We start from the raw sequence: 144,179 nt of genomic DNA on the forward strand, positions 1-144,179 counted from the left end.
TAGATTCAACCACAGCTGCCCCTTGGCTGAGGAGCTTTGGGAAGGGTGGATGGTTTGCCTGGGGTAGAACGGAGGGAGAAAAGTAACATATCTTTAGTTGGAAGGGGAGTCTTTTTAGTATGAGGAAGTATTATTTTTTCTTTTTGATTTTAAAGGTTATTTAAATTTTGTAGTCAGTCTACCCTGTTCATGGTTCTTCAGAGTAAGAGTCTTTTTCCTAGCTTAGCTGCAAGCCTCCAAACTGCGCATGCACAATTTTCACCCCAAATGGGAAAAAGTAGACCGTATTCACAACCGACAATAAAAATGTATCACAAAACCTCCCCAAGAGCTGTATTATTCAAGTTACCATCATTCAGTTGGATATTATGAAGGCAAAAAAATTAGAGATTGTGAACATCGCTGCTCTCGTTTTCTCTTGTGCTCATAAATGAATGTTTTTCAGCCTTCCCCATCCATCTTCATTAACATTGTAAGCAATTTGTATTGGTCCTGCAATGCAGCATCTTTACATTGTGCAAATGTATGTGATGTTCTGGAAATGGGCAATTTAATATGAAAAGCACACAGTGTCTCAGATTTTTTTTTTATTTTCTAAACAGTAATTTCTGCTAGGAATTATTCCATGATTTGTGCATAATTTCATGCAGATGGTTATTTAAATATAAATAGAGAAATCTGTCATTTAATATTGTGCCTGCCTCTCCTTGGGTTGGCATGCCCACATTTTAAACTCGTGCCATAAATAAAAGATAAAAACATCTCTAAGCCCCACAGTAGTCAGAAGATAATTGGGCCTGCTCATTAATTGTCATTTGAGTGACCTCCAATTAACTCTCTTAATATTTTCCAGTTTCTTTAAAAAGAAACTTAAATGGGGTCTTTTTTTTTTGTGAAATGTGTTTACAATGTAATGAAAACCCTCTTTGTTTACCTAATGAAGACTACATTCTCCCAGTAGTAAAAACAAAACTCCTTTTCTTTGGGGACCAACTCACTTTCCTCCTTGGTAAATGCTAACTTTTGACACTAAACTAACATGGGAGTGGTTGGGATATGAAGCCACAGATACAGGCCTGAGCCGACCATTTTATAATTCAGGTACATCTTTTGCCAAAAATGCCATATCATTGTTTACCTTGACAGGTCTTGTAATAATTGAAATAGACAACATGAGGAAAAAATGTATATTGAATTAACCTTCTATATTTGAACAAGATTTAAGTTAGTGGCAGCAGGTTAAGAGTTCAAAGTTTTGTGAATTCAAGTCCAAAACATTGCTTAAATAAATATCTTACAACACTTATTATCCAAAAAAATATGGCTTTGAAAAATGGGGATGAGAATTTATAAAATGGAAAAAGAAAACGTGTGACTCCTCTTCAAAGCTCTGCTCTCTGCTTTGTCACATTGTAGACCATTTCCTCATCTATTCAAGTCAAAAGGCAATACAGGTTTTTCCAGAGCAAATTCATTTCTATGAGTGTGAGTGTGAGCCTAACTTAGAACAAAAGTGCTATTTTCCTATGGCTAAAAGATGTCTTGGCAGCAAGAAGTACAAAAGAAAAAAAGGTGAAGATGTGTGTGTGCGTCTGTGTGTGTTTAAGAGAACTGGGAGTTCTAGTCTCAGTGTGCCATTGACAGTGTAAGTCATTTTACCTCTCTGCATCTCAGTTCCTTCATTTGTAAAATAACAGGGTTAAAGTTATGAATTATTAACTCCTTTCCACCTCTCACATCCTATGCATCTAGAGGCCTGGATTAAATCTCCAAACCGGGAGTGCAGGATCTTATGACAATTGCTATCTGGCTAGTCCTATTGACTCTACATATATCCTCTCTGCCTGCCTAGAGGTATACGTCCCACTATAATAATCCTGCAAGCCTAGATGTAACTTTGTATTCTCAATTCTATTGCACATGGAAAAGGCTAGTGTAGTGTTGTGGTTAAAACAAACTCAAGTCAGATTACCTGGTTTTGAACCCAGCTTCACCACCCACCAGATGCATGACCTTGGGCCAGTTACTTAACCTCCATGAATCTCAGTTTCCTCCTCAATAGGAAGGGTATAATAATAATAACAATCCATATTTCATAGGGTTACTAGGACCAAGTGAGATGATCATTGTAAAACCCTTAGAGTGGAACCTCGACCTTGGTTAGAGCTCAATCAAAACTAGCCACTAAAATAAAATAGCCTCTTGTTTTCACATTATAGATTAATCAGTAAAATAGATTAATCAGAATATGTCACACACGACTCATAATGTTATTCTCTTCTAAACATTATTTGTAACATCTGTCTTTGTAGTTATGTCTGAGAGGGACCCATGCTTTTATCACATTGTTAAAAATGGACACATTCTTATTGTCATCATGACAATTTTTACTCCTAAGACTGGAACGTCTCCTCTTTCTTAATAGCTGTGTACATAGTCAGAGTCAAAAAAGCCAGTGGATTTTGTAATATAGAGTAAATGACATTTGGAAAAACAAATAATAATTTATACAGAGCCTATCTGCAAAAAATGGTTTTAAAATCCTACTTGTATACATTAAAAGAAGCTAATATCTTTAAAATGTGAACTATGGCATTATTATATGTTTAAAAAGGCAAGTCTCTTTGTTCATTCCTAACAGGAGTCATGAGGTTTATTAGGCTAGAGTCATATTTACCATGCCCATGTTTTTGGAGAATCTTATTTGTATCTTCAAAGCATATCTAATCATAGAATTCAAAATAATTTAGCTAAGGGTGTTAACGACTGTGTGGCACTGAACTTGATGACACATTATATTTTTTATTTTTATTTTATTTTATTTTTTTTTTGAGACTGAGTTTCGCTCTTGTTGCCCAGGTTGGAGTGCAATGGCGTGATCTCAGCTCACTGCAACCTCCACCTCCCAGGTTCAAGCGATTCTCCTGTCTCAGCCTCCCCAGTAGCTGGGATTACAGACATGTGCCACCACAGCCGGCTAATTTTGTATTTTTAGTAGAAATGGGGTTTTACCATGTTGGTCAGGCTGGTCTCGATCTCCTGACCTCAGGTGATCTGCCCATCTTGGCCTCTCAAAGTGCTGGGATTACTGGCATGAGCCACCGCACCTAGCCTGACGCATTATATTAAATAGCTACTGCCATCATGGAGGTTTAACTTTACAAGGGACATTATGAATATATCAAAGAGAGGCCAAGTAGGTTAATCTGAATAGCATAATACTATGTATGCAATGTAAAAAGTGTGTATATGCAATATTCTGTATAAAAAATCGCACTGCTAGTGATACATTGATGAGCTAAAAAAAACATGGATTCTGTTGATTAGCAAACTATATTTTGGTTAATCACAAATGACTTTTATTTTAAAGCTCAAACCTGATATTCAGAAAGATATTTTGACTGTCTCTCTGTTTTTGGTCTTCATAAAACTCTAAAATAGGAAGTTTGTCATCACCTCTTCTCTGTGCCTTTCCCTCCACTTCATTACCTTTCTGAATTCTCTGTCCCATGCTGAGTTCTTATTCCTGGCCACACTCCTTTTTTCCCTGTCTACTCCTGACATTGTGCTATTCCAGGTCCAGAATAACCTAAAAATTGCTTTTTAGGAAGCCCTCTATACTGCAATGCCATTGCTTTCAAGTCCTGGGGAAAAAAAAAAAAAACTCTTCAGACCTCACTTTTAGTTTACCCAACAGAGGATATTCTATGTCTGGCTGACATTACATTTCTCTGAATTCAACAATTTGGACTCTAGATTTAAGAATCATTCTCTTATTTTCTAGACTATTAAGAGCCGTGTTTCTGAGGGCCGGTCCCCCTGAAAGGAAGCCCACATCTCTGATCTGTGAAGGTGTAAGTGTGCTTATGCATGAGAAGAATCTCAGTAGTGTGAACTGAGCAGGTGCAAAACCAAAAAACTTATGTGAATAATAAAGAGCCAATGATTTGGGAACAGCAAATCGCAAGTTTGATTAAAGTGTGTCCTTAGAAAATTAGCAAAAGTGTTAGCGACTGAAGACCATGTTATATCATGAGCAACTATGTATGTAGCTAGCTCCTTGTAGCCACCGATATTTCTGTCCACAAGTAAATGTCAGAGGAAAAATAAAGATGTTACAAACTATAAATATTAAAATAACAAAGAGTGACTCTTTTATCTGCTATGATAATTAAAGTAATTAAAGAATGATATCCAAATTCACATTTTTACAGTAATTTTATTTTTATTCTTTCTTTTTTGTCATGTTTCTAATTCTGCACATCAACTTCCGTGGAGACATAACCATTGCAAACTAAAGTGATTTTCTCTAAATGAAGACAACACAATTGAGTCTTCTGTGCTACCTAGGTTCACAGTCTGTTTCTAGCCAACAGAAAGACATTTGACCAAAAATTCCAAAAGAGAATCAATAAGTAAATAAAGAGCCAGGCTTGGGTTCTCTAATTCCAAGGAAAAGCTCAATGAATCTTTTCCCTAGTATCTTAAGGGTTGTAAAACTTGAAATAGCTGCTTCCTATGGAACCGAGTTTGCATTACTCTTGTTAATAGTTAAAACGTGTTTTTTTAAAAAAAATTAGTGTCTCAAAGACAAGCTAAGAGTGTCCTTAAGAAATATGATATGAAACTGAACCAGAATTAAGGCTAGAATTCTGTGATTTATTTGGGGGCTGGGGGGACAGTGGCACAGGGTGATGCCATCCACAGAAGAGTGAAAAAAAAATGAAGATAAGTAATAACTACTGTAATAAAGAATCTCTAAGCACACAAACCAACATAGCAATGCCTCCTCTGTTAAACAACAACATCATCTACCTTGAGAAATTTAAACTGAGATGTATGCAGATAAGCACTTTTACTTTTAGTGAATATTCTGTTAATTCTTAAAAATACACTTTTGCATAAAAGGTTCTTTTTCTCCCTTCACTCTCAATGTGCTTCTCTAAAAGCCTGCATATCTGGAAATGTAAATAGATATCCATCCAGTTAAATATGAATTAATTAGACAAATCTGCTTTTACCTACATGCTGTGTGTAAAACAGCTTAGACGTACAACGAAGAGAAGAGAGGAGACCAGAAGTGAAGAAGAAAAGAGGATTTAAAAGGGAAGCAATCCAAGACTTCCATTTTCTTACTTCAGATAAACATATTTAACACCCACAAATTATACAGGAAGTTTCAGACAGCTTTAAGTGAGCCCCACAGAATTATTTACTAACAGACCCAAAAGGTACATTTTACTGCCTTTAACTTCCCGATTATATTTTTAATTACTGTCAAAGTACCTTCTGCAGACTACAATATCATCGTGTGAAAACCACACATTTCCTTTTAGTTCCCCCTGCTCAGAAAAGTTCTACATTCATTTAATCCTGAATCTGATTTCATCGGTCTAAAATTTTGAGTGTGTTCAACTACAGAGTGTTTTCCTTTTAGAAAACCTGAGACAATAACCAGAATTCATAGCAAGTTTTCCCATTCAACCAGACATTTCTTGAGGGAATTGCAAAAGCTCTGCGAAGAAACAGTTAATATGTATATATCTCTCTGAAATTGGCAAATGTCTTTTATTTCCTCTAATATTCTAGCCAGAGATCTGAGCTCATTTTTTCCTGTCCATAGGCTCAAAAAAAAAAAAGAAAAAAAAAAGGACTGTATTCGCTAATTATACATCCTGAAAAGAATTTGGTTCAGTGTAAGATGATCCTAGTGATATGCTAATCCCTTTTTCTGCTTGGTGCTGCCTGAAGCTTGTGTCTAACATTTTTTTCAACTGTATGACAATAAAAGTTCTGGCAACAAAAGAAATAAATGGGCAGCTAAAGAAGGTATAGCTAAACACATGGCAGGCCGTCTCTCCCTCTCCTTCTGGCTGCTCTTTTGTAGCCTCCAGTTTGGTATCCTCAAGTCAATAGCCGAAATCCAGCCACCTTAGCAACTTAGTATGACACCCAAGCCCTCTCTCTTTACATTCATGAATAGTCAGCACCCAGCAGACAAAATAGAACTAATCTTTTTTGACAGAATTGTTCAATTTTAGAGGAAAAGCTTTTGAGTCTTCCACACATTTGCAGAATATGAGACAACAATGGCTGCAATCAAATTTTAAAAACAACAGTGGCCAACAGGGCTGGAAAAAAGTCTCTTTGAATTAAATAGCACATTCAGTCAGTCCCAGTGGTCATAAACTTGGGGCAAACATTCATTTCAATACGTGAAAGAAAGAGATAAACAAATGAAGAGTATATCCAACGGTCCCATTCTGAGCTTCATGCAGTAATTCCTTCTGCTGTGATACATGCGTATATATTTTTTCTATTTTCTTTCCTTTTCTTTTTTCATAGACTAATACAAATATCTTTCCTCTCGAAAATAATTTTGTTTGGGGGGGTGCCCAACAAGTCTCAGTTTAAAATGCTTTTTATTCAGCAACCTTTTGTAGTCATTTGAAAGCAATTTTACCATATAGAAATCCTCTAATGTATCAGTCACTCGCAAGTCTAACATGTGTTAAAAATGAATCTTCTCTCCATTCCAACCCCCTCTATTTAATACAAGGCATCTCTATACCTTTGGAGACAATATGAACGAGAAGAAAATTCTACCCAGTTCATGGCAAAAACAGAAGTTAGCAACATGGTCCATGCAGCTGCAACATTGCATTTAAAATTCAGTTTCCTCATAGGAAGAGGGCTAATCCTGCCCCCGTAATTCCCTACAGCCAAAATGTGCCCCCTCCCCGCGTGACAGTGCAATGCAAAGACACTAGCACGCTTATCTTGCCTAACCAGATGGCCGACTTGGATCAATGCACACACACCACGATCAATGGGAGAGATAAAGAATTAGGAAAACAGTGGTACATGCTCCCAGAAAGCTTGTACACTGCATAATTATTTTATGATTCTACACATGGCTACATGTGATACTGAAGTAGAGAAGGAAAGGATAATTAGAGTGCCAGGAAGAATTTTGTAGTAGACTACACTTTGTCTGTCAGCACTTCCCACTCTAGCAAACTCACTGCCCTTATCTGAAAGTGAATTTAGAAAAACATGAGCGAAAATGTCAGGGAAGGTATTTCCATTTTTGCCAGGTCCTGTCACGTCCCAAAGTTTAGTTCAAAGCCTGAGGAGGCTTCCTGGGATTTGGATATGCCTCTCATCATTAGCCATCCCTAGCTGCCCAGCCAAGGAAACCCACAGATAATAGTTGAATGTGATGCAGACTGTAACCAGGAAGAATTTGGTCTCCAAGTGATTCAGGCAAGTTCATTCAGTAAAATAGAGCAGGACGAGGCAGTCCCTTAATTTCTGTTTCCTGATTGGCTAACCAAAGCAATGTTTTTGAGCAGGTTGGTTACGCACTTGAGACTAAGAAAAAAATAGGAACCCACATCCCTGTCACTCAGCCAGGTAATAAGGAAAGTATATGAGGCTCTGAAGCTGGCACATTGCTGCTTTATCCTGAATTCAGACCAAGATCATAAACCAGAACAATAAACCACTGTAATTCCCCACTATGGTCACGTATTAATCAGAAAAAAACAAAATGTTCCTTCAGCTCTTAGCACATGGTGGGTACTTATTAAATGATTATATTATTATTGTAAATATGAATAATCCTTTACCCTGCACTATTCCAACGTGTTACTCTCTTTTCACCTTGCATTAGATGCAACTAAAAATAGTGTTAGATTTTCCTTTGGATTTGAGACTCAGCTTGCATGCTAATTAAAACATTCAATGAACTTTTTACACCATTTTTTTTTTTATGTAAAGAGAGACAGGAACTGAAATCTGGAATTAGACACAGCTCTCCACCACTGTCAACCTCAAAAATCCTGTGGGTAAGCTAGTCATTCTAAGTAGCCTATTACATTTGAAATAGAGCAAATATTCAATATCCAAATAATTAAAATCACTATAAATTATTTCCTAAGGATAAATAAAATATAATTTGGGTAAAAATTCAAAGGGAAAAATATTGACAATTGTGAAAAGCCATAGCCACCCTCTTTGTAAGTTATTTTAGTTGGGATAAATATGATGCTCTAAATTTTCATATGACTCCCTTGTTCTCTGTGGAGTTGTTTTGTTACATTATCCCTGGTCTATAACATTTCTCTCCTCAATGTTGGTACAAAACGGATAGCTATATATAAGTAGCACTTAGCTTTGCTGCCCATTATCAGATTTGGAGAAAGAGCCTGGGTTAGGAATATGATGCATATTACCATATCTATTTTCAGTTCAAAACCCTTTAAAGGCAGGGCCATCATTTTACCTTTTAGGGCTTATTTTTCTTTTCTCTGAGACTAAAAAAGGTAAGTGTAAACATGCAGTATGACAGACTCATTGAGGCTCTTGCTGTAAAAATTGATTCTGCATGTACTATATTTTATACCATGTAGTTGAGCTTGCAAGATGGAGGGAAACTTTTGGATGTTGGGGTAAAGTGGAAGTTCATGAGTTGGAAATGGAACTTGTGAGTAGAAGAGCATGCCGGGTTTCTCTGAGGGCAGGACCGAGGTGGACTCAACTTTGGGCTGGGTCCTGCCATTAAACCAGAAAACCTGGTAGGAAATGGTGTGCCCTCAGCTCAGTAGTTCCCCTGGATCTCTGTCAAAGCAAATCCAAATTCTGTCAGAAGTAAACCGTCATCAGGTTAGACTCCCAGGTTTTCAGGGGATTAAGATTAATGAAATCTAATCTTACAACCAAAGATCACCAATCCCACAGGAAAATAATCCTCTGTAAGCGAGAGTCAGCAAAAAACAATAAATAACAGACTTGGATCTTCTAGGATGAAATTATCAGAATTTGTCAGATACAGAATGCAAAATAAACAGGTATAAAATGTTTTTAAAAATTAAAATAGGAATCACTAAAATGCATTAATAATAAGAAACTATCAAAATGACAGTAGGTTTGAAAATGAACCAAATAGTACCTTTATTTTTTCAAACTGATTGAGAAATAATTTAATACAATACAGTGCACCCATTTTAAGGGTACAGTTCAAAGAGTTTTGACAAATGTATATATCTGTGAAACCATCACCACCAGCAGAATGCAGACTATCCCCATCAACTGAAAATGGTACCTCATGCTTCTTTGCAGTGATTCCTCCCTCCACTCCTGGTCCCAGGCAACCCCTGATTTGGCTTATGTCACTATAACACACCTTGCATTTTCTAGAATATTATATAAATGGAATCATACAATTTGTACATCTTTGGATCTGGTGTCTTTGACTCAGCATATTGATTTTTGAGTTTCACTCATTTTGTTGTGTATATCAGTAGTTCATTCCTTTTTGTTACTAAGTAATATTCCATTATTTGGATATACCATGTTTTGTTTATCCATTGCCCAATTAGTGGATGTTTGAGTTGTTTCCAGTTTTTGCCTATTATAAATAAAAGTGTAAAGAACATCCTTGTAAAAGTCTTTGTATGAACATATGTTTTCATTACTCTTGGGTAAACACCTAGTAGTAGAATGGCTGGGTCTTATAGTAGGTATATGCTTAACTTTTGAAAAATTGCCAAAATGTTTTCCAAGGTGATTGTACTGTTTTACATTCTTACCAGTAGTGTATGAGAGTTCCAGTTGCCCCATGTCCTCTTCAACACTTGATGTTGTCAGTCTTAATTTTAGCCATTCTAATAAGTGTGTTATAGAATCTCATTATGGTTTTAATTTGCATTTCTCTATGATGAATGATATGCTTATTCACCATCCATATCTTATTTTGGGAATTGTTTGTTCAAATCTCTTTCCCACTTAAAATTTTTTTGTTTTATTGATATGCAAGAGTTATTTTTGCATATATAAAATGGGAGAAAGAACATTTTCTTCCATTCTGTGATTCACTTTTTGTTTATTTAATGGTGTATTTTGAAGAACAAACATTTTAAATTTTGATAAAGTCCAATTTATCAATTCTATGTTTTATACCTTGTGCCTTTTTATAGCTTATGTAAGAAATATTTGCCTATCCCAAGTTTGCAAAGATTTTTTCCCCCTACATTTTGTTTTAAAAATTTTATAATTTCACCTTTTACATTTAGGTAGGTGATCTATTTTAGGTTAACTTTAGTGTATGAGGTAAGATAAAAGTCTGTGTTTAATTTTTTTCCCATTCAGATAATCAATTATTCCAGCACCATTTGTTGAAGAGATTTTTCCATTCCCTATTGGATTTCCTGGCACCTTTATTGAAACATCAATTAATCATATATATGGGTCTATTTCTGACTCCCTATTCTGTTTTATTGATCTATATATTTAACCTCTCATCAATTAATTTTTGTGATTTTATAGTAAGTGGAAATCAAGTAATGTTATTTTCCTATTTTTAATTTTTTTTATTTTCAGTTTTTGTGAGTACATAGTAGGTGTATATATTTATGGGGTATGTTTTGATACAGGCATACAATGCAAAATAATCACATCAGGGATAATGGGGTATTCAACCTCTCAAGCATTTATCCTTTGTGTTACCAACAATTCAATTCTACTCTTTTAGTTATTTTTAAATGTACAATTAAGTTATTATTGACTATAGTCACCTTGTTGTGCTATCAAATAGTAGGTCTTACTTATTCTTTCTAACTTATTCATTCTTTCTAACTTTTTGTGTACCATTAACCATCACCCGCCACCCCCATACTAGCCCCCAACTACCATTCCTGACCTCTGGTAACCATCCTTCTACTCTCTGTGTCCATGAGTTCAATTGTTTTGATTTTTAGATCCTGCAGATAAGTGAGAACATGTGATGTTTGCCTTTCTGTGCCTGGCTTATTTCACTTAACATAATGATCTCCAGTTCCATCCATGTTGTTGCAAATGACTACATCTCATTCTTTTTTATGGCTGAATAGTATTCCATTATGTATATGTACCACATTTTCTTTATCCATCCATCTGTTGATGAACACTTAGTTTGCTTCCAAATCTTAGCTATTCTGAACAGTGCTGCAACAAACATGGAGTGCAGATATCTCTTCAATATACTGATCTCCTTTAATTTCCAGTTGCTTGAGACTAGTATATAAATATATAATTGATTTTGTTATATTAACGCTGCATCTTATGATCTTACTAAATTTACTTATTAATTCTAATTGTTGTGTTCTAGATTCCTTAGAATTTTCTATATAAATAATCATGTCTTTAGCAAATAAGGAATTTTAATTCTTTCCTATCTAATATTTATGACTTTTATTTATTTATCTTGTCTTATTGCAATGGCGAGAGCCCCCAGTAAAATGTTAAGTAGAAGTAGTGAGAACAAACATCTGTACAATGTTCCCAATCCCAGAGGGAAAGCATTCAATTTCTTATCATTAAGCATATTAGCTGTAGGTTTCCTATGAATGCCCTTTGTTGAATTAAAGAATTTCCCTTTTCCTAATTTGCTGACAGTTATTTAAAATCATAAATTGATGTTGAATTCTGTCAAAAGCTTTTTATGACTATGGAAATTATTATATGTCTTTTCTCCTTTAATTGTGATTAAATACATCCCTTGTATTCCTGGGATAAACCTTCCTTGGTCATAATGTGTTCATTTAAAAAATACATTGTTGAATATGATTTATTAATATTTTTGTAAGAATTTTTGCTGCATGTTTAGAAAGGATATTGATGTTGTATTTTCCTGTTGTTTTATTTTTTACAATGTCCTTGTCCATGTCAGTAGGGACATGATAGCTGCATAGCAGTGTGCTTATTTATTAGCTCTATATATTTATAATAAAACCCACAAAGGCTCAAGTCTGAAATATAAAAGGTATAGTCTTTTAAAGGAACTGTTTATTAGGAATAAACTGTGAAGAGGATGTGTTATTAAGGCCTCTGCTGAAATGTTAATGCAGAGGCCTTCCTGACCACCCTATCTAATATAATACTATCTGTTCATCAATCTTAGTTTCTTGCCATATTTTATTTTTCTTCATAACCCTCATCATGACCCAATGTGCTATATATTCACTTGTTTATTTGCTATGGCCTGTCTTCCCCATTAACATGTAAACTCCATGAGAAAAACATCCTGCCTGCAGCCCCCCAACCCCCCACTTTTTTTTTTCACTTATCTCAACTCTTGGCTATTGTCTAGGATGGATTCTGGTGGATTTCCTCAAATATCTAGGATGTTGAGAAAGACTGCAAGAAAAATAAAGAACTGACCTTCCAATTGAAATGAGATGCCAAAAGACTGTGTGCTCTGGAGCCAGACTGCCTAGATTTGAATCCTGGCTGCACCATGTACTAACTACATGACCTTAGGCAAATTACTAAATTAGTTTTTGCTTCAGTTTTTCAATCTGTAAAATAGGCTATAGCACCCACCTCAAAAGGTTGTTATGAGAATTAAGTAAATTGATACATGTGAAACATTAAGAGCCTGACATCTCCGTTAGAGATCATAATAAATGCTCTCTAAATGTTTACAAAGTAAGTGATATGCATACCTTTCAGGTGGCCATGCATCTCTCCTGGACCCTTGGAATCAGAAGTTGGGCTGCCTTCACATCACGTATTCTTCTGGTGCATGCACTGCCAATCTTAGCTGCTTGATGCGTCTCCCGATCCATGCCTCAGCTCTAGAGTTGCAGTCCTTCCTCTAATGAAGATCAAAGTTTGCATTATCATTTCATGTCTGATAGGATGTTCCTTCTTTCTAAGATTTTTTATTTTATAAAGGTGTAATTTATATTTTTTAAAAATATCTTTTCTTTTTTAAACTTTTATGTTAAGCTCAGGGGTGCAAGTGCAGGTTTGTTACATAGGTAAACCTGTGTCATGGGGGTTTGTTGTACAGATCCTTTCATCACCCAGGTATTAAGCCTAGTACCCATTAATTATTTTTCCTGATCCTCTTCCTCCTCCCACCCTTTCACCCTCCAAAAGGCCCAAGTGTGTGCTATCCATTTAAGCTGTACCTGAATGGGTACAATTAAGGTGTATCCCAGTTTAGATAGTCCACAGCAATGAAATCTAAATGAGGTTCTTTTATGAATAAACTATTGGAAAATATCTGAATAACACCATGAGGGAATTTATATATAGAATGACTGACAATTAACTTAGATGTACCATGGTCTCATGTCAATATGAACTCTCCTTCCCTAGAGAGTTGATGGTGGACATCTTCTGCCAGGGTACTGCCTGTAGTTGTCTAGAGGTTTTACTGGGTCCCTCTGAGAATTGCTCCATGTACTTTTATAGTACAAAAGGTTGCTGCCCTAACAGCAAGAAATGCCCTCTGTTGCTTCTGCTTTGTCAATACTTCCACCATTTATTTGCCATACACATTCCATACAATGCTAGGCTTCTCTCTCTTAGCTTATCAACTTCATGGCTGCTGAGCAAGAGGCAAATCTTTCTCAGTGGAGGAAACTATTTACTAAGTCCATTTAAAATCGAGCTAATATGAAGGATACTCCCTCCTCCAGAAAGTGAAAACAAACCTTACTGTAGTTTTTCCGTTTTCCACTTCAGAGTATCCTCTTGGATGAAAGAAAAGAACTAGGATAAAAGATGCTATTCAGCAATAAAATACCACCTACTTCTCTATTAACTTTTTGTTAATGATGATATGTGTTACATTTGTTTAAAAAAGTCTAGCCAGAATTTATGAAAGCTTAAGTAACTGAGCTTTTATTTCCATCATATCTATGGGGCAGACTAGTTAGTTGCAAGTAGGATTAAACTGTTGCTTCCTTCCATTCTGGACACCTTAGGTTGTCCCTGTACTAAACGCATCCTTAAGGACATGGTTCTTAGAAGATCAACTCTTTTAAGTTTAGTCCATCTTAAATTTCTTAATAATAATAATTTCAATAATCTTTTTTTTCTCCCAGAGACCAAGTCTCATTCTGTCATCCAGGTGCATCTTGGCTCACTGCAACCTCTGCCTCCTGGGTTCAAGTGATTCTCCTGCCTCAGTCTCCTGAGTAGCTGGGATTACAGACACCCACCACCATGTCTGGCTAAAGTTTATATTTTTAGTAGAGACAGGGTATTGCCATGTTGGCCAGGCTGGTCTGAAACTCCTGACCTCAGGTTATCTACCCACCTTGGCCTCCCAAAGTGCTGAAATTACAAGCGTGAGCCACCGCACCTGGCCTCTTCCAATAATCTTTAGATTTCTAAGCCTGTAGTGGAAGAATCCAAAGAGAGACTGATCCATGGTCTAGATAGGGATTGGCCTCAACTCCACAGTGTAGATATTTAAAAACAAAACCAGAAAACCCTACATAAGCTCTGAATCTAAGGTGTGGGATGGGCCTTAAGGTCCCAGAGTGATAAGTTATTGCTAATTCTATGAAGTCTTATCTTTCATTGAAGAAAAACCTTATTCCTAATATACTGCTAGATGCACTGAAATGCTATTTTCTATAAAGATCCACAAAAATGTAATCAAATAAGAAAAAAGATTAGACTTATTGTCCAATAATCTTCAGTCTTATTGCCTTGTTTCTGTAAATACTTATACTAGGCATATCTATCATTGCCTTTCCTGGCATGGTCCCTGCTCAGAGGCCATAAGTTATATTAACCCATCCCACGGGCACAGCTGATGATCAGAGTCAGACATCTGACCAATGGGACCCACCCATTTCTTTATCTTGTGAATTTGAACTAAGAGACAAACAGAGCAATTGCTAGAACTGGAAGGCCATTGGACACAGGAGTGGTGCCATGTTTTGCCACATGTGAGATGAGTAGACACTGCATGATATGGTTGGGCTGTGTCCCCACCCAAATCTCATCTTGAATTGTAGCTCCCATAATTCCCACATGTCATGGGATGGACCCAGTGGGAGGTAATTGAATCATGTGGTGGGTCTTTCCCATGCTGTTCTCATGACAGTAAATAAGTCTCCCGAGATCTGATGGTTTTATAAAGGGGAGTTCCCCTGCACAAGCTCTCTTGCCTGCCACCATGTAAGACATCTCTTTGCTCTTCCTTCATCTTCCACCATGATTGTGAGGCTTCCCTAGCCATGTGGAACTGTGAGTCCATTGAACCTCTTTCCTTTATAAATTACCCAGTCTCAGATATATCTTTATTAGCAGCATGAGAACAGACTAATACACTGCGAGTCAGTCAATATAGAGAAGCAGGCAAACAGAGAAGATGCTGGAGAAAAGTAAAGACAAGAGATCTGCAGCCTAAGACAGAACAGACTTCATTCCTGAGGCTTTCCAGTCACTACAATACCACATTCAGCTTGATTTTCTATCCTCAGAGTCTGTAAGAACTAGATCTGTAATAAACTGCCTTTTATTTGTACCAGCTTGAGTGGGTTTATGTTACCTGCAAACAGTAGAGCTTTGAAAACAGCATACCTTTCAGTGCTTGAGAGCAGGCTTGGTGTCTTATTCAGCTCCACAGACCGACCAGAAGAGCACAGTGACAGATACACAGTGAGGACTTGGCAAATGGGTTGAAATTCATGACTGTGACTATTTTTTTTATTTTCAATCTTTCTAAGTGTTTTCTACCATACAATTTCACTCACCCTTAGAGTAACCCTGTTATGTTTATTTTCTTTAACAACAGAAAAATAAAGTTCCAAAAACCCACCAGTTTTATAAGTAAGAAGAAGGATTATGCATAGAGTCATTTGGGGGCAACAGGAAGGCCTCATAGCCACACTTCTCTCTTCCTTATCTTGTCATTTCTGAAATATCATTAGAATTATTCCTGAAGTCACTTCGATCTTCCAAGTCTCTTACTGAAATACAAATATCTAGGCCAGTATTTCCCAAAATGTGTTCTGCAGAATTCCAATCTCTCAAGATCTTCCATGGAAAAATAAGGGACAGAGACAAATGAGTAGGGAGCCACAGTATTCTATATTCTTATCTTGAGAGTCCCAAGGCCCTGTAGCATACTAAAGGCTCTGAGAAGTCTCACGGTAAAAAAATGGTACTTCTGCTAGTTTCGGGGCAGGTGAATATGGCACAGTCATTAAGGACACTGTCTGGCTTAGAACTGTGACTCTGCCACCCAACAGTTGTGTGACTTAGACAAAGTGAAGATTATAGTAGCCCCTCCCTCACAGGGGGTATTGGGACAATTCAATAAGGTGATGAGTATAAAACACTTAGCCCCTGACCAGCTCAAAGAAGTACTTAAAATGTTAGCTGTTTTTAGTGAGCCGAGATTGCGCCACTGCACTCCAGCCCAGGTGACAGAGCGAGACTCCGTCTCAAAAAAAAAAAAAAAAGTTAGCTGTTTTTATTATTAATGTCGCATTTTCTAAACTTAGACTGTGCCTGTTAAACGCAAATCACCTATTGACACCTCTCAGACTGCATTCTTTGGGGGATATTAGGAGGAAGAAAAGTTATTTAAGAAAGAAAGGGACCAAGAACCACTGAAATGGAAGGGAGTGAAATGAACAAAGGTGACTTTGCTAATTTATAATTCTGTTTAATTTAGCAATTGTAAATTTAGATATAGCCTTCTTTCTAATCCTAGTACAGTGCTAGGCTTACAGCAGGCATTTAATAAAAAGATCTGCCATTTAATTAAGTTAAAATATAAAAGCAGGGCTGGGCATGGTGGCTCACACCTGTAATCCCACCACTTTGGCAGGCCAAGGCACGAAGACCACCTGAGGTCAGGAGTTCAAGACTAGCCTGGCCAACTTGGCAAAATCCAATCTCTACGAAAATAAAAAAATTAGCCAGGCGTGGTCGTGGGCGTCTGTAATCCCAGCTACTCGGGAGGCTGAGGCAGGAGAATGGCTTGAACCCAGGAGGCGGAGTTTGCAGTGAGCCAAGATTGTGCCACTGCACTCCAGCCTGGGCAACAGAGCAAGACTCTGTTGCAAAAATAAAGTAAAATAAAATAAAGGCAGATTTCTTTTAACTCTGCTGTGTGCTGTTATCTTCCTTCTTCAGAGCAAGAAAAACTTCCTGATCTAGAAAAAGTCCTAGAAAGTACTGGCAATCCAGACGTTATAAAGTGGCCTTAGAGTTAGTCCAGAGCCACAGAAATACTTTCAGTGCTCCAGAGATGGCAAAGTGAAGGTAAAAGCATCTTCCTCACCATTTCTTACTTTCTTCAGGCTCTGAATATAAGGCCAAACTCCACCACCAGCACTAAAGCAAAGTAGAACAGCAACAGCCCTGCTAGTTAGAAAACAAAGGGTAAACAAGTAGAGACTAGACTGATCCTAGCTTTGCTGCAATTTTAACTGCTTTTGTGTTGAGGCTATACACAGGGGTGTAACTAGTGTTACCTCAGTCTTATATAACAAATTAGCAGCACCTTTTCAAAAGAAAAATGATAATTACTCGGTGGGGAAAAAATGTAAAAGGGCTTTCATTGTATTGTTTCAGATACACCCAAATGAAGAACATATAATTAAGGGTAGAGAAACCCAGCTCTGGCTGAAGTTTGATAAATATCTCCAACTCTCAAACCAGTCTGCAAGTGTTCACTTCTCATTAAATGTGTCATTGCTTTTGTGGCCAGCACCTCTCCTTTGCTTTTCGTGAGATAGACAGGCAGACTCTCAGACACACTGATGCATACAGAGGAAACTTACGATGGCCATTCGAATATATTAACTCTTCAAAAGCCCCTTATGTGTGCTACATCTCTCATCATGGGCAGGTACAGGAAAGCGAATACACACTAAGGGCTTGAGAATGCATGGGAAGAAGGAAGACTAAACAGTTAAAGACAGTATGCATTGGAGTGGAGAGCATGGATTTTATTTATTTATTTATTTTTTACTTCAAATATATAATTTTTTATTTTTCCCTTTTTCTTGCACAAAGGTAGCATATTACATGCTCTTTGTACTTTACCTTTTTCACTTAATAATATCTCTGGAAATCACTCCATATCTGTTGATAGAGATTTTCTTCTTTCTTTGCTTTTTTTCTTTTCTTTTTTTTTTTTTTTTTTTGGTGCCTACACAATTCATAGTCGTGTTATTTTATTTATTTACTTTTTATTTTATTTTTCTACTTTAAGTTCTGGGATACATGTGCAGAACGTGCAGGTTTGTTACATAGGTATACACGTGCCATAGTGGTTTGCTGCACCCATCAACCCGTAATCTACATTAAGTATTTGTCCTAAGGCTATCCCTCCCCTAGACCCCCAACCTCCCAGTGTGTGATGTTCCCCTCCCTGTGTCCATGTGTTCTCATTGTTCAACTCCCACCTATGAGTGAGAACATGCGTTGTTTGGTTTTCTGTTCTTGTGTTAGTTTGCTGAGAATGGTGGTTCCCAGGAGAGTATGGATTTTAGAATCAGAAATACCTGGAATCTCAATTTTGGTCCCACTACATAGTAACAACCTGGACAGATACCTCTCCAGTTTCAGTTTCCTGAAGGTCATGATATCTAAGTTTCTAGGTTGTTATAAGGATGAAATTAGATAGTATATGCAGAATGTTTAGGACTGGGCCAGGTACATAGCCATAATAGTGAACATTTAATGAGCACTGTGTTCCCAGAATTGTGCTAAATGCTTTAAATGAATTATTTCACTTAATCCTCAAGATAGTCTTTCAGGAGTAGATGCATCGATTATCTCTTATTTATAGGCGAGGAATCTGAGGATTAGAGACATTGGGTAATTGGCCTAAGAAAATGCTTCGAGTCCACATTCAGCTCACCACAGAGAACTCACTCCTGGCTCCCATATATTAATACAATAGAGTAAGATGGCGGTTACTTTATTTATGGAAAACTCACAATGTGGCTGGAGCTTTGCAAATTTCACAGGTAATTCATTTAATACTTACACTAAATATTCAATTTCACTTCCCATTCTGCAGATGAGGAAACTAAGGCATTAAGAGATCAAATATGACCCTCAAGCAGGGCTGGCCTCATGGACCTTGTGCTTTGAGGGGCCTCGTGCTCATTTAACGCTCTGCTATTGCCATTTTGAAATTCTCAAGCATCTTTGGAGAAGGGGATATATATATATATATATTTATTTATTTATTTATTTATATTTATATATATTTATATATATATTTATTTATATAAATATATATTTATTTATATAAATATATATAAATATATATTTATTTATATAAATATATATAAATATATATTTATTTATATAAATATATATAAATATATATTTATTTATATAAATATATATAAATATATATTTATTTATATAAATATATATAAATATATATTTATTTATATAAATATATATAAATATATATTTATTTATATAAATATATATAAATATATATTTATTTATATAAATATATATAAATATATATTTATTTATATAAATATATATAAATATATATTTATTTATATAAATATATATAAATATATATTTATTTATATAAATATATAAATATATATTTATTTATATAAATATATATAAATATATATTTATTTATATAAATATATATAAATATATATTTATTTATATAAATATATATAAATATATATTTATTTATATAAATATATATAAATATATATTTATTTATATAAATATATATAAATATATATTTATTTATATAAATATATATAAATATATATTTATTTATATAAATATATATAAATATATATTTATTTATATAAATATATATAAATATATATTTATTTATATAAATATATATAAATATATATTTATTTATATAAATATATATAAATATATATTTATTTATATAAATATATATAAATATATATTTATTTATATAAATATATATAAATATATATTTATTTATATAAATATATATAAATATATATTTATTTATATAAATATATATAAATATATATTTATTTATATAAATATATATAAATATATATATATTTAAAAATTGCTTTAATGTTTGCACGGGGCTCTGCAGGTTAAGCATCCAGTCCTGCCCTCAAATCTTTTCCTTCTGCACTGCACTCCCAAAGATTCTGGAATTTAACCTGGAGCAAGGGGGCCACTCCATTCTCTGAGGGCAGCATTAATAGCATCATATCTATGGGATCCTAGAAACAGAAGCTCACAAATTAAAGTTTGCAATTACTGTCTAATGACAGGACAGTCTTAGAAAATGAATGGAATGGTAATAGAGTTAGAGCAGGAAATAAAAAACATGCTTTTACACTGCATTCTTGTAAGTACTCTCTACAGGATAGGAAACTTTCTCTCTCTTTTAAGTGTTAATGGCATCACTAACATAAATTATACTATCAAAGAATAAATGCCCACCTGCACACTACCATTCTGCCCAGTAGAACCTGGAGAAAAAATGCCAAACAGATAAGAAAATCAAGATTTATAGTGGCACTATGGCTAAGATGCTGGCTTAATGTGTATTATAGAGTAAGAACTTGGTGTCTGGTTCATTTAATACTAGTAGAAATAGAGCATTTAATCACTATCAAACTTTGGTACGAGACACCAAGAACACCTCCAAATAGAAGACATTGTCAGAGCATTTTCCCTTGCCTTCATCTCCTGCTTCTTTGCACTTAGCCTTCTTCTCTCCTGCCACAGGAAGGCTCTCTACCAATGGCAGGAAGATGGCTGCAGCCTACCGAAGGCTTGCATCCTTGTTGCTTGTAATCCACTTGAAAAAGTAACCATCTCTCTCCTAGATCAAATTATATGGAAAGGCTTGAGTTGGCTTTAACTGAGACAAGTATTTATGTGTTAGGCCAATCAATGTGAACAAGGGACTAGGGTCACGTGCCAAGCCTGGGTCACATGCACACCTATCACCTATGAAGCAAGAAGTAGGTAGGACACTTTGATTGACAAGGCCAGCAGATACAGTTGCTTTAGTTATTTCTACAGTATTTTGTTGTTTATCTGAAATTCAAATTTAGCCGGGCGTTCTGTATTTTATCACGAGACGGAGGCAGAGCAGTTGCTGATAGAACAAGAAGTTGTGGAGTAACAAAAACAATATTTCCTAAAGAGGGAATACAGCTTGGTCCTATTGGTTTCTTATTCAGACCCAAAAGGCTTGATCTCAGTTCCAGATTCCAGGGCAAAATGCAGTCCTTTCTGGCTAAGTTCTAGCTATAACCCCCTTTTCAGGGTCAAATGATCCCCTTATGCACAGCATTACCATTTGATGCTCTAAGTGGATGATTTTTGCCATCACTGATTTCTGCGTCCAAAAGCTGCTGAAATTCAACTTAAAACTTTAAATTCATTTTTTGTAATCAAATGAGTGTTAATGAATCCTACCAGATGACAGTGCTTATGCCATTTACGCCTTGGTATTTATGATGTTTAAAGTTCACTGTAACATTTTGTTTTTAAATAGAACTAAAAGATTTGTTGTCATTTTCTTTTCTTTGTTAACAAACCAGGATATACTTTTAAAAATGTCGAGGCAAAAAAAATTTATTTTGCCAAAGGCCCATACTGTCAAATCCTATTGCAGAAATTAATCTATTTAATTAAAAAATATTTAAGGGAACTTTAGCCAATGGCTCAGATATTGCAAACAATATGGGATAAGACTTAAATTACTGCGCAAAAGAAAAACTTGGATGGTCCTCTGAAACATGTTGAAATGTAATTTATTCTTGAAAATCAGGCTCAAGTACTGTGACTTTTAGGTATATTTAAAAACGAAGATAAAAAATGTCCTTTTCTTCCTCTCTGTCTTCTGGCGGTTCTTCTGCCCTCCCTTGGATTCTCATCCTCATGTAAAGCATGATAAAAATGTAGAAAAAAATCTAGAACTGCACAGTCCAATAGAAATATAATGTAAGCCAAATACATAATTTAAATTTTATAATAGCCACATTTTAAAAAGTAAAAAGAAACAAGGCCAGTCACAGTGGCTCATGCCTGTAATCCCAACAGTTTGGGAGGCCAAGGCAGGCAGATCACTTGAGCCCAGGAGTTTGAGACCAGCCTGGACAAAATGGTGAAATCCTATCTCTACAAAAAACACAGAAATTAAGCAGGCATGGTGGCGAGCACCTGTGATCCCATCTACTCATGAATTAGTTCATTCTTACAGTGCTATAAAGACATACCTGAGACTGGGCAATGTATAAAGGAAAGAGGTTTAATTGACTCACAGTTCCACATGGTTGTGGAGGCCTCAGGAAACTTACAATCATAGTGGAAGGCAAGAGAGAAGCAAAGCCACCTCCTTCACAAGGTGGCAGGTGGGACAGAGTGATGAGTGAAAGGGGAGGTGCCCCTTATAAAACCTCCAGATCTCGTGAGAACTCACTGTCACGAGAACAGCATGGGGGAAACCACCCCCATGATCCAATCACCTCCCACCAGGTCCCTCCCTCAATACATGGGAATTATGGGGATTATGATTCAAGATGAGATTTGGGTGGGGACACAGAGCAAAACCATATCAACTTGGGAAGTTGAGATGGGAGGATCGCTTGAGCCCAGAAGGTTGAGGTCACAATGAGCTGTGATTGCGCCTGGATGGATGACAGAGGAAAAAAAAACAAAAAAGAAAGAAAAGAAAACAAAAAGAAAAGAAACAGGTGATAGCAATTTTAACAGTACCTTTTATTTAACCTAACATATCCAAAACATTTTTATTTTAACATGTAATCAATATAAAAATTTTTAATATTTTACATTTTTTATACTTATGACAAATCTCAATTTGAACACTCACCCTTGACTGGAAATAGTTAATCTACATTTAGATTTCATAAAATTTACAGGGGGAAAAACTACATTCACAAACCCAAGTTGCTCTAAAACTGTTTTATAATTTTCCAGGAACTGAATTGAGTATTAGTTTTAAATTTTAAATGTAAATTAAAATTAAATGAAACTAAAAATCCAGGCCAGGCGCAGAAACTCACATCTGTAATCCCAGCACTTTGGGAGGCCAAGGAAGGAGGATCACTTGAGCCTAGGTGTTTGAGACCAGCTTGGGCAACAAGGGAGACTCCGTATCTACAAAATAAAAAAGAAATAAAAAGAAAACCTAGCTGGGGATGGTGGTATGTGCCTGTGGTCCCAGCTACTGGGGAGGCTGAGATGGGAGGATCACTTGAGACCAGGAGGACAAGCCTGCAGAGAGCCATGATTATGCCACTGCACTCTGGTTGACAGAGGGAGACCCTGTTTTAAAAAACAAAACAAAACAACAACAACAACAAAACACTTAAAAATTCAGTTCCTCAGTCACGATAGCCACATTTGGGTACCACATGTGTCTAGTGGCTACCATATTGAATAGCAAAAAACTAGAGTCACTTCACTTTCTAATGGGATTTTGAAAAATTATTCCAACTTTAAATGAACCACACATGAACAATTTATTTATATGTTTAAGGATTCTTGCTGTATTAGTTTTCTATTGCTGCTGCAATAAATTACCACAACCTTCATAGCTTAAAACTGCACAGATTTATTATTTTGCAATTCTGGAGGTCAAAAGTCTGATACAGGTCTCATTGGGCTAAAATCAAGGGTTGGCAGGGCTGTGTTCCTTCTGGAGGTTCTGGAAGAGAATTCATTTCCTTTTTTTAGAGGCTGCCTACATCACTTGGATCATGGCCCCTGTCCCCTCTCTTCTTGACCACCAGTACTGCATCTCTCTGACCAGACTTCCATTGTCATATCTCCCTCTGACCACATTTTAATAGGTGTGTGGTGGTATCTCATTATGGTTTTAATTTTCATTTCCTTTTCCATGTGATAATTCACTATCTGTATGTCTTTTTTAGTGAAGTGTCTATTAAACTCCTTTGCCCATATTTAAACACTGTTTGTTTTCCTATGATTCAATCTGGAGAATTCTTATATTCCAGCTGTAAGTCCTTTATCAAATGTATAATTTGCAAATGCTTTCTCAAAGTCCTTAGCTTATTTTTCTTTCTCTCTCTTTTTTTCTTTCTTTCTCTCTCTCTTTCTTTCTTTCTTTCTTTCTTCCTCTCTCTCTCTCTTTCTCTCTTTCTTCTCCTTTCTTCTTTCTTTCTTTCTTTTTCTTTTTTCTTTTGAAGTGAAGTCTTCCTCTGTCACCCAGGCTGGAGTGCAGTGGTGCAATCTTTGCTCACTGCAACCGACACCACCCGGGTTCAAGCTATTCTCCTGCCTCAGCCTCCCCAGTAGCTGGGATTACAGGGGTGTGCCACCATGCCTGGCTAATTTTTGTATTTTTAGTAGAGATGGGGTTTTGCCATGTTGGCCAGGCTGGTCTCGAACTCCTGACCTCAAGTGATCTGCCCACCTCGGCTTCCCAAAGTGTTGGGATTACAGGTGTGAGCTACTGCACCTGGCCCAGTACTTAAGATATTCTTTTAAGAATATCTTTCAAAGAGCAGATGTTTTCAAGTTTGAAGTCAAATTTATCGTAGTAATCTTTTCTGGATTGTGCTTTCGATGTCACATCTAAGAAATCTTTGCCTAGCTAAAGTCACAAAAATTTTCTCCTTTGTTTCCTTCTAAAGGTTTTGTAGTTTTACATTTAGATCTATGATCCATCTTGAGTTATGTTTTATATAATACATGGTGCAAGGTATGGATCTTTTTTGTGTATGTGGATATCCAATTGTTACACCATGTTTGAAAGACTATCCTTTCTTCACAATTGGGTTTGCACCTTTCAAATCAATTGGTTCCATTTCTGAACTCTATTCTGTTTCATTTTTATGTTGATATTACACTATCTTGATTACCATAGCCTTAAAATTAAAGTCTTGAAATAATGTAAATCTTCCAACTTTGTTCCTTTTCAAAGTTCTTTGGACTATTTTAGGTCCTAGGAATTTTAGAATTAGCATGTGAATTTCTGAAACAAAAAATACCTGGGGGATTTTGATTGAAAGTGAGTTGAGTCTACAGATCGGCTTGAGAGAAATGTACATCTTAACAATTTTGTGTCTCTTGAGCTGTGAACAAGGTGTCTCTCTCTATTTATTTAGGTCTTCTTTAATATCTCTCTGTAGTATTTTAAAGATTTCAGTGTGTGGGTCTTGTCTGTCTTTTCTCAGATTTACCATTAAGTATTTACTTTTTGGTGTTTTAAAATATTCTATTCTTATATCTTCCAAACTTGCTAAACTCACTTATTAATTCAGTAACTTTTTGTGGATTTCATCACATGCTCAACATAGATGATTTACAAATAAACAGATGTTTACAGTTTCTTTTCTAATCTTGCTGCCTTTTCTTTTTTTTCTCTTGCTCTATTGCACTGGTTAGAACCTCTAATACAATATTGAATACAGGTGGTAAGAGCAGGCATCTCTGTTAACTCCTGATCTTATGTGAAAAGCATTCACCCTTTCACTAAATGTGATGTTAGCTATAGATTTTTCATAGACGCTTTTTATTAGGTTGAGGAAGCTTCTTTCTATTTCTAGTTTGCTAAGAGTTTTGTGTTGTGTGTGTGCTTTTTTTTTTTTTTTTTTTTTGAAATCAGCAATGGATGTTAGCTTTTGGTCAAATGCTTTTTCTGTATCATCTGAGATGATCATATGGTTTTTCTTTTTTAGCTTGTTAGTGTGATAAAATATTGACTGATCTTTGAATATGAAAGCAACCTTGTCTTTGTAGAATGAACTCCATTTGGTCATGATATGTTGCCCTTTTCATATACTGTTTGATTTGCTAGACTTTTGTGAAATTTTTTGCATCTATGTTCATAAGAATACTGATCTGCAGTTTCTTTTCTTATAATATCTTTGGTTTTGGTATCAGGGTAATGCTGGCCTCATAAAATGAATTGGGAAATACTTTCCTTCAATTTTTCAGAAAGAGTTTACATAGAGTCAGTATTTTTTTTCTCTCTCTCTTAATTGTTGATCAAATTCATCAGTGAAACCATCTGGGCCTGGAGGTTTTTCTGTGAAAAAAAATTTAACTGTAAATTCAATTTTTTTCATAGAAATAGAGTAGTTTGTATCTTTCAAGGGATTTGTTCATTTTAGAATTTTTTGACATAAAGTCTTTATAGTAATCCTCTACTGTCTTTCTAATACCAGCAAGCTCTCTAGAGATGTCACTTTTCTCATTCCTGATATCAGTAATTTGTGTCTTCTCCCCTCACCTCCCCACAATCAGTTTGGCTAGGGGCTTATTGATTTTATTGATTTTCTCAAATAACTAACTTTTACTTTCATTGATTTTCTCTATTTTCTGTTTTCTATTTCACTGATTTCCCTTCTCATCTTTATGATTCCCTTTTTTATGTTTACATTGGGTTTAACTTTCCTTTTTTTTTAAACTTCTAAAAGTGGAAGAAAAGTCACTGATTTGATACTTTCAGTGCTATAAATTTCTAAGTACTCTCTCAGCTGCATATTACCAAAGTTGATATATGATATTCTCATTTGCATTCACTTCAAAACATTTTGTAAATTCACATTTGATTTTTTTTTTTTTAATTTAGAGACAGAGTCTTGCTATGTTGCTCAGGCTGGAGAGCAGTGGATAGTAGAACACAGTATGCTCCAGCCTCAAACTCCTGGGCTCGAGGGATCCCCACTGCAACAGCCTCCCAAGGAGCTGGGACCACAGGCACGTGCCAATGCACTCGGCTCTTCATTTGATTTCCAGACCCATGGTTAATTTAGATATATGTTATATTATTTTTCAACATTCACCAAGTTTCCAGTTATCTTTCTATTGATATCTAGTTTAATTAGATCATAATCAGAGAACATATTTAAACCTCTTGAGCTCAGTGATCCTTCTACCTCAGCCTCCCCAGGAGCTGGGACCACAGGCATGTGCCACCATGTTGGGCTAATTTATTATGTTTTTTTTGTAAGTCCTGTAACTTTATTTTTCTTCCAAGTTCTTTGGACTATGTAGTCCAGGATGGTCTCGAACTCCTGGGCTCAAAGGATCCTCCCACCTTGGCCTCCCAAAGTGTTGGGATTATAGGCATGAGCCACTGCACTCAGCCCCTCCTTTCAAATGTATTCAAGTTGCCCCATAGCTCATTGATATGCCAATCCTATCCTTTTTTTCTTTTTCTAACCAGTCTTTTTCCCTCTGTTTCATTTTGGATTGTTTATATTGCTATGACTTCACATTCAGTAATCTTTCCTTCTGCAATGTCCAATCTTTTGTTAATCTCCCTACCTCCAATGTATTTTTCACCTCAGACATTGCAGTTTTCATCTCCAGAAGTTTGATTTGAATCTCTTTAATATCCTCTGTGTCATTCCTTAACATGTCAATCTTTGTTGTAGTTTGATGAACACATGGAATAGAGTTATAACTGTTTTAATGTCCTTGTCTGTTAATTCCATCATGAGTATCATTTCTGGGTCAGTTTCTATTAATTAATTTTTCTTCTCATCCATAAGTTATTAATATATTTTCCTGCTTCTTTACATGACTGGTAATTTTTTATCAGATGCCTGACATTCTGAATTTTAATCTGTTGGATGCTGGATATCTTTGACTTTTATAAATGTTTTTGAGCTTTGATCTGGGATGGAATGAAGTTATTTGGAAATAGTTCGATCCTTTTAGGCCTTGCTTTTAAGCTTTGTTAGGTGGGACCAGAGCAGTATTTAGTGTAGGGCTAATTTTTCCCTACTACCTTTCAGAATACCCTACCAATGTTCCATGAATTATGAGGTTTTTTTCACTCTGGCTGGTGGGAATAGGATATATTCCAGGCCCTGTGTGAGCTCGGAGGATTGTTCCCCATAATTCCTTTAAGTGGTTCTTCCCTCAGCCTCAAGCAGTTTCCTCACATTCATGTGCTGATCCTTTCTCAGCTGGAGCCTTAAGGGAGACCATCTGCAGATTTTCTGAGCTCCTTCTCTGTGAAGCTTTCTCCTCTCCAGTGCTCAGCCCTGTGAACTCTAGCCACGTTAGGCTTTCCAGACTTTTAGCTCCTTCTCCCCAACTTAGGGAAACTGGGGCTCTGCTTGGGTCCCTCATCCAAAACTACAGTCCAAATATCTCTCCAAACAGTAAGCTGACACCATCATGTGGATCACTTTGTGTGTGTGTGTATGTGTGTGTATGTGTGAGACAGGGTATCACTCTGTTGCCCACACTGGAGTTCAGTGATGCAATCATGGCTCACTGCAGCCTCAACCTTCTAGGCTCAGGCAGTCTTCCCACTTCAGCCTCTCAAGTAACAGGGACCATAGATGCACACCTGGCTAATTTTTAATTATTTTTTGTAAGGATGGGATCTTGCCATGTTGCTCAGGCTGGTCTGGGAATTCCTGGGCTCCAGTGATCCTCTCACTTCGGCCTCCTAAAGTCTTGGGATTACAGGTGTGGCCACTGCACCTGGCCCAGATTATTTATTTTGTTTCCTGTCTCTCAGAGGTCACTGTCTTTTGTTACCTGCTGCCTGATATTTTGTTTTGTTTTCCTTTCTATTATCATCCCTTATCTGGAGAAAGGGACCAGTGTTTTTATATCCAATTAGTTTATATACTTTGTCTGGGTGGTTTTTCTGTTTTCTTTTGTTTTTAGTTATTTCATGTGGAAGATTAAGTCCTATCCCTATTATTCCATCTTGGTCACATGTGAAAGTCTTAAAATACATATGACTGTATTGCATTTTTTCTATTAGGGATTATATTGATCTTCTACTTTTAAAATTATAAGTACATTTTATTATCTATGAGTTTTATTTCAGGATATGTATCAGTCAGGGTCCACTCAGGAGACAAAACCATACCAGTTATTTGAACAGAAAGAATTTGATACAAAGAATGGTAAGCTATACAAAATTATCAACTCAGTAACTAAACAGCTAAAAAGGGAGACATATACCCTCTCACAGACACAACAACTGTAGGCAGCAGCTACCACTACTAGGGCTGGGAAAACAAAGAGAAGAGTTTGGAATTAATAAAACTTAGGAACATAGAGGTGGGGCCCTATGGAGATGAAACTCAGCCTCTGAGAAAGAAGCACTGCCTGTCTAGTGCTGTGTTAGCATTGGGAGGAGGAGCCTTGTGGGGTTGAGGCCTGAACTTCTGAAGAATGATGCTGGTTGGCTGGTGCATGCATCTTTGAGCAGGAGTGGGATGAAGGGTTGGGAAAAACAGCAAGTAGGATCCAACCACTGATTTGGGAAGCAATTATCATTCCCAAGGTGAAGAAGCAAGCCTGGGTGATGCGCACAAGCAGACAGAAGTCCACAGGAAATAGGAAGGAAAACATCCTTCTTCCTGTCCTAACCCCATCGTTTCTCTTTAGTGCCCTTTATTGGCAGACTCTAACATGAAGCCAGCAAATAAGGCACAAACGTGGTTTTCAGAGTCCCAGATCCAGTACCACAAAGCAAAGTACAGAAAGGTGGATTTGGAGTTGAGAAAAAAGTTGTAACTGGCACCGTGTATGTGGCAGATTTGAACTGTGTCTATTTAGCTAAGCTAGAACTAATTTCCCCAAATTCTCTTCTCTGCAATGTTCCAGATTAGTATCAGCTAAAAAAACAAACAAACAAACAAACAAAAAACAAAACAAAAAAAACAAAAAAAGACTTTTGTGAGCAATTTGAAGGATGGAAGTGAAAAAAAAAACGGCTTTATTTTTCTCATCCTCTGAAGATTGAAACAGGGAAAGGAGTGCTTTCACATCTCACATATGTGGTCCTCACCTGCTGACTTGCCAGGTTGGTGAGCCCACAGCAACTCCAGCTCCTGCAACTTCCGCTTTCAGCTTCCCTGATACCTGGGCCAGGTGCATGTTTAGCTTCATGGTAAAGAGCACCAGTTTCAGCAGGATGCCTGCAGGGTTGAACTGGAAGCCTGGAGGTTGTGAAAGTCAAATATGGAGTCTAGTCCATCCTCATGTTTCCAGCTCAGCCTCATAGATTCTAGTTTATCACTACTTCCCTTATTTCATATCCATCTTTGCTTCCCAACTACTTGCCCTGTGGACTTGAGGTTTTAGCACTAAAGACACAACAGCCTCATATAGACTCTCACCAGATACCACAGTTCATAAGGTCAATAAATCCCCAATTTTCCACATGTGCTGTGTGTGTTTGTGTGTGTGTGTGTGTGTGTGTGTGAGAGAGAGAGAGAAAGAGACTGAGAGACAGTGAGAGGAAGAGAGAATATATGTATCCCAGTGGTTCTGCTTTCCTTCTGATAAAATTCTTACAGACACAGTATAGAAAAGGGAGCGTTACAAAATGTTTATTGTTTAAAAGAGTACCATTAGCTCTCAGGATTCAGTCCCACTGTTTTAGGGCACTCTTTGGCTACACCATATGGTCCTAATAGAGCTGTCAATCATAATGATTCTCATTATGTCCAATTCTTCAGCCACAGTGATTGTTCATGGGGCTAACAAACTAGCTGTGCCAACCTTGCATGAAATTGCCTATATGGATGTTAACAAAGAGGTTTTTCTTCTCTTATTTTCATAAACTATAAGGATATCAGTGTAGGTTAGCCAGAGCCATCTTTCTAGCCATTTCCAGTCAGTCCATTTTGTTTTTTTCAGCAGAAGTACATGAGATTGACAGAAAAGAGGAGAAACTAGCAGAAGAGAGAGTTGGAGAGAGTGTGAGTGAAGGCCTTGGTGCTTGGTGCTTCACCTGGACTACTAAATCCAGCTGTGCTGGTGTTCTTCCAGTTCCATATGCCAGTCACCTCCTTTTCTTCTAAAGCTCATTTGAGCTGGCCTTCAGTCAGTTGCAACAAGTGATTTCTTTTTTTTTTTTCTTTTTCTTTTTGTTTTTTTAGAGACAGGGTTCCAGTCTGTCACCCATGCTGGAGTGCAGTGGAGTGATCAAAGCTCACTGTAACATCAAGTTCCTGGGCTCAAGTGATCCTCCCAACTCAGCCTTACAATGGTAATAATTTGAAGGTGGCGTCTGCCACCATGCTCGGCTAATTTATGCATTTTTAGTAGAGACGGAGTTTCACCATGTTGGTCAGGCTGGTCTTGAACTCCTGACCTCAGGTGATCCACACACCTTGGCCTCCCCCTGGGATTACAGGCGTGAGCCACTGTGCTGGGATTACAGGCGTGAGCCACTGTGCCCGGCCAAGCTGTCCTAAAATCTTAAGACCTACATAACATCATCAAGCAAATAAATTTAAAACAGCCTGGTTACTGATATTCTCTCTTCTGAATTCAGAAATTCTATTTTAACTATTTTTAAATATAAATGTAAAACTAGAGTACATTCACATATTCCTTTAAATGTTAAATTCCCTCAAAATAGAAGGACTAGTCAAAACAGCACAAGAAACAGATAAATAAAAACTTTAATACATATATGGAGGAGTCTTCAGTACATATGGCGACATGTCTTATTCACTGTCAAAGCCAGTTGCAGTGGAAAATTGTATTTAATTTTCTATCCACTACATTAAAATTGCACAGTCTGAGAGATTATGGCCAAATAATTTTTACTAATATAATTTTTCCAGAAATGGGGAAAAGAGTGTTTTTACTGTAAAGCTCTAAGATTTCTTTTTTAATTCAATAAGCTATTTAGGCTTCCATGTAGAAAGCTTACGTATTTAATTTTGGGTACTTAGGCAAAAGCCATCTCTCTTCTTTTTCAGAGAGAGAAAACACATCATCTAGACTAGACTTCTTAATGATTCCTTTTTATTGCCCTCCATCGAAAGTCACAGCCAGACACACAAATATGTAAGAGGCAGGTGAATAATTGCCTATGTTTTTCAGATCATAAACTAAACCAGTTCTGAAATTTGGGCATATTCCCTTAAATAGAAAGCTGACCACCCTGGGAATAATAAACTTGGTGACAGGGCTTTCTTTTCTCCTCCTCCTTCTAATTTTCTCTAATGTGAATCGATGAAGAGCTGTTGGCATTCAAGTTCCGTGGGGCTGTGAGGTTGACAAAACAGAAAACCGTTATGAGACAGAAGGCAGAAAATATGAGAAAGGGAGAAAAATTCTTCTAGGCTAATCAATGACCAGATTTGTTGATCGTTAGTTGATTTTAAAAAGCAGTTTCTGTTCAGATACAAGGTTTGTTCCATGTTGGAAAGGCTGTGTTGTCAGTGGTAGTAGCTACGTATGTGATTGGTGGTAAGGGTGAGAGGTGGGGATTTACATAATGAGAGGCGTACGTCTTCATGTTCCCAGTTTCTATTAGTCTCTATTTTAATTGGGCCATGTACTATATGCTAATGTTTTCATCAAGTGCCTTGGTGGGTGTTCGAGTGGTTTCCAGGTGGAGGTTTCTCCTAAAGGACATGAAAAACCAGTGAACAGAAGAATTTGTCTTAATATATCCAGAAGTTTTCTGCAAGATCAAATTCCTGGAGCTGATTCTTAAACAGTGGTCAAATCTACCACCCAATCGGCGAGTAAACATGCTCTCTGCCATCAACTAGGATTCAAAGAAGAAACAAAAAAAATCTAGGCTATTAATTATAGTTTTGTTTGATTCATTCAAAAACTATTTTAAATTGGTCGCGTCACTGGAACCCAAGAATGCAACTAATGGAGTCAAGTAAATTATTGGACCATTGGAAAGAAGCACTAAACCATGCCCATTCCTTGATTCCCACTATAGCACAGTGCAAGACATGCTTTATCCCACAGTATGCGAGTTGAGATTTAATTGTTTCTTTCTTGTGTTCATAAAAGACCAAAGAACCAATCCTACTGTGGTAATGTGGCAAAAAAGTACCTCCTGAAGCATGAAATGGCAATTGACAGTGGATATAAACTTGGATTCTATTGATAATAGTAGCTAACTTTTCGGAGAACTCACAACCTGTCAGGCACAGCATTAGGCAGTTTGCTTGGATTATGTAATATCAGATTAGTGGAAAAAGAAAACTGAGCAATGTTTTGTTTATAAGAAAAAAATCTAAAAGTAACGTTTTAATGAGAGAAAAGGCAGGTTCAGGGTGAAGGAGGGGAATTTTGCTTTTGAGCTGCGTGTGCTGCATGTAAGATGACAATCTAGGCAGAAATGAGTTGTATGAGTCTTGAGCTCCGAAGAGAGATTTGGGCGAGAGATGTATATTTATTTGTGCTTACAGGAGGAGGAGAGGAAGATCAGAATACAGAGGAACACGTACATTTAAGGAGTGGGCAAAGACATGGAGAGAAACTAGGAGACTGTGGCGTCATACAGGCTGGTACCAGGTAGCATTTTAAGAAGGACATGAATAGAGACGATTAAAAAGACAGTTTATAGAGGAGATGTGATAGTCACAAACATACACATCAAATAACTTTGCAACCGAATATGTAAAAAGAGCTTGTAGAAATGCAAAAACCTAATAAAATTATAGTTGTAATTTTTAAAACATCTCTTTCAGAAGTAGAAAGATTCACTACACAGAAAGATAAGCAAGGACATAGAGCAATGGAATAATATAACAATAAAGTAGATTAATAAAATCAAATGTAATTTCAATCCTACCGATATAGAGTGTGAATTTTTGTAGGACTATAAATAGTACAAATATTGATGATATATACATTTGACTACAAAGAAAACCCTTAAAAAACATTGAAACATAGAACACTCACAGGCCACAAACAAAATTAGAAGTAAGTAATAAAATGTTGACAAAAAACATTTTGGAAGTTAAGAAACACTCTCTTAACCCCAGCATCAAAGAGAAATTTAAAATTGAAATTATATGCTATCTAGAAAGCACGGAAAGGGGAAAGATTCACATTGAATATTTTATATTAAAACAGTTTAATTTATAGTCAGAGAAAAATGTATAGCCTCAAATTCCTTCATGTTTAAAGAAAATAAAAAATAAAATAATTTAGACCCATTGTTATGGGCTGAATTACATCTTCCCCAAAATTCACATGTTGAAATCCTAACCCTCAGAATCTCAGAAAGTAACTGCGTTTGAAAATAGGGCCTTTAAAGAGGTAATTAAGGTAAAATGAGCTCCCATGGTGGGCCTAATCCAATATGACTAGTGTTCTTATAAGAAGAGGAGATTAGGATGCACACAACACACAGACCAAGGGATGACACCATGTGAGGACACAGCACAGAGGCAACCATCTGGAAGCCAAGGAGAATCCTCAGAAGAAACCAAACATGCTGACCCTTTGATCTTGGACACTAGCATCCATAACTCTGAGAAAATAAATTTCTGTTGTTTAAGCCATCTCTCATCGCAGCTCTAGCAAATGAATATGTCCATCTTAAGAATTAGTAAAAGAGGCCAGTCACAGTGGCTCATGCCTGTAATACCAGCACTTTGGGAGGCCGAGGCAGGTGGATCACTTGAGGTCAGGAGTTTGAGACCAGCCTGGCCAACATGGTGAAACCTCGTCTCTACTAAAAATAAAATAAATAAATAAACAAACAAATAAATAAATAAATAAGTAAAATTAGCTGGCCATAGTGGCGGGCATCTGTAGTCCCTGAAGCATAGGGTGTCTGGAAAACTTTACTTTTTGAGCCAGAATAAGGAGCTTTACCATTACTAGACCCTTCTGTAAAACAATGAAAACGCTTAGCAGGCTGCAGATTGTTTACCACAGGAATTGTAAATGCAAACCGTTCAGTCTTGCTCAGCTACGGGGATAGTAAAGAAACAGTCTTTTAAATCTATGACTATTAAAGGCCAATTTTTTGGAATTATAACAGAAGACAATCCTGGCTGTAATGCTCCCATAGGTTGTATAACTGAATTGATGGCTCTTGAGCCAGTTAACATTCTCCATTTACCTGATTTTTTCTTAATTACGAAAACTGGAGAATTCCAAAGGGAAAATGTTGGAGCTATGTGCCCATTTTCTAACTGTTCACTAACTAATTTCTCTAAAGCCTCCAGTTTCTCTTTATTTAGTGGCCATTGTTCTATCCAAATTGGCTTATCTGTTAACCATTTTAAAGGTATAGGTTCTGGAGGCTTAACAATGGCCGCCATCAAAAATGATATCCTAATCTTTGGTGGGAACTTTTTAAACCTTGCAAATTTTTTTCCAGTCCCATACCAGGGACATACCCCATTTCATGCATCATATGTTGACTTTGAGGGCTATATAATTGTTCTGGAATTAGAACTTGTGCTCCCCATTGTTGTTCAGGTGTTCAAGACCAGCCTGGGCAACATGGTGAAACCCAGCCTCTACTAAAAATACAAAAGTTAGCTGGATGTGATGGTGCACGCCTGTAATCACAGCTACTCAGGAGGCTGAGGCAGGAGAATGGTGTGAACCCGGGAGGCGGAGCTTGCAGTGAGCCGAGATCGCACCACTGCTGTCCAGCCTGGGTGACAGAGCGAGACTCGGTCTCAAAAAAAAAAAAAAAAAAAGATACACAAATAAATGCTCAAAGTAATTAGCTACCTGAGAAATGTAATTTAAAATCACAGTGAGATGGAACTATATATCCACTAGAATTCGCTAAAATTGAAAATACTGAGAATGCCAAGGATATACAATAATTGGAAATCTTGTACAGTGACAGTGAAAATGTAAAATAGCACAACAACTTTGGAAAACTTTTGACAGTTTTTAAAAAATTTAAAGAAGCCCCTACTATAAGACTAAACAATTCTAATCCTAAATATTAACTGATGAAAAAAGAAATATATGTCTAATGAAAGAATTGTACACTAATGCTTATGACAGCTTTATTATGAATAGCAAAAACTGGAAAGAGCCCAAGTGTCCATAACTAGGTGAAGAGATAAGCAAAATGTGGTAAATCCATGTAATTGACTTCTACTCATCAATGAAAATAAACTATTGAAACATTTTTTAAAAACCTGATAAATCTCAAAATAATTATGCTAAAAAAGCCAGGCACAGAAGTGATTTTACATATTATTCCATTTTTATAAAATTATAGAAAATGCCAAATAATTTATAGGGACAGAGAGCAAATTTGTCCCAAATCTATAGGGACAGGGTTTGGGGGAGAAGAAAATAATGAATTACCCAGTGACATGAAGAAACCTTTGAGGGTGATTAAAATGTTGTGAAATATGAGAATTTCAGGAATAAAGAGAAGCTCTAAAAACTCATAGAAAAAAAGCAGAAGGGCTATAAAGGGTCAAGAATTGGGAGAACATCAGAACACTCAATCATAATGATTCAAATCAAAATGATGTCAAACCTAGAATATTATAACAAATTACCGTAATTATCAATTATGAGGAGTTACAAGAAGCGGTTTTTGTTTTTTGTTTGTTTGTTTTTTGAGGCAGAGTCTCACTCTGTAGCCCAGGCTGGAGTGCAGTGTGCAATCTCAGGTCACTGCAACCTCTGCCTCCCGAGTTCAAGAGATTCTCATGCTTCAGCCTCCAAGTAGCTGGAATTACAGGCACCTGCCACCACACCCAGCTAATTTTTGCCCTCCCAAAGTGCTGGGATTTCAGGCATGAGCCACTGAACCTGGCCAAGAAGCATATTTTTATTTCATCATTCATGCCTACTTCCTCAGAAAGCTACTGGAAAATGTAGTCCTTCGAAATGAGTTTAAGCCAAATGAGAGTAAGGCGTGAGATCCAGGTAAGAGGAGCTAAAAACAGGTTAAAAAGCAACAGAATTCCCAGGAAGATCATGAAGCAGACTCACAAAACGACAGTAGTATGGCAGATCATGGAGAAAGAAGGGATCTAGGAGGATGCTTTCCAGGGGAAAAAAATGAATTCATAGATTATTCTATACACCTGGTTACATTGAGAAGCGATTTACAGTTCTACCAGAGAGTTTGAATAAGAATTAGTATTAAGTACCTGGGGAAGAAAAACAAGCAAAGAAAAAATGAAGCAATTATTAAGCCTAGGAAGTTTTATAATAAGGAAGTAAAACAAAAAGTTTTACAAAAATAGGAAGTAAAGTCCTAGTACACTAAGGAAGTATGAATAATATTTGCATAGTCAAAATAATGTAACCAAAATAATAAAAGTTGAGATATACCTACATTGGTGGAAGAGAGAGGAAGTATGTGTTTGGGGTGTGGGTAGCTGTAGAAGAGCTAAATATTCCTCTGCACTACTAGGAAGTCATTGAAATTGACTGATGGTGTCCACAATTGAAATTTTAAAACTACTTGTATTAGTATGTACTTTAGAGATATGGATGTAAATGACAGAAGAAAGAGCCAAAAAAATATAGAGCAGTTGCTGCTGGGGAACAGGTCCCATGAATAGGGAAGGGTGGGGCAATTTCTATTTTTCTCTGTAAGTGTTTATAGTATAATTTGACTGTATTTTGATCATGAGAGTGACAGGATGTTATTGATATTTTTTGAAGTCTTCACTGCCAGTTGTGTGAAAAGGGAAAGAACAGAAATAGGGAGAATCTTTAGAAGGTGTAATAGTACAGGCAGAAGATGACAATGCTTGGTCTAGGTTGGAGCACCAGAGATGGTAAGAAGTGGTGGAATTAGAGATATATTTGTTGATAATAAAGTTGATAGAACTTGCTAATCTACTGAATATGGACAGTGAGGGAAAAGGGAGTCGTGAACGATTCCTAGGTTTTTGACTCAAGCAGGTAGTTATGAATGGTAGAGTCATTTATTAAAATGGAGAAAGTCTGAGAACTAAATGTGACAGAGGAATCCATACTTCTGTTTTGGACATGTTGAGTTTGAGAAAGTGATTAAAGGCAAGGACTCTGGATGAAATAGCTTGAGTTTGAATCCCAGATTCACTACCTACTAGCTGTGTGACCCTGAGTAAGTCATTTAACCTCCCTGTGTGTCATTTTCCTATTGTGTGAAATACAATAGAAATAATAATTTGCCTGCTTCGTAAAGTTGTTGTAAGAATCAAATTGTTAATTAATTGGTAGGGATCATTGTGTGATTCACTGATTTATTCCAAGCTCCTAGAACAGTGCCTGGAAGAGAGTGGGTGCTTAATAAATACTGCTGAATGAATGAATGGATGTCTATTACATATTTGAGAGGAGAGGTTGAATAGATATATAGACATACAACTCTGGAAATTAGAGCCAGACATAAGTTGGGAGTCATCAGTAAATAGATATTAAAGTTAAGAAAGAAGTTATAATATAAGGAAAGTTCTTCAGATCTTAAAACATACTACAGCTGCAACATTTATGTGTATTACTAGTATAGGTACTGTCTGACAGATCATTGTTACAGAAAAGACAGTAAAGAAACTAATGCAATAAAAGCGTATCAGGCCAGCACGGTGGCTCACACCTGTAATCCCAGCACTTTGGGAGGCCAAAGTGGGTGGGTCATTTGAGGTCAGGAGTTTGAAACCAGCCTGGCCAACATGGTGAAACCCAGTCTCTACTAAAAATACAAAAATTAGCCAGGCGTGATGATGGGCACTTGTCATCCCAGCTACTCAGGAGGCTGAGGCAGGAGAATCGCTTGAGCCCAGGAGGCCGAGGTTGCAGTGAGCAGAGATCGCACCACTGCACTCCAGCCTGGGCGACAGAGCGAAATTCCAAAAAAAAAAAAAAAAAAGAAAGAAAGAAAGAGCATATCAGTTGGAGTAGATTATTCAAACAAACAATGGAGGTTGGGAAAATGAGAATATGCAGGGGATAGACAGTGGTGGTGGAATCCAATCAGATCTTTACGTTAAATTATGGACAAAAAATTCAACATAAGCGAAGGAATTGAAAGTAAAATATGAAAACAAAACCCCAAAATTGTTGAAGGAATTATGGGCAAATATTCACACTGATCTTGAGATGGGGAAGGACTTATTAAATGTTAATGCCATGGAACAAATCACAAAGAAGAATAATAGATACTATTTTTAATAGATGACATAAACATTTAAAACTTCAGAACATTAAAAAGTCATAAATAAAATTTTTAAAATGACAAACTGGCAAAATATATTTGAAATATGATGGATAAATGATGAATATTACATCATTATAATTTATTAAGAAAAGTAGGTTTGCAGCTGCAGCACATCAAAGTTACTGATTTTTTATGATGTTTGGTGGCTATGAGACTATAGAAGCATATGAAGATGATCTTTATAGGGACGAGTTATCTAGTGAACTGAGTGTTGATAGTGAGGTGGAATTTCAACTCTATAGCCGAATTTATTAGGCCCATGATCTTGATGATGTCATCAGGGAGGAAGAACATGAAAAAAAGAACTCTGGGAATTTGGAATCTTCGAGTAGTAAACCAAATCAGAAGAAGCTAATTGTCCTTTCAGATAGTGAGGTCATCCAGCTGTCATATGGGTCAGAGGTCATCACTGTCTGATGAAGATAGTATTTATAGATGTAAAGGAAAGAATGTTAGAGCTCAAGCACAAAAAAATACCCATGGTCCTTCTGCTTTTCTTCAATCTAATGAGCTGTTTGATAAGAAATGCAAGAGTGATATTGAAGAGAGATCAGGTGTAATCCAAGAGGTCATGATTATAGAGGTCAGTTCAAGTGCAGAGGAAGAGCACCATTTCAGAAGGCAATAATGTGGAAAGCTGGATGCTACTGGGATGTGAAGTAGATGATAAAGATAATGATATCCTTCTCAACCTTCTGGGATGTGAAAACTCTGTTACTGAAGGAGAAGATGGTATAAACTGGTTCATCAGTGACAAAGACATTGAGGCCCAGATAGCTAATAACCAATAACCTGGAAGATGGACCCAGCGATATTATTCAGCCAATGAAAATATTATCTGTAGAAATTGTGACAAACGCGGCCATTTATCAAAAAACCGTCCCTTACCATGAAAAGTTCGTTGCTGCTTCCTGTGCTCCAGGAGAGGACACCTCCTGTATTCCTGTCCAGCCCCCCTTTGCAAATACTGTCCTGTGCCTAAGATGTTGGACCACTCATGTCTTTTCAGACATTCTTGGGATAAACAGTGTGACCAATGTCATATGCTAGGCCACTATACAGATGCTTGCACAGAAATCTGGAGGCAATATCACCTCACAACCAAACCCAGACCACCCAAAAAGCTGAAGACCCTTCAAAACCATCAGCCTTAGCATATTGCTGTCACTGCATGCAAAAGGCCATTATGGACACAAGTGTCCAGAAAGAGAAGTGTATGACCTGTCTCCAGTATCTCCATTCATCTGCTACTATGATGACAAATATGAAGTTAAGGAGAGAAAAAAGAGAGTAAAATAAAAAATAAAAGTACTCAAGGAGAGTGGGGATATCCCAGAGCCATCCAAGCTACCTTACATAAAAGCAGCAAATGAGAACCCCCATCATGATATAAAGAAGGGCTGTGGCTCGTGGAAAAGCAACAGGTGGCCTCAAGAAAATAAAGAAACACAAAAAGAAATGAAGAACAAGAATAGAAAACTGGGAGAAGCACGGGAAGGCTGACAGACATCGTGAAGTGGATGAGGATTTTCCCTGGGGCCCCAAAACCTACTCTTCTCCTGGCAGTTTTAAAACCCAGAAGCCTTCCAAGCCCTTTCATCATTCATCGCATTACCATATATCAAGAGAAGACAAGTCTCCCAAGGAGGGTAAGAAGGGCAAGAGAAGAAAACGTAGAGATGCTTAGAAGATGATGACAATGATAACTTATTTCTTATTAAGGAGAGGAAAAAAAAGTCTTAAACTGTCAGGCAGCCTCTAATGTGGCTTTCCGTTGTTCATTTGGCCTTTGTGTCCACAACCTTCTGGCAATGTGTTTATTATCTGTGATTAAATAAAGTCAGTTTGGGTTTTGCATTTTTAATTTCAGCCATTCCTAGAGTTGCTGGACATCCACGGAGATCTCCATTATCTATGTCCAACAGGTTACTACGTAAGAAAGTAGAAAGATAAACCTAGACTTCTCCTGTTCCAATATGTCATCTTTACTCAGAATCCTAGGGCTAGGAAGAAGAACTCATCTTTTCAAGAAAGCTTTTTAAAAATCCTTTGGAAAAAAAAACCGCATCAAAGGTAATTCATCCTCAGCATGAGTATGAAATTAAATCCTTGTAGGAAGAGAAATTAACACTAAGAAAAAGTCTTCAGTATTTTTCAACTTTTTTTTTTTACATTGAAAAGGACAATAACTATAAATTTACATCCAGCTTTTCTCGCTGCTGAAGTTGTTATCAGAATCTTCCTTTGGACAAAACATCACAAGCTGACTGTAAAAACAAAAGCGCCACCATTGAAGCCCTGAAGAGGCAGGGAATTGGGCTTCAGCAAAATACAGGTAAAGAATCCATCCGGTATAAATATCAGAAGACAGATTTCCTAAAACAAGTGAAAGAGACATCAAAAATTTTAACATAATCACAATGAAATCATTTTTTACCACTTTTACAGTGATGTTTGAAGTGGACTGCCATTCAGATCTGTAGAGATGACTATTACTCAAAAAATTGTTTTCTTCTCTTGTATTTTTTTAACTACCACAAAGCTATATAGAATTTTTGGTACTTGTGGATCTTTTGTACTTCTCATACCCTAATGTCAGAATAAGAAAAATAAAATATCAAATAGGAAAAAAAAGTATTAGCACACTGATAGAAGAATTGACAGAATAAATAAATGGAAAATTCATAGAAGAAAAATGCAAATAAATAACAAACATACGAATAACTTTAGTCTCTAGCAATTAATCAAAAACATATAACTGGGCAGAAAATTTTTTTGTATCAAATTAGCAAAAACTATAAAAATTATAATATTCAGTGTTACCAAAGATGTAGAGAAATTAGTACTCACAACACATTTTAGATGGGAAAACTCTCCAGTAGGAGTCTTGAAAATAAATATCAAAAGCTTAAATTTTTTTAGCATCTTTCATTCCAAGGTTTCATTTTTAGGAAAATTAAAATATGCCATTAAAAGTAATGATGTCAATCTGGTATTTTTTAATATGAAAAGATGTCCAAAATAGATTACTAAGAGCAAAAAGTGTTCAAAACAGAGTATACTGTGGTTCCTGTTTTGTTCCAATATGCTGTCTGAAAGAAAGATCAAAATGAATACATTGAAACCATAGAAATGATTATCTTTTGGTGGAAAAATTGGGGGTGATTTTATTTCAAATTTATACTTTACATATGCCAAATTTTCTGTAGTGGACACATTTCCTAATTATAAAACATTTCAGTTATAAATTCAATATAGTACTATGTAGGATATTTCTATTAGAAAAGTTTACTAAGATAGTTTGAGATTCAAAATAATGGTTGATGAAATGTAATATTATAATTGAAATTCATTCATGATAAAAAAATGGATCTATGAAAAGATCATCAAAGAATATGAAAGCCATGAGGTGAAAAATTGATGGGGAATGTTGTAATGAATGTATCAGTTTGGCAACACCTGGGCCCCTGGATTAGTTTTAGCACCACTAAAAGTAGAACAATCGGATATTAAGACATTATGTGTCTTGCACTGTGATACAATAGGATGTACCTGGCACTACCAATGAATATTCTTGAAGAAAGAAAGACAGGAAGGAAGGAAGGAAGGAGGGAAGGAAGGAAAGAGGGAAGGAAGGAAAGGAAAGAAAGGAAGGAAGGAAGGAAGGAAGGGGAACCTAAATCTAATAAAGCTTATAGACCTAACAGTTTACAAGTAATATAGGGGGATAGAAAAATAAGCTGAACAATGTCACTAGGAAGCTAATAGACAAATCAGAATGTGAGAAAATCAGTAAGATTATGCCAGGCATGGTGGCTCACGCCTATAATCCCAACACTTGGGAGGCCAAGGTGGGCGGATCACGAGGTCAAGAGGTCGAGGTCAAGAGGTCAAAGTCAAGAGATAACGAGGTCAACAGATGGTCTTTACCATCTCTTGATGGTGAAACCCCATCTCTACTGAAAATGCAAAAATTAGCTGTGCGTGATGGTGCGTGCCGGTAGTCTCAGCTACTCGGGAGGCTGAAGCAGGAAAATCGCTTGAACCCGGGAGGTGGAAGTTGTAGTGAGCTGAGATCGCACCACTGCAACTCCAGCCTGGGTGACAGAGCGAGACTCTGTCTCAAACAAAAAAGAAAAAAAAAAAAGACCTAGTTCTTTAAAAAACTAAATGGTGCGAAAAAAAGGAAGGAGGAATGTATTATAGATTAAAAGAAATTTAAGAAATATAACAACCAAGTATGATGTTTGGTCCTTTCTTGGATCCTGTTTTGAACAAACTATAAAAATTCATATTTCAGGTCAGTCAGAGGAACTTGATTCTAGGTCATGTTACATGATACTAAACATTTGTTTGTTTATTTTGTTAGTTTTGTAATGGCATGTTATAGTTAAAGTATCCTTATCTCTCTACTAAGATATTTGTGATTGAAATTATACAATGTCTGGAATTTGATTTTGATACTCCAAAATTTAAAAGGGAAAAAAGGTGTCTGCACTTGGTGGGGGAAGCTATATCAATGAAATAAAATTGGCAAAATTGTAATGACTCTTGAAGCTTAGTGATGGGCACATTAGAGTTCACTAAACTATCTTCTCCACTTTTGTGTATATTTGAAAATTTCCCCAATTAAAATGTAAAGGTAAACTTAAAATTATTAGCACAGATTTTCAGCTAAAGAAAATAAATGTTCCTGCTCACAGATTTGGTACAAGTGGGCATTGTCCAAGTTTGCTAATATGAACATTTATTATTTTTTAGAAATTGAGATCTTGTGTCTCTGACTGGGAGAGTTATCTGGAGATACTTAGCTTAACTTGTAGACAGACATAGATTTTTGAGATGATAAAAAAAATTATAGAATAAAAACAGATTGTGAAAAGATGTTGTGGGAAGAGGTATATCTGAAAATCCAAAGAAGAAAATATAACAGCCTCTTAAAGGCAACACAATTCTCAGTGAGGTATTTCTTAAGAATAACAGAGACATTCAGATTCCCTAAGAAGAAATAAGTGTTGTCCAAGGTCCTACATGTCCAAAGAGCATCTTGCTGGGAAAGAATGAATCAGGAGCTTTTTTTTTTTTTTTTTGAGACGAAGTCTTGCTCTGTCACCCAGGCTGGAGTGCAGTGGTGCGATCTTGGCTCACTGCAAGCTCCGCCTCCCGGGTTCACGCCATTCTCCTGTCTCAGCCTACCAAGTAGCTGGGACTATAGGCGCCTGCCACCACGCCTGGCTAATTTTTTAGTAGAGATGGGGTTTCACCGTGTTAGCCAGGGTGGTCTCGATTTCCTGACCTCGTGATCCACCCGCCTCAGCCTCGGCCTCCCAAAGTGCTGAGATTACAGGCGTGAGCCTGCGCCCGGCTGAATCAGGAGCATTTGTAAGGCTGCAGTCCTCTTCCAGGATACTGCATGTCTAAATCCAACAAGATGTTCTTTGAGATCTCTGAATTGGGAGGCTGTAAGCTAACCTCGCATTTTCTGTTACACAACTAGCTCAGCACACTTGCTCTGCACCTTTGCTGCCCACTAGAATAAAAGTGTCATGAGGATAGGGCCCAGGCTTGTCAGAGTCACCCTCATGACCCCACCCCCTGCTACAATGCCTGGCACATAGTAAGTGCTCAATGAATACTATTTGACTAATTGATGTAGTACCTTTTTGTTACAAAATGATTTCCCAATCCCCTCTACCCTATTCTTAATATAAAGATTTGTTTTTTTTTTTTTTTACTGAGAAATGGCAAATAAAGGCTTTGGACCCCCTGAAGATTAAATACTAAAATCCCCATAACAATTTTTTTGTTGGTGTTCTTATGGGACTGCGTGAATTCGAAGGACGTTTATAATGCCTCATAATGCTCTAGGAAGTGAGCCAAGAACTCCACCATCACTAGGAGTTTCAAAACCTTGAGAACTTTTCTCCCGGTGTGTTTAAGAGTATGCAGGCTCATTCTGCGCAAGAAATGTACTGGCTTATGCTGACATTTTTGTCTTTCCCTACTTCCCCACTAAGTACCACGGCAGTTTCTTTTCAGGGTCATACACGATTCCAGCAGCCTTTTTGGTGTGTGGAAGATAGCCCTACATGCTTCCCCCAGCTCACACGGCTCTAATAAGAGACAATCCCCGCAACACAGTACAGTTTCCCAGCAGGATAAAAACTAGTTTCTGAAAGGTAATATTTCTCTCTTGAGAAAGTATAGTTTGTAACTCTGGCACTATCAAATTTCCAGGTCATCTTTGCTTGCTGGGAAAAAGAATCCTTATGAAGAGAAGTTGCTCCCTGGAGGGAGAAGAAGGCAACAATTGCCCCCTGAACCGACCCAGTGTCCTGGAAGGATGGCTACAATGGACCCCAGGGAGGCCGCCAAGCTGTTGGTCAAAGGAGGCATGGGTGACCATAGAAGGGAAGATCCCTTAAATGGAATGACTTGCGTGGCCCCTCAGGAAAGCTCTCACAAACCGACCAACGCGGTCACCAACCATGCTCTGATCATTTTCAAGTTGTTGAAGTTGCTCAGCGGATTAATAGGATATTGCACTGGCTTTCTCAAATGCACACACACAGAATCACTTAATGCCATTTTCAAGGACAAAAAAAAAAAAAAAAAGACAGAGAGAGAGAGATCCAAAAGCCCTGCAAGCGAATAGAAAATAATAACAGCATAAAACAGACCCATCCTCCTCACCACCAAGCAGCGCTCCCCCACCAACCAAGCAGCCAGCTCATGTCTCCTGTCTGTCCAGCAGGGAGAACACGTGATCTCCCATGGCATCTGCCTTGTACACTGTAAACCCTCTTCTGTCCCATTTCTTCTTCGTTGGGTCACCTCAGAAATAGAGAAGGGGGCTGTGCTAAGGAAAGTCCAGCTGAAAGTGCACACCCAATTTCCAGCCTCATTCTAGGCCAGAGAACACAACAAGGCAACTTCTTTGTGACCTCTGGAGTTTACCTTAATTTTTCAAAAGTCTAACTAGATCTAGTAAAGGGATGGGGAAAAAAAGTACTTGACGTAGAATTGCCTCCTGGATGCCTGATTCAGGTAGAGGTTTACAACATAATTATTTGGTCATATTTACCTAATGTCTTACCTGCTCTATTATCTGTTTTTTCAGATGTGTGCTGTTTTTGATTTTTAATTGCTCTTATTTACCAAATGTCTTATTCATTATATTATCTGGTTTTTCAGATGTGTCCCCTTTTTTATTTCACTGTAAAGAGAGCCTGGCCTAGCACAACTGGCGACTCGCTTAGTAACCCAAGAACTGTCAAGCACCCTGTCCAGGTTGAGCTCAGAGATTTCATAGCTGTGACTGATGTTTCTTTTTATCTTATAAAAAGCAATGCTTTTTATAAGAACTAAATAGCTTGCCTTCAAAGGGAAAGTTTAAATACTGACAATTTTTGTGTAGCAAATGCCTTCAAATGTTCAAAAAGATTGTTTCTAAGGTATCCCCATCATTTCCTAAAAACAAACAAGCAAACACACAAACCTTCAGGATCTTTTGTAATTTAAGGAAGTTACATTAGTGCTTACATTTCCAAAAATACCCATATGGATAAATATAGTCTAGTATGTCCATGGGAAAAGTACAAGGGAAACATATTTCCAAAAAATACAAAGTCAATGACAGACTGAATGAATATAATATACTTGATAGTGTTTTGGATGTTCTATTTTATGTCTTGCCATTCTTTTTTTTTCACTCAAATACTAGACAGAAAAAATATTTTGGTATTTCTATTCTCTTCTAAGAAAGTCTAGGCTGCTTTACTTGTGGCCAAGCACAAAGTTAACTAGAATCCTTTAATAATATAGCTCACTGTATAGATTCAGATAAGCTATGGGAAAAATCATGTCCAACAAAAGATCATAACAACATAGAGAAAATACCTGTAGCAGAGCATATTCCTGTTTTTCTTTTTCTGTCCAAACCAGTGTTTAGAAGGAAGTGCATTCTGTTCCCCCTTAAAGATTTTCCTTTCCTTCCTTTCCTTTCCTTTTCCCTCTTAAAGCTTTTCTTCCTATCCTTTGTTTGACCGACGACATTATTCCTTGAGTTTTAATCAGCACTCACAAACTATATATACTGTCTCAGTCAGTTCAGTCAGTGTAATGCCATAGACTAGTTGGCTTAGCAAACATTTATTTCTCACAGTTCTGAAGCTGGAAGTCCAAGTCCAACATCAGACTGCCAGCCTATGCCCCTACACGGCCTTCCTTGGTGCATGCATATAGGGGAAGTCATAGCTTTTCTTCTCTACTTTTTAAAAAATTTTTATTGTGGCTGGGTATGGTGGCTCATGTCTTATAATGCCAGCACTTTGGGAGTCTGAGGTGGGAGGATCACTTGAGCTCAGGAGTTCAAGACTAGCCTGGGCAACACAGTGAGACCCATCTCTACAAAATATTTTTAAAAATTAGCTGGGCTTGGTGACATGTGCCTGTGGTCCCAGCTACTAGAGAGACTGAAGCAGAAGGATCTCTTGAGCCTGGGAGGCTGAAGCTTCAATAAGCCACGATTGAGCCACTACACTCTAGCCTGGGCAACAGAGCAAGACTCCATCTCAAAAAATAAACATGAAAAAGTATCATCTTTTTAATTGACAAATAATGATTGCATCTATTTATGGAGTAAATGTGATGTTTTGATACATGAATACATTGTGGAAGGATGTATATTCAAATCAGGCTAATTAACACATCTATCACCTCAAATATTTATCATTCCTTTGTGGTAAGAACATTTAACATTTTCTCTTTTAGCTATTTTGAAATATACAATACATTATTATTAACTATACTCTTTATGCTGCTCAATAGAACACAAGAATTTAGTCCTCCTATCTAACTGAAACTTCGTACTCTTTTCCTCTTTTTATAACTACATTAACCCATCATGAGGACTTTACCCTCAGGAACTCATCTTACCCTGATTACCTCCCAAAGGCCTGACTTCCAAATACCATCACATTGGAGGCTAGGGTTTCAACATATGAATTGAAGGGGGCTGGACATAAACATCCAGCCCATAGCATATACAATCAGTTTATAGGTCCTTACAGTATAGATTCGTTAGGCTATTTTATGAACTCTCAACTATAAGTTCTCTGTGTGTGCATGTGTGTGTGTATCCAAATTACCAAAGGGTTCTTTTAAATTTCTCTGTCTCAAAACTATTTAAGAACTGATTGTTCTTGCAGCCACAACTATTAAGAAATAGCTTCATACATCCAATTTAACAAGGTGATGGTCTATGTGGTTATATTACATATTACAGGTGGATCATAAACTATTCTAAGGGTTTAAAATTTTTTCTTTTAACTTTGAGGCTTGACGTAACCCAGGAGGACCCACAGAAACCAGATGTCTACACACTCTCACATGTTCATATTTAACTCACTTCAACAAATATTCACTGAGGCTAGGTCCTGGGGTTCAAAGATGAGTAGGACACAGTTCTTCTTCAAAAAGCTCATAATCTGGGCAGAAATCAGTAAACAGATAGCCAACTGTTTTTTAATGTAATAAGTATACAGCTATCAATATGAAAGAAAGGATCTGTGGGTACACGAGAAAAATTGATCCCCGGAAAACGTGTGGCAAGATGGTGGGTTTGCTTTATCCATTGCTTCCCAATATTCAGCTTTACCGCTGGGTGGGATTGTGAGGAATTGACCACCCCCCCGGGGAGGGGGTAAGTTCCAGGGATAGGTTCCACAGGTAAGTCCCTATAAGTATAAGCCCTTCTGCACAAACCAAGACCTTTTCAAATGATTAGTTAAAAAATGGACTTTGTCTACTAGGGACTGATTCAAGGAACCTAATTTGGTCCAGCCAGAGGGAAATCTGGGACTTATGTTTGAAAGATGCCCTATCTCTCCCACTCCAATTTCTTTCTATTATGAGACTTCTTAGTCTCTTTTTCCAGTCCACCCTTCTCCCAGACCTTTCAGTGTCTGAGGGATCCAAAATCAGTCTTTGGTCTTCTTTTCTGCTCCTTGGTGATTCCTTCAGTCTTGCGACTTTAATATTATGTGTCTGCTTTCAAATTTGAAATAGATATCGCCCGTCTAGATTTCTTTTCCAAATGCAGACTCCTAGAGCCCTCTACTCACTTAACAGCTACCCCAGGATGTCTAACAGGCTTCTAAAATTTAACGTGTCCAAAACTCAAGTCTGGATCTTCCTCCCAAACCTGTTCCTACCCACAGCCTTCCCCATCTCAGATAGTGGCTTAGGCAGAAATGCTTGGAGTGATTCTTGACTCTTCTGTCCTCTCTTTCATCCAGTCTGTCAGCAAATCCTGTTAGCACTACGTTCAAACTTTTCCAAAATCCTACCATGTCTATCACCTCCACAGCAACCACCCCAGCCCAGCCACTATCACCTCTTCCCTGGATTATTGAAAGAGCCTCCTGAGTGGTTTCTCAGATACCACTCTCACTCCCCTACAGTCCCTTTTCAACACAGCAGCCAGAGAGATCCTCTTACACTTGGAGTTGTATCATTTACTCTTGGGCTCAACGCCCTGCTGATGAAAAGCCCTTGCCCTGGGCTCATAAATTTGGGCCTCTACTGCTTCCCTGATCTAATCTCCCACTACTACTCCTTCACTCATTCCACCCCAGCTACACTGGCCTCCCTGGCTGTTCAGACGTGCTGGATGCTCCTGTCTGGGGCCTTTGTGCTGGTTGTTTCCTCTGGCTGCAATACCCTTCCCAAAGTTATTCATGCATCTCACTCTGTCATATCCTCATGTCTGCTCAGATGCCACTTTCTTGGTGAAGCTTTTCTTGACCACCGTCTATAAATTGCAACTGACCCCTTCTTATATTATCAGTCTTCTGTACTCCGAACTGTTTTTCTTTTTTCATTGACTTTATCATCATTAAACATACTGTATTAGTCTGTTCTCATGCTGCTAATAAAGACATACCTGAGACTGGGTAATTTATAAAGAAAAGAGGTTTAATGGACTTACAGTTCCACATGGCTGGGGATGCCTCACCATCACGGTAGAAGGCAAAGGAGGAGCAAAGTCACATCTTGCATGGCGGCAGGCAAGAGAGTGCCTGCGTAGGGATACTCCCTTTATAAAACCATCAGATCTCGTGAGACTTATTCACTATCATGAGAACAGCATGGGAAAGACCTGTCCCCATGATTCAGTTACCTCCCACCAGGTCTCTCTCACAACATGTGGGAATTATGGGAGAGATTTAGGTGGGGACACAGCCAAACCAGGTCACATACTATGATTTTATATATGTGTCTATATATATATGTATATACATTTTTACAGGATATCTTTCCCCATTTGAACATATGCTCCACAAGGACATGAATCTTTTTAGACATGGGGTCTTGCCAAGTTGCCCAGGTTGGCCTTAAATTCCCGGGCTCAAGCAATCTTCTTGCCTTAGCCTCCCAAGAAGCTGGGACTACAGGTGCGTGCCACCACACCCAGCATCAAGGACAGGAATCTTTGTCCGTTTTATTTTACTGCTATATCTCAAGGGCCTAGAAAAGTTCTTGGCATGCAGTAGGTGCTCAATAAATATTTGTGGAATAAACTTAAAAAATTGAGAAGTCAGTCTGAGGGCAAGTCTAAGACACATAGGAAAAAATTATGAGAACTGGATCTAAAGCCTTGATCAAATCATGCCTGAAGCAGACATTATTGCTGGACTTTTTCAGTAGCCTAAATCCACTACTGAATTTTACTTTTTAAGCCAGTCTGGGTTCTTTTTTCTGTTAATTACTAGCAAAGGCATCCTAAAAGATACTTAAGGGAAAGGAAATTTCAGAGATCTCATGTAAGGAGGACCCTAAAAGGCAGAAAGGAGTTCAAACTCCTTCACAGCCATGCCACTTTTTAAGTGGCCTGTGCTCCCTGTCTGCATTTTCTCATCAACTCTAAAAAGAATTCCACACCTACCCTTGCACTGAAACTGCAGTCACTCAGCTCATCAGGGACCTCCTGACTGGACATTGTTCAACTCTTCTCTTGCTTATCTTCCCCGTAGAATCTGTCTTCTCTGCAGGGTTGGTCCCACCCATTTCTCCTCCCATGCTTTCTGTTACATCACTTTTTCCTGGATTTGCCATTTTCATTCTGGGAATTCCTTCATTCCTCCATGAAAAAGGCTGGACATCTCATGAAATTTGGTGTTCCCAGGGCTATGTCCATGGACTACGTCGCCTCCTACCTGTAGCCTTTCCGAGAGCAAGCTCATCCATTCCCATAACTTCATCACATACAAACAATGTGCTGCGAATTCCCAATGTTCTATGGCCATCTCAGACCACAGCACTCACGGATTTCACAGACTAACAGACCTCTCCTCTTAGGTCTCACACAGAAATCTAAATCTAAAACTCAAGAAATAGGATTTATTTATTCTAAAACAAATTCTGTTCCCATCTTGCCTATTTGAATGATCCCACTTGACCCTTCATCCTTTCTTTTCCTAATTCTGGTTGGTTCTCCAGCCATTTCTACTTTATTTATTTATTTATTTTGAGACAGGGTCTTACTCTGTTGCCCAGGCTGGAGTGCACTGAGGTGATCTTGGCTCACTGCAACCTCCGCTTCCCGGGTTCAAGCCATTCTCCAGTCTCAGCCTCCTGAATAGCTGGGATTACAGACACACACCACCATGTCTGGCTAATTTTTGTATTTCTAGTAGAGACGGGGTTTCACCGTGTTGGCCAGGCTGGTCTCAAACTCCTGACCTCAAGTGATCCGCCCACCTTCACCTCCCAAAGTGCTGGGATTACATGTGTGAGCCACTGTGCCTGGCTACTTACTTATTTACAGACAGGGTCTGGCTCTGCCATCCAGGCTAGAGTGCAGTGGTGCAATCATAGCTACCTGTGGCTCAAGGGATCTTCCTGTCTCAGCTTCCTGAGTAGCTAGGACTACAGGAGACAGGGTCTTGGTATGTCGTCCAGGCTGGAGTGCAGTGGCACAATCATAGCTACTTCTGGCCTCAAGCAATCTTCCTTCCTCAGCCTCCCAAAGGGCTGGGATTACAGTTGTGAGCCACCACGCCCAGCTCCATTTCTATTTAAAATTGATCTCCCAACTTCAAGTACCAGTCTCTGCCTTTTTCCTGTGAATCCTTTCACTAACTGCTCTTTATCACTGAAGACGGTACCACACCTAAGGGAGATTTTGAAAATGGGGGGCAGTATTTTTGTTATCACAAAGATTGTGAAGCAGTGTGAGTGTTTGATAGCCAGGTTCCAGGGAGCTAGATGCCCTGTAGTACCTGGGGCACCCACATGTCTTTCACAACTCTCAGATGTCTTGCCAGTTACTAGTGTAGTGCTACCAAGCAATCACATATTGAAATAATTTTCTTTTCGTTTCTTCTTTATAATTAGGCCTTAGGTTGACTTTTAAAATATTATGATTAAATAGGTTGTACTATCTATACATTTCATTTTAGCATAATGAAAATGATGTCATGACTTATTTGCTATAAAAGACAACACTCCTCAGATAAAGTCTAGAATCACCAATCAATACCACAAGTTGCCAACTGGTGGCTGACATACCTAATGTAATTCACATGCATATTTTTTTGATCTAGGGTTGCCACCCAAGATACAGGACACCCTGTGAAATTCCAATTTCAGATCAATGGCAAATCATACTTTAATATATCTCATGCAATAGTTGGAATATACTTACACTAAGAAGCATTCATTGTTTATCTGATATTCGAATTTCACATGGCATCCTGTTCTTTTATTTGCTAAATCTGGCAATTTTAAGCTTCTTGTTTTTGTTTTTGGTTTTCAGTCAATTTTTAAAATCAGTAGATTTTTACATTAAGATTTGATCTCTGGATTTCTTTGAAAGAGCAGAAGGTCTAGATTTGACCTACATTCTTGCACGAAAACAGACAGCTGGAGTGAAGTGAGGGCTGCTCCTCTTAGACGGGGCCTGCTCACCACAGTTCACGACAGTCCCCTACCCTGTATTCCACCCAACACTGTGACAAGTAAAGCACTGCCACTAATCTAAGTATTTTCTGTTATACTCTTACAGCTAAGAGGAAAGTGAAATATTTCTTTTAATCATTCATTGAATCTCTTAAAAATGAAAAAATAAAAGACAAACCAATAGGCCCACGTTTCTTAAAAAATGGGAGGAAATACATTTTTCTTTGAAGAAATGAAGAATTTTCCTATGTGTTTTCTTACCCTGGACCAGCTTCACTCATAAGCTGGGAAACATTTAAGTCTGTGACGTCTTCCCTAAGCTATTTTCAGACTGGTATACCCAAAGCTGCAAATATGATTATGTCACTTTCCCGCTTAAGTAGAAAAACCCTTCAGTAGCTCTCCATTTTCTCAACTTAAACATCCAAAAATATTTAACATGACCCAAAACCCCTCCCAGCTTCATTTGTTCCTCCTCTCACTTGCTGTCAATTAATCCACTTTCAAAAGTTTTAAATTAGTTTCAAATATTCACCAGTTCCCTCCTTCCTTCATGCATGTCTAGGAAAACCTCTTCCTCCTTCCCATCTTTCAAGTCCCAGCTAAGGAATTACCTCCTATGAGAAGTCATCATTCCCTGAACCTCGCTTCCCTACCTCCAAATCTGGGGTAGGTCTCCCCTGTGAGCTGTCATAACTTACACACTCCCACTGTATTATAATTGCCCTTTTACCTCTTTGTGTGCCCCACCAGACTGTAAGCTGAATGTTAGAGACCTGGATTTATTCACCTTTCTAGCTCCAGGGCCTGGTACATAAGTAGGAGCTTAATATATGTGGAATTGACAAACAAATTAACAAAGAAAGGGAATTTCAGGCAAAAGGAACAGCATGAGCGAAGACACGGAAGTATGATGGTGCATGTGTGTGTTTGGGAAATAGCAAGAAGTTAGGTGGCTGGTGTTGTACATGGTGACATGGCATAAATCTGGAAAGGATGTGGTATCAGACTGTACGTGTTTTGGAAAACAGAGACTAAGGAGGATGAACTTTCCTTTGTAGGCAATACAGAGCCAAAGGTGGGTTTAAGTAGGAAAAACACATGAGCAGATGTATTAATATGTGACAAAATTGATGATAAAACAGAAATTCCACATTTTTCTCTTTCTTCTTTTCCTTAAGTTAATTTTTCTCTCTAGCACTGATGAAATTGAGAAGATGGAGAGAGGGAATCTGGGAGAGAAGAGAGTGTACTGATTTAAAAACACAGGAGTTAGAGTCAGACATATGTGAGGTTTAAATTTTTGGCTTTGTGTGAATTTTCTTAACTCAATTTCCAACACTGTTTTCCCAGCTAGAGATGCTAGGATGAAGATAGAATAACAGCCTCTAACCTTCTTCAGAGGGTTGCAAATGGCTAACTTAAACAATGTGTGCAGATTGCCAAGCACAGAGTTTATATAAAATAAGTGTACAAAAAATGTTAGTTGCCTCGTGTAGTCCATGTGCAGGTCGCCTCCATGGGCTACTTCTGGGAGGAAAGCAAAGAAGAGAGGAAGTTGCAGTTGAAAATGGAGGGAACTGCTCCTGCTCAGAAGAGAACAAATTGATACTTACTGATGCCTCCTCCTCTCTGCCACCAATTCAGTAACATTCCTTTTGCTTTCCTCCTACTTTAAATTGGCTCTCTAAAATAAGGATCGTCTTCAGGCAAAACTGTGGTGTGTAGACCTCACCAAGGGTCTCTGCTCATAAATTCCTGGTCCCTGAGGCCATCATGAGTGATTCTGACCCAGGTGAGACACCCCTGGGGGGAAACAGTTCTCCTCTTGCCCCTGACTCCTGGGCAGTTGTTCCTCTGGCCTACTCTTTTCTCTCTGTGTCCTGTTCCCTCCAGTTCTACAGAGGTGACCGAATGCAAACCAACCAATTCATTCACAGTGAAGGGGACAGTGGATGAATGCGAGCCCCCTCTCCCATCCCAATAAAGGCTTGTTGAGTCTCTACATAAGGAAATGAATGTTCTTGGGTTTTCAGACACCAGAGGGAGGTGTGAAGGAAACACAGGGAGCTGAAGTTTTCCAGGAGAGACCTTGGAGCTCAGCGCTCAGAGCAGCTCTGCCTGTATTTGTTTTAACTTGGGAACCGCAAGATTTCCTTTAGTTCTGAAGATGGGAAAAAGAACGTCAAAAACCGGCAACCGATTCAGACATTTTACACCAAAGGAAACTGAAGACCAGAGAGTTACGTGGCTTGAACAAAGCAACTCAACAGCAGAATGAGGACCAGAACCCAGGTCCAGCTGACACTCAGCCCAAGGCTCTCTGAGCCGAACACCTCTTCAAGGAAATGGCTGTGCCCATGGCTCAGACTGTGGCAGGGCTGCAAAGCCCCTGGTTAGTTGACAACATTGCCAATTAGCTAGGGCCTCCCCTGGCCAGTTCCAACCCACCAGCTGGGTTAGGACTGCAACTTTGACCTGTGTCCAAGTGCCCAGGGATACCTTGAAAGCTCAGACCTGCTGTGCCTGCTACTGAGGCCCTTGGCATTTTTGCCATACTGTGCACATCGCCACATAACCTGGACAGAGTTCATTTGGGAAACTCCATTTCTGAAAATGACGGCATTAATAGAATTGAAAGGAATGTCGCATTTTCTAAAGAGGGCAGACAGGAAGGATCTGTGACTCTGATGGAGTGAATGAATGAATGAACATTGTTGAGTGGCTGTTGGTGCCAGTGGCTCTCCAACATGCTTCCGGAGTTCTGAGTATAATCTCATCTGTTCCCTGTGACCCAAACCTCCTGCCAAGTCTAATCTTATTCCCACTTAACACGTGAGGACACTGGGGATCAGAGAGTTAAAGTGACTGGCCCAGTATTACATCAGATGTTGATTTTGCCCAACCCCCAACTGCATCTGAGTGCCCTGTTACCCAACAGCTGCCACCCCAGGTGGCGTTTTGGCTGATGGATAAGGTCACTCATACAGACTCTCTCTTGCCAAATATCGTATGTGCACTGCAATGACTTACTGAAAAAAAATGTTTCCAATAATACTGTTCCACTAAATATCTAGTAGGAATGGTGGAAGGGCTTCTTCCCTGTTGTTGGAGAAACTCCTCCCTTTTGATCCACATTTTTCCTTAAATTGCCTGGGGTATTCAGTGGGGTGGTGCCTGCTCCTGCAGCTGTCTGGTTGCCTGACTGTGATCATGGTACTTGGACACTGATCTGGAGTAACTTTCTCTGCTTCACCTATAGAAAGAGAGTGAACTGGGTTCTCTCTCTCCTCCCACCTTTGTATGTATAAAATATATTTGTGGTCTCCATTAGTGCTGTTCAGCTATTTCCAGCTCTCTGCCTCCGGTACATCCGCCTTCTTGCCCCGTGTGAGTAGGTGCGGTCATAAGACTGGTTCTGGCCAATGAAGTTTGATGATAGGTGATATGTGTCACTTGTAGGCTGAGCTTTTCATAATTGCTGGAAGAAAAACTGCAGACTGCACTTCTCCTCTGCATGTAAGCAACAAAATCTGAGGAGCGGCTGCTCCATCGCCTGGATCCCTGAATGACTTCGATGGGCAGATGACCACTGGCACCCCACAAATCTGCAGTGGACATCAGCATCAACAAGAGCTTCTCAGTTGTTTTAAGCCCTTGAGAATGTGGGGCTGTGTGTCAATGCTGTATAAGCAGCCTTGCCTGGCAGATACACATTTACAGACCCAAACGCTTTTTGTGCAAATCCCATTTCTTTCTCCAAATAAACCTAGGAGGTAGGTACTATTGCCATGCCCATTTTACAGATGAAAAAGCCCCAGCTGAGAGAAGTTAATTAAGTTGTCTAGGATCACTGCAGATGGCTGAGACAGTTTTCCATTCCATATCTCTGTAGCTCCAACTCCTGCTCTTAATCAACACACCCCCTCTGTTCTCTCTGCCTAGGTGCTTTCTAAGCCAGGAAGCAAATAACATTTGTTACACATTTTCCCAAAACATGTTTTTGCTTCATCATGTCACTTACCCTCACTCAACTTTCTTACTGTATTCAAAAGCCACATTAAAGAAAGAAAATTTGGTTTTTAACAAACTATTATAGCATCAAAAATTATAGTTCAATGGTTGACATTCTATCACTTTCTAGAAAATGTGATTTGGCAAATATAAATCCTCCTCACAGCAAGTAGCCCTCAGCTAAGAAAATTACTTTTATTAACCAAAAAATTATTCTTAGAATTGATGGCTGTGTAGATGACCTTTGGCTTACTGTAATATAGCAATGTGTCTACCACAGTAAAAATGCCAGAGCAAGACAGGTCCCACAAAAGGCAATAAAGGAACAACATTCCAAAGACAAATACACTTGAGACACATATGACAGCCATGGGAAGGGGAGAGTAATCAGTTATAAGAAATGACAGTGTTTTGGCAGCCTCAGTTACTTTAATTGACAGGACAAATAAAACTAATGTAAAATTTTTTTTCAAAAAAAGAGCAAGTCATAAGAGTTACAGATATAAATCAAAGTAAGTTTTGGCCTTTGATTTAAATCTGTTGGGCATCCCTCTTTTTTCAGGGCACTGAGGGTGGTGTTTCCCTGTTACAGACATTAAAATGTTTCTAGTTCTTCTACTAATTTTTCCTTGGTTATCTGATTTAATCTGGGTTTTATTCTGCTGTTAATCCTCTCAGACTTACTTTGCCCTTCAGATATTCTCTTTAAGGCATGTCCTCATCTGAGCATGTTTATGGCTAAATGCAAATCCTCTGTGAATTTAGGCGAGAATATAAAGGACGATCCATTAAAATAGTCATTGTTTTTTCAAATGCAACTGGCTCTAAAGAGATTGTGAGATATTGTATTGTGACTTTTGGACTTTCTCAATTTGGACCCCAAAATATTAACATGACTTACTTTAAAATTCCTTAGATACTCTCAGAGAGGCAGAAATGAAAGTATTTCTTAAGCAATGTTCACATTTATTCTGTGAATAAACATAAGAACTCCAAATAAAAAGTCTTGAAAACTGTAGGGAAATCTTTCCTTTGTTTCTTGGGAAGCTTATCTATTAAAATGCATCAAGCGCTATAAATACCCTCCTCTTGATTATTATTCTTCACCTAGCATATCACTACTAGAATTGGGACGAACAAGCTCCACTTTATTTGTTGGTCAAAGACAAGGGTATTGGGATTCTTGCTAAAGAACAGGACATAAATCCAGGGCTTTTGAAGTCTTTAGTGGCTTAATGTTAAAACTTTGCTTCCTCAAGATGAAAGTTCAAACACAATTTAGGTCAAAGGTTAAAGAAGTCTGCCACTTCAGTGGGCAGATAAGGGTTTTGAAGGTTTCAGCTGAGGCCTAGTGACTGGGCCAGGCAGGGAAGAGGGAGGAAAAAGGAGACCCGGCTCCACCCTCAGTTATCTGCCTCCTGTTTCCTTAAGAACTAATGTTCATTAAACTCCTCTGTTTTAATAAAGAAACAGAAATTCACAACCAAAAAAGTAAATCCTACCTTTGTTCTGGCAAACTAGGTCAGCATTCTCTGTTCCTGCTGTCAGTTTTCTGCAGCTTGGGTTTCACAATGAGTCACAGGTATGTATGAAACTGCTTGATTTAACTTTTCGTTTTTCCCTATCTGAGGACTCCAGGTTCTCTTAGTCAGACAATGATTGAGTTGGCAGGTGTTTCTCTTGGAAGACGCCTAAGTGCAGACAGCAGATCTGAGGTCTACCTTTGCACAAGCTTGACTTGGAATTGAAGCCTCCCAAACATACAAGCTGCGTGCAGAGATGCCACGGCCACATAAAAGCGGCTTAGCAGCATGGAAACTTTATTTTTTTACAACCCGTTTCAATGGGATTGGATCCAGTGGTATAAATTTCACTAAGCCTGCCTTTTAAAAAAAGAGATTCATTCACATTTTCCCTAGATTTCTGGTTCTCTTCCCAAACTCATCAATATTGCCATTTAGCACTTCTGTGTTAATTGTAAAGCCAAGATAAGGATTTTCTTACATAAGCTGTAAGACAATGGCAGCCTTTGGATATAGTTCTGAGGCATCAAAGACTATAGACACAGACTGTAGATGTCAGTGCAAATACAGAAAGTAAATCTTTCCCCTGCACAGCAGATGAGGTGGCATTCATGATTTCCTCCACGTGCATGGCCTCAGGGATGGAGACAAGGGGTCCTAGGGCAAGATTTTTGTAAGGGAGGACTCAATAATCAGTAAAAAAGATGATTTCACGTGTGTGGTCCCATAGCTAGAGCCAGGGAATAAGAGCTAGGAATTCTTGGGTCTTATGATTACATCTATTGCCAACTCACTGTGCACTCGAGTCTTGGTTATTCTCCTCTGTTTCATGACTATAAATGAGTATGACTCAGTCATCAGGCCAGTGTAAGAAACCTATGGGAGGCGCGATATTTCCCCTCCATATTAGCCACCCTCTTAGAAATGCCTTTATGTATTCCTTCCCCTGTTAGCACTGGTAGAAAACAGTGCAGGGTATGGCGGGACATGGAGCTGGCATCCCGGAGTGAGCAAATATTCTTCAGGTCACACAGCTGTGACCCCAGTTCCCCACTTCTCTTCTTATGTGTCCCCAAAGCTTTCTTAAGCTGTGTTAGAAAGATGCATTGCCATTGGTTAGAAGTGCTTCTGTCTTAAAACAGAAATTCTTACCTCAAACCACAGATAAGTCTATTTGAGAGGAAATTTAAGAATGGGGGCCTGAAGGCTAGTGTTGGGTTTAATTACATGCACTTACACAGTACTCTTCACACCTGGACTAGAGCAGAGCTTCACAAGCACATGAAACACCTGGACATGTTGGTAAATGCAGATTCTGATTCAGGAGGCCTAGGCGGCTCTGAGATTCAGCATTTTTAGCAAAGTCCCTGATAATGTGATGTTGCAGGTCTCTGGCCCACACTTGAGTAGCAAAGAAATAGAATATACCATCTAATTGCCCCCTTCCTTTTCCCAAAACAGAGACGTGGTATAATTTGTGCTTAAGAGTGAGAATCCTAGAGCTGGACTTCCTATGTTCAAATCTTGGTACCAGCAAGTGTCATCATAAGCAATAATTACTTAATGTCATTAAGCTTCAGTTTTTTTCTTCTGGAAAATGGGCTGATACAAGTATTAACCAAGATGATACCTTGGAAATCCAGATGAAAATTGATGAGGGCCTAAAATAAGGCTCTGGTAACAGGGGTTGAGAGAAGAGTATATGCTCCAGAGACACGAAGGAGTTCTGATTGACAGGACTGACCGAGTGTGGGGAGCGAGTACGGGAAGGAGTCAAGGGTGATTCCCAGATTTCTGGAGTGGATGCCTAGGCATTCATTCTAGCCACTGAATACACAAGAAGGTGCATGTGGTGAGTGGGGAGAGGGTGGCATTGGGGAGAAATGATGAATACAGTGTTGGACACAGTGATTTCGGGATCTGGGCTGGAGACACAGGTTTGAGAGAGCTCACCATGGAAAACCAAATGGGATGACAAGAAAGAAGAAGCTGGGACAGAACTCCAGCTAACCCTCATGTTCAGGGAGTGAGCGGCAGAAGATTGACAAAAGAGACTGAGAAAGAAGTATTGGAAAAGTAGGCAGAAAACCTGGAAAATGTGGTACCATTTCAGCAGGGAGGTTGGAAAATGGTAACACTGGCAGAGAAAGGGTGAGTAGAAAAGGAAGCACGTTTAGAAGAGAGCAAATTCCATATTTGATACAGTTTTTTTGTTGTTGTTTTTGGGGGGGTTTTTTTGAGACAGGGTCTCGCTCTGTCACCCAGGCTGGAGTGCAGTGGCATGATCTCAGCTCACAGCAACCTCTGCTTCCTGGGTTCAAGCGATTCTTGTGCCTCAGCCTCCAGAGTAGCTGGGACTACAGATGTGCACCACGATGCCCGGCTAATTTCGGATACACTAGTTTTGAGATGTGAGAAAACTAAATCAACTAAGTAGGGATTTTGAAACACACTGTAGATGCCTCAGTAGAAGTAGGCAAAGACCTCTGACAGATAGCAACATTTAGATGCAATCATACAAGACCAGAGAAGTGAGGGGGGAGCAACCAGAAAACGTCTGGGGAAGAGAGGCCAGAAAATACACAGAAAAGGTATTCACAGAGGGTGGTCAGTGGTGGGTACAGCAGCTAGAAGAAAAAGGAGGACTTGTGTGTCATAGGCAATTTTTGTTTTTAAAATGTGACAATTCGAAAAGCTAAAAAACAAGCCCTTCCTCCATGAAAAAAATTAAAAATCTTAAAAATTGTTTAATATAATGTTGTAAGTACTAGAGATTGAAAACATCAGTGAAAATTTGGAGGAAACCTTTAAAATCTGCATCTGTATAACAACCACTCCACTAATTAAAAAGTTCAATAAAGCAAGGCTTGTAAGCAAAATAGCAAATAATTGGCCTGGATACTTTTTGACAGAATAGGCCAAACTGCTAGATAAGTTTTAACAGTGCACGTGTGCCTGAGACCTCAGTTAGGCTCCTTTTAGTACAGAATTTTTGGGTTTTCTTTTCCACATCAGCTGTGGTGATCCACTTTGGATAACAGCCTCCACTGTTCTTCTAATTTTTCTTGCTTTTGTAGTGACCAGAAAATCAACATCAGTCCCTAGATCTGGAAATACTGAACTAAAAATTCTGTGATATAATTATGAACATAGCCTGGGCTGATGGCAAAATGAACAGCAAGACTTGGGAATCCGACCTTGTCCTGTTCATCTTGACATCCCAGCCTTTTGCGAACCCGGAACCCAACCCACAGAGGCACTTCACAAATGTTTGTTGAACGAAAGGCAACATAAAATATTGCATTTAACAAGCTCTGCTCAAATCCCACTACTTCAGAGGGCTTTTCCTGACGAATCCCACTCTCGGAAGGCACTTTGTACTCATGGATTTCTATATAAGCTTTTAATCTTGCCATCTTACAATTATTATTATTCATGTGTTGTTTTTAATTATTCTCTTATTAATTTGTGTGTGTGTGTGTGTGCTTGCACATGTACGCGGGCTTTATTTCCTCAATTCACTACAAGTCCTCTAAGTCAGATCCCTTATTTTCCTCTGCTTTGAATTCCCAAAGTGCCTTATGCAAGTCTGGGGACAGTAGTTACTTGTAGTTGAAATATCTCTCCTCCACTTCGACTGCACTGTTAAATATTTCAATCATTGCCAATAGTTCTTTTGTCCCTAGTATGCATGCCATTTTACTTCACAGAAAAATAAAAGGCTTGACATATTTGAGTGCTAAGATTTCATAATAGAATGAATTTCTAAAAGAGTAAATACTTAATTCTTCTTTATAAGTCTGGTAGAGACTTTATTTTTTATTATTATCATTTATTTTTTTTGCCAGAAAACCTCCATGTATACCTAAAGGCTAATGCCCAGCAGGTGATATGAGACATTCAGGTGGGGGCTTTTACACATCAGACACACCCTGCTATTTAATTCTGCAGATCACAGGTGAAAGCACACTCCCTGGCTTCACAAAAAACAAAGATATTATGGGAAAGAGTCAAAGCAACAATCATATAAACTAATGAATTCTTTATGGTTTGCTTAAAAATAGACATTTCCCTGGTGAGGATTCATTTAAGAAAAATCTTCTTTGGAAGCAGAAAGTTTTCCAAGTCAGAGAAGAATAAATCAGTTCTGCTAGATGCAAGAATATTTTAAAAGGGTAGGTGCTGCTGGTTCACACTTAGGGAAGTGCAAACATCAAAAGGCAGTATCTGTTTTCACTTTGATAACCATAATTACCATCTTCATGTAATAAATACCACTAAAATTTATGCCCTTTATCAGCTTAACATAATATTCATTTATTCATTCATTCAACGAATATTTATTGGGTTCCTACTACATGTCAGGCACTGATCTAAGTGCTGAGGATACAAGAGAAGAGGAAACAAAATCCCTGTCTCTAGCTATCACATTCTGGTTTAATAAAATAATATTAGCACAGCCGGATTATATATGTAAACTATAAGAAATTACTAAGGGGTTAAATTTTTTTGAAAATTGCTGAATATTTAAAATTTAAAATAACACTGCAGGAAATTGAGGACATAATTTTCATTTTATATAAATATTTTAAATCATTTTTGATGCAGTATTTTAAGCCCACCAAATAATAACCACCTAAAAGAACTGCTACCTAATTCTTACACAAAAGGCATGTTGAGCCTCTTGGGAAGTGCACATTTTCCTAATTTTTAGGCTTTTAGAACAGATTACTTGGGGTCTTCTAGAATATATAGAATGATCACATATCGGGTTAATTAAAATAGAATCCTTTCTGAGATTAATAATAAATAATTTACTTACAAAACTTTAATGACATATCAAAAATGAATTTCAATCAAGGCAAACTAGTTTTATTTATATCTATGAAGCTGCTAGGATGAACAAAGCCTTCTGGTACAAAGCACTTAACTCTAGCTCAACACAGATAGCTGGGTTTTCAAAAGAAGACCATTTGACTGATGGATTCTTTTGGCCTACGTGTTGACCCTGTTGTTGTGTTTCCCAAAGCTGTTCATGTTGTGGTTATTGTAATAAAGCTCAGCTATTGAAAATCTGAAGCCACGCATCATAGCATATGCTTATTGTATGACATGTTTATTATTTTTCTTTCTGTTGGTTTTATGGTACATTCCCACGGTGGCACATGAATAACTATTATATATTTGTTTTCGAGGTGTGTGGGTTGGCTCAAAGATAGACAACTTTTGCCAGCTTCACCTGTGATTGTAAGCTCATTAGAATTCCAAGAGCCATGAAGGACTAGAGGAATCCTAGTACCTTGGAGCAATATGGCTTGACTTTCCTAGCCAAAGACTTTAATTCAAAGCTCTTTTATAAATAGTACTGTCAACTGGTTTATTTCCTTCCTCTGTTACAAGCAATAACATATTAGTTATGTTATGGAAATATCAATGTTCTAAACTTTCTTTATTCACCCTTTTTGGAATACTAGATCCTTTAGAGGAATCATTTATTTTGGTGTTTCTTCTTAAGAAAAAAAAAGTCCACACTTACTGATTGCTGTGAGGATAGAAAAGCCAACTCTATCGTTTGTTCATACTATCTGTTTAATAAAGAAGCAGTAATCCGGGAAAAAAATACTTTTAACATTTGCTTACAAACATTGTTTAGAAAACAGTTTGCGTTTAAAGTATCAAATATTAGAGAATCTACTTGGTTAATATTTTTGAGATCTGCTACTTTGTCACATTTTTTTTTTTTTTTCAACCAGAGACTTTGGCTTTCTCATCAGTTCTTCATTAAAAGTCCCTGGATTGCCTTAAAGTGCAATCCCTTAGACACATTTGGTTGCCTTTAAAAAAAACACCAGCAACAGAAAACCCAGTAGGAAAACAAGCATTATTCTAGAAAGCAGCAACCCTGGAAAGACAGTTTTGTTAGTGGAAACACATTAGTCTTTCACAACTAAGCAATGATGATATTTACAGAGCAGTTTGTAAAAGGTCAAACGCTCATCTTCTGCCAACAAATGCAAGGAAAAGCAGGTACTCCGGCAGGTTTTTCAAGCAGGGATCTATGGACACGTTTTCAGGAGTCTGAGACTTTCAGGATATTTAAAATAATTTTAATAGTTTTGTTTCAATAGCAGAGTAAAGATGTAAAAACTCAACCTTTTAGCAGTTCTAAAGACGGAACTTTTCTTTGCAGTGATAATTCTCAAATGTAAGCCATTTTAATAGAATAAGATTCTAATTTTTAGGTCAGCATTTCTCAAAGTGGACTCCACTGACGTGTTGTGGGGTTTCTGAAGATGATTCTATCTTTCCCAAGGGTGTCCAGGCATTATTCAAGTTTGAGAACCGGTGCTCTGCGGCGTGAACCGTTCCGTGCTGCAGAAAGGGCCGGCAAAGGCAGAGGGCGCCACCGTGAGGCCCCCATTTCAACGCTTGTCATTTCAATTGTGGTGGGTTAGAGATCACAGGGAAGCAATGCTATCTGCTGAAGAGACATCAGACAGTGTAGTAAAAAGGGTAATCCATTTATTTTCAGAGAAGTTTTCCACTCAGAGATCATACACGCTGCAGATCACAGAAACACATGCAAGCATGAAATTTAATTTTTAGTAACTCTTTCCTGGGGCTTCTATAGAAAGCAACAGTGAAAGGAAAATGATAATCATGACAAGGCAATTACAGAGAGGTTTGGGGAAAACGAAAAACTTTGAAAACATGTAGTTTAAAATTGCTTTAATTAAAAAATAATGCAAGCTGCATTATTTTAGCTCAAAAGACCAAAGTCAACATCACAGAGACAACACTTTTAAACTTTGAAATAGTTGAGAATGATTGATGCACGTTTTTTCCCAGAAGTGATTTTTTTCCCCTAGTGATTCAGAATCTATAAATGTGATAAATATTGACTTACTGGGCTCCCAACAGATGGAATGAAACATGTAGTAAAACAAAAGCAATACACTTGTGCTTTAGGCATGAAATGAGTGAGAGATTAAGCAGAGGCTTCCCTGTATTATTAAGAGGAAACAAAGTGGATAATATTAATGTTTATGCACAACTGCATGCCATTTGCAGCAAATAAATATGGCAAACTCGAAAAAGAAGAAAAGAAATAAAAAGACCCAACCATTCTTTTTTTCCCAGGGCAATTATTCCCTTTCCTTTAATTTTCAAAAAAAATTGAAGGAAAATATTTTTTAATTACTGAAAAACAATAATTAAAAAGTTTCTATTCTTCTTAAGTTTTCTGACCACTCCTTTTGATTGCATGTTTTCAAGTATACACTGAGTGCACATTTATTTCAAAAGAAAATTATGATTTGGCTTGTCTAACAGTGCTAAGAAGGAATACTAATACAGTAAAATACTGACTTGAATTCCTCAATACTTACTTAAACACCTCCAAGACAGGATGGCATTTTTCCTGAAGGTAAAAGGTACAAAGCAATGAAAATTCAAATTGTAGAAGAACTATTTCATAACTATGACATGATATTGTCATACTAACACATAGGTGATTTTCCTCTATAAAAAAAAATCTTTGGAAAGAATTTTTAGCTGAAATATGGGCCAAAATGGCAAGTTTTCCTTGAAAGCACCAGATGAAATAATATTTTATATATACATATATATATGTATATATAAAATGTAAAAATCCAATTATCAATGTTTTGGTTTTGGTTGTTACCTTTTGTTGCAATGATATAATGCTCTCTAGGGCCAGTGTAAAGAAGCGAAGATCAAAGGACTAAATTCTTACATGTCAGGTTTTCCAAACCATCATCACTGCAACAAAATAATTTGTCAAATTGTCAAAATTTACAGGCATCCCAGACACAGGAAATTTTGACCGAGTTTGTGCCTTCACACAGTGCTAATCTCACTCCCGGAGCTGTAAACATGATGGCCGAAGTGACAGCCTGGCTACAAATCCGTCTGGCAGCTTCATTAGACATCTCTCGCCTGACTGATTAAACTGCATTTAAGACCCACTTTTATTTTTTCAAGCCTTTTGTTTAAATTAAAAGGTCGTGTTTTCAAGCAAATGATCCGCTGCTCCCTTCCATCCAGGACCATAATACAGTTACATTATTACTAGTGTTACCCAAAGGAGAGTGAGTCAGATGCCCTGCACACCAGCCAGGGGCTCCTCCCCTGGGGAAGCCGGGACACTGGGGAGGGGGACTGTTTATTTATTTGCAGAAGAACCTAGTGAGGAGGCCTGGCTGGGGAACATTGAAGTCGTCATCAAAGTCCTAATGGCCTCCTAATGGGAAAATTTGGGGTTCAATATTAAGGACATACCAGCAATTTCAACAGTCATCCTTTAAAATTGTAGCAGTAACTTTATCTTGAAGTGGATGCCTTTTCACAAATCTTGATATTTTATCGCTGTCCATGCTTAAAAAAACAACTAAAAAGTCAGCTTTCTAAGAACCCAGATCGCTGCATCAAGAAAATATAATGGAAACACATGCTACACTGTAAATAATATTTGCTAACTTTTGCTGTAATGTATCAGGAGGTTCATATTATGAATAAAACAGAGGGCAGCTCCACGCTCCTGAGCCCCTATTGCAGGCGTTCAAGCCAAACAAGGAAAAATGCAGGAAACTTCACTGATTCTTTCCTGTGGTTTTTCTGTTGGCGTGCGTGGCAAATACAGAAGAGGCGTCTGAGAAATAAACCATTCCTGAGCTGTTTTAACTTCATGGGCAATCACTAAAGACTGTTTCCCATACATTTCACAGCAGGCACAAGAGCAAGAATATGGGCCAGGCGCAGCGGCTCACACCTGTAATCCCAGCACTTTGGGAGGCCGAGGTGGGTGGATCACGAGGTCAAGAGTTCGAGACCAGCCTGGCCAACATGGTGAAACCCCCGTCTCTACTAAGAAGACAAAAATTAGCCGGTGTGGTGGCGCATGCCTGTAATCCCAGCTACTCGGGAGGCTGAGGCAGGAGAATTGCTTGAACCCTGATGGTGGAGGTTGCAGTGAGCCGAGATCACGCCGCTGCACTCCAGCCTGGGTGACAGAGCAAGACTCCGTCTCGGAAAAAAAGAAAAAAAAAAAAAAAAAAAAACAAGAATCTAAAAACTAAAGACTGTGGTTCCAGGGAAATCTGCCTAAATACAAGAGAGGGAGAAACTATTTGCTTGCAGCCTTGTTTGTGCCTTTGCCTCGCAGGATTTGTCCTGTTTATAGTGTTTGTCTTTACTTCGTAATGTATTTACCATGCCTCAGTGTGAGACCAATGCCTTTGTCATGTGTTGATAAAACAAGCGAAGTCAGGATGCATCGACACAGGTAGTGGGGTTGATCCTGGAAACTAAAGTCTTATTTCCTAGTGCTGATATTTCTCATTTGTTTGTTATAGAATTTTAAGCTTTTATCTGTTATTAAATTCTATGCAAAATTGATTTTTGGATTAGATTTCGACTCCTTTTTTTTTTTTTTTACATTTTCAATTGTAATTAAATCCTCCATAATCATCAAGGGTTGAGTAGAACTGGTGTTGGCAAACTCCTACTGAGCATCAGTAACTCAGTGTGAACAAGGTTAGTGAACCATATTAAAGGAATAGTATTGCCTTTTCATTTTCATTTCAATGAAATTCAACTTATAATAAATATATTTGCATACTGATACTGCAAATAAAATCCAAAAATTACAAACACACACACACACACAACAATAACAACAACACATAGATATTTTCACATACTTGGAATGTAAACAATTTCCAAATCTTCAAGAACATTGCTAGACTGTCTATACCAAAAAGCCCAAGTTCTTGAACTGCATTCATGTAAGCCTATTCGAGGGAGACTGCTCCCAAAGATGTGTAGGAAGTTTATACATGGGCACTGATGAGAAAAGAGAATCGACATTTTGAACTTTAGTAACTTTTCCAATGTTCGTTTCATTTCTTTAATTTGATGTTGAACAATAAGACAAGATAAAAAGCCTGCTAATAGAAAATGAAATTTGGTTCAAGTTATCAAGTTGTTAAATCTGAATAGTATAAATAAATTTAAATACACTATTTTAAAAAATGATTCTGGCACCTGAAATTTAAATTAATAATGAAAATATATTCTTTGAAAGATACAGAATTTCAAAATATAGTGATCTCATTGCAAATTTCATTAATTGAAAAATTAGCATTTCCCAGCAAGCTCTTAAAACAAAAAATCTCTGTAGAAGGTATTCTAACATAAAAGCTAACTTAGGATATCTTGAGATGTTACATGAGCATGTCCCTATTAGTTTTAAGCAGCACAAACTAAACCTTAAAATTGATTTCAAATTGCTTAAATAAAGAAATATGTAAGGTGTTCCTGTACCTAGTAAGTATTTATTATGTTGGTTGTTGTTATTGAGTTATTTGAGTAGTTTTTGATAACTGTCTGACCACTAATGATCAAAGTAATTGATATTCTGCAACTTCTATTCCTGATCCAATACTTCAATAAGCCAGTCATTACCTATCTAAAGCAAACGAATAAATAAATGAAAGCAAATAACTTTAATTTTTCAGATATCAAAAGCTTAATTAAAATTAAGTTAATGTCAACAGTTTTAGATGCAAAAATATTCCCCAAAATGAGTGTCAAATTGACGGGGAGAAGGGGAGATATTTTGCTAGCCTTTCCTATGTTTTTACTCTGAAAAAAAGAACCTATTTTTCCATTTGAAAATCTCTACCAAGTGGGTCAAATCCAAATAACTAACAATTTGTTCCATTCATTAATCATGTAAGCTCTAAAGATGTGCTTTTGAAAAAAGTATATTAATATTGATGGACACATTTGGCAAAGCAAGATCAGCTATATACAAAAGCCATTTTAAACAGCCTCTTTAATAAGGTGGGAGACGAAAAATACCAGCGCACAAGAGTATGTGTTTAATTAGGAGGTATGCTGTATTTAGGAACATTCTAATGAATAATAAATGATGTTTTATTTCCTGTGTCTTAGACACAAAGCCAAATAATCAAGAATCAAAGCAACTCCAAGTATTAGGTAACAATCAGTAAACTTGGGCAAGATTCTTTTTCCCTCTCAAGTTTAATTGGCTCATTGTTCCCAGGAACTATAAACCATGGGGTTGGTGGCAGTGCCGAAGTTTACTTCTATAAAGGAAGATTAACATATTCTGGAACTTTACACTAATCCTTGTTTTGAGTTAACTCAAGCAGATTGGATTAGTAATTCTTACCTACCACCCACTAGAAGGAACCCCAGCCTCTTTTCTTTGACAACCAGTGGTATTGTACACCTTCTGTGCATTATCTCCCACTGAAAACATTCTCCAGGAAGAAACTGTGTTAAAGGAGAAAGAAATTGTTTTACATGAGGGGGCAAGAACCAGGCTTCTCAAAGCTGAAGCAGGTTGTTTGTCTATTATCAGCTTGGTGCACATTTGGTTAATTCAGGCAGTGGTGGGTATTCTGAGAAGTTCATTAAACATTTCCTCATCAGTGAATTGGCTTTTCTCTTCTCCTCGTTTGGGGAGGGCTGCTGCCCAGAGGCAAGAGAAAGGCCCCCTCCCTTCAAGCCCTCCTAGAACCATTTCTGGCCCCTTTCTTTTCCTTGGATTCTCTCAACTCTCAGATATGAACCAGAAGTAAACTGAACAATTCTCTAGGGAAATGATTATTTAGCCCTGTTCTTATTAATACAATTACCTTATATTCCTATTGATGTGAAGTCGTTATAGAAAGAATACAAACAAACAAAAAAATCAAGTTCTGCTGAGATGCCTTTGGCCTGTAGGTTCAGATGCCCACAGGCCTATGTCTGTTGGCACGTGCCTGAAGAATTTTGATTTTGCATTTTTGAATAAATGGCTTAACATCCCTTTTTATTCCTATCTTTAACTTTCTAACAATCTTAAACTGTGACCACTATTCATGATCTACCTCCATTCTGTAAAGAACAAAACCATAGAAATCCACTGCTGTCCTCGTTTTCGTGGTAGCTTTTGCTACAGAGCAGCCAGCTGGCCCTTTTGTAATGCTAGGACATAGTCAATCACTGTTTTAATATTAAACATTATTAGAAGCAGGTAAAATATTTCATTTTTTGTTCTATGAGTGAAAAGTCTAAATATGAATTATTGTTTTACTTCAAATAACCAATACAATGTATTTGAAGCAGAATTGCCAAGAAGTTGATTTTAAAAATTAAAATGATGTTTAAAATTACTTTACCCCATTCCTTTACATGAATTCCAGCCAAGTGAAAACAACTGCCTACTAAATATTAAATAGGGAATAATGATCTATGATTTTGAGGAATTTGAAAGAGACAAAGAGAGAGATAATTACTTAGCATCCACTTGGAGCCAACAACTAGCCTAAGCAATTTATATACAATTTTGTGTAAAATAGACATTAGTTTTCCCATTACACAGATGCAGAATCTGAGAGGTTAGATAGCGTCCCCAGAACAATATGGTGAGCATGAGGATTTGAACCCAGGTTGATGGGACTCCAATACTCATATTGTTTTCGTACCAAATATCTTGTTTCACATAGTATCATTCTGAGAGCTATAAGTTCATAAGATAAGAACAATAATTAGCATACAAATGAACTTGACTAACATTCTGGCCACCCAGCAGATGACACTGGCCAAAGGAATGAGAGGAAGGAGAGGCAGGACTGAGAGGTGAGCTTTGAGCAAGACCCTCACCTAAAAGGGCAGGCCTAGGTAGGACTTGAAACAGCCTTAACAGCCAAGGTCACCTATGGTAATGAATACCTAGAAATGTTATAAAGAGATCTCCCAATGTGGACATGAGGGCTTCAAGAAGGAACATCACCTGCTTCTAAATTGTGCTTCCTCATCTTTTCCTTCCCCCAACCTTCCCAACACTGGTCAATCTCAGCCAGGAAACCAGCCCGGCCATCCTCCTGGCCTTTAAAGGAAAGTCATAAAGAAGTCAGAGCCCAAAGCCCAGACCCCCTCCACACTACTCTGTTTTACCTCTTACTACTGCCTCGATCCTGTTTTCACCGGCTCAGAAATCTTGATCCAATGACACCCTTTCCATCCCTCCAGGCCCTCTGCGGTCTTCTACCGTAATGATAAATTATATAGTTACCGTCGCTGTTGGGTGAATACACACTTACACACACACACATTACTGTCAGCCAAACTCTAGCCTTCCTTAAAGAAATGCCTTCCAAACAACCCTGAGCAGGACATAGACGTTTCTGTGCAAGGTAAAAGGAGTGAATAGATTCTAATCTTTCCTCAGGCATCATGCACAGTGAAAGGAGTGGGAGAAAGCAAGTGTTACCTTTATTTTTATTTTCTTTTTCATTACCTCCTATGTGTTAGCCAGGGATGACAGATAGGTTTCCACTGGGCAGTCATCCCCAGCAAGTGGCAAGGTCCGTGGAAGCCTCCTGTGGCAGAGGGTAAGCCTCTGCTCATCCTCAGTTGCACAGTGCCACAGCGACCTCCCCCCCGCCCCCCGCCCCACAGCGCGCCAGCAGTCTGCAGGAGGAAGGAGCACTGGCTTAGTTCTGCTGGCAAAGACAGGCTAGGTTTCAGAGTGTCCTTTCCATACTACGTTTCAAAACTTCAGCTTTGTTCAAAAAACTTTGTTATTTGTCTTAGTCCTTTCTTAGTCCAAGAAAGGACTAAGATGTTTCCCCAATATTTTTTTTTGGTCCCTGTTCATGGAGAGAATTATCTGACATTGCAACCAAACAAATTTTCTTTCTTTTTACTATCCTGTAAATGCTGAAGTCTATAGAATATTCCTTTAATATGCATCAGATTTCCCAATCTATTAGTCAAGATTTGTTGGGTGCTAGCAAAAGAGATCTAAGTCAAGCTAGTGTAAGCCTTAAAAGGTATTTGATCTGCTCTCTTAAGTGAAAAGTCCAAATTCTCTTTTAAGTAATTTCAGGCACAGCTAAATCCAGGAGCAAATGTCATTTAAATTCTGTCTCTCAGATTTACCTTCGACTATATGTGAGCCCCATTCATTCTGCTTTGCAAATGTCCTTCCTTAAAGGGCCTGGGGAAGATGGCTCGCAGAAGTTCCCAAACACACACACATACATGTTCACACACTAAATAGGGAAGAAATACTAGAATTGCCAAATGACATGCCATATTTCATTCATTCTAGAACTTCTTCCTTCTTTTCTTCCTATTTCTCCTTCTTTCTTTTCTTTTTTCCTTCCTTCCGTCCTTTCTTCTTTTCTTTAATTTTTTCAGCATTTAACATCTCTGCAATCAGAATATATCTTAAACTTGCTGTCACCAGATGGCAGTTGAGACACTACTCAAACATGTTCTCTACCCGAACACACTGTCTTTACCTGAACATGTTCCTCTGAACTTGCAGAATGGATGTCAGTGGCTTAGGAAAAAGCCCCAGAGACTGTAATACTCTTTTCAGAAATACTTCATCACTGATAATCTTGATGAGAATATTGGGTGGAAAAACATGTGTAACAACAACTGCAAGTCCAAAAATAATTCAGAATTGAACACTGCCTGTAAAGAAGTATTAGAAGTACCATTAGTTTTGCTTACATTTTATTTTTACTTATACACAAGGGTAAGATATTACAGAAATTGGTGTCACTACAAGTATAAAAGAGCACTTTCAGTAAATAAAAATAAAATTTCGTAATGATGCAGCTTAGCACAAATGAAGCAAGTGATGTCTACAAATCCATATCCATTTTCTGTTCACTAGAACAGAATTGTAGACAAGTCCCAATTCTGAGCTGACGGAAGTATTGTTTTATGTCATTACAACACTATTTATGATCTTCATTTTATTTTATCTACACATGAAATTGTGGGTAAGGAGATAACAGAGTTTCCTAAGGATGGTATAGCAGAAAACATGCAGACCTAAGAGAAAGAACCGAAGATTCTTGAGTTCCAAGCCTAACTCTAGCTGGAAATCATAGGGAATTCACTTAACCTATCTGGGCTTTACCTAACCTTATCTGTAACAGAAATTGAATAATCACTAAGATCTCATCTGGTTATAATATTTTTAAAACTAACAATATAATATACTTACTATAAAAACCTAGTGTTCTTCTAGAACTCCATGAATTATTTTAGAATGCGTTAAGTATAACTGTATCACGCACGAAAGTGTAATAATTCATGTTATCCCAAAACCTTAAAAGAAACATGTGTTAAAGCTAGCAACACCCATGGTTTTTCCTAAATACATCAAAATAGCACAAAATATCAGGCAAAACATTATTCAACATTTCTTTTTTATCTGTCCATGCTAAACACACTGAAATATCCAGTGTGTTAATGAGTTTAACATTATTGGGCCACGTCAGGAAACGCTGACTCCTGACTCTAGGTTATTTGTTCAGTAGGTTGATTTTTGTCTGAACAGAAAAGAGTCAATCAATTTCTTAATTTCTTCCCAAAGAAGCAAGAGAAGGAAGTGGTTACCCAGGAAGCAGACCAGACCAAAGGTGTCCCACAGCTAAAAATTGGAGTTCAAAGGAAAAGCAGCTTGATGTTCAAAATTACGCAAAAATAGAAGCTGAAGTTTCTGTTAGAGCACAATGCAGACTAAGTATTCAGCCTATAAAAGTCTCCCAACGCAAGAAACAAAAGAAGAAAATACGCGATAAACAGCAATAACAGCAGCTCTAACGAGCCTGGGTGTCACCTCCTGTATGGAATATCAAGGCAATCATTCTTAATTTCGTTCTAGTTTTCTCTTACTCATTTCTTCTCATCACATCTGCAGAGAAACCCCATGCTGTTTGTACCTCTGATTTCTGCATAACATAAATAGTAAGAAGCAGAAAAGGGAAGAAAACCCAAAAACCTTCACTAAGCTCCGGGAGTCCAGTATTTGCTAAATGTGTAACAGAGCCTCCTTAGCAGTTTCTTTTGGTGAGGAAATGGACACAGTTAAAAAGTTGTCCAGGGCTGCAAAAGGAGTAAGTACCTAGAACAAGAATAAGTCTCAGATTCCTGAGCCATTGATTAAATGCAAAATTGAGCTTTCATTTCAACAATGACTGCATCAGGACTTTCACTAGCACAAGATAATTTTGGTATAAACATAAGAAAAGTTTTTCTAATATGAATATGTAAGATGGTAGAGTGTGCTACAGAGGGAGAAAAAGCAACCTCTGCCTTTTCAGAAGTATCAGCTAATATATTCATTCCATCGAACCACTGCTGATGTGGTACCCTTTTAATACTTTTAGACATGGAAGTACTTTATTCCCACTCATCTCCCTGACTGCTTCTTTCTAGTTTCCTTCAATAACTCTTACTTCCTCTTACTGTTCTGACATTCCCCTGTGTCCCAAAGTACTTTGTCTATGTTACTTCCAAACTGTTCCCCAAACTAAACATAACAATCCAAGAGTGGTCTGACCAAGAAAAAAGAGAATAGTTCCAGTTGGGTCCCTTTTTATCTGCACTAAAGTATTAATGCAACCAGTACTTCCTTTGTTGTTCATTTTATTGCTAACCTTTACTTCATTTTGATGTCAATACGAATACCTGAAACACTCACATGCTATTATGTCACAATTTCCCCAGCCTATACTTGATGTTATTTTTTGGACCCAAGTACAGGACTTTACATTTTTCTTATTAAATTCCTTCTTGTTAGATTTGGCCCATTTAGATATTCTAAAATTCTGATTCTGCTATCCAGCAGATAGCTTTTCCAATGAGCTGCAGGCCATTTGCAAATGTGATTAGCATCTCAGCTACATCATCATCCAAGTTATTGATAAAAATGGTAAGAGCAGACAAGAGAGCCTGGCAACACTGGAGTCTAAACCTTCCTCCAGGGTGACATTCATGTTAGTGACTGTGTCAGTCGAGGTCCAACCAGGAAAACAGAAACCACCCTGAGCATTTAAAACAGAGACAATTTAATACAGGGGAGCTGTTTCACAGAAAATGGAAGACCTGAGAAGCCAAACAGGGAATGATAAGGCAACCCAGAAAGCAGCAAGAGCGGGAAGCCACTGTCACTCATAGGCTGGCATAACCAAGTGAGCAATGTTAGATGAACCCATCAGCAAAAGGTTAGAGCCAAGCAGGAGATGCAGCCATGCTAGCCTTCCCCCTGTTCGGCTTTGTTTGATCAGTTACTAATGGATTGTTTAATCAGTTACTAATGGATTGTTCTTGAATCCAAGATGATTTCTCCATCTTGTTTGTAAGAAAATAAGGGAAGAATTTCTTAGGTGTCTTGGTGAAGTCCAATTCTGTAATATTGGCCCTATTTAACTTAATCTAGCACACTGATAGTCCCACTAAATGAAGAGATAAGACTACTCTATAATAACTCAGTTTTAGTGATTCTTTGCTTTCTCATTTAAATCTACACAAATTATTATTCTATATGCAGGTTAGCAAACTATAGCCTATAGGCCGAATCTAGCTCATCATTGATAAAGTTCATTGAACACAGACATATTCATTTCTACATTGTCTATGGCTGCTTTCACACTGTAAAGGCAGAGTTGAATCATTGTGACAGAGACCATATGGCCTACAAGGCCCAAAATATCTACTATCTGATCCTTTACAGAAAAAGCCAACCCTTGGTATATACTTCGCAGACTCCATCTGCTTCTATCTTTTAAACAGCAGACTATTTCCCATCTCTACTCTTTTTGCTCCTCTCTTGTTTTCTATTCTACCTCTATCATGGTCAATCATGGTTGTTATGGACTGAATATTTGTGTCCCTCCAAAATTCATATGTTAAAATCCTAACCCCCAATGTAATGGTATTGGGAGCTGAGGCTTTTGAGGTGTGATTAGGTTATGAAGGCAGAGCCCTCATAAATGAGATTAGTGCCTTTATAAGAGGGGACATGAGAGAGTTTGCTTCCTCTCTGTCTCCCTCCCCTCTGTGAGGCTACAAGAAGATGAATATTTGCAATCAGAAAAGAGGCTTTTACCAAGAACCTCATCATGCTGACACTCTGATCTTGGACTTTAAGCCTCTACAACTGTGAGAAAAAGAGATGGTGTTGTTTAAGCCATTCAGTTTATGATAATTTGTTATAGCTGCCCAAACTGACTAAGGCAGTGGTTGATTAATATTGTTTGCTCTTTTTCCCTGGGAGACCTGAAAATGTTCCCACAATGGCCTGCAAAGGCCTACACAAACAGGTCCCTCATTACTTCTCTAACCTCATTACCAACCCCTTACACTTCATCACTCCTGTTAGATTCCAGCTTGTTTGGGTTGGTCCATTGAGACGTTTGTAGGTTCTGATTCTCTTTCCTGCTAACTCCTAGGACATAGCAGGCGCAACCCACTGCAGGGTCTTTGCTCTTAGTGTTTTCTTTGCCTGGCGAGCTCTTGTCCCAGATATCTACATTAATGGCTCCCATACTCCTTTGCTGAAGTGGCACTTCTCAGTGAGCTTTTCCCTGACTTTCCTATTCAAAATTGCCATCACCATCGTTTTCCCTGTACCATTCACTCAAAACCTTCTCTGCTTTACTCTTCTCCAAAGCACTTGTCACCTTCTGACACAATTATTTGCTTATTTTCTGCTCTTTCTCCAAATCCCACTAGAATGTAAACTCCAGGGGGACAGGGTTTTCGTCTTGTTCGTTAATGAATGTATCTCCAGCACGTAGAACAATGTGAGGCAAATAATAGGCATGCAATATATATACATATATATATATATTTTTTTTTAATGAATGAAGGTCAAGACACTAACTCATTTAGAACAACTGGCTACTCTCTTGTCATCTCTTCACTCATCTCAGGTTTGCTTGACTGTCATCTTCTGCAAGCAGGGAGAGCAGGTAAAGAATTATGCCTGCAATTGGATCAGCAAAGAGAGAACTTCCATATGGCAAGAAAAAGAGTGAATCATTAAGGTTCTATTGGAATTTGCATACAAGTAAATCACCAAGGAGTCTTTAGTCAACCTTTTCAAAACTGACATTAAAGCACTTTGAAAGATCCATGTCTGGAGACTCTAGGTAACAACTCTATTTTTCAATTGCCATTCTACTTGTCCGTCCCCTGCCCCAACCCATGGCTCTCCATTAATAAAGTTGCTATAACTTAACCCTACGTTAGTATAACCAGCATATCTGAGGAGCTCTGAAAATTTTGTTATAGTCCATTGCACCACAGAAAGCCTTTCCAGCACCTAAGGAAGAAATGATGTTTATTCACATCTATTCCTCTCTCTTCTCAATTCATGAAGAGGTCTTGGCACGACAAGAATCATAAAACCCCAAACTCTTCACATGCAGTAAGTCTTGTCAGGGGTCTGATGAAATGTGACTGGTCTAAATAAATTTGATTGGGCAAACTATTTTTATTTCACTGTCAGCCAATATCAGAGGCTTCAGGGCTGTTTTATTGATGAAGTTGACTTTCTAACATTTTGAAATCTGCATAACTACTCAATGTTGCATTTTTTTTTCAGTGTGAAGTTTTTTCCTGGACATCTTGAATCTAAACCTTTAGCACGATTGAGATTTTTGCACATCCTTAAAGTTAGCATTTTATTTGTTTATTTGTCTTAAATAAGCCTTTACTTTTAGAATATCACTTCTTTATTCTGACACTTGCCTGTCCTTACTGTTGTTAAGTTTGTAGATCTTTCTCATTTTTGAATTTTAAAATTATATCTCTTTTTATATTACTATATTGAAACATTTTACAAGTATTCAGATAGTTAAAACATTAAGATCTGTAAGATAATGTCATTGTTATTCTAAAATTAAACATGAAAGTATTCTGCCAAAGAGCCTTTGTTCTGAGTCTCTGGGAAGATGAGAAGCTCACAAAAGTGAACTATTAAATGATCTAAGCTATTTCCAATCATTCTTTAGTTACGAACCCACTGCTGATTATTTTTAAATATTTTTATAGTTCATAAAAAATAATTAAATGTAAGGTTTCATTGTACTTCTAGTGCTAACCTAAAACTGTTTCAAATGACCTTTATTTTATTATTTCACAACGGCCTTTTGTTCTGGGTTTTTCCATCTGTTTGCTAAGCATTTTTCAATGGAAGTCTCAATTAGAAGAAAAAAGGGAGGGGGGGACAATTATTTAATTCAAAAATTAATTCGGAGATCAGGCAACTGACTTAGGCTCATGCCAGCAACTTAAGGCTTTTCAGCTTTGGCCACATGATCCAAAGGAACTGAGCAACAACTGTCTAGCTGCTTTAATCCTCCTTAATTTGAGTGCAAAGAAACTCACATGTGTTTCTAAGAACATTGTTGGAGTACAAGAAGTCCATTTCTGGGGGACTCCATCTAATGCCCTTGTTTTGCTGATCTCACTGTATTCTAAATTAATTTTTAAACCACACATAAGCAGAGAGTGAGGTGGGGTTGGGAGTGGGGAGTCGCTAAAAGCAAGGCTGTGTCCCATGTTGTTAAAACAACTACTGAAGGAGCCTTCAAAGACTTTCTTCATACCATGACATGAGTTTTCTTTATGTTGCGATAAAGCTGGGCCCAGTCATGAGAAAGACAAAAGTACGTACTGCTCCCCCTAACTTATCTCCGAGAAGCTGGTGAAAGGCGCCGGAGAACACGGCCTGGCAGGCTGCTTCTCTTCCTTTGTGTGGAACCCTCTGGGTTCACTGGCATTTAGGGGAACTTAATTAAAATCCATGGATAATTTTCCAGGAAGTAGATTAAACTTTAATGGTGAATGCGTTCTGTTAAGAGACTTTAATTCTCTCTGACTTGTTTAACTTGGGAGGGGAAAAGCCTAAAGATTGAAAACTGGTGTGTTTTCTATGCATTTTAAGTCTGCAGAGATGATGGGCAACTGAATTCTCAAAACTTTTTATCTGGGGTTTCCTCATCAAAATGGAAAGTCAGAAAACCAGATGGGGCTGGACCTTGCTGGACAAAATTGCGGAGCAGGTGTTTCTGTCTCCAGTGCCCCCTGTTTCTGCTTTCTTCAGCCTTCTTCCCCCTTGGTTCCCATCTCCAGCTCTTGAAAGAACCTCCCTCCCTGTGCAAAAATCCTCCCTCCTCCTTCATCCACACACAGCCAAACTTACTCTCAAGAAAGAGTTGGATCAAACCATTCAAACCAAGGAGTAAACAATAATTAATGTATACTGTCTCTTGCTTTCTGCCAGTCACCAGTCTAAGCACTATACATGGATTGTCATTTGATTCTCACAGGAAACTTGTAAGGTAGGCATTATTCTTATGCATATTTTAAGGACCAGGATTGAGATTTGCCAGAATTCACACAAGGATTCCAACCCAGGAAGTCTCATCAAAAACTTGTTCTCTTCATCATACAACTCTATAATTATGCCTTAGTGTATGGATAGTAGATGGCTGTTAGCACTTAATGGTTTGCTTCTCCCAGAGTGGTTGCATTTGACTAGGGAACACAGCCTTAAACAAAAGCGCAAAGCTGTAATTGTGTATGTTTCTAATCTGTGGAGCCTAACTGAGGCCCCCAAAACCCAGTCCTGGAAGCAGTTGCCATTGGCCTTCATGTACACTAATGAGTCAATGTACATGAAGATGTACATTTGGAGATGGAATTAAATAATATTCATAAACCTATAACACAGAGTTGGTAAGAGTTAAGATATTCAGGGAATCCCAGTCCTCTTGGTTATATGAATCTTCAGTCATGTAATCCAACTTCTTACCCAAGCAGGATGTTTCTTTCCGAATCCTTGAAAGATAGTCTTTAAGCCTCTTACTTCCAATGCCAGAGAGCTCATTGTACGCCTCAGCTGACTGATCTTCACTAATTGTTAAAATGTTCTTATTCGTACTGAATGCAAACCTGCCTTCCCTGTAAGTCTCATCTGCATGAAGGGTAAGACAAACAGGAGAGCTGCTTGCCTCCGCGGTCCTCAGACCTTCCCAAATAAAATGATACCCTCAAGGGCACTATCATGAATGAGAGGGAACACAAGTTGACTCAGGATTAAAAACCCCAAGAGGCCAGCCCCACCAGCAGCAGCTCTGAGGATGAAATTTTTACCAAATTTTACCATTTTCCACAGCAATTACTTAGTTAGGGAGCCTAATTCTGGGGGCTAGTCGTTTAATCTCCCCCAAACCACCTGACATCCAGTCTCCCTTCCATTCCTCAATCCACAGCCTAAATCATTTGACCTTGACAGCTTCTCCCCCTGTTATCTACCCCTCCCCGATCCTGGCTTCCAACAATGACTCAAAAAAACAGAGCAAAGTGGGATTCATGTGTTGAGCGCTGTGGTGTGTATATTTTGATAATGGTGACCTGATTTCACAGGCCCAAATGATTTGAGGCTTTCAATATGTGATTATTTTCAAAACTCATGGCTGTATTAAAAAAAAAAATAGTTAGCCACTCTGATGAAAACAAACAGCAAATCAATAAGCAACTGCCTTTAACAAGCAGATTGTGAGGTCAGGAGTTCGAGACCAGCCTAGCCAATATGGTGAAACCCTGTCTGTACTAAAAATACAAAAATGTGCCTAACGTAAAACTTAGCCGGGCATGGTGGCACACACCCCTCGTCCCAGCTACTCAGGAGGCTGAGGCAGAAGAATAGGTTGAACCTGGGAGACGGAGGTTGCAGTGAGCCAAGATCATGCCACTGCACTCCAGCCTGGGCAACAGAGTGAGAATCTGTCCCAAAAAAAAGAAAAAAGAGAAAGAAACTGTCTTTAAGATATGGATAAGGAAAAGGAACATTCTATGAATGAGCTATCTGCCCAAAAAAGCAAGTTTAGTGTGCTTCAAGTTTGATAAGCTGATTTCTGGAAACTAGGTAGGTTTATTAAGGGAGGAAGGTTTTGTTCCTCCTGAAACTGTTATTATGAAAGGCTGAGAGGACAAGAGGGACTCACCACTTGGCCTCCAAACTCAGACCCAGGGTTTTACCTAGTCCAAGAGGTAGCCCTGGCACTGGGCCAGGTATTCAGCCTTATGTACAAACTCAGCTGATGAAGAAGTGCCACTCAAGTAATTAAAACAGGATAGGAGAAGAGACAGGAAGGGCTGGATTCTCTCCAGTGTTGATGACAGCCAAGTTCTGGGCCGTTGCCTAAAATGGCTATCCCAAGGAAAAAATCAGTAAAAAGTTCCAACATTTTGTGATTATATTTTGGGTATGCTGAGGAGAGATTAAATCAGAAGGTTTCATACTTTTTTTTTATTATTATTTCAATTTTGATTCTTGATATTTTACCCATTTTTTAAATGATTGGATAGCAGAAGTAATCAGCACATAGACCTTAAGTTATCCAAGCTAAAGGTCATAGTGTGTTAGAAAAAGCAATGACTAGGAGTTAGAAGGCAGTTTTCAAGTCTCAACTTCAACACAATTAGCTGTGATCTTGAGTAAGTCACTTAAGCCTATGAACTTCTATGAGAGAAGGACTTCAAGACCTCTTACATGTCTTCTAATTTAGTTTTGCCATGCCACGTAACAGCTTGCACCAAAAGATTTATCTATCTAGGCCAGGCGCGGTGACTCACGCCTGTAATCCCAGCATTTTGGGAGGCCGAGGCAGGCGGATCACCTGAGCTCAGGAGTTTGAGACCAACCTGAGCAACATGGTAAAACCCCGTCTCTACTAAAAATACAAAAATAGCTGGGCGTTGTGGTGCGCACCTATAATCCCGGCTACTCAGGAGGCTGAGGCAGGAGAATCGCTTGAACCTGTGAGCCAGAGGTTGCAGCAAGCCAAGATTGCGCCACTGCACTCCAAGCCTGGGGGACAGAGCAAGACTCTGTTAAAAAAAAAAAAAAAAGTGTTTTATCTATTTATATATCCATACCTATATCTATTTGACTCTCTGTAAAGTGGTACAGTGTAGTCTCAGTTTCACTGTGTTTCCAGGCACAGCCAGCAAAGGACTTTAAAACTAAAGTGTCAGTGTTGGAGAGAAGGCAGAAATGTATGAATGACCTACTGAATGGTAGGTCTTAAAATAACTGAAGAGGCTGGAAGAGGGACTTAAATTGTATGTTGGGGAAAGCTGAAATCGAGTAGGGGCTATGTTTAATTAAGGCAGCACCCAGCACAATACATGGTGTCCAGTAGGTGCCCAATAAATGAAAACACTTATAAATTAAGACTTGCAGGTAATAGATAGAACATGCTCCAGTGCAGGGTTAAGTTGCAGGGGGAAACTTCTATAGTCCAAATCCTATCCAACGACTCTGGAAACACAGGGCAAGATAACCACAAAGGACGTTTTTATATTCATACTTTTGACCTAACTCATATAAGTCAGAAAAGTCAGGAAAAGCAAGAGTGAACACATACAAATAGTTCCAGACTTGCTTTATGGAGACCTCCCAAATAGAATAGTGTGGCTAGGATGAAAGGTAGTTCAGCAGCACAGGCCAGCCTGGAAGAGGAAGCAGTCAGTCTTGCTCTTTTCCTAGCACGTGTACGCTGGCCAGAGAGGGCAAACACTCAGTAGATGTCATGAGCAGGACCCAACCTGGAGACCGTGATAAAGCAGTCAAAGTTTTCCTTCTGCAGCCAAGTCTCCTCTTTCTGCCATTTCCCCCTGAATTAGACTTGTTGCTGGCAACCCTTTGATTCAGAGATCTGGCAGTGGGAGTTCTGGGGAGTAATCCTTTAGAGTTATTTTTAAAGATGTTCATTAAGACAATGCTACATTCAGCTGGTTATATTTAACTATATATTATGCTGTAGATTCACAGTTATCCCTCCACACACCCATAATGGTCAAAAATATAGTGAATACCAATGGTTTGGCTTCCAATTCTCTACACCTCTTATCCTGTAAAATGGGAGGACTTCCATAGCCCTTTTGGCATGGAATGTAGTTAATTCCATTTGTGAATAGAGACACCAAATCTGCTCCAAATTTTGGCTCAATTATCACCTGGGTTACAAGTTGCCTACCTCTATGCTTTTTCATTTGAGCAGTATTTTTCTATGCTGTAACCAAGCTTCTTAACCCAGTTATTAGCTATTGTGCAAGGTAACTGCAGGACAACAAAGAGTTAAGGTGTTATTATCCAAATGCATTCCAGCAACCCATGAACATCATGTCCTCCTGATTGCTGAGAAACAAAAGCAAAATTCCCCCAAATATTTGAATCTCCCAAATAAAAGAGCAAGATTGAGGAGGAAGACCAGACTGGAAAACAAAAGAGAGATGGAACCTCCAGGGGGAGGTGGCAGATGGTCCACCAGGTGGACTTTGACAGTCCACAGAACTGGCCAAACTGACTGGTGGACCAGGCAATTTTTAGCAATGATTGCAGTGTGAGCCAGAGTGCACCAGCCATATGGCACAGTGCCAGTCATCACTCCTAGTGACATTCCAACCAGATAAGCAATACATTCATTGCTGGAAGGGGGTTGAGGGGCACCGGGGAGAAAGTGAAGAAGAATAGGCAGGCAAGCGAGATGGAATAGAACATACCCACAACCCAAATCTAACAGGTTCCAACATGTCTGAACAGGTAACTAGTAAGGTGGCTTAACCTTTGTTGTCTGCACACCCGGGAACATTGCCCTCTGAGCAAGATTTTATTTACTCAAAGAAGTAATTAAATCTGGTGGCATAGTGCTAATCAGGATAGCATTCAGCACTCGGAGCTGGAAAATTCTTTCTCTCCCCTTTGTAAATGCCCAAACCCTGGGCATCTTATTATTCAAGTTTCTAATTAAAAAGAAACAGGAACAGTTCAATAACCTGGAGCAATCCATCATGCTCACAACCTAATAAAAGAATGCAGGGTCACAAAGACACTCTCCCCTCTACTGGGTACTGTAAGACTCCACAGCGAGAAAGCAAGGAGTTGCTTGGTTCTTTACCTCTCTGCTGACTTAACTGTCATATTGCATAGTTGCTGCTAAACTGCACGAAAGGTATTTGTAATCTCATGACGGTGACTGGAAAGGGTTGAAGGACACAAATTAAGTCTCAGAGCAGTACAGATGACTAAGAATGGAAGGTCAGTCAGTTGACTCTTCCCACAATTCCCTGAACAAGGCAATTATTCATGAAGGAAATTTCAAATTATTTTCATTAGACTTGTGTTTTACCAATCTAACCAAAGTGATTAATTAGGGATTAAAATATTTACTCTGCACATGCTGCCTTGGCTCAGCACTAGCATATTTAAGCATTGTGCTAAAAGGGTCAGCTGTTTCCAGTATTGTTTGGAATTCATTTCCTATTTTCCATGTAAAAGGGCACTGACATGCATGTCTATACCATACTTACGGTCTCTCCAGGCACCAAACTGGAGAAGCAGGAAGAGGCTCCAGAGTTCCCACCCTTTGGCCTCAAATTTCTTCCTTGTTAGAACCACTTTGTGTCAATGGTCATAGTTTTTCTGTGTCTATGTCTTTGGAACAGGATATTCAGAATGCCTGGGGGCAAACAACAACACCCCTGAGTAATGGCACATATAGGTCATGTTGTACAGTGAGATACACCATGGCACGCATGTGGGAGGGAGACTACAAGAATGGGGAGGGGGTTCTGAGATTTTAAAGGGGCTCTTAGTACTATAGGATTCCATAGAGCAAGTTATAAGAATGATTTTCAGTGTTGAGATAGTGGCAGCAAGATTGGTTATTCAAACAGGCCCATGACTCACTTGTTCCAGGGGTGCCCAACGGGACTGGAGCATTTATATGAGTTCAATTTACTGCCACTTCAATGAGACTCCAAATGGGACACCAGTACTGGAGTTATGCCTTGTTTACTCATAAGTTTCCAACCTTTTAAGAGATTGCTAAGACTCTGTATGGAAGGGGGTGGGAGAACTGCTTTCTTATACTGCTACTGGACACCTTCACTAAAGGGGTGAGACCCACAGGGGTCTGCACCTCTGAAGGTTTGCAAAGGGTAGTTAAAATAATGTGGATGATGCTTAGGAATTTTTCATTTTGCATCCTGCCAACAGTGCTAATCATATTTCTTCAGTTCTCTCCTAGCCTTCAGAGATAGAGAAAAAATTATATTTATAATTATATATGCATAGGAATAAGCCAATTAATTATTCCGGAAGCAGAGATGGTGAATACAAGATGGTAAATAAAACCATGAGCCTTGTAGGATATAGTTGAAGAGGAGAATAGTAAGTCCAAGACTTTGTCTGCAGGGACAAGCAGGGCTCAGGATGAGATGGGAGAAGCACTGCCGTGTATCAGGAAAACTACCAAGGTAGGGTGCACTGATGCCAAGGCTGAAAAATGTCCAATAGAGAAGGATGACTCCACAGTATCCCAGGCAGGAGAGAAGTCCTGGATAGGTCAGAAGAAGGTATTCATTGACAGAGAGATCAGGAGTTTCAGTGGAGCATTGAGGCCATGAGCCAGGTTGGCTGGAGCCCAAGGAGACAGCTGGTCTAAGAGGTGGATATGGCAGCAGGTACAGCGGCACAGCTCTGTAGTTTATCTAGGAATAATAATAATGACCATGAAAATAATGCATGGGGTGCTTTCCATGAGCCAGGTACTATGTAAGCAATATCTCACTTTCTTTAATCCTCACAACTATCCTATGTCCATTTTATACACAGTTATTAAGAGCCAGAACCAGAATTCAAACCAGATCTGCCATGGAGCAAAGCTTATGCTCTTAATGAGTACAAAACAGTCTTAAGAGGAGAGAAATGGAAGGGGGACAAAAGGGGTTGGTGGGATCACTGGTGGGGAGCATTGTGCTACTAGTGAAGCCTTAAGGGAAATAAATCCAGGGGCATCTTTCACTCCAGAGCAATAGCATGGTCTACAACAGGGGTCCCCAACCTCCTGATACCAGTCTGTGGCCTGTTAGGGACCAGGCCACATAGCAGGAGGTGAGTGGTGGGCGAGCGAGCGAAGCTTCATCTGTATTTACAGCCGCTCCCCATCGCTCACATTAGTGCCTGAGCTCTGCCTCCCGTCAGATCAGTGGTGGCATTAGGTTCTCATAGGAGCGCAAACCCTATTGTGAACTGCACATGTGAGGGAGCTGGCTTGCATGCTCTTTATGAGAATCTAATGCCTGATGATCTGTCACTGTCTCCCATCATCCCCAGATGGTACCATCTAGTTGCAGAAAAACAAGCTCAGGGCTTCCACTGATTCTCTATTATGGTGAGTTGTAAAATTATTTCATTATATATTACAATGTAATAATAATAGAAATAAGGTGCACAATAAATATAATATGCTTGAATCATCCTCAAATCATCCCTCCCTCCCCTGGTCCATGCAAAAATTGTCTTCCATGAAACCGGTCCCTGGTGTCCAAAAGATTGGGGACCTCTGGTTAGAGACTCTAGGGAACACACTTAGGTTGGGAACCAGCAGGTTTGGATTCTAATTTCCACTCAGGTCTTCAAAAGTCTTTTTACTTTAGGAAAGCCGCTCAACCTTTGTGCCTTAGATTTTTCATCCATTAAACAAAAGCAATACTGCTTACCTTATCCAATTTATGAGACTATAGTAAGGATGAAATACTGCAAATTAATTCATTAAAATGGTTCACAATATTTGGCAAATCATATGGGGCCAGCACTTTGCCAAACACTTCACGTGCATTCTTTCCTCTAGCATTCATGATAACCCTATGCCTAGGTACTACCATTGCCATGAGATAAAAGAGAGAAGAAGAAATATTTCATAAAGTTCAAAGAACCACAAGCATGTAAGTTTTTATGATTATGGTTTTATAGGAAGCAGTGGCATCCAGCTTGAAGAGGAGATGGTAAAAAAAAAAATCTCTGAACCTTCTAGAAAAAGAAAAAGATAGAGGCTGAGGTAAGCCGTGCATAGGTATGTAATTAGGAATCATGTAAAATAACTGAAGGCTCAGTTACAGGGGAAATTTTATAGAGAAGCAATGTTGGTTACCTGAAATTATGAATAACCGAATTTGGGATCATCTTGGCTCCATTTCTGAGAGAGAATGTATCAGACATAAAACAAATTGATCTTGGCTAACAGCTTTGAAACATTATCTGCCCCTAGAAGTTGGACATGTTTCAGGGTATTTTAAGTCTTAAGGGAAGTTATACTTTCCTTTACCTTCTATCTAACTTTTATAGCCATTGCAACCTCACCAAGATGAAAAAGATGCATAACAGGATTTGCATTCCTTACTGGAATATGACTGCTGCAAGCAAACAGTTCAGAACTTACTTGTTAGCAATATTATTCGAAGTCTCAATCGTTTTCCTCACAGGGCAAAATGCCCTGAGGTGAAAGAAGGCACCTGCCACTTTCTAATGTTATTTAATCTTTTTAGTCTGTCTGAGCTGTAAACTGTCAATCACAGTTAATGTTTAGTCACCTTGAATGCTGTTTAATCAGTAGAATGCTTTGTATATCTATAAATACCTGATGACACAGGAATTAAGTCTTCACAGTAATTACCCCTCTACATCATTGGACATCATTACTCACAGGCAAGGCCAAAACCATTTTTAATCTCTCATGGTTGTTCAGTAAGAAATGTTTCATTACTGCCACGTAACTGGAATGGTTATTTCACATGGAGAAAACAGGTAACTGAAGTCTGCACATTGGGCTGTTTATAATGTTTGAATGGCCCCATCTGTCTTTAAATGCTGCTGATGACAGGATAATTATGATGACTGAACTGATTGCCAAGTGTATGTAGCAAGAAACAAGAGCAGCTCCGGTTCAGGATTTGATGTGATTCAACTTATGAAGGCCATTGAAAGAGGACTTTTTTAATGTAAGGAAAAAAAAGATCGTAGGTCATGCAGCAGTATTTTAATTGTTTATGTCTTTGTGGCAATGAATATTCCTTCCATCTTTCCTTTCTATTTTTTTCTTCCTTTCTCACTCTGTTTTCTTTTATCCTTTTTGTACATTTTCCAGTTTATGTATACTGAGTACACACTATTTTTACAAAGAAAAATCAAATACATTTTTAAAAGCAATAAAATTATAACCATTGTTATTACATAAAATAAAGGCACACTCAGTTAACATATTGCTATGTTAAATCTGCCGACACTAGCTTCAAATGCCTGCTTGCTACAGTTCTTGGAATGCTGGTCAGAGGACCCCAATCTCCAAATGGCTCTGTCAGCAGGATTACTGGGATGGATGCGACTTTGAGGGCTGTGAAAATGCTGTTTGGTAATGGTGCAGAGTATTTTCTGTCACATTGCAAAGCCACCATTAGTCTTCCTTTCCTTTCCTTCTTCCCTCCCTCCCTCCCTCCCTCCCTCCCTCCCTCTCTCCCTCCCTCTCTCCCTCCCTCTCTTCCTCCCTCTCTTCCTCCCTCTCTCCCTCCCTCTCTTTCTCCTTCCTTCCCTTTCTCCTCCCTTCCTTCCTTTAATGTACCGTCTGCTTTTTTTTTTTTTAAACAAAAAACACAGGTCTTTATAATTTCCATCACAAAAGCCAGGTCTTTGCAGGCCAGGGGAGCGAGTTCTGCCTGCAAGGAGAAGGTGCCTATTTGCTTTGATAAGCAAGTTCTTTCTGCGGGACCACAATGATTGAGACCCCGCGCAGAACCCTTTGGAGATGTAGCACTCATTGTTGACTGGCTTGGACTTTTCCTTGCCTTCCCGTTCTTGGGGACTTAGGCCCACATCTTTTTCACATCCTTCAGCACCGTGTTGCAGTGCCTGTGGAAGACCCAGAAGCCCAGGCACTTCCTGGCAGTTAAAGAGCGCTAGAGTATTGTGCTTGACCCACTGTATGAGCATGGAGCATGGCCCGTGTTGAACTCCTCCTGCCCCTGTAGCGCCTCCAGAGCCATCTCTCTCTTTGGGGCTGGCTGAGGAGGCTGAGGTGGTGGCTGTGCTCTCAGGTCATGCCCTTCTCCTCCGTGTTGCTTCTCCTATGGGGCAGTGATATGCGTTCTGCTTTTTTAAGGAGAACTTTAAAACTTGGATTTTTCTGTCTGGCTTAAAAGGGGTGGAGAACACTCATTCACTTATTCATTCATTCATTTCACAAATATTTCTTGAGCACTCCTATGTATGCCAAGCCCTGCTCTGGGTGCTGAAATACAGCAGGGAAAACAAAAATCCCTGCCTGCACTAAGATGAAACATAGGGGAGATAAAAGAAACAAGACAATTTACCCAAACAAATCCTGTGTATGATGGTGATAACTGCTATGGAGAAAGAATGGAAAGAAAGGGAGACAAGTGAGTGCGTGCTGAGGGGTTGCAATTTAATTGGATGGTCAGGGAAACCTTGCTGATGAGGTAAGATTTGAGTCGAGGTGGTCAGGGACCCACGTCAGATGTCAGGGACCATTGGAGGGGGAGAAAATAGGAAGAAAAAAATGCCCTGCAAAATGTGAAAGGAGGAACAGCAGAGAGACTGGTGTGGCAGGGGCATTGAAATGGACAGTGGTAGAAAATGAGGTCAAAGAGCTAACTAACCATGGCTGCTTGGCATAGGGCTCCTGTGTTTTTTCAGAGTGGGAGGCAAAACTATAAAAGTTCTGAGGGGGCCGGGTGCGGTGGCTCACGCCTGCAATCCCAGCACTTTGGGAGGCCGAGGCAGGCGGATCACGAGGTCAGGAGATCGAGACCATCCTGGCTAACACGGTGAAACGCCATCTCTACTAAAAATACAAAAATTAGCCGGGTGTGGTGACGGGCGCCTGTAGTCCCAGCTACTCGTGAGGCTGAGGCAGGAGAATGGCGTGAACCCGGGACACGGAGCTTGCAGTGAGCCGAGACGGCACCACTGCACTCTATCCAGCCTGGGCAACAGAGGGAGACTCCGTCTCAAAAAAAAAAAAAAAAAAAGGTTCTGAGGGAGGAGTAACGTGATCTGATTTCACCGTAAGTCATTTTGGTGACTACGTTAAGGACAGACTGGAAAGCCAAGGACAGAAGCAGGGAGACCAGTAAAAGGCTATTGCAGTGTTCCAGGTGCAGATATTAGACCAGTGTGATCACTGTGGAGATGGTAAAAAGGGGACAGATATTGAATATAGTGGGAAGGCAGAGCCAATAGGATTTATCGGCAGATCAGATGTGGGGTTCGAAAATGGTTTTTAGCCTGAGCAACTGGAAGGGTGAGGCTGACAAAAAATATCGATAGTATTTAAAGCCATGAGACTGGGTGAAGTCATAAGGGAAAGAGCATAGAAAAAGAAGAGACTCAAGGACTGAGCCCTGGGCACCCAGCACTAAGGCGGCAGACAGCTAAAGAGTAGAAGAGTTTGGGAATACTTCCTGCTGTAACAAACAAAACCAAAAAGGAATAATGATTCAAATGCCATAGTTTATTTCCAACTCACATAAATTCAAAATGGGTGTTCCTGATTGGTAGGTGACTCTTCTTCCATTTTGTGATTCCTCCATCTTCAATCCGTGGTTTTCAAGGTCATCGTGAACATTTGCATTGTGTGAGGAGACAGGGAAATAGTATGGAAGAAGATTTTAGATTTTAGGGGCCGTATCTGGAAGTGGTACCTCTATGGCCTCCCTAAACTACAAGGGAGATTCAGAAATGCAGTCTAAATAAGTGTCCATAAAAAGGTAGAAAGCAGGCTTGGTAAATAGCTTTCCAGGCTCTGTCACAAGGAGGATCCAGCAAAGGGTACTAAGAAGACTGGCTAATGAGGTGTTGGAAAAGTCAGTAGAGTGTAAGGTCTAGAAAGCCAAGTGAAGAGAAGATTTCAAGGAGGATGGAATGGTTAAGTGTGTCCAATGCAGCTGAAACATCAAGTAAGATGAAGGCTGAGAAATGACCACTGGATTTTATTAATTAATGTGTTTGGTGACTTTGGCAAGGGCAGATTCAGTGAAGTGATGGGGCAGTGACTTGTTGGAATGAGTTCAAGAGAGAAATAAATAAAGGAAACTAGACAGAGTGAGCATGGATAACTCTTTCCAGAATCTATTGAATGGAGATCAACACAAAAGCTTGTCTGCTACCTTCCCTGTCATGGTGTGGCAGGAAATAAAATTCACCCCAAGTGGTTCAAATAAAGAAACCTTAAGAAAAGTATTACTTATAGAGGTATGGGGTGGTTTACAGGATTAACAACAGATGGTGAGGTACTCAGACACTTGCTACAGTGGAAAGCTGTTATCACCTCAAAACTGAAAGGTCAAAGAGAAGAAATAAGGTTACAAGAACACAATGAGAGATAAAACAGTAGAAAAGGGACACACAGTGGGAGTTGTGTTCATAGAGAGAGCCAAATGTAGCCTGATATACAGCATGGAAAGAAGGAGAGAGCCAGGAAGAACTACCCCGAACTATGACTCTCATCCTCTGAGCTCCAAAGATTAGCTAAGTCTAACCAGAAGTCCATGAGCAAGGGAGCTTGGGAGATATGATCCTCCCACGGCACAAAGCAAGGCAGAAAAGAGTGGAGAATGGATCAGTATGTGAGGAGGGGAAGAACAGAAAATAATTAGCTCAGAGGGATTGTTTGATTTGAATTTTACAAGTTAAAAGACATATCTTTTGCTTGATTGAGTGCTCCTGGGACAGTTACCATATCTTCACTGTCAACTATAACATGACATGAAGAAAATATGATTACCCCAAATAATACCAAACAGATTCTGTATAGCATACCATACTTCTGGACATTAGCACACTGGATTAGTCAGAGACAACATCAATAGAATATATAGATAAATAGATATATGAGAGGGCATTTATTAGGGGAGTTGGCTCACATGACTATAGCGGCTAAAAGTCCCTCAACAGGTCATCCACGAACTGGAGAACCAAGGAGGCCAATAGTGTGGCTCAGGCCAAGTCCAAAGGCCTCATATCTAGGGAAGCCAACGGTGTAACTCTCAGTCTGAGAGGCCAAAGGCTTGAGAACATGGGCGGCCTCTGGTGCAATTCTCTGGCACCAGAGAATTGGAGAATCTGGAGTTCTGATATCCAAGGTCAGGAGACAAAGGGTGTCCCAGCTCCAGGGGAGAGAGAGAGAATTTATCTTTCCCCATCCTTTTTGTTCCATCCAGGTCCTCAGCTGATTGGATGGTGGCACCCACATTAAGGGCAGGTCTTTCCCATTCAGTCCACCAATTCATACCCCAGTCTCCTCCAGAAACACCCTCATAGATACACACACAGAAATAATGCTATACCAGCACTCTTAGCCAATTTTCTGTTGCTATAACAGAATACCACAGACTGAGTAATTTATAAATAAAAGAAGTTTAGCTCTGGAGGCTGAGAAGTCCAAGAGCATGGCAGTGATGTCTGCTTGGCATTAGGTGAAAGCCTTCTTGCTGCAACAAAACATGGTGGAAGGGTGGAAGGGTGAAAGGGTAAGGAGGACAAACATGTGAAAGAACACACTTTTACAACAAAACAATAACTAACCCTCTCCCACAATAAAAGCATTGATCCATTCACAAGGGTGGTGCCACCTTGACCTAATCACTCCTTAAAAACCCAATCTCTTAGTGTAAATTAGCTCAACCATTGTGGAAAACAGTGTGATGATTCCTCAAAGACCTAAAGACAGAAATACCATTCAACACAGCAATCTCATCACTGGGTATATACCCAAAGGAATATAAATTGTTCTATTATAAAGACACGTACACATGCATGTCAATTGAAACACGACTCACAATAGCAAAGATCTGAAATCAACCTAAAAGCCTATCGATGACAGACTGGATAAAGAAGTGTGGTAAATATACCATGTAATACTATGCAGCCATAATAAAGAATGAGATCATATCATTTGCAGGGACATGGATGGAGCTGGAGGCCATTGTCCTTAGCAAACAAATGCAGGAACAGAAAACCAAATACTGCATGTTCTCACTTACAAGTGGGAGGCAAATGATGAGAACACAGGGACACATAGAGGGAAACAACAGAGACTGGGGCCTACTGGAGAGTGAAGGGTGGGAGGAGAGGGAGGATCAAGAAAAACAACTAATGGGTACAAGGCTTAATATCTGGGTGATTAAATAATCTGTACAACAAACCCCCATGACACAAGGTTACCTATATAACAAGGCTGCACATGTATCTCTAAACTTGAAATAAAAGTTAAAAAAAAGAACAAAACCCACCTCCCAATACTGTCACAGTGGCAATTAAATTTCCACATGCGTTTTGGCAGTGACACTCAAGCCATAGTACCAGCTACCTAGGTATCCCTTAATCCAGTCAAGTTGACATGTAAAATTAACCATCATATACATCATGCTTACTTAATGGGAAACAAATATTGGACTAGCCCTCCAAAAACTGATTGATAAGAGCAACTCTTCCACTACAAGGGTATATAAGTCCCACAATATCCTAAGGCAGCAAACTGTGGGCATAGCTACAATCAAGAGGGTTTACTTAGTATGCAAGACTATCTGTATTTCACTAAGAAAGAAGTAAATTTATACTGGCAATCCACATGCAAAACATGATTTTTGATATAAAGCCAGGTGATGATGTTACACAATTAAGTCACATGTGTGTACAGCACATATGCACCATTCACAGAAGAGAATTAAAGAGGGGTTCCAACGTATCCCAAATCAGCATAACCATTATATCCTCCACCCCTGCCCCCAGTTCCTTTTCTTCTGATGTTGTATAATACAAACACATCCAGGAATCATCTCTCTTTTGGGGAAGGGATGACAGCTTTACGCAATATTCATGTTTTCAATAATATCCCATGCAGAGCACACTGGAGGTTTCTTTTATAACTTTCCTAATCATCTTCCACCCAATACAATTAGCATTATCTAAATTAGTTATCAGTTTACCAAATTGTCTCCTCCTTTAAAAGAAAAGTCATATTGCAAAATTATAGGTATAGCCATAGACAGAACCAACATTGTATGCTTGCAGACATTTGAAGAGAGATAATGTTCTTAATCCTAATTAGAATTCTTTCCCTTTCCTATATGAACTTCTCAGAATCAGGGGTGACCTTATTTTCATTTGGAGAGAGGCACGGTAAAGCAACTGACTTTCATTTGTTTTGCAATACATCACCTTCTATACAAATGTGTTTATTTAAGCTCTAGGTCTTTTACTATCTTTATGCATTACTTCATCTCTGAAAAAGATTCATTTGAAATAGATTGCATTCTATTTCCCTTATTCTGCGATATGACCATTAGTACAGTTTAACCATTCATTGCTTAAGCCATGAGTTCAAGCTCAGCGTTATAGTGTTTGTATCAGAGGATCCCACAAAGACTAAAAAAATTGCTGGTTGTCCACAAAATTTTGTTCTCCCATTCTACAGTACTGGAGTTTAAACCAAGCACACAGGCGCCCAGCTAAAGACTATATTGTCAGCCTCCCTTGCATGCGGGTGTGGCTATGTGACTAAATTCAGGCCAATAAGAGGTGTGCAACTCCTGAGACCTCCAACTTTAAAGACAAGCCACTTGCCCCAGTATGCCTCTCCCATTCCTATAAGCTGGAACATGGGCGTAACCACAAGCCAGCTTTGATTGTGCAAACAAAGACCCTAAAGGATGGCAGAACAACGGTATGGGTTCCTGAATGACCTTATGGAATAGAAACTATCTTACCACTGGGGAGTGCTCTCTCCAGAACACTCTTTTTTAAGCTGCTGTATTTAAGACTTCTTTGCTCAAGCAGCTTAACTTTTACCCAATCAGTTGTTAGATGGGCTGAACTCTTCAAAGATGTCAGAAAAGATGAGATTAGATCAAAGTAGAACCAGTTTCAAGCTGGAATATAATTTTTTCTTAATTTTTCTGTTTGCATAAGCAAAACATAGACTTATCCAGAATATTTTCCTCCCTAACCTTGATGAGATCTAATTTACACTTTTTACTCTCAACCTTCCAACACCTTGTCTTTTTTCAAACAAACAAACATACAAACAAATGAGAAATTTGGATCTTGGTTGTTGTTTTTTTCAATTTTCCAGTGGGTGCATCTGGATATCCATCTGTTTCATTGCTACAGTGAAAGTAGTGTCTGTTGTTGTAATTATGAGTTGATTCAAAACAAAAAAAAAAGTCTTCTCCAAAGGAAGTTGAGTCCTGAAAACACTGTGATATATAAACATGCATGAGATTTGTTTGTATTTCTTCTAGAAAGTATTCTGCATCTTACGAATACTAGAAAGAGTTTACAACGTGACATTTTCGGTGATAACAAGACATTTTAAAATTAACAGAACAAACCAGAATGAATGTTTTCTCATGCCCAGAGTTTGTAGCAATGGATACAACTTTATTTTTCTAAATACTCAAACGATTTGCTATAAATAGGCTTTAAAATGTCTCTCTTTCAGATTTGGGGTCAGGAAAGTGCATAGGTACAAAAACACACAAAAATGGATCCTTGTAATAGAAATATACAAGACACACACAGAGGACTCGTATATGCTACTGATCTTTAGTGTCTCCATTCATGAGATCCAGCCTCAGGGTCTTGCAACTGGATATTTTAAAAAGCAGAAATTCCATCACTGTGGCAAGCAAATCTAGAATCTAACCCCAGACATGAGATCTTGCCTTTAAAGCTTACTATTTACCTTTTCTATGGCTCCCAGTTTCAAGGGTATAGCAGCTGAAAGAGTTGGGAGATACTGCTCCACATACATGGTCCAAGAAGTTCCTCAAAAGATGGCTTCATGACTTTGAATCTTTTCTTTCTTATTTGTATTTAGAAAATTTTTTAGAACACAACTCTGAAATGAATCAAAGTAAGTTTGTTGTATTGAACAAAGGTCACATTTTACAAATGAATTTTTTTTTTCTCAGATAAAGACTAAAGCTAGATTGAGGAAGAACCAACGTTAGTGTCAACATTCTTGCACAAACTTTCTCTGCATGTGTTTTTAGTTCTTTGCTAGATATGTCTCAAGTTAATAATAAGGCCTTGGGTCAGCAGCAGCGTCCAAATGTTTTCAATGATTGAAACATAACTGAAAATTTGCTTAGAGATTCAAATTGTTCTTTAGGCTTCTAGGTTTTGAGTGACTTGGCAAAAGTTTGCCAAAGGAAACACTTATACACTGTTGGTGGGAGTATAAATTGGTTCAACTATTGCAGAAAGCAGTAGCGATTCCTCACAGAGCTAAAAACAGAACTACCATTCGACCCAGCAATCCCATTACTGGGCATGTACCTAAAGGAATATAAATCATTCTACCACAAAAATATATGCACGTGTATGTTAATTGCAGCACTATTTACAATAGCAGAAACATGGAATCAACCTAAATGCCCATTAATGGCAGATTGGATAAATAAAATGCAGTACATATACACCATGGAATACTATGCAGCCATAAAAAAGAGTGAGATCATGTCCTTGGCAGGAACATGGATGGCGCTGGAGGCCATTATCCTTAGCAAACTAACGCAGGAACAAAAAACCAAATGCTGCCTGTTTTCACTTACAAGTGGGAGCTAAATGATGAGAACACATGGACACAAGGAGGGGAACAACAGACACTAGGGCCTGCTTGAGTATGGAGGGTGGGAAGAGGAAGAGGATTAGAAAAATAACTATTGGGTACTGGGCTTAGTACCTGGGTGATGAAATAATCTGTACAACAAACTCCTGTGACATGAGTTTACCTATATAACAAATCTGCACATGTACTCCTGAACCTAAAATAAAAGTTAAAAAATAAAAAAGTTTACCAGTGACCACTTGATTTTACAACAGGAAATTGTACTGACAGGAAATCTGAGGGCATAATAGTATAAATAGTAAAGTATTGAAAGAAATCAATAGTAATAAAAGTCCTAACTTTAACAGAATGAAGGGGGAAGTTTGCTAATCTTGCTGTTTTAAAAAAATCTCTTTAAGGATAATTTAGAAGGTAAAATGGAATGAACTGGCCTTTTTAGAAGAATAACATAGTATTGTGTTATCCTCACAGACACTCTTGCTTAATATGTCATCAAATAGAAGAGAAATTGTAAAACATTTATGAATGAGAAAACTTGTATATGAAATTGCCCTCTGTCTACACCATCTGGCTTTAAAAACCACAATATAGAAAGTTTTGTGAGGTGGCTGGCAAGGATCACAACTCCTCACCAGCAAGGGAACAAAACTGGACGGAGAATGAGTTTGATGAATTGACAGAAGTAGGCTTCAGAAGGTAGATAATAACAAACTCCTCCGAGCTAAAGGAGCATCTTCTAACCCAATGCAAGGAAGTTAAGATTCTTGATAAAAGGTTAGAGGAATTGCTAACTAGAATAACCAGTTTAGAGAAGAATATAAATGACCTGATGAAGCCGAAAAACACAGCACAAGAACTTCATGATACACAAGTATCAATAGCCAAATCGATCAAGTGGAAGAAAGGATATCAGAAATTGAAGATCAACTTAATGAAACAAAGCATGAAGACAAGATTAAAGAAAAATGAATGAAAAGGAATGAACAAAGCCTCCAAGAAATATGGGATTATGTGAAAAGACCAAACCTATGTTGGATTAGTATGCCTGAAAGTGACAGGGAGAAAGCAACCAAATTGGAAAACACGCTTCAGGATATTATCCAGGAGAAGTTCTCCAACCAAGCAAGACAAACCAACATTCAAATTCAGGAAATACAGAGAACAACACAAAGATACTCCTTGAGAAAAGTAATCCCAACACACGTAATCGTCAGATTCACCAAGGCTGAAATAAGGGAAAAAATATTAAGGGCAGCCAGAGAGAAAGGTCGGGTTACCCACAAAGGGAAGCCCATCAGACTAACAGTGGATCTCTCTGCAGAAACCCTAAAAGCCAGAAGAGAGTGGGGGCAAATATTCAACATTCTTAAAGAAAAGAATTTTCTTTTTTTTATTATTATTATACTTTAAGTTCTAGGGTACATGTGCACAACGTGCAGGTTTGTTACATATGTATACATGTGCCATGTTGGTGTGCTGCTCCCATTAACTCATCATTTACATCAGGTATATCTCCTAATGCTATCCCTCCCCCCTCCCCCCACCCCACAACAGGCCCTGGTGTGTGATGTTCCCCACCCTGCGTCCAAGTGTTCTCATTGTTCAATTCCCACCTATAAGTGAGAACATGCAGTGTTTGGTTTTCTGTCCTCGCAATAGTTTGCTCAGAATGATGGTTTGTTTCCAGTTTCATCCAAGTCCCTACAAAAGACATGAACTCATCATTTTTTATGGCTGCATAGTATTCCATGGTGTATAGGTGCCACAGTTTCTTAATCCAGTCTATCATTGATGGACATTTGGGTTGGTTCCAAGTCTCTGCTATTGTGAATAGTGCTGCAATAAACATACATGTGCATGTGTCTTTATAGCAGCATGATTTATAATTCTTTGGGTATATACCCAGTAATGGGATGGCTGGGTCAAATGGTATTTCTAGTTCTAGATCCTTGAAGAATTGCCACACTGTCTTCCACAATGGTTGAACTAGTTTACAGTCCCACCAACAGTGTAAAAGCATTCCTATTTCTCCAAATCCTCTCCAGCACCTGTTTTTTCCTGACTTTTTAATGATTGCCTTTCTAACTGGTGTAAGATGGTATCTCATTGTGCTTTTAATTTGCATTTCTCTGATGGCCAGTGATGATGAGCATTTTTTCAAGTGTCCTTTGGCTGCATAAATGTCTTCCTTTGAGAAGTGTCTGTTCATATTCTTTGCCCACTATTTGATGGGATTGTCTGATTTTTTCTTGTAAATATGTTTAAGTTCTTTGTAGATTCTGGATATTAGCCCTTTGTCATTTAAGTAGATTGCAAAAATTTTCTCCCATTCTGTAGGTTGCCTGTTCACTCTGATGGTAGTTTCTTTTGCTGTGCAGAAGCTCTTTAGTTTAATGAGATCCCATTTCTCAATTTTAGCTTTTGTTGCCATTGCTTTCGGTGTTTTAGACATGAAGTCCTTGCCCATGCCTATGTCCTGAATGGTATTGCCTAGGTTTTCTTCTAGGGTTTTTATGGTTTTAGGTCTGACATCTAAGTCTTTAATCCATCTTGAATTAATTTTTGTATAAGGTGTAAGGAAGGGATCTAGTTTCAGTTTTGTATATATGGCTAGCCAGTTTTCCCAGCACCATTTATTAAATAGGGAATCCTTTCCCCATTTCTTGTTTTTGTCAGGTTTGTCAAAGATCTGATGGTTGTAGATGTGTGGTATTATTTCTGAGGGCTCTGTTCTGTTCCATTGGTCTATATCTCTGTTTTGGAACCAGTACCATGCTGTTTTGGTTACTGTAGCCTTGTAGTATAGTTTGAAGTCAGGTAGCGTGATGCCTCCAGCTTTGTTCTTTTGCCTTAGGATTGTCTTGGCAATGCAGGCTCTTTTTTGGTTCCATATGAACTTTAAAGTAGTTTTTTCCAATTCTGTGAACAAAGTCATTGGTAGCTTGATGGGGATGGCATTGAATCTACAAATTACCTTGGGCAGTATGGCCATTTTCACAATATTGATTCTTCTTATCTATGATTATTGAATGTTCTTCCATTTGTCTGTGTCCTCTTTTATTTCGCTGAGCAGTGTTTTGTAGTTCTCCTTGAAGAGGTCCTTCACATCCCTTGTAAGTTGGATTCCTAGGTATTTTATTCTCTTTGAAGCAACTGTGAATGGGAGTTCACTCATGATTTGGCTCTCTCTTTGTCTGTTATTGGTATATAGGAATACTTGTGATTTTTGCACATTGATTTTGTATTCTGAGATTTTGCTGAAGTTGCTTATCAGCTTAAGAAGATTATGGGCTGAGACGATGGGGTTTTCTAAATATACAATCATGTCATCTGCAAACAGGGACAATTTGACTCCCTCTTTTCCTAATTGAATACCCTTTATTTCTTTCCGCTGCCTGATTGCCCTGCCAGAACTTCCAACGCTATGTTTAATAGGAGTGGTGAGAGAGGGCATCCCTGTCTTGTGCCAGTTTTCAAACAGAATGCTTCCAGTTTTTGCCCATTCAGTATGATATTGGCTGTGGGTTTGTCATAAATAGCTCTTATAATTTTGAGATACGTCTCATCAATACCTAATTTATTGAGAGTTTTTAGCATGAAGCATTGTTGAATTTTGTCAAAGGCCTTTTCTGCATCTATTGAGATAATCATGTGCTTTTTGTCTTTGGTTCTGTTTATATTATGGATTACGTTTATTGATTTGCATATGTTGAATGAGCCTTGCATCCCAGGGATGAAGCCCACTTGATCATGGTGGATAAGCTTTTTGATGTGCTGCTGGATTCGGATTGCCAGTGTTTTATTGAGGATTTTTGCATCGATGTTCATCAGGGATATTGGTCTAAAATTCTCTTTTTTTGTTGTGTCTCTGCCAGGCTTTGGTATCAGGATGATGCTGGCCTCATAAAATGAGTTAGCGGGGATTCCTTCTTTTTCTATTGATTGGAATAGTTTCAGAAGGAATGGTACCAGCTCCTCCTTGTACCTCTGGTAGAATTCGGCTGTGAATCTGTCTGGTCCTGGACTTTTTTTGGTTGGTAGGCTCTTAATTATTGCCTCAATTTCAGAGCCTGCTATTGGTCTATTCAGGGATTCAACTTCTTCCTGGTTTAGTCTTGGGAGTGTGTATGTGTCCAGGAATTTATCCATTTCTTCTAGATTTTCTAGTTTATTTGCGTAGAGGTGTTTATAGTATTCTCTGATGGTAGTTTGTATCTCTGTGGGATCAGTGGTGATAACCCCTTTATCATTTTTTGTTGCATCTATTTGATTCTTCTCTCTTTTCTTCTTTATTAGTCTTGCTAGCAGTCTATCTATTTTGTTGATCTTTTCAAAAAAGCAGCTCCTGGATTCATTGATTTTTTGGAAGGGTTTTTTGTGTCTCTATCGCCTTCAGTTCTGCTCTGATCTTAGTTATTTCTTGACTTCTGCTAGCTTTTGAATGTGTTAGCTCTTGCTTCTCTAGTTCTTTTAATTGTGATGTTAGGGTGTCAATTTTGGATCTTTCCTGCTTTCTCTTGTGGGCATTTAGTGCTATAAATTTCCCTCTACACACTGCTTTAAATGTCTCCCAGAAATTCTGGTATGTTGTGTCTTTGTTCTCGTTGGTTTCAAACAACATCTTTATTTCTGCCTTCATTTCATTATGTACCCAGTAGTCATTCAGGAGCAGGTTGTTCAGTTTCCATGTAGTTGAACAGTTTTGAGTGAGTTTCTGAATCCTGAGTTCTAGTTTGATTGCACTGTGGTCTGACAGACAGTTTGTTATAATTTCTGTTCTTTTACATTTGCTGAGGAGTGCTTTACTTCCAACTATGTGGTCAATTTTGCAATAAGTGTGATGTGGTGCTGAAAAGAATGTATATTCTGTTGATTTGGGGTGGAGAGTTCTGTAGATGTCTGTTATGTCTGCCTGGTGCAGAGCTGAGTTCAATTCCTGGATATCCTTGTTAACTTTCTGTCTCGTTGATCTGTCTAATGTTGACAGTGGGGTGTTAAAGTCTCCCATTATTATTGTGTGGGAGTCTAAGTCTCTTTGTAGGTCTCTAAGGACTTGCTTTATGAATCTGGGTGCTCTTGTATTGGGTGCATATACATTTAGGATAGTTAGCTCTTCTTGTTGAATTGACCCCTTTACCATTATGTAATGGTCTTCTTTGTCTCTTCTGATCTTTGTTGGTTTAAAGTCTGTTTCATCAGAAACTAGGATTGCAACCCCTGCCTTTTTTTGTTTTCAATTTGCTTGGTAGATCTTCCTCCATCCCTTTATTTTAAGCCGATGTGTGTCTCTGCATGTGAGATGGGTCTCCTGAATACAGCACTCTGATGGGTTTTGACTCTATCCAATTTGCCAGTCTGTGTCTTTTAATTGGAGCATTTAGCCCATTTACTTTTACGATTAATATTGTTATGTTTGAATTTGATCCTGTCATTATGATGTTAGTTGGTTATTTTGCTCGTTAGTTGATGCAGTTTCTTCCTAGCATCGAATGGTCTTTACAATTTGGCATGTTTTTTCAGTGGCTGGTACTGGCTGTTCCTTTCTGTGTTTAGTGCTTCCTTCAGGAGCTATTGTAAGGTAGGCCTGGTTGTGACAAAATCTCTCAGCATTTGCTTGTCTGTAAAGGATTTTATTTCTCCTTCACTTATGAAGCTTAGTTTGGCTGGATATGACATTCTGGGTTGAAAATTCTTTTCTTTAAGAATGTTGAGTACTGGCCCTCACTCTCTTCTGGCTTGTAGAATTTCTTCCAAGAGATCCGCTGTTAGTCTGATGGGCTTCCCTTTGTGGGTAACCCGACCTTTCTCTCTGGCTCCCCTTAACATTTTTTCCTTCATTTCAACTTTGGTGAATCTGACAATTATGTGTCTTGGAGTTGCTCTTCTCGAGGAGTATCTTTGTGGCATTCTCTGTATTTCCTGAATTTGAATGTTGGCCTGCCTTGCTAGGTTGGGGAAGTTCTCCTGGATAATATCCTGCAGAGTGTTTTCCAACTTGGTTCCATTCTCCCCGTCACTTTCAGGTACACCAATCAGACGTAGATTTGGTCTTTTCACATAGTCCCATATTTCTTGGAGGCTTTGTTCATTTCTTTTTACTCTTTTTTTCTCTAAACTTCTCACTTCATTTCATTCATTTGATCTTCAGTCACTGATACCCTTTCTTCCAGTTGATCGAATCGGCTACTGGAGCTTGTGCATGCATCATGTAGTTCTCGTGCCATGGTTTTCAGCTCCTTCAGGTCACTTAAGGTCTTCTCTATGCTGTTTATTCTAGGTAGCCATTGATCTAAACTTTTTTTCAAGGTTTTTAGCTTCTTTGCGATGGGTTCGAACATCCTCTTTAGCTTGGAGAAGTTTGTTATTACCGATCTTCTGAAGCTTTCTTCTCTCAACTTGTCAAAGTCATTCTCCATCCAGCTTTGTTCCATTGCTGGTGAGGAGCTGCATTCTTTTGGAGGAGAAGAGGCGCTCTGATTTTTAGAATTTTCAGCTTTTTTACTCTGGTTTCTCCCCATCTTTGTTGTTTTATCTACCTTTGGTCTTCATTGATGGTGATGTACAGATGGGGTTTTGGTGTGGATGTCCTTTCTGTTTGTTAGTTTTCCTTCTACCAGTCAGGACCCTCAGCTTCAGGTCTGTTGGAGTTTGCTGGAGGTCCACTCCAGACCCTGTTTGCCTGGGTGTCACCAGCAGAGCCTGCAGAACCACAAATATTGCAGAGCAGCAAATGTTACTGCCTGATCATTCCTCTGGAAGCTTCATCTCAGAGGTGCTCCCGGCTGTATGAGGTGTCAGTCGGCCCCTACTGGGAAGTGCCTCCCAATTAGGCTACTTGGGGGTCAGGGACCCAGTTGAGGAGGCAGTCTGTCCATTCTCAGATCTCAAACTCCATACTGGGAGAATGACTACTCTCTTCAAACCTGTTAAACAGTGATGTTTAAGTCCGCAGAAGTTTCTGCTGCCTTTTGTTCAGCTATGCCCTGCCCCCAGAGGTGGAGTCTACAGAAGCAGGTAGGCCTCCTTGAGCTGTGGTGGGCTCCACCCACTTTGAGCTTCCCTGCCGCTTTGTTTACCTACTCAAGCCTCAGCATTGGCAGATGCCCATCCCCTAGCCTCACTGCCCCCTTGCAGTTCGATCTCAGACTGCTGTGCTAGCAGTGAACAAGGCTCCATGGGTGTGGGACCCTCTGGGCCAGGCATGGGATACAATCTGCTGGTGTGCTGTTTGCTAAGACCATCGGAAAAGCACAGTATTAGGGTGGGAGTGACCCAATTTTCCAGGTGCCGTCTGTCACAACTTCCCTTGGCTAGGAAAGGGAATTCCCCGATCCCTTGCACTTCCCGGGTGGGGCGGTGCCTCGCCTTGCTTCAGCTCATGGTCCGTGGGCTGCACCCACTGTCCTGCATCAACTGTCTGACAAGCCCCAGTGAAATGAGCCCAGTATCTCAGTTGGAAATGCAGAAATCACCCATCTTCTGTGTCACTCATGCTGGGAGCTGTAGACTGGAGCTGTTCCTATTTGGCCACCTTGGAACTTCCAAGAAAAGAATTTTCAACCCAGAATTTCATGTGCAGACAAGCTACATAAGTGAAGGAGAAATAAAATCCTTTACAGACAAGCAAATGCTGAGAGATTTTGTCACCACCAGGCCTGCCTTACTAGAGCTCCTGAAGGAAGCACTAAAAATGGAAAGGAAAAACTGGTACCAGACACTGCAAAAAGATACCAAATTGAAACACCGTCGACACGCTGAAGAAACTGCATCAAGTAACGGGCAAAATAACCAGTTAACATCATGACAGGATCAAATTCACACATAACAATATTAATCTTAAATGTAAATGGGCTAAATACCCCAATTAAAAGACACAGACTGGCAAATTGGATAAAGAGTCAAGACCCATTGGTGTGCTGTATTCAGGAGACCCATCTCACGAAGAAAGACACACATAGGCTGAAAATAAAGAGATGAAGGAACACTTACCAAGCAAATGGAAAGCAAAAAAAAAAAAAAAAAGCAGGGGTTGAAATCCTAGTCTCTGATAAAACAGACCTTTAGGCAACAAAGATCAAAAAAGACAAAGAAGGGCATTACATAATGGTTAAGGAACCAACGCAACAAGAAAAGCCATCTTAAATATATATGCACCCAATACAGGAGCACCCAGATTCATAAAGCAAGTTCTTAGAGACCTACAAAGACACGTAGACTGTCACACAATAATAGTGGGAGATTTTAACACCCCACTGTCAATATTAGACAGATCAACAAGACAGAAAATTAACAAGGATATTCAGGACTTCAACTCAGCCCTGCACCAAGCAGACCTAATAGACATCTACAGAACTCTCCACCCCAAATCAACAGAATTTACAGTCTTCTCAGCACCACATGGCACTTATTCTAAAATTGACCACATAATTAGAAGTAAAACACTCCTCAGCAAATGCAAAAGAATGGAAATCATAACAAACACTCCATCAGGTGACAGTGCAATCAAGTTAGAACTCAGGATTAAGAAGCTCACTCAAAACCACAGAACTACATGGAAACTGAACAACCTGCTCCTGAATGACTACTGGGTACATAATGAAATTAAGGCAGAAATAAATAAGTTCTTTGAAACCAGTGAGAACAAAAACACAACATAGCAGCATCTCTGGGACACAGCAAAAGCAGTGTTTAGAGGGAAATTTATAGCAGTAAATGCCCATAGGAAAGAGCGAGAAAGATCTAAAATCAACACCCTAACACACAATTAAAAGAACTAGAGAGGCAAGAGCAAAGAAATTCAAAAGCTAGCAGAAGACAAGCAATAACTAAGATCAGAGCAGAACTGAAGGAGATAGAGAAACGAAAAATCCTTCAAAAAAATCAATGAAACCAGAAGCTGGTTTATTGAAAAAATTAGCAAAATAGATAGATCACCAGCCAGACAAATAAAGAAGAAAAGAGAGAAGAAGCAAATAGACACAATAAAAAAAGATAAAGGGGATATCACTACTTTCCCACAGAAATATAAACTACTGTCAGAGAATACTATAAACACCTCTATGCAAATCAACTAGAAAATCTAGAAGAAATGGATAAATTCCTGGACACATACACCCTCCCAAAACTAAACCAGGAAGAACTTGAATCCCTGAATAGACCAATAACAAGTTCTGAAATGGAGGCAGTAATTAATAGCCTACCAACCGAAAAAAGCCCAGGACCAGATGGATTCACAGCTGAATTCTACCAGAGGTACAAAGAGGAGCTGGTACCATTCCTTCTGAAACTATTCCAAACAATAGAAAAAGAGGAACTCTTCCCTAACTCATTTTATAAGGCCAGCATCATTCTGATACCAAAACCTGGCAGAGACACAACAAAAAAAGAAAATTTCAGGCCAATATCTCTGATGAACATGGATGCGAAAAATCCTCAATAGAATATTGGCAAACTGAATCCAGGAGCACATCAAAAAGCATATCCACCACAATCAAGTCGGCTTCATCTCTGGGATCCAAGACTGGTTCAACATACACAAATCAATAAACATAATCCACCACATAAACAGAACCAAAGACAAAAACCACATGATTATCTCAATAGATGCAGAAAAGGCCTTTGATAAAATTCAACACCTCTTATGCTAAAAACACTCAATAAGCTAGATATTGATGGAACATATCTCAAAATTATAAGAGCTATTTATGACAAAACCACAGCCAATATTATACTAAATGGGCAAAAGCTGGAAGCATCCCCTTTGGAAACTAGCAGAAGACAATGATGCCCTGTCTCACCACTCCCATTCAACATAGTATTGGAAGTTCTGGCCAGGGCAATCAGGCAAGAGAAAGAAATAAAGGTATTCAAATAGGAAGAGAGGAAGTCAAATTATCTGTGTTTGCAGATGACATGATTGTATAATTAGGAAACCCCATCCTCTCAGCCCAAAATCTCCTTAAGCTGATAAGCAACTTCAGCAAAGTCTCAGGATACAAAATCAATGTGCAAAAATCACAAGCATTCCTATACTCCAATAATAGACAAACAGAGAGCCAAATCATGAGTGAACTGCCATTCACAACTGCTTCAGTGAGAATAGAATATCTAGGAATCCAACTTACAAGGGATGTGAAGGACCTCTTCAAGGAGAACTACAGACCACTGCTCAAGGAAATAAGAGAGGACACAAACAAATGGAAAAACATTTCATGCTCATGGATAGGAAGAATCAGTATCAAGAAAATGGCTATAATGCCCAAAGTAATTTATAGATTCAATGCTATTCCCATCAAGCTACCATTGACTTTCATCACAGAATTAGAGAAAACTACTTAAAATTTCATATGGAATGAAAAAAGAACCCGCATAGCCAACACAATCCTAAGCAAAATGAACAAAGCTGCAGGCATCACACGACCTGACTTCAAACTATACCACAAGGATACGGTAACCAAAACAGCATGGTACTCGTACCAAAACGAATATATAGACCAATGGAACAGAACAGAGGCCTCAGAAATAACACCACACATCTACAACCATCTGATCTTTGACAAACCTGACACAAACAAGCAATAGGGAAAGGATTCTCTATTTAACAAGCGGTGTTGGGAAAACTGGCTAGCCATATGCAGAAAACTGAAACAGGACCCGTTCCTTACACCTTATACAAAAATTAACTAAAGATGAATTAAAGACTTAAATGTAAGACCTAAAACCATAAAAACCCTAGAAGAAAACCTAGGCAATACCATTCAGTACATAGGCATGGGCAAAGACTTCATGACTAAAACACCAAAAGCAATGGCAACAAAAGCCGAAATTGACAAATGGGATCTAATTAAACTAAAGAGCTTCTGCACAGCAAAAGAAACTATCATCATATGAATAGGCAACCTACAGAATGGGAGAACATTTTTGCAATCTATCCATCTGACAAAGGGTTAATATCCAGAATCTACAAAGAACTTAAACAAATTTACAAGAAAAAAAGCAAACAACCCCATCAAAAGGTGGGTGAAGGATATGAACAGACACTTTTCAAAAGAAGACATTTATGCAGGCAGCAAACATATGAAAGTACACTCATCATCACTGGTCATTAGAGAAATGCAAATCAAAACCACAATGAAATACCATCTCACGCCAGTTAGAATGGTGATCATTAAAAAGTCAGGAAACAACAGATGCTGAAGAGGACATGGAGAAATAGGAATGCTTTTACACTGTTGCTGGGAGTGTAAATTAGTTCAACCATTGTGGAAGACAGTGTGGCGATTCCTCAAGGATCTACAACCAGAAATACCATTTGACCCAGCAATCCCATTACTGGGTATATACCCAAAGGATTATAAATCATTCTACTATAAAGACACATACACATGTATGTTTATTGCAGCACTGTTCACAATAGCAAAGACTTGGAACCAACCCAAATACTCATCAATAATAGACTGGATAAAGAAAATGTGGCACATATATACCATGGAATACTATGCAGCCATCAAAAAGGATGAGTTCATGTCCTTTGCAGGGACATGAATGAAGCTGGAAAGCATCATTCTCAGCAAACTAACACAGGAACAGGAAACCAAACACCACGTGTTCTCACTCATAAGCAGGAGTTGAACAATGAGAATACATGGACACAGGGAGCGGAACATCACACACCAGGGCCTGTTGGTGGGTGGTGGGCTAGGGGAGGGATACTATTAGGAGAAATACCTAATGTAGGTGACAGGTTGATGGGTGCAGCAAACCACCATGGCACATGTATACCTATGTAACAAACCTGCAGGTTCTGCACATGTGTCCCAGAACTTAAAGTATAAAAAACAAAACAAAAAAAAGTTTTGTTTTAAAGACACTATATCTGCATGATTTCATCTCTAAAAAGATTCTTTTACATTTTGGAGGGTAAGTTACTGAGGAGGCCCATGTATAATACACTAACTAAAACATACTTTTATACCAACCAACAATCGTTGTCAGCACTTAGCAAACAATAACTCATAAAAAATCATCCTTGTCAGTACAATAAATGCATAAACTTTTCTTGTTTAGAATTAATTTTTTTTCCCTTACAGATTCCTTCAGGTTCCTCTAATCACCACCCCACCCCCACATGCCCTCCAGAAAAAAAATTATAGTGCTAGGCCAATTACCATAAACTACTGGATAACAAAAAAAATGTAAGTGTGGAAAGTGTAGTCTGTTACAGTAAGTTACTAAAGAAAATCAGTCCATTGGTATATAAAACATAGAGTGAAAAAAGGTTTCAAAAGTTATAATTTGTTATAAGGGAAACATATATAATTTACTTTTTATGAATGAATCATTTATATGAAACTAATCAGTGGTGAAAAATGTTAATTTTTTTTTTTTTAATGGAGTCTCACTCTGTCACCCAGGCTGGAGTGCAGTGGCATCATCTTGGCTCACTACAACCTCTGTCTCCTGGGTTCAAGCAATTATCCTGTCTCAGCCTCCCAAGTAGCTGGGACTGCAGGGGCATGCCACCATGCCCAGCTAATTTTTGTATTTTTAGTGGAGACAGGGTTTCACCATGCTGGCCGGGCTGGTCTCAAACTCCTGACCTCAGGTAATCTGCCCACCCTGGCCTCCCAAAGTGCTGGGATTACAGGCGTGAGCGACCACGTCCAGCCAATGTTGATTTTTTTTTTAATGAAAGATTAAGGTTTTAAAGTAAGTGTTTATAAATGGCCTCCCATTGGGATAATCTGAATATTTAATGTATTAATCATAGTCCAGGCCCTTTCAGATATTAACGATAAGTTCCACTTAGATAGAGACAATTCCCTAACTGTTGATTTGGGGTGAGACAGCAATTCATTTTTGTTTTGTAATGATTTGACTTTGAACGAATATTTTTCAAAACACTTTTATAATACCTTAGTATGATGTTTCTCTATCTTTTTTACATTATCAGCCTTCCAGAGAGCCTTTTTAGACCCTTTTTTTCTATTTACTTCACTCTAAGAAATTTTAACAACACAGATACATTGTATATTTGTTTATGTGTTGTATGTATATCTGTGCTTTCCACATAAAAAAGTATAAAACTTACTTACTAAAAGAGTAAATATAGGAGGAGGAGCCAAGATGGCCGAATAGGAACAGCTCCGGTCTACAGCTCCCAGCGTGAGCGACGCAGAAGACGGGTGATTTCTGCATTTCCATCTGAGGTACCGGGTTCATCTCACTAGGGAGTGCCAGACAGTGGGCGCACGTCAGTGGGTGCGCACACCGTGCGCGAGCCGAAGCAGGGCGAGGCACTGCCTCACTCGGGAAGCGCAAGGGGTCAGGGAGTTCCCTTTCCGAGTCAAAGAAAGGGGTGACGGACGCACCTGGAAAATCGGGTCACTCCCACCCGAATACTGCGCTTTTCTGACGGGCTTGAAAAACGGTGCACCACGAGATTATAACCCGCACCTGGCTCGGAGGGTCCTACGCCCACGGAGTCTCGCTGATTGCTAGCACAGCAGTCTGACATCAAACTGCAAGGCGGCAGCGAGGCTCAGGGAGGGGCGCCCGCCATTGCCCAGGCTTGATTAGGTAAACAAAGCAGCTGGGAAGCGCGAACTGGGTGGAGCCCACCACAGCTCAAGGAGGCCTGCCTGCCTCTGTAGGCTCCACCTCTGGGGGCAGGGCACAGACAAAAAGATAGCAGTAACCTCTGCAGACTTAAATGTCCCTGTCTGACAGCTTTGAAGAGAGCAGTGGTTCTCCCAGCACGCAGCTGGAGATCTGAGAACGGGCAGACTGCCTCCTCAAGTGGGTCCCTGACCCCTGACCCCCGAGCAGCCTAACTGGGAGGCACCCCCCAGCAGGGGCACACTGACACCTCACATGGCAGGGTATTCCAACAGACCTGCAGCTGAGGGTCCTGTCTGTTAGAACGAAAACTAACAAACAGAAAGGACATCCACACCAAAAACCCATCTCTACATCACCATCATCAAAGACCAAAAGTAGATAAAACCACAAAGATGGGGAAAAAACAGAACAGAAAAACTGGAAACTCTAAAAAGCAGAGCGCCTCTCCTCTTCCAAAGGAACGCAGTTCCTCACCAGCAACGGAACAAAGCTGGACGGAGAATGACTTTGACGAGCTGAGAGAAGAAGGCTTCAGACGATCAAATTACTCTGAGCTACGGGAGGACATTCAAACCAAAGGCAAAGAAGTTGAAAACTTCAGAAAAAATTTAGAAGAATGTATAACTAGAATAACCAGTACAGAGAAGTGCTTAAAGGAGCTGATGGAGCTGAAAACCGAGGCTCGAGAAATACGTGAAGAATGCAGAAGCCTCAGGAGCCGATGCGATCAACTGGAGGAAAGGGTATCAGTGACTGAAGATCAAATGAATGAAATGAAGCGAGAAGGGAAGTTTAGAGAAAAAAGAATAAAAAGAAATGAGCAAAGCCTCCAAGAAATATGGGACTATGTGAAAAGACCAAATCTACGTCTGATTGGGGTACCTGAAAGCGATGGGGAGAATGGAACCAAGTTGGAAAACACTCTGCAGGATATTATGAAGGAGAACTTCCCCAATCTAGCAAGGCAGGCCAACGTTCAGATTCAGGAAATACAGAGAACGCCACAAAGATACTTCTCGAGAAGAGCAACTCCAAGACACATAATTGTCAGATTCACCAAAGTTGAAATGAAGGAAAAAATGTTAAGGGCAGCCAGAGAGACAGGTCGGGTTACCCTCAAAGGGAAGCCCATCAGACTAACAGCGGATCTCTCGGCAGAAACCCTACAAGCCAGAAGACAGTGGGGGCCAATATTCAACATTCTTAAAGAAAAGAATTTTCAACCCAGAATTTCATATCCAGCCAAATTAAGCTTCATAAGTGAAGGAGAAATAAAATACTTTACAGATAAGCAAATGCTGAGAGATTTTGTCACAACCAGGCCTGCCCTAAAAGAGCTGCTGAAGGAAGCACTAAACATGGAAAGGAACAACCGGTACCAGCCGCTGCAAAATCATGTCAAAATGTAAAGACCATCCAGACTAGGAAGAAACTGCATCAACTAATGAGCAAAATAACCAGCTAACATCATAACGACAGGATCAAATTCACACATAACAATATTAACTTTAAATGTAAATGGACTAAATGCTCCAATTAAAAGACACAGACTGGCAAATTGGATAGAGTCAAGACCCATCAGTGTGCTGTATTCAGGAAACCCATCACACATGCAGAGACACACATAGGCTCAAAATAAAAGGATGGAGGAAGATCTACCAAGCAAATGGAAAACAAAAAAGGCAGGGGTTGCAATCCTAGTCTCTGATAAAACAGACTTTAAACCAACAAAGATCAAAAGAGACAAAGAAGGCCATTACATAATGGTAAAGGGATCAATTCAACAAGAAGAGCTAACTATCCTAAATATATATGCACCCAGTACAGGAGCACCAAGATTCATAAAGCAAGTCCTTAGAGACCTACAAAGAGACTTAGACTCCCACACAATAATAATGGGAGACTTTAACACCCCACTGTCAGCATTAGACAGATCAACGAGACAGAAAGTCAACAAGGATACCCAGGAATTGAACTCAGCTCTGCACCAAGCGGACCTAATAGACATCTACAGAACTCTCCACCCCAAATCAACAGAATATACATTTTTTTCAGCACCACACCACACCTATTCCAAAATTGACCACATACTTGGAAGTAAAGCTCTCCTCAGCAAATGTAAAAGAACAGAAATTATAACAAACTATCTCTCAGACCACAGTGCAATCAAACTAAAACTCAGGGTTAAGAATCTCACTCAAAACCGCTCAACTACATGGAAATTGAACAACCTGCACCTGAATGACCACTGGGTACATAATGAAATGAAGGCAGAAATGAACATGTTCTTTGAAACCAACGAGAACAAAGACACAACATACCAGAATCTCTGGGACACATTCAAAGCAGTGTGTAGAGGGAAATTTATAGCACTAAATGCCCACAAGAGAAAGCAGGAAAGATCTAAAATTGACACCCTAACATCACAATTAAAAGAACTAGAAAAGCAAGAGCAAACACATTCAAAAGCTAGCAGAAGGCAAGAAATAACTAAAATCAGAGCAGAACTGAAGGAAATAGAGACACAAAAAACCCTTCAAAAAATTGATGAATCCAGGAGCTGGTTTTTTGAAAGGATCAACAAAATTGATAGACCACTAGCAAGACTAATAAAGAAAAAAAGAGAGAAGAATCAAATAGATGCAATAAAAAATGATAAAGGGGATATCACCACCGATCCCACAGAAATACAATCAGAGAATACTACAAACACCTCTACGCAAATAAACTAGAAAATCTAGAAGAAATGGATAAATTCCTCGACACATACACTCTCCCAAGACTAAACCAGGAAGAAGTTGAATCTCTGAATAGACCAATAACAGGATCTGAAATTGTGGCAATAATCAATAGCTTACCAACCAAAAAGAGTCCAGGACGAGATGGATTCACAGCCGAATTCTACCAGAGGTACAAGGAGGAACTGGTACCATTCCTTCTGAAACTATTCCAATCAATAGAAAAAGAGGGAATCCTCCCTAACTCTTTTTATGAGGCCAGCATCATTCTGATACCAAAGCCAGGCAGAGACACAACCAAAAAAGAGAATTTTAGACCAATATCCTTGATGAACACTGATGCAAAAATCCTCAATAAAATACTGGCAAAACAAATCCAGCAGCACATCAAAAAGCTTATCCACCATGATCAAGTGGGCTTCACCCCTGGGATGCAAGGCTGGTTCAATATATGCAAATCAATAAATGTAATCCAGCATATAAACAGAGCCAAAGACAAAAACTACATGATTATCTCAATAGATGTAGAAAAGCCCTTTGACAAAATTCAACAACCCTTCATGCTAAAAACTCTCAATAAATTAGGTATTGATGGGACGTGTTTCAAAATAATAAGAGCTATCTATGACAAACCCACAGCCAATATCATACTGAATGGGCAAAAACTGGAAGCATTCCCTTTGAAAACTGGCACAAGACAGGGATGCCCTCTCTCACCACTACTATTCAGCATAGTGTTGGAAGTTCTGGCCAGGGCAATTAGGCAGGAGAAGGAAATAAAGGGTATTCAATTAGGAAAAGAGGAAGTCAAATTGTCCCTGTTTGCAGACGACATGATTGTATATCTAGAAAACCCCATTGTCTCAGCCCATAATCTCCTTAAGCTGATAAGCAACTTCAGCAAAGCCTCAGGTACAAAATCAATTTACAAAAATCACAAGCATTCTTATACACAAACAACAGACAAAGAGAGAGCCAAATCATGAGTGAACTCCCATTCACAATTGCTTCAAAGAGAATAAAATACCTAGGAATCCAACTTACAAGGGATGTGAAGGACCTCTTCAAGGAGAACTACAAACCACTGCTCAAGGAAATAAAAGAGGATACAAACAAATGGAAGAACCTTCCATGCTCATGGGTAGGAAGAATCAATATCATGAAAATGGCCATACTGCCCAAGGTAATTTACAGATTCAATGCCATCCCCATCAAGCTACCAATGCCTTTCTTCACAGAATTGGAAAAAAGTTCATATGGAACCAAAAAAGAGCCCGCATCGCCAAGTCAATCCTAAGCCAAAAGAACAAAGCTGGAGGCATCACACTACCTGACTTTAAACTATACTACAAGGCTACAGTAACCAAAACAGCATGGTACTGGTACCAAAACAGAGATATAGATCAATGGAACAGAACAGAGCCCTCAGAAATAACGCCACATATCTACAACTATCTGATCTTTGACAAACCTGAGAAAAACAAGTAATGGGGAAAGGATTCCCTGTTTAATAAATGGTGCTGGGAAAACTGGCTAGCCATATGTAGAAAGCTGAAACTGGATCCCTTCCTTACACCTTATACAAAAATCAATTCAAGATGGATTAAAGACTTAAACGTTAGACCTAAAACCATAAAAACCCTAGAAGAAAACCTAGGCTTTACCATTCAGGACACAGGCATGGGCAAGGACTTCATGTCTCAAACACCAAAAGCAATGGCAACAAAAGTCAAAATTGACAAATGGGATCTAATTAAACTAAAGAGCTTCTGCACAGCAAAAGAAACTACCATCAGAGTGAACAGGCAACCTACAAAATGGGAGAAAATTTTCGCAACCTACTCATCTGACAAAGGGCTAATATCCAGAATCTACAATGAACTCCAACAAATCTACAAGAAAAAAACAAACAACCCCATCAAAAAGTGGGCGAAGGACATGAACAGACACTTCTCAAAAGAAGACATTTATGCAGCCAAAAAACACATGAAAAAATTCTCACCATCACTGGCCATCAGAGAAATGCAAATCAAAACCACAATGAGATACCATCTCACACCAGTTAGAATGGCAATCATTAAAAAGTCAGGAAACAACAGGTGCTGGGGAGGATGTGGAGAAATAGGAACACTTTTACACTGTTGGTGGGACTGTAAACTAGTTCAACCATTGTGAAAGTCAGTGTGGCGATTCCTCAGGGATCTAGAACTGGAAGTACTATTTTACCCAGTCATCCCATTACTTGGTATATACCCAAAGGACTATAAATCATGCTGCTATAAAGACACATGCACACGTATGTTTATTGTGGCATTATTCACAATAGCAAAGACTTGGAACCAACCCAAATGTCCAACAATGATAGACTGGATTAAGAAAATGTGGCACATATACACCATGGAATACTATGCAGCCATAAAGAAGGATGAGTTCATGTCTTTTGTAGGGACATGGATGAAATTGGAAGTCATCATTCTCAGTAAACTATCACAAGAACAAAAAACCAAACACCTCATATTCTCACTCATAGGTGGGAATTGAACAATGAAATCACATGGACACAGGAAGGGGAATATCACACTCTGGGGACTGTTGTGGGGTGGGGGGAGGGGGGAGGGATAGCATTGGGAGATATACCTAATGCTAGATGACGAGTTGGTGGGTGCAGTGCACCAGCATGGCACATGTATACATATGTAACTAACCTGCACAATGTGCACATGTATCCTAAAACTTTAATAAAAAAATAATAATAATTAAAAAGAGTAAGTATAAAAAGAGTAAGTATAAAACTTACTATATGTATATGTATAACCTATATATGAATGTTAGCAATTTATTAACATATAATAGTAATAGCAATGCAATGCATTTTTAAAATTACTTAAAACTGATTTTTCTAGCAAAAATAAAGGGATTGAAAAAATTAAATTAATTTTAAAAGTTGATTTAGTAAATTTAACTTCTACCTTTTACTTGATAGGAGGAAAAAAACATTTAAATTAACTAGTTTACAAAAGAAATTGATATACCCAAGAATGAATCAATGTGATACCTAAGCTTGATGTTGTTTAACTAAAAATCCAGTGTTCAGTGTGATGTTAGTAAGTTTAATACTAATGTCTCTGCTTGAACATATCAATTCTGTTTCTTTACTTTGCTAATATATTACTTACTGAACCAAAACCACTTATAACTATGTAAGATGTTAGAAAACAAAGAAGTACTTTTGTCATTTCAGATCACATTATTGAAAAAAGAAATTTAGTTATTTTGATCCCCACACTCAGCTATTTCACTTTTTTCAAATTTGTATTTGCATTCCTCATTATATTTTGATTCAATGAGTTCTATTTGAATTTCCTCCACAGCTGAATGAGATTGCTTCCAGCTGGATCTAACATCCATGGCTTCACTTCCAAAGAAAATAAATCTAAAAATCTATTTTTTATTTCATCTTTAAAGAGCACAAATTGGCCGGGCGCGGTGGCTCACGCCTGTAATGCCAACACTTTGGGAAGCTGAGGCGGGCGGATCACGAGGTCAGGAGATCAAGACCATCTCGGCTAACACGGTGAAACCTCGTCTCTACTAAAAATACAAAAAATTAGCAGAGCATGGTGGCACGCGCCTGTAGCCCCAGCTACTCGGGAGGCTGAGGCAAAAGAATCGCTTGAACCCAGGAGGCGGAGGTTGCAGTGAGCTGAGATCGCGCCACTGCACTCCAATCTGGGCAACAGAGAGAGAGTCCATCTCAAAAAACAAACAAACAAACAAACAAAAAGTCTACACGTCTTGTTAGTTTCCTTTAGAAAGCCGTCTGACTTCTGTATGTAGAAGAAGCCTGACATATTGTTCTTTATCAAAACAAAAGTCTCTGAAGATGATATTTGCCATGTGACTTCTTTTTATTGTTTAAATTACTATATTGAGACAGTGATAAACACTGAGCTAATAAATATTTTGAAGCCAGTTGATGTCTCTGTGATGCACAATGCAGTTTATTGCAAAAACTTCAGGACGTACTTTTTTTAGGTTGTCTATAAACCTTTATGTTTTCCAATCATGGAATTAGCTCCACCAGAAGCACAAGACACCTAAGTCTCCAACGGTACTTGTGTTTCATTCATCACACCAAAGATAGATGCTCTAATATAGTTAATTTCTAAAGATTTTTACAAACAACATCTCATCTTGCAATGTACACTCACCATTGAAATAAACATATGTCATTAGAAGTGCCTTACAGCCATTAACTGTGATTTTGCCAATCTGAAAAAGAAATTCTTGTTTTTAATTTGCCAATTCGCTACTTTTCAGTGTTAACATCTTTGAATTGAATCATTGCTCAATGGTGTTGTGTTTCAAACACTGGAAGGATTTTGCTGCATCATTTTTGAAATGTCAATCTCTATGTTCATAGGGCACCCTCAGCTACTGTTTGAATACTGCCAACTTTTGCAATGATTTCTGCACAATTTTCTAAGCCTAAATCATTCCATTGTCATTTGTTGGCTTAAATAAGGAAATTGTCATTTGTCTTTAAATAAGGAAGTAACAGTGTTACATTGCTCAAAATTCTGTTTATCTAAGAAACTTTTGCCTGCACTCAGGTTGCAAAATATTTTCCTATAATTCTTGAAATTTTTAAAAGTTCTAACTTTTACAATCAGGTTTACTCTTTATCTTGAATTGATTTTTGTGTATGGTGTGATGTAGAATCAAGGTTCTTATTTTTCGCCCATATGAATATCCAGTTATTTCAGCACCATTTGTTGAAAAGACTTTCTTTCTCCCATTGGACTGCTTTAGTGCCTTTATCAAAAATCAAATGACCACAAATGTGAGGCTTTCTCTTCTGTTCCATTGCCTATTTATCTGTCCAAATGCCAAAACCATACTGTCTTGATCACTGTGGCTTTGTGATAAGTCGTGAAAACAGATGACAAAGTCCTACAAATTTATTCTTCCTTTTCAATATCTTATTAGATATTCTAGGTTTTTTACATTTTCACACAAATTTTAGAATCAAAATCTCTTCATATACTCTTAAAACCTGAGGTTTAAATGGCTCAATATAGCCATGCATCCAAGTAGAGTTCCATGTGTCCTAGCATAGTTTTATGTAGTCATGTCCCTGTGCAGGTTGAGATACTAATTTCTTGGGATCACATATTCCATCATGGAAATCAATTTTTCTTCCCATTTGTACAGCTACTTTAAAATCATGTATTATATTGCCTCTAGCAGTAAGCCATTTGTTCTCAGCTAGCAGTTCTGCACTCTTAGGACTGGATTAACTAATCAGGTCCTATCATATCATAAACACAACCAGCCACAACAAAATAGCTCATTATTTTGACTAAAACCAAGTGAATTCAAATATCAAAATTTTCACTGCTGTGTAAAAAGATGATGGCTTATTTCAAATAAATGCTATTGAACAAGTTCAAACAGTATTTGTAATATCTAAAACATTCCAAATACATTGATTCAGCTATTCTCTGAACTAAACCATCAGAACAAAGTTTTGTTTACATTGCTGAATTGAGTTTTCAATTAAGATTTTCATAAAGAACAGCTTATCATGATTTAAATATTCTTTCCGCAAGGTATCATAGAGTGATACTTTGCAAAGCCAAGTTATTTTACTCATCCCATGGTAATTAATAACAAAGGGGCAGCAGGGCTTCTCTTTTTAAATTCTAGTCAATTCTACCCTTTCCCAAAGAGTTTTTTCTATCTTGAGAAAATGGTTTTTGAAAAAAAAATAACTAGAGGAAGGGAAAAGGGGGTGAAAAAGTCTTTCTTATACAATTAAATCTTTCTTCAGCAGAGACTGGCATATTCTTTACATATTCATAGAAGTATCCCCTCTAGTTATGTTGCAAAGGCATGCAAATAATAATTGTGGCTAAGTGCACTACATGACAATCAATATTGTATTTTCCAAGCTTGTACTCACTATTCTTTAAAGTAGTCATGTATTATGTGAAAGATCAAAAGATTTACATATCATATGGAGTGCTTTAGGGAATAACTTGCTGAGTACTTTAAAAGCACAATGTTCCACAGCCTTTTAGATACGAATTTCACTTCTCTCTTCTTTGTGATAAAGAAATAGCAAGATAGAGCTAGATGTTTTTTCTTAATATAATAAAATGTCTATTTTAAAATATAAGATAAAAGTTTGATATTTTTATCTGTAGTTCTAAACACAAGTTTTTGATCCAAAATAATAAATTGTAGCTTTCCTTTAATATGTGTGTTGAAAAAATATATATATACGACTCGCCTCCAACGGATTCTCAAGAAATCCATGACAAAAACATGCGGCAACTTTCACTGAAGTTCCTAAATGATAGGACTGATTCATCTACCTGAAGACACTGACAGTGTAGCCTTTCTGGAGACTTAGAACAGGACTCCATGGCCTTTATTCCACAAAGCTGTAATATAAAATATGGTGGGAGGGGCTTGACTTTGTGTAAGTGTGTACACTAACTATTCTGTTATATTATATTTCAGTCACAGTGTTTTACTGCCACAGACCAAATTCTGATAGAGGGGCATGGATAAGAGATGAGAACTTATCATCATAAAACCTTTCTTCCTGAGAAGCTCTTGTCTTCCTACTGTGGAAAAAAAAATGCTGGGGAAAACCGGAGAGTACATTTATTTGGAGCATTTCACTTTACTCCAGAACAAACTGAATGAAAACTCTTTTTTAATGAAGCATAACAGTGTAGAGAATTCTGCTCAAATATTTGCTCAGATAATATTTTCTTACTCTGGAGCTATGAATCTGGCAACAGAGACAGATTAATAATAGCAATGAGCCCTGTGGTTGTTTGAAGAGAGACTTCGTGTATCCAGATGTAGCAATCAAATAAGCTCTGATAACTTATAGCACAGACACAGACCATATACAGATTGCCAGGGAGCTGCCATCCATGAGCCACGTTTAAGGGTATGTATGACACTGGCCCCTTCTATTTCTAAGAGTGTCACTATAGCAAATGCTACAGAAATTACAGTCAAAACACACGTGAAACATGCCATCTGATTCAGTTTCAGCCTCAGAAACATTTCAAAACACTTGAAGAATAACTACAGCTTGAATTTGTTTTTTTTTAGATTCAGGGGGTGCATGTGCAGGTTTGTTACATGGATACATTGCATGATGCTGAGGTTCGGGCTTCTGTTGATCTCATCACCCAAATAGTGAACATAGTACCCAAGAGGTAGTTTTTCCCCACTTTGTTTGGAATCCCCGGTGTCTATTGTTCTCATCTTTGTGTCTGTGCGTAGCCAGTGTTTAGCTTCCACTTATAAGTGAGAACATGTGGTATATTTTTTCTGTGTTAGTTCACTTAGGATAATGGCCTCCAGCTGCATCCATGTTGCTGCAAAGGACATGATTTTGTTCCTTTTAAGGCTAACTGCAGCTTAAAACCCATATTTACAATTAACATCATGATAAGGAACATGTGTGGATAATAATCCTGAACTAAAGAAACCAAAAGAATAAAATAGTAATCTTTTGGGAGAAGATAAAATATATATAGACAACTAAAACAATAGTTTGGGGAGGCTTTTTTTGTTTTCTTGTTTTTTTGTTTTATTTATGTCTTAGTTCATTTTCGTTATCTCATTTTTGTTGTTGTAACAGAATACCTGAGACTGGGTAATTTACAATAAATAGAAATTTACTGGTTCATTGTTTTGGAAACTGGAAAATCTGAGATCAAGGAGCCAAAATTTGGTGAGGGCCTTCTTGCTGTGTCATCCCGTGGTAGAAGGTGAAAGGGTGGGAGGGAGGGAGAGAGGGCCAAACTCCTCCCTTAATAATGGCATCAATCCCACCCATAGGGTTGAGCCACCTTCATACTGTTACAATGGCAATTAAATTTTAACATGAGTTTTGGAGGGGGCAAACATTCAAACCATAGCAGTTTGTTTACTTATTTTAATGATAAGGAAGAGGAGAGGAAGAGAACAATACCACAAAATGAGATACTGGGTTTCCCCATCAGATTATTGGGACCATTTTACATACAGAGTTGGTGACATGCAACATAAGGGGCACTAGCATGACTGCTGGTGACCTTGAACACACATACAATCTTTGCCAAGGACAATCTGGCAATACATACCAAAAACCTTTAAAGTGGATTTAGAAATTCTGCTACTATAAATTTACACTAACAAAATAAATCGAAAAAAGCATGGATATTTATAAAAATGTTTATTTTGGCTTTGTCCATACCAGCTGAAAATTAAAACAACTTGCATATTCAATATAGGGGATAAGCTATAAGTATAAATATGATATATTCATAATATCAGGTGAAAAGCATATTGCAGAGCAATATTTTTACTTTCTTTTATTTTCTAAAATATGTGCATTATACATGTCCAGGCATAGAAAAAGAATGGAGATTATCTCAGGTAAACGGTTTATAAATAAACTTTTGCCTTCTTTCTTATTCCTTTTATTGACATTTTTATTATAAGCCCAAGTTTATTTCATTTTAAAAACAAAAGCTATAAAACTATTTCCATTTTGAACCAAGAAAAAAAGTAATACATTTTATTTTTGAGTGCTTAGTACCCAATTCTATTTTTACCACATTAATTCATACTTAAGTGATATTATTATATTGAAAAAATAAAATCCAGAAACTTTGTCCAAAGGTAACTATGTTGGTCAGAGTTCAGTTACAGAGAACAGAATCTACTCTGGTTCATTGAGGTAGAAAAGGATTTATTACACTGTACAGAATGGCCTATAGAATAGAATTGCTAAGAAAACAGATTCTAGATGGAATTCCTAGGGACAGAACCAAAGCAGCAGAGCTCTTATTTCTTCTTAACTCAGTTCTATATTAATGTCTTTTGCAAACACATCTGAGTGGTGGAACCAAATTACATTTCAGTCTCTAGCTTACAGAGAGTCTAGGAAATGTATAGTTTTCAGATGTTTAGTTTCTGTGATGCAGGAAAACATACAAGAAGGAGGTTGAAGATTGAGTGGCCCAATTCAAAGTATATGCCTCTGCAAGTGAGGAGAATGTTACTTAACCTTTTAAGAGATTCTTATTATTATTTTGCCAACTGACTGTTGTAAACCCTTTCTGCAGAGTTTCTATTCACATGCCAAGGCTAACAGAGGGAAAGAAACATGGTGGATCACATATGTCTAAAAACCAAACAGGTCAAAAAGAAGAGTTGATAAATTCACTAATTATCCTTCTCTTTATACTTCAGCTTGTTTACATAAATCTTTTCTTTTTAATGAGTTTTTAAAAGTAATTTAAACTCCTTAATACACTATGTATATTTCATAAAATGTGAACATTCTTTTCAAATTCAAACACAATTTCATTTGTTAATAGCCTTTAATCAAAGTGAGTATTCTTAGCTAAATAATTATCTTTTTTTAAAAAAATTTTTTTTTAATTTTTATTTTTTGGAGACAGAGTTTTACTCTGTCACCCTGGTTGGAGTGCAATGGCACAATCTCAGCTCACTGTAACCTCCGCCACCCAGGTTCAAGCGATTCTCCTGCCTCAGCCACTCAAGTAGCTGGGATTACAGGTGTATGCCACCACACCTGGCTAATTTTTGTGGTATTAGTAGAGACAGGGTTTCACCAAGTTGGCCACACTGGTCTCCAACTCCTGACCTCAGGTGATCCACCTGCCTTGGCCTCCCAAAGTGCTGGGATTACAGGCATGAACCACTGTGTCTGGCCAAATAATTATCTTTCTAAATTGAGTAGCACTAGATGGTTACTTTACGGATTTTTCTGACCTGCAGGGTAATTTCAGACAACGGCACACATAATCTTTGTGTTTTTCCATATGTTTTTTAACATATGGGTGTGGGTTTCTGTTCTTAATCTTTCACTGGTGGTAATAATGACTTACTGTCCGATCCAATTTCTCTGCTAGAAGAAATTACTCAGCCTTCAGGAGTCAACCTAAATATCACTTTCTCAGGAAGGCTTTCCAAATTCCTTGTCAGAATCTTATTATTTTCACTCTCATTCTTTATACTGTCACCACTAGAAGACTTAACACAGTATATTGTAGTGAGTATAACACCTGACTCCACTCCTGCCTCTGCACTCTCATATGGAGAGGAAATTGAGAACAGGTCTTGGTCATGTGACCATCCCAGGAGAATGGGGTTGTGGGTATGTTCATTAGCAGACTGAGAATGGAGGAAGAGGAATCCTCCAGAGGAAAATTAGGATGCTCTTATCAGAAGGGAAGGAAAGCCAGTGAATGTCTACATTGCACAATAAAGAAAAGATCCTAACTGGACCTCAAAGGCATTATACTGAATGAAAAAAAAAAAAAAGCCTGAAAGCTTGCATACTGTGTGATTCCATTTATATAAATTTTTGAAATTTATTCTCAAAATTATAGAGATGGACAATAGACTAGTGGCTGTCAGGGGTTAGGGATGGAGGTGGAAAAGAAAGGTGGATATGATGAAGAGCCAGTACAAAGGGGATCTTTGATGATGATGTAGTTCTATATCTATACGGCAGTGGTTCCCAAATCTGTACGTACAGATCAAAGTTCTGAAGAAAAGAAAATGCAATCTAAGAAAGTCATCTCTAAGGAGCCAAATGTTGTTCTTGTATGAAAGCTACCAGTAGATATTCTCAAACTATAAAAAAAAACTCAGAAATGCAGCATTCATATACCCTTGTTAGAAAAAAACTACTTGACAATTAAATCTATCATATTATGAGATTAATCAAAATGTATAACTTAGACTGGAGAAGCTGTTGTAAAAGGACTGAAGTGAGCATAATATTTATTTGCATGTATTAAATGAATTAATATGATGCATTTTCAAAGATCAGAATCTCAATATTATAAACATGGGCTTTGTACCAATAATAACATACAAATTGGGAGGTGACAGGAGATGACAGCACATGTAAGAGTGCTAATATCCTCTTATTTCACAGCAAAAGCTTAATTGATAATATCTGAAACTAAAACATACATAGCTCCAATTCAAAGTTTGTTACAACCATTTCTGAAAATATTAAACCTTTTTTTTGTTTGTTTTTGGAGACAGAGTCTTGCTCTGTTGCCTATGCTGGAGCATAGTGGTGCGATCTCAGCTCACTGCAACCCTCCCAGGTTCAAGCAATTCTCCTGCCTCAGCCTTCAGAGTAGCTGAGACTACAGGTGTGCACCACCATGCCTGGCTAATTTTTGCATTTTTAGTAGAGATGAGGTTTCACCATGTTGGCCAGGCTGGTCTTGAACTCCTGACCTCAAGTGATTCATCTGCCTCAGCCTCCCAAAGTGCTGGGATTACAGGCATGAGCCGCTGCACCCAGCTGCAAAATATTAAATCTTAAAGTGAAAAAACAGGTTCAATAATTCCTAAAGTCTCTTTTTTCTTCCATTAAATAAAGGGAAAATTACATGTAGTTTGTTTTTATTTTATTAAAAATAAATTCTAGATATAGTCCCAGTTATCTGAAAGCATTTCACTCTCTCTCTCTCTTCCTCTCTCTCTATGTTGTGTGTATAGACAGAAAGATATCTGAAAATATTTATCCAATGTAATCTTGACACTACTATTCTTGGGTGATTAAATTTAGGGTGATTTTTATATATTCAGCATTTTTTTCTTATTTAAAAATATTAATAGCAAATATGCCACTAAGTCAACAATTGTTATTTCTGGGCAGTGAATTTATAATTTTTTTCTTTTTGCTACTTTAGTATTTTTTAATTTTAAAAAATAAATTAAATACTATTTTAGTTTTTAAAAAGATGAGAAGGAAGTGAACAGCAATGAAAGATTTACAATATCTAAAATTTAACATTGAAATTAAGGCTAAGGAACAATGACTGAGAAAGACAAGATGAAGAAGCTCTGGGACCCATTTTTAGTTTTTTTTCTCTGCACTGCTCCAAATCACTTAACATTTTTCATTTCTCAGTAGTCAGACCTTCATGCTGACAGATTGACCATGTAACTACCATCTCAATGATCTGGATTTTCAACAAGCAATGTGGTGCTGGAGAGTTTTTCAACCTTACTGATTTGAGGCATGTCTGTGAGTGCTTCGGTTCACACGGTATTGCTTCATGCCCTGGAGAAGGACTGGACAGATCTCCCATCCAAATGGAAGTCCCTCCAGGATTGGGAGATGAGCAAGAAGATGGGGAAAAGCTGAAAATATCATGGAGATCTTACTACAGAAAAATGATTTGAGAGTAGGATTCAGAGCAAGAAAGTTTACCTCAGACATCACCTAAGGGGAGTAGGCTTCAAAGCCCCTTGGTGTAAAATGCTCTGATTTCGTTTTTTTATTATTATACTTTAAGTTCTAGGGTACAGGTGCACAACGTGCAGGTTTGTTACTTACGTATACATGTGCCATGTTGGTGTGCTGCACCCGTTAACTCGTCATTTACGTTAGGTGTATCTCCTAATGCTATCCCTCCCCCCTCACCACAACCCACGACAGAAAATGTGGCACAAAAACACCATGGAATACTATGCAGCCATAAAAAAGGATGAGTTCATGTCCTTTGTAGGGACATGGATGAAGCTGGAAACCATCATTCTGAGCAAAGTGTCACAAGGACAGAAAACCAAACACCGCATGTTCTCACTTATGGGTGGGAATTGAACAATGAGAACACTTGGACACAGGGTGGGGAACAAAATTCTCTGATTTCTAAGAAAGTCCATGGCTTGAAACCCAAGCATCACATTACAATGAGCCTCCTGCTAAATGCTGTTGCTACTCAAACACAACCCACTGTTGGATTTCTTGCAAGCACCATTGGCTGCTTGCATCTGCCAGTCCCGCAACTGCAGATTCAACCAACAGCGGATCAAAAATATTGGGGAAAAATGATTTAAAAATACAACAAAAAATAATACAAATTTTAAAAGAATACAATATAACAACTACTTACATAGCACTTACATTGTGTTGGGTATTATAAGTAATCTAGAAGCCTGACCAACATGGTGAAACCCTGTCTCTACCAAAAAATACAAAAAATTAGCCAGGCATGGTGGTGCATACTTGTAATCCCAGCTGCTTGGGAGGCTGAGGCATGAGAATCACTTGAACCTGGGAAGCAGAGGTTGCAGTGAGCCAAGATCACGCCACTGCACTCTAGCCTGGGTGACAGAGCAAAATCCTGTTTCAAAAAAAAAAAAGTAATCTAGAGTAATTTAAAGTACATGGGAGGATGTGCAGTAGGTTATACGCAAACACTGCACCATTTTATATCAGAGACTTGAGCATCCACAGGTTTTAGTGTCCACTGGGGTCCTAGAACCAATCCCCCATACAGAGGGATGAGTGTACTTCCAAAGACCCTACCTTACCATTGGTTTACATTCACTGACAGATTTGTGAGGGTTCTTCCAACAAATGAAGGTAGAGAGAATCACAGGCACATTTTCCATGATCTGTATCCAGAGAAGCAGCTGGAGTTGGAGAGGAGAGCCATCCTTTCTGGGAATCAAGCTACGACTTATCAGAGCATCTGCTAATTGGAACAGCTAACATTTTATTATTATTATTATTATTATTTTGAGACAGAGTCTCACTCTGTTGCCAGGCTGGAGTGCAGTGACACGATCTCAGCTCACTGCAACCTCCGTCTCCTGGGTTCAAGCAATTCTCCTGCCTCAGCCTCCCTAGTAGCTGGGATTACAGGCTTGCGCCAACATGGCCAGCTAATTTGTGTATTTTTAGTAGAGATGGGGTTTCACCATGTTGGCCAGATGGTCTCGAACTCCTGACCTCAAGTGATCCACCCGCCTTGGCCTCCCAAAGTGCTGAGATTACAGGCGTGAGCCACTGCGCCCGGCATATTATTATTATATTTTAAAAATTAGAGACAGGGTTGCACTTTATGGCCCAGGCTGGAGTGCAGCAGTGCCATCATAGCTCACTGCAGCCTTGAACTCCTGGGCAAAAGTTCTCCTCCTGCCTCAGCCTCCTGAGTGGCTGGGACTACAGGCACACACCACCAGGACCAGCTAATTTATTATTATGATTATTTTGTAGAGATGAGGTCTTGCTATTTCACTCAGGCTGGTCTCAAACTCCTGGCATCAAATGATCCTCCTTCCTTACCCTCCCAACATGCTAGGATTACAGGCCTGAGCCACCACAACCAGCCCAGCTAACGTTTATCAAGTATTTATCAAGCACTTCCTGTGCATCTGGAAGTGTATAAGTATTTAACATTCATTATCTTACTTAATCCTCATGATCTCTATTATCTTCATTTTATAGATGAGGAAATCGAAGAATAAGAAGTTAAGAAACTTGGCCAGGGTTACGTGGTCACATAGCTGGGTAGCAAAGGACTCAAACCCAGGTCTGACACTCCGGTACATTGTACATCCTTGTTGAAAGCTGCTGCTGGAAGAGGGGCTGGGAAGAAGCCACAAGATCTGACAAACTTCAATAAAGGAAGGCAGGACAACTTCCTTATATATTATAGCCAAAATTAGTAATACTAAAAGTGAAACATAAATTGAAAATAACAATACAAATAATACCTATTATAAAACTACATCTAGCCACCTTCAAACCCTCTGGGCTAGGCACAGTGGCTCACACCTGTAATCTCAGCACTTTGGGAGGCCAAGGCGGGCGAATCACGTGAGGTCAGGAGTTTGAGACCAGCCTGGTCAACATGGCAAAACCCCATCTCTACTAAAATCACAAAAATTGGACAGGTATGGTGGCGCATGCCTGTAGTCCCAGCTACTTGGGGGGCTGAGGCAGGAGAATCACTTGAACCCAGGAGGCCGAGGTTGCAGTGAGCCAAGATCACACCATTACACTCCAGCTTGGGAGACAGAGGGACACTCCATCTCAAAAGCAGCAACTACAAAACAACAACGACAAAAATCCCTCTGGATTTGCCAGACTACAATGAAAAGAATTAAAGCACTTTATAAAAATGCATAAAGCTATACCAAACCAACCAATTTCTCCTGTGAGACAAGAAAATTGACTTTCTTTTTTTTCTTCGAGACAGGGTCTCATTCTGTCACCCAGGCTGGAGTGCAGTGGCACAATCATGGCTCACTATAGCCTTGAAGTCCTGGGCTCAAGTAATCTATTTAACATTTCTAAAGTCATGGATGTTTGGAATCTATTGGGAAATATTGCATCTTCATAATGAATGTAATGATTTCTGTTCTAGAACAGCAGATAATGGATAATGCAAAAACCACTTGTATTTCCTTTAATGTACATTTTGTTATTTTTGTAGCAACAGATTTACCTTCCTATTGACTGTTGCTTATTCAAACTAGTGAATCAGTTTGTTTGCCCTGAGTGCAAACCAATGGAGCAAGTCGGGGAGTGTTCGAACATTCAGAAGTACGAATGTGCCGGGTGACAATAAACACATACTTCCTGCAGAGATTAGTTAGTGCAGAAGACTGGACTTGGTATTCTTTGGGGACACTGAAGAAGTCCCAGCCCTCATGGAATTAATGGTCTAGTTATAGAGACAGACTATGCACATATAAAATAACTTACATTTTTGAGGCAACACGTTAAGAAAAAGAAAAAAAGATAAAATATGAAATATAAGCACAAAAGCTTTAAGTATATGCAAAGAATAGAATGATTAGAACGAAGATATAACTAGTAGGTGAAGATTTTTGAATCAACTTTATATGACACCTTCCTGAGATGAAAAGCTTATGAAAGATAATTCCTAACACCTAGTCTAAGTTGAATAAAGATTGCCACTTGATTTTTTTTGTGTGTTAAATATACCAAGAGACGTACATGGTCCTCCATCAGAGGAGTTACAAAGTGAACTCCGCTTTTTCCTTTAGCAAGCGGAAAAGACTTTCAATAGCTCTTGGTTTCTCCTTGTGAAATAAATATTCCAATGCTTTTCTTAGACATTGAAGACTAACAATGCCATATGTAAATTGCCTTTCATTCTACACACATTTGAATTTACTTGAGCAGAGGAGCACGGACATAAAAAATCTTAATTTAATATGCGTTTTAGGATAAATAGCTATTAATTCTATTATATTACATCAAATAAGAAGTTGGATGACTTATGGCCAGAGATGGAAATGTCATTATATAATGACACACACAAAAAATGGAAACTTACAATATAAAATAAGTTCCTTTAACTGCAGAAGAAACTGAACATATCATAATGTTTTTCAATATAGAGTGGCTTTCACTTCATCTTTGTACATAGAAGTTCAGAAATTAACTACTGTAACAGCCAGCTGCTTTTTTTTTTTTTTTTGCTGTGAGCCTGTCTCTCAACCCAGTCATTGCAAATTCTGTTATATTTTCTATTATAAATGTCTTCAAATCCCAAACTTTGTAATCCTGGCGTGATTCATAATGACCAGATAGCTGTAAAAGAAATCCCACAGGATACATTTCTGTCTCCTGAATTTCCACTCAGCTCTTTTTTTTAATATCTGTGCAAGATAGAGAGGTGGATCTAACTCATTATTACAGTGCAGCCTCAGCATAAGGATCTCATATCATGAGAATACTCATCTGATTTCACTGGCTGTTAATGGAAACAGTCACAAGTGAGCAGTGGAGAAGGGTCAACCCAAGGGTGTAAGCTGACCTCCACACCCTTTAAAAAAACATGCACACACACACATACACACACACACACACATACACGTGCCATCCCTCCCTCACTCCAGCTCCACTTTTGCCCTTTTAACATCTTGGATATTTGTGTACTATTTCCTTTGAACAAAGTATTCCACCACTTAAGGATATATATATATATATATGACAGATATATATATAAATATTTTAGACATATATAAATATATATATTTTAGACAGATATAAATATGTACTTTTAGACATATATAAATATATATTTTAGGCAGATATACATAAATATATATATTTTTTAGACATATATTTTAGACAGATATATAAATACATATTTTAGACAGATATATAAATACATATATTTTTAGACAGATATATGTATAAATATATATATTTTTAGGCATATATATAAATATATATATTTTAGACAGATATATAAATATATATATTTTAGGCAGATATATATAAATATATATATTTTAGACATATATTTTAGACAGATATATAAATACATATTTTAGACAGATATATAAATACATATATTTTTAGACAGATATATGTATAAATATATATATTTTTAGGCATATATATAAATATATATATTTTAGACAGATATATAAATATATATATTTTAGACAGATATATATAAATATATATATATTTTAGACAGATTATGTATTTTAGACAGATATATATAAATATATATATTTTAGACACTATATGTATTTTAGACAGATATATATATAAAATATATATTTTAGAAAAGATATATATATATTTTAGACAGATATACATATGTATATATTTTAGACAGATATATATGTTTTTGTGTATATATATATATGTGTGTATATTTTAGACAGAGTTTCGCTCTTGTTGCCCAGGCTGGAGTGCAATGGTGCGATCTTGGCTCACTGCAACCTCTGCCTCCTGGGTTTAAGCGATTCTCCTGCCTCAGCCTCCCAAGTAGCTGGAATTACAGGCATGAGCCACCACACCCGGCTAATTTATTGTATTTAGTAGAGACAGGGTTTCACCATGTTGGTCAGCTGATCTTGAACTCCTGACCTTAGGTGATCCACCCACCTCAACGTCCCAAAGTACTGGGATTAAAGGCATGTGCCACTGCACCTGGCCAAGAAAATAGTTTTTAAAACCATTGCTCTGAAAGATGGGGTATAATGACTTAGAAGCATCCTAACTTAAAACCACTGCATTTCAAGTCAAATGTGGCTGGCAATGGTGGCTCACACCTGTAATTCCAGCACTTTGGGAGGCTGAGGTGGGCAGATCACTTGAGTCCAGGAGCTCAAGACCAGCCTGGGCAATATGGCGAAACCTCGTCTCTACTAAAAATACAAAAATTAGCTAGGTGTAGTGGTGCGTGTGTATAGACCCAGCTATACAGGAGGCTGAGGCAGGAGGATTGCTTGAACCCAGAAGGTTGAGGCTGCAGTGCACCGAGATCAAGCCACTGCATTCCAGCCTGGGCAACAGAGCAAGACCCTGTCTCAAAAAAAAAAAAAAAAGTTAGGCAGAAAAATACTGTATATGAAATGAGAGCAATATAAATTAGGAATTGGTGGTTTATCAAGTAAAATGCAAAACAAATGAAATTAAAGGGTGGTGTTTAGTGGGTCATAAATCTTAATCTTTATTTCTGAAAAAGAAGAAAGGCAATCAAGGGACTTCACTTACAACTTAATTTGTCTAAATCAAAATTGTTTGAATGAATTTAAGAATATGAAAGCGTAAAATTGTCACCTCATCAAACTTATTTGTACTTTCCAGGATTGTACCCTTGTGCACATGTAAACCTACCACAATGAGCTCAGTCCAGTTTTCTAAGCGTTGTCTCCATCAAGCATCGTGTTTCGTTTTTGAGCTCACTCTGATTGGATGTTGCCGCAGTACCAGTTCTCTTAGGAGAAGACCCTTGTCAAAGGCAGACACACAGATTAACTTGAAAATACTGAAACCTTTCATTCTAAGCATTGTACAGAAATTGAATTCAGCAGAAGAACTTTGAAACAATCTATTTTTTTACCCAAAATGTTTGTGATGTTTAATAAAAATAACTAATAGAGCATTACAGTTCCAAAGGGCTCTATCATTAGCCATTAGCTCATTTGATCCTCCCATCAGATGGACAGACACCATTATATTACAAACTGAAACTAGGAGAAGAAGGAGGTTAATTTGACAGAAACTCAGATTTTCTGACCCCAAATCTCCTAAAGGGAACAAGCTCACCTCTGATTTAAAGTTCCACATACTTTGATTCAAGAACAGTATTATAATTTTGATATCCTATTAACTCTATGGGCAAAACTTCCCCTCTCTCAATGTATTTATTTGACTTGCTTTCCGTGGAGTGAAAGGTGGAAGGGAGAAGGAGACAAAAGAGAGCATTTTGCTGGGAATGTAGATAAATATGACAAGTGTGTTCCTAAGTCCATGAAAATGTTCACCAGTTCCTCCCATTATTTATTAGAAATGGAGTCAGTTGGGTATGTATATATAAGAATAAGGCAAGCTGAAAGCATCAAAATGTTTTCAAAATTCAATATAAGGACTTGGAGGCCTGGTGTGGTTTGGCTTCATGTCTCCACCCAAATTTCATGTTGAATTGTAATCCCCAATGTTGGGGGAAGAATCTGGTGGGAGGTGATTGGATCATGGGGGTGGATTTCCCCTTTTCTGTTCTCATAATAGTGAGTGAGTTCTCACAAGATCTGGTTGTTTGAAAGTGTGTAGCACTTCCTCTTCACTCTCTCTCTCCTGTCAGCCATGTGAAGATGTGCCTGCTTCCCCTTCGCTTTCCACCGTGATTGTAAGTTTTCTGAGGCCTCCCCAGAAGCAGAAGCCTGTACAGCCCACAGAACCATAAGCTAATTAAAACCTTTTTTCTTACAAATTACCCAGTCTCAGGTATGTATGTATAGCAGTGTGAGAATGGACTAATACGGCGCCCAAATGCTATTGCAGAATTATGGCAATTAAGTCCTTAAAAGCCATCTTATTTCATTGACTGTGAGCAACAATGTATCTGAGCCAATTTATGTGACTGAGGAAAAAAACATCTCAATTTATACTTATAATGGATATTTTGACTACATTGGCTCATATTTTCTAATCAGTCACTAACCAGGCAAATTCAATGAATCAAGTTACTAATATGTAGTAATAGCCAATGGTGTGTGACATCATACACAACTAGTTTAAAAACAAAAGAACTTAGAAATTAAAAATTATAATATTCAATTTAGAGCGTAGGAATAAATTTTATTAGTTTACTTTTTAAAATTATTTTGAAAATGTGACACATTACACGGTAATAGAAAAAATTCAAACAGTACAAAAATATACACAGTAAAATCTTGGTCTCCCACCTCCCATCACTGGGCTCCCATTCCTAGAGGTAACTGCCTGTTAGGTGCTTCTTGTTCATTCTTCGAGAATGAATCATATGCATAGATGTATATTTTCTTTTTATTTACACAAATATGATAGCATGCTGTACACATTATTCTACACCTTGCATTTTGCCCTTAATATGTCTTGGAGGTTAGCCCATGTCTATACATATGGAACCAACTCACTCTTTTTAACCAGTTGCATAGTAGTATTTGTATGGCTGAACTATCAATAAAAAAAAATATGCTCTATGGATGGGCCATAGGTTATTATTCTTTAGACTTTTGCTGTAGTGAACTTGAAAAAAATACTGTAGTGAATATGCTTCAACATGTGTCTTTATATACATATATATTCGTAAGATAAATTCCTAAAATAAATATTTTACTCGTAGCATGTTGTTTATCTGACAATTTCTAACATTACTTAATTATTTCAACTAAAAGCTACTCCAAAAAGATTTACATTCAGAAAGAAAGGAATGAGGAGGAAGTGTTAATCTTATCTTCCTTCACAAGGACAACATAGAAATGAAAGCCTTTTCCAAGAAATGTAGTTGTTTGGTTTTGGGGTTTTTTCATGGGCAATGTTGGAAGGTCACAAAGAAGAATGGGATAATTTCTATCATTTGAGGCCTAGTCACTCATTAAGACCTCTGGGAGAAAGGCTATCAGAACAGTAATCCACAAAGCTTCTTTCTTAAGGTTTTATCTCTCTCACCACCTCTAATGCATGCTGGCACAAAGTGGCTGAAATGATATATGCTATAATACATATATAGAGAGATTTCTTTTCCAAATCACAAACAGTGGTCTGTGCAGAGAAAAACTTCCTCATCTAGATATGAGACTTCTTATTCCTCAAGGGTCTCCCTGAGCCCTGAAAAAAGATAAGAAGAAATTAGACATATCTGACACTTCTCCATCTTAGGAAGCAATTTTGCAGGCAGAACCAAACTTTCCCAGTAACATTCCACTGCCATTGTAAAACTCTCCCAGCTTAGCTGAAAATTCCCCAGATTTCAAGGTGTTCAAATAAAGGAAGGGTCTGGGTGAGAATAATGTTTGCATGAGATAAAATGTAAAACCCCATCTATTCTTTCTTTTCACATACACAAAAAAATTTAAATTACCTAGCATATTTTTCTAGCCAACTGCCAAAAACCTGAGATGGAGCTTTTTGTCTTGCTCTCGACTACTGATGCTGGCTTCCTTCGAGGCAATTCAGGACAGCATCTGCCTAACCTCATGTTTCACTGAAATACAGGTTCTGAAAAGCAGGCTGAAGATGACATTCTGGGAAGAAGAACGATGTTGCATGCGGCGGGGGAGGGATGGGAGGCAGGAGAAAGGGAGGTGGCTGAGCGGTGTTAATGCAAATGTATTCCCTGGGCTTATTCACTGGCAAACTCAGTGGACACCCAGCCATTTGAATCTGGGCCAGCGAGTTTGGCTCCTCTTCTGCTGGCAGAGCACGAGCCCAGCACAGCATCCTGCTGCTGTTGGCATGTAGACAGCTGTCTTTCTTCATCTCACTCTCCCCACCACCGCGGCACACTCAACAGGTGTTGCCAGGGACACAGTGTGTTTGGCAGCTGTCAACTTTCAATAATCATCTCTGTAGCATATCCCTTTCTGTTCTCTCACCCCAGTTCTTCCCTCGCTCCCCACCCTCTTAAAAACCCCAGCACCATTTGGGCCTTTGCAAAGTGCAGAATTAGGCAAAGATGCTGATCAAGGCTCAACATGATCTGGATAGAGAAGCCCTGCCTGGGCCCCAGCCTAAGTGTGGCTGGGATTGCTACAAGATGCAGGCCTTTGGGATTGATCCAATTATTCTTTTTTACTCCCCCTTTTGAGGTAAACTGGTTTTGTTGTTTGGTTTTGCTTTTTATTTTATTTTTTTAATTAAGCCAATATTCCTTGAGGTTTAGTTTGCAGCCAAACACAATCTGTTGGTGATGCAGATTTTCACCTTGTGGAAATTGTATTAACCATCATCGTCATCATCATCCTCATCATCTGTATTTATGACATGCACCCAGGATATTTATATCTGTGTTCTATTCTTTTTTTCTTGCAGAGGGGTTAAATTTTTACTATTATTTTGTTTGACAAAGATAAATTGTATATGTTTATGGTGTATGTGATGTTTCAAAATATGTCTATATTGTGGGATGGCTAAATGAAGCTAATTAACTGTGTATTACCTCTGAGGTAAACTGCTAACCCATTTTTTCCTAACCTTAAATCCTTCCATTTTTCATTAGTAATGTTGAATTCCAGCTCCTCCCCTTATAATCTGTGTGCTCTTAATCACATTCTTTAACTTTTCTCTGTGTGTGTCTTCCCCCCGCCACCCCTTTTTGTGGAGAACAAGGTTTTGCTACATTAGGGAGGTCTCAAACTCCTAGACTCAAGCCATCCTCCCACCCCTGCCTCCCTAAGTGCTAGGAGGTGTGAGCCACCATGCCTGGCCCATTCTTTAGCTTTTCAAGCCTCAATTTTCTTATCTGAAAAATGAAGACAATATGTGCCATCTATAGCAATGAGATAAAGTAGACAAAATACTTAACACTAAGTGCCCAGTATATGCTGATGATTCCCTTCCTCCCCCATCTCCTCTTGAGCTTCATCCTTAAAAGCCCCAGGCTTTAACTACTGCCCTTGAGCTCTCAAAGACACGAGGCCCTGCTCACGTTCAGCATGTGATGGACGCTTGAAATGGTCCTTGTCTGGGGGCTCCTTCCGGTTCTGGTTCTTATCAAAGTCAGAGCCAAAAAATATGCTGGCCCCTGTAGGTCTGCAGGAGATGCCAAATAAATGTTTTCAAAAGGCAGGAATATACAGCTATTTATTACAGTCTTGTTTATAATTCTAAATATTGGAAACCCGTAAATGTTCATCAGTGAAGAAATGGAGGAGGAAATATTTATTTGATGGCACTCTGTGCAGCAGGTGTAGTCAGCTAGACCATTTACTTAGGCACATATATCCCTTACTATGTATGAGAAACTTCATAAATATTAACTCATTTCAACCTCTCAACAGCTCAGTGTGGTAGAGACCATTATTTTCATCATATTTGTTGATGAAGAAACTGAGACACAGAGAAGCCGAGCCCTTTGATGTGTATAACATGGGTAGGTCTCACAAACATGTTACCAGAGTAATACATGTGTCACAGAATTAATGTAAATTCCAAAAATCCACAAGAAAATATGTTATTCATGTATATCCATGTATAGTAAAATTATAAAAACAAGGACAGGAAGAATACACACCAAGTTCATGCTGTAGTTGCTTCAAATGAGGGGGAAGGAGGATGGGTCAGGAGAAAGCACGGAGAAGAACTCACTGCATCTGTAGAAGCCCATTTATTTTATTTATTTTTTGTTTGGTTGGTTTTTGTTTGTTTGTTTGAGATGGAGTCTCACTCGGTTACCCAGACTGGAGTACAGTGGCACAATCTCAGCTCATTGCAACCTCCACCTCCTGGGTCCAAGTGATTCTCCTGCCTCAGCCTCCTGAGTAGCTGGGATTACAGGCACTCACCACCATGCCCGGCTTATTTTTGTATCTTTAGTAGAGACAGAGTTTCACCATGTTGGCCAGGCTGGTCTCAAACTTCTGATCTCAACTGATTCGCCTGCCTTGGCCTCCCAAAGTGCTGGGATTACAGGCATCAGCCACTGCGCCTGGCTCCATTTATTTTATTTTTAAAAGGACATGTTAAAATGAGATAGTTCTGCATAACACAATACACTGTTTTTAAGTATACTTTTCTCTATACCTCTCTTTTTTTAAATTGTAAAACATAATACCCATACAGGAAAAGATATACAATATATTTGTAATATTTATAAAACAGTTATTAAACAAACAGCATGTAACCACCAACCAGGTCAAGAAAGAGAATGTGAGTGGGGGCCCTTCCCCAGTCGTAACCTCCTTCTGCGCCACCCAGAAGCAAGCACGCAAGCGCCATCCTGAGTTCTGTGATGCTCATTGTCTCATTTCTCCCTAGAATTCCATCCTTTATGTCTTCATCCTAAACAATATAGTCCAGTTGTCCCAATTTCTGAACTGTAATAAGTAGGATCATATAGTATGTATACTTAAAAAATATTTTTTTGAGACAGGGTCTTTCTCCGTTGCCCAGGCTGGAGTGCAGTGGCACTATCATAGATCACTGCAAGCTTGAACTCCTGGCCTCGAGTGATCCTCCTACTTCAGCCTCCTGAGAAGCTGGGAACATGGGCACCTGCCCCCAGGTCCAGCTAATTTTTAAATTTTTTTGTAGAGATGGCATCTTGCTGTGTTGTCTAGGCTGGTCTTGAACCCCTAGGCTCAAGCAATTCACCCACCTTGACCTCTCAAAGTGCTGGAATTACAAGCATGAGCCACCAAAGGCAGCCCATGTCATATGCATGTGTGTATTCTTTGTGTTGTTTTTTTGAGACAGGGTCTCACTCTGTCACCCAGGCTGGAGTGCAGTGAGGTGAACACAGCTCACTGCAGTCTCAACTTCCCAAGCTCAATTGATCCTCCCATCTCAGCCTCCTGAGTATCTGGAACTGCAGATGCACACCACCGTCCCCAACTAACTTTGTATTTTTTGCAGAAATGGGGTTTCACCATGTCCCCCAGGTTGGTCTTGAACTCATGGGCTCAAGCGATCCACCCTCCTCAGCCTCCCAAAGTTCTGGGATTACAGGCAGGAGTCACTGTGCCTAGCCCATATGGTGTGTATGTGTGTATTCTTTTGTGTCTTTCTTTTGCTCAACATTGTATTTGTGAGATTTATCTTCATTGTTCCCTGCTCATTTTCATTGCCAAATAGATTTCACATTTAGTTATCCTTGCCTCTCTTCACTAACATTTAAGTTGATTGCTCTGTAATTTTCAAGCTTAAAAGAAAGGCAGATGTTGCCTCCAACAGATATCCAGGAACGAATATCTTCAGACGGCTCCTCAGCTCAGCTTTCAGAAATGATGAGAACAGCCTTAATTGTTTCGCCATGAAAAGAATTTGTGTTTGGACTTACCATTGATGTATTTTGTTTCTTATTCACTTCCCTTAGTCAACAGCTTGCTTTTCTCTGTTGCTTTATTTGCCTGACACGGTTACACGGTGAAGCTGTAGTTCAGAAAGGGATCATCAAGGCTCTCATCTGATCCACGCCCTGTGTCTTACACATAAGGAAACACACGTTGTCTTGTGGCTCACTTTTAAATACATTTTAGTAGCTCTGAGACCTATAGACGGTAACTTGGCGATTGGAATAGGAGTTTTAAATGTTCTGTTGTCTCTGGCAGCTGGTTAATCGTATGTTTAAGAATAAAGTGTTGCCAGCATTTCTCTGCAGCGCAAATCTACTCCATATGAGACCCATACTGAGTGTCACAGAGATGTTGTCAAACGTCTAAATGAATTTTCCCCTCCTCATTATTAATCTCTGTACAGCATTGCATTTAAAAAACCACCCCAGGCCTCAGTAGTGAGGAGGGAAGAGCCCACAAAACAGTGTTATTCTCCCCAGCACATGCTAGTAATCAGGCCAAGCAGCAGAGACATTTCTGCATTGTAAGGACCTCGGTGATGCTGTAAAAGGCATCTTCCCACTCTCCAATGTTTCCATTAATATGTAAAAGCTTAAGCTTGCTAAAAGGATTATTGCACATCCTATCTGATGGTAAACTGGCATTGCAATGATTACATTATCTTTTTGTCATTTTCTCGTAAAACATCTTACTCTTCAAGAGTATAATTGGCCTCTTATTAATGTTAAAGATTAATTGGCATAAACGTAACACATTGCTGTAAATGAAAGTCATATTTGCAATCTTTAGGGTCTTGAATTCATGCTTTACAGCATGGCCATCGTATATATATATATATGTATATATATATATAAAATATATAATATACACATATACATATTACATGTATAAATATATATATTATATAATACAGTCAGTCCTCTGTATCCACAGGTTCCACATCTGCAGATTCAACCAACTCTGGTTCAAAAGTGTTCAGAAAAAGCAATAAAACATAATAATACAACAATGAAATAGTATAAATTTTAAAATACAGTATAACAACTATTTACATTGCATTTACATAGTATTAGACATTGTAAGTAAGCTAGACATGACTTAAAGTATACAGGAAGATGTGAGTAGGTTATATACAAATGCTATGCCATTTTGTGTAAGAGATGAACACCCATAGATTTTGGTACCCTTGGGTGTCCAGGAACTGAGGGACAGCTATATGTCATATGTTCTGGTAACAAGAAGCACAAATTCCACAAGAGGGTCATTAAGTGTGATAGTGGAAATGCCCTAACCTCCACCCTTACTTCTCAAATATTCTAGCTATTGGAGATAAAGTACCATATACCATCCCATGGTTCAATACATATACCATTTCCCAGAAGACAGTGCCACAACCATGCAAAGTATCCCCAGTTCAACCCACACCTTAGATGAACCTTCCAAAGACTCATCTACCGTCTAATCGCAGGATACTTCTGTATTTCTGGGTGATGAAGCACACCATTATTCTTTGGTCATGAGTCTATTTTCATATCTCTTTTGCCAGAAAATGGGTCACTTGGCCTAAGACCATTTGTGGGAGAAATGATATGGATGGATCAGATGGTGATGATAGTGGAGGCCCTGCAGGCAGGCGAGGCAGACCAACATTCAAAGTATGTACTCATTACAATAAAGCTGAATTCCATCCCTCCCAGGTAAAGAGGTCAAATGCAGGTAACCTACCACCAAGTGGCTGGCTGGTTTCTCTGAGGAATAGTGGCAGATGGAACACTCAGTTTCTGTCTCTATTGCTGGCAGTTTGGACTCAGCAGTGGCAGCAGCTAGATGAGCTTTAATGAGACAGACCCATGTTATTGGGCCCAGGTACAACTTCAATCCCTTCTACAATGGCCACTGAATTCATGGGGACACTAAGCAAGCATGAAGATGGCTAGGGGAAAAGGCTAGTCGGCCTCTACTGGATGGGTAGACTCCTCACCTGTTTGTGAAGAGCCTCCTCCACGGTAAGGTGCCCTCTGGATGATATTCACAAGGACTCAAAGGTACACACACTTTGTGCCACTCCCACAGGGTTTTCACATGCCTCCTACCCAGACTGACCTATTGCCAGTCTTCCAGTCCTGTTCCTTCTGGACCACTCACTAGCCAACCAAACTATTTTCCATGGCCTGTGAGCCTATGTACATACCCCGAATATATGTCAGGTTACTCCTCCCCTGACACAGAGTGTAATTAGGAGGCCATAACTAATACTCATCATCCCCTTCTTCTACCACCCATTTCGAATTCCCTTCACCTTTCTGTTAATCTAGGCACGCCTCACCCCTCACCAATTCTGCTGGCCTAGGCAGCTTGTCTGGTGAAGTGATCCCGACTCTCATCTTTAAGGCTATAACTACTGTACTTGTCCATTTATTGTTAAAATTAGGCATAGAAGCATCCAGAGCCAGGGCCGGGCAGGGGGCTCATGCCTATAATCCAGCACTTTGGGAGACCAAGGTGGGTATACAGCTTGATCCCAGGAATTCAAGACCAGCCTGGGCAATATCGGGTGACCCCCCCCCCGCCAACCGTCTCTACAAAAAATACAAAAAAATTAGCTGGGCATGGTGGTGGCACGCCTGTGGTCTCGGCTACTTGGGAGGCTGAAGTGGGAGGATCACCTGATCATGCTGAGATCATGCCATTGCACTCCAGCCTGGGTGATGGAGTGAGACCCCACCTTAGAAAAAAAAAAAAAAATCCAGAGCCACACCAGTGGTTATACTGAGCACCAACCACATTCTTCCCTTGCCCCATTGTGTGCAACAGTGCTACCTGCTCCTGCTAATTAGCTATCTCATAGCTTCCTGAAAGTTAGACCTCCCTTGGTATGACTCTGGCCTTACTGCTAATTTCAGTAAGTGCATCTCCCTTGCTTCTGATGTTTAAGCACTGCTAACCAAAACTGCATTGCTTGCAGAGAGCCCAGTTCTGTAGCAGCATCTCCACCATCATCCCGGACCCAAGCTGGGTAAGAGGATAGTCACCACTTTGTATCTCAAGGATGCTGGTGCCCCTTATCTTCCTGCAGAAGGTAAAATAAATATGGTAGTGGGAGTTTTCAAACTTATGTAGTGTATCCATTTCAGCATTCTCCCTTGTTTATGTCCTTCGCTTCTTTCCTCTACCACCTACCATGGCAGCTCTGGTTCTACTTCACTTAGTGTGGCCATCAAGCTTCCAAGAAGCTTCCAGGAGCTCTCATTAGCACCAGCTCTGGGGTTCTTGACAGGCTATTAAATCCTGAATCACAGAAAGATTACTACCATTTCAATAAACTATCTATTTTTCAACTTTGTGTTCTATCCCCTTGATTTAGCACTCTCAGGAACCAATCCCAAGTGTACTCTCCAAGCCATATCTCCTTCTGTATTTAGTCTCCCTTCCTTAGCTGGCCTAGCTCACTGCAACTTCCACCTCCTGGGCCTAAGTGATTCTATGCTGAGATTTGATCTTTATTATTGGTATGGTTATAGGAGGGGAGGTTGGGGGAGGGGTAGGTGGGCAGGTAAGAGAGAGATAAACTTGGTCTTTAAAGGCACCTGCATGATCTAAGTTTTCATCATGCCCTTCATTAAAGGGGTTCCATTATCTTCTGACAAAAAGGAGGGAGCCCTCCTGTCGATCCAGTGGTTTCAGGGAATTTGGGAGTTCAAGGTTTTCATATACATACACCCAGACCGTCCCGTCCCAAATCATGGAGCTCCACACTGACTTTGACTGGAAGTTTCACTGCTTTTATGATTAAGTCTGGAACCTGGTCCTCCATTCTGTCTGGACTTTGGCTGCAAGACATTAGGGTCCCCTTAAATGCTACCAAGCAGGCCCTCTGGCTTTCATATTTTGCTTTGAATTGGTCATTAATTGCTCAAGCCTGACATTTTCTCTTCAACTAATCAATAACACTCCACAGTAGCCACACAACTCCACTGTCCTCGTAAGATAATTTCTCTCATGCCTTCTAGGCAATAGAGATACTACACCTGACAGTGCATCCCCACCCACTGTCTCCCTTCCCAGTTCACCACTGGCGAAATTTTTTTAAATTGCATTGTGACAGCATATTGGGGCTAACCATACTTCACCTGTTATCAATGACGGTATTCTCATTGCCAGGTGGCTGGCGAATGATTCAGCCCCCAAATCTCATATTAGAATCTGGTTCTTAGGACACGTGTGGAACCAATTGTCTTCATTGTGTTCCCTGGAAACAGTCTGTGATGAAAAGCTGCATGTGGAAGACCTGTTGGGAGTGCTTTCAGGAGATGCACCTGAGGGAAATTAAGAGGGCAGAGTTGGTGAAGATGATGCTGACTCACAATGCAGTTGTCACTGAGGCCTCAGTTAATTCAACACAGAGCTCTAGAACCAATATGGCACTTCAGAGTTGCACAAAATTAAGGCAAGAGGGACAGGCCTTTGTACATCCACATCTTCCAGTTATCAGCCTCAGACCAATGCCTAGTGAACTGTATGAGGCATTTTCCAGGGAAAGACACATCTGTGGGCTGTTAACCAATATTCTCAACAGCAAGGTGCATTGGGCCTGGACAAAGGATCTGGGCAGAGCACCAGGGTACCCATTATACCCAGTTCAGAGTTACCACTTGGTCTCTGCCATTCCCCAGTCCCATTATCCCTATTTGACAGTAAAGAATTCAATGTCATGGCAGTATTCCCCAGTCTGAGCCTCAGCTTACACAATACAGCTACTACCAAGTTTGTCAAAGATGTGACTGTCCCACTAACCAGTGCATTTATTTTTACCAAAATGAAAAGTGTTCTCTGGACTCTGCTAGGGTATATAGTCAGGTGACAGGCTGTGAGTTTGTACATCATAAATCTATTCTAACATTCTCACACCCTTGAGCTTTCTGACCCCTTCTTGCATGCCAAGGGAGTTCTGATACCTTCACATTATTTCAGAAGCCATCTTGAAATTCAAGTGTTAAAGAATTATCCTGGGCCGGGCACGGTGGCTCACGCCTGTAATCCCAGCACTTTGGGAGGCCGAGGCAGGCGGATCACGAGGTCAGGAGATCGAGACCATCCTGGCTAACGGTGAAACCCCTTCTGTACTAAAAATACAAAAAATTAGCCGGGCGAGGTGGCGGGCACCTGTAGTCCCAGCTACTCGAGAGGCTGAGGTGGGAGAATGGCGTAAATCCGGGGGGCGGAGCCTGCAGTGAGCGGAGATTGCGCCACTGCACTCCAGCCTGGGCGACAAAGTGAGACTCTGTCTCAAAAAAAAAAAAAAAAAAAAAAAAAAAAAAAAGAACTAACCCAGCAAACTCTTAGACTAGCTCCATACGTACTTGACACAATATTGAGCCCAGATCCATGGGTGAGTATCACCACGTGAATGAATGTAGCCTTATATTTCACCTTATATTCACAAGCTCTCAAGGTTTTTTCCACTTGTGTTCCCCTCTCCCCCTTTCCTGCCACTATAAAATAGCCAGATCTTATGATTCCTATGCAGATCTTATAGGAACTAAGCTACCAGGGAGTTATCGAGACTAAGGAGATAGCACAGTCACTGGAATCGGGAATAAGGTGGGGATGTGTTCATAAGAAAAAGGTAGAAGCAGAAGCTGAATTATAGCTAGATTTTACTATTGAGAGAGGAAACACAAACTATGTTACCACCCTGGGATAACCTTCTTTCAATGTTTGCAAAGGCTGCCTTCTAGTGAATGTTCTCATCAACCCTAGTCCTCCTAGTGTCTTCTCAGCAACATTACTGGGCAAAAGTCCATTTAGTGTGAATCGAACACAAAATCAGAGCTGGTCTAGCAACAACAGTGATTTCAGATGCTGGGCTAGAGTGCCTTAATTTTCCTTAACTCAGAATTGGATTGGTTCCAGAGCCAAAGGACAGACTAAGTTAGAGGTGGGTAGCTCAGAGATGTAGAGGCATAATACAGAGTAGTTTAAAGCCTGGGACAGGAAATAAGATAGAGCCTCAATTCATTTCTCAGCTCTACTACTTAGCAGTTGAATATCCTTGGGAAATTTACTGAGCTTCTCGAAGTTTCACTTAACTATACTCATTTGTGGACTGGGGATGATAACACTTATTTCAATGGGTTACAGTAAGATCTAAATG

General features: G+C 38.7%; 1 long non-coding RNA gene and 1 pseudogene across 2 annotated transcripts; one reads left to right on the plus strand and one right to left on the minus strand.

Moving 5' to 3' along the window:
* The first annotated feature begins 38,818 nt into the window (after positions 1–38,818).
* On the plus strand, positions 38,819–40,429 carry LOC744646 (zinc finger CCHC domain-containing protein 7-like; annotated as a pseudogene).
* A 23,291-nt stretch (positions 40,430–63,720) lies between these two features.
* Positions 63,721–110,435, minus strand: LOC104002046 (uncharacterized). 2 transcript variants are annotated; one of them, XR_008539012.2, is made up of 4 exons: positions 109,901–110,434; positions 109,625–109,755; positions 95,643–95,798; positions 63,723–64,666 (listed from the first exon to the last, which is right to left on the minus strand). It is a non-coding gene; the product is annotated as an uncharacterized LOC104002046 (long non-coding RNA). The 2 variants fall into 2 exon arrangements; XR_008539011.2 differs by having other exon boundaries at positions 63,721–64,666; positions 109,625–110,435.
* Positions 110,436–144,179: the final 33,744 nt, after the last annotated feature.

Source organism: Pan troglodytes, chromosome 15, assembly GCF_028858775.2.
Source record: "Pan troglodytes isolate AG18354 chromosome 15, NHGRI_mPanTro3-v2.0_pri, whole genome shotgun sequence".
Taxonomy (NCBI): domain Eukaryota; kingdom Metazoa; phylum Chordata; class Mammalia; order Primates; family Hominidae; genus Pan; species Pan troglodytes.